At 38.7% G+C, this 144,179-nt stretch overlaps 1 protein-coding gene across 1 annotated transcript; it reads left to right on the forward strand.

Annotated features, from left to right (window-relative positions):
- Window positions 1–67,481: 67,481 nt before the first annotated feature.
- On the forward strand, window positions 67,482–111,703 carry CCDC160 (coiled-coil domain containing 160). The gene is made up of 2 exons (XM_053691797.1): window positions 67,482–67,513; window positions 110,576–111,703. The coding sequence occupies exon 2, from the start codon at window positions 110,594–110,596 to the stop codon at window positions 111,566–111,568; it is 975 nt and encodes a 324-aa protein (XP_053547772.1). The 5' UTR covers window positions 67,482–67,513; window positions 110,576–110,593; the 3' UTR covers window positions 111,569–111,703.
- The last annotated feature ends 32,476 nt before the right edge of the window (window positions 111,704–144,179 follow it).

A 144,179-nucleotide genomic window follows, 5' to 3' on the forward strand; every position in this document is an offset into this window, starting at 1 on the left:
TTTGTTAATATACTTTACCTTTTCTTCTTGAAAGCCACTCCATCGCAAGTCTATTCGTATGTCACCAATGACTACGGCTTCCTCCTAGAGCAAACATTGCCTGAGGCCACATTGTGGTTGGAGGAAGCCATAGTCATTGGTGACGTATGAAGAGGCTTGTGACGGGCAGGGGAAGCGCTGGTGCGGCTTTGAAGTATTTTAACAAAACCAGTGAAATGTAAAGTTTGATGAATGAAAGTGCCCCTGTTCATAGGATTTTTAAAAACCTGGCACACGGTCGTCAAACTTTACAATCACTTTAAAATAAGGGGGGGTTCAGCATTGTTTCTATTATAAAAAAAAAAAAAAAAAAAAAAAAAAAAAAAAAAAAAGTACTGTCCCTTTAGACAAACTGCTTTTAATGTGATAGGTATAGGTCATTGGTTTTCAAACCTGCCCTCGGGCCTCCCTAACAGGACACATTTGGTGAATGCCTGAACTAGAGCATAGGTGAAACAAACCAGTTTATTAGTCAACATTGCTAGTTTACCTGCTCTCATACAAGGTAATCCTGAAAACCTGGCCTGTTGGGGGCCTGAGGATAGGTTTGAAAACCAGTGGTATAGGCCAAGGTGTGCGCGCACATACATCATGCTCACAAGATATGGCTGGTGATTTGAGGGAATACAAAACCGATTTTGATTGGTTCAAATGTGGCATGGTGAGCAGCAGTACACAATCATGTGCATTGCTTTAACTGAGCAATATATATAAAAAAAAAAACACTTAATGAGGAAAGCAGTTTACACACTCCAATAAATCATTTAGGAAATAAAGGGACATACCCCTTTAGGTCATGCATTATATTTACAAAAAAATGCATTTCATTCATTTAGCAAAATCAGAGCAGAGACATTTAATCAACAGAACTGAGCAGCAGCAGATGAGCACTCTAAAGAAAAATGGGAGAAAGTAACATTGGGCATTATTAATGCAGAACCCAGTTAGATTGCTTTGTGCTAGCTTTAAAGGGTCACAAACCCAACGAAAAGAAAGTTAAACCAAACCTTCAGATTGTTTCTCCTTTAAGTACAGCATATTAAAAAGAATTGGCAAGAGTCCTGCGGTTTACAGATGGATACCGTGCAATTTTTCTCCTAGCAATCTAAACAAAATTGCATCGTGATCCACCCGACAACAGCAAAACAAAAAGTTAGTCAAGATACTGCATTCCTTGTTGACAATCCTTTTTTCCTCTACAGGCCGGGACAAGTGCAATACTTTCATCATATTTACAAGTAATGCAACGAATCCCCACCCATGGGGGACCCAGAGAAGACACTGCATGACAGCCCAACTTCTTTGGGGATCTCAGTGCCACAGTCAGTTTTGCATGGATTTGCACAGCAATATGAAAAGCTGATGCAAGCCAGCAAAACTAACTGTAACATGAACATTTCTAAGCAAGTGGGATGAGATTACGATGCTCTTTATCGTAAGAGTACTGTAAGTGCCCATATTACAGTAGATTATGTCAAGACTACCTGCACTATGAGCACTTTGGCACCACTCAGATAGCACAATCAAGTCATCAAATAACAAATTTGCTTTAACACAAGTACAGCATAATCCACAGAAAGCTATACCACCCCTTCTGCCAAAAGGAGCATTTAGGGCAGTAGATACTAAGCTATGTCACTAACTGCACTAGATGCACCTTAACACAAGAGAAGGCTGTTGGAAGTTGCTCCGGTGTCCCAAAAGTAGCGCATGATATGGTCATGGCAATGCACAAAGTGCTCAGTGTGCAGTAGGCATTTATAGCTACCTGCACTATAAGCACTTTTACACAACCCAGACTGTCCACTTTGTGACAAAACCACATGAAGGGTGGGTACCTATGAAAGGGGGACAAAAAAAAAAAAGTCAGTGCTTTCTCAAAGTCAGATAAGTGACATTTTATAACACCAGCACATTTTAAATTTAATGCTAGTTGAAAATGTAACTCAGACCAAGTCATAGGTAATTTGAATTCTGTACAAGTGTACAAAGGAATCCCTTACCATATAAGGTAACTTAAAAAGGTACCTTAAAATTAAACTTGAATGGTCTAGATAGAACATACAATGTTTAAATTTACTTCCATTATCAAAACGTTCTTTGTTCTCTTGGTATTTGTTGAGTAAACCTAGGTGGGCTCAGACTCCTTTAGCAGTCTATGAAAGTAGTGTTTGTAACTGTTAAATGTTACAAACACTGCTGCCATAGACTAAAGACATGTGCACTCTTGAAGTCATACGAGTCCATCTAAGTTTAATATTTAACAAAGGACACAAAAAGAAGAATAGAATACATTGGAAAGATGTTTAAATTTACATGCTCTGAATAAAGAAAGCATAATTTTGACTTTACTATTTTAGTTGCTAAAATAAAATATTCTAATTTTAAAAACTAATCTGTCAACCTAAATTAAACTTAATTTCTTAAATTATGATATCACAAACTAGGCATATTTTATTACTTCAAATGAGTAGCTGAAATTAGATGTTCTTGAATGGTTCCTAAATTTGATATTTGTCAGTGTACATATCAGTCTCACTTGGAATCTTTCATTCAAACTTACAATAAAAACATTTAATGTAATGAATTTATATTTAAGCCCTAATAACACTTTACAAAAACAAATCAAACTTCAGAACAGTTATATATAACTGCAATTAGCGTTTATTTACGGCAAACTTAAGCTCTGTAAAACAAAAGAACTCGCACATGCATTCTTTGCCATGCTCGGGGTCATACGAGTTCCACAGGATACCTTACTTGCATACTTGTGTCACTTACAGTTCCGGACCCGCTCAGGCTGGCACCGTGCTGAGACGATATCGGGTCACTCTGTAGTTGTTACATGCCGCCCCCAGCAGTGCAGCAACCCGGTCCCCGGCGCGAACTCCTCACTCTACCACGCGTCCCTGTCCCTCGTGCTGAGATTAAAGAGAAAGACATGAAGCATTGTGGGAAATGAAGTCCCAGTTATTCAAATAACACAAAACCGCGCCAAAGCTTAACCCCTGCAGCGCCTCCCACCACCGGAACTTCAGGGAGGGTCAACAACAACCAGGAAAAACTTGTATATGCTTTCCAAAACACTACCTTTCAAAATGACCAGGCACGTGTGTTATGCGGATAAATACAAACACCATAATTAAAAAGCAAAATATCAAATGGTTATTTTGTAATGTTGGGTGGTTGACCTTTATATACCACTTGACAAGACTGCCATTTGCTACATATAAAAATAAATAAAAAACCCCGCATGGCAATCGCCAAGCAAACACCCCCGACTACAAGTTCCATCGTGCCTTGCACATGGTGCGCACAGGCGCGCTGGGTACAAACAAAACACTTCCAAGGCCTGATATAAAAATGAAACATCAGTGCCCCCTCCCCTGGCGCCATGTGCTCCGCATTTACATCTAGCAGCACCCCCCACAAGACAAGTGCCAAAAACCAGAGACAGAAAGCCAAGATATGGTGGGAAATGCACAGCTTGTTAGAGGCAAAACACAAGTGCATAATACAGACAAAGAAGGTATCCTCCCCCTACTCTGTATTTCCACACAAAACACTAGAAGTGCATGATGCAGCGTACACGGAACGCGCTGCGCTAGAACTCAAATCACAGCAGTAAACAAACGCTGGCGAAACAGCCATAGTGTCAATCATTGAGTGATGCATATTATGCCTCTGTAGAAAGATAAAGCAGAAAAGAAAACAAAGACATATAGTTCTATTAAAGGTATCGCTTGTTTGTTAACAGCAGCCATGGGCGCCATGTGAGTTTCAAAGTGTTAAACTGAGGGACAGCACCGCATGTATCAGTAGATTGTAACTAGAATACAAGACGTCAGCTGTACATTACATACGCTTAGCAGCAGCTACAGGTGGAAGCTACATTCGCGCAGAATCTAGAACACAGAAAACAAACACTCGAGCATCTCCCATCCAGAAGCACAGGGTTACATTTCCTTGTTTTGTAAAGTACGTAGGAAGAATCTATGCAACCCACACTGCCCCGAGAGGCTACGATATGCACGTTAATCGCAAAGACTCAACAAAACAGAAAAAGTAAACACACAAAGCTACACAATACACGAACAGCCAGTCGTAAACAAAATAAACATGTTACCTTTTGCATGACCAAAACCTGGAGGAAAAGGGGGTTTACGAAAGTGGCGCGAAGGCACTATCATGTGATCCAACCCCAGGGCGTCTCCTTCCTTTTACCAACCACCAGAAAAGGGACTTAAATATGAGGGGGGGTATATCCGCTCACAATTAGCATAATTAATTATGTCCTACAGATGAGTGATGATAAGGCAATTGCTCCTACACGGGGCAAACATAACAGTAAATACAGTAGGTGTAATAGGGATGTAAGGTGCAATAATCAGCTTAATAAACAATTGATATATATATGTTTTTTTCTCTAAATATATTCAGTAATGTAAAAAAAAACATCGGTATTTTCACGAGAGGTTTCTGATTTATGTAAAGTGTAGCGAAGACGAAAAGAGGACAGTAATGAAACAAAATCTCTAGGGGTTATTTGGGGTCAAACTAGCAGCATTCGATCATAATTTAGTGTATAACCTTTATATCCGATTCCATTATAAAATGATTATCATTGTGTTTGTATAATAAAAAAATAATCAATATAAAACACTGTACTAATTACATCATGTAAAATAAAAAAACATGCGTTTCAAAACATTTTCTTATGTGTACATATCTTTGCCATGTGTAATTGTACATAACTGTGATACAATTATGTAGTTACTTCCTCCTCATAAATTGAGAATTTCTGAATAGAATAAATACAAATAATTATTTGATCATACTCTGTCATTATAGTATGAAGTTGTTAGTTTGCTTTAAGACACTTTGCAGGTCTATTGTAAATTATTTGATCCTTGTACATATGAGAAAATTACTTTATTTGTGTGTGGGGGTGGAGGGGGCAGTAATAGGAAAATACGGAGAACAAAGCATTTCCTCAGGAGTAAAAAACGTGTTCAGAATGAATTATTAACAGCCTGGAATGGAACACGTGATCTGGTCATGCTGAGGCTAAAAGCTGGTGACCCTTAAACTCCTTTTGGTTTTTACTACAGCCCTTCCCCCAACTCACAATTACCACACACAGTAGCACAATAAGAGAATAATGAGAATATATATTGTGGATGATGAATATCTGTAATTGGATATTTAAAAATAAATGTTCTGGCAATATGCAACCATACTATGCATAATATATATATATATATATATATATATATATATATATATATATATATATATATATATATATATATATAGTTTATACACATTTTAAATATATTTATATAAAGTTATAAAACAAAAGTTGTTTTTAATCTACAGCTATCATTCAGCACAGTACAATTGAATAAACTACACAATTCATAAAGAAAAATAGTTTTAGATAGAACAATAATACGTATTATAAAGCCACTCAAACCTTACTTGTGTGTTTTACCAGTGGTTAAGCTGTTTGTTGCTTCATTCAGGACCTTTAAGCATCACACCAGATTAGATTTACTGTATGACAAAACCTCCAAGTTTTTCTTTCTTATGGGGTTTTTTATAGCACATTTCAATGGCAACCCACTATAATTGAATTTGAAACACAGTTTATAATTAAGAATTTGTTACAATTTCATACAACATGTAACATTTATTTTGGACTGTTGATTGCTCGTATTCTTTTCCAACCTGCTATTTTGCTTTCCAAAACTCATCAGCACCTTGAGATTTCATGAAAATCTCTTAACAACATGTATCTAGTATAGAAGAGCTCAATATGGGTTTGTTTATGAGGGCCTAAAGCAAACACAATAGGATTCAGAAGTACTCAGAGATCAAAGGGACATCACAGAATAGCATAGCTTTTTACCTCATTTATTGCTGAGATAAGTAAGAACATGGTTTACAAATATGCCCTTGAATGCTGCTTTGAATTTACAAATGAGAAAAAAAAAATAAAAAAAATGTGGTATTCATATTGTTGTTTATATTTAAAGTCCCTAAACCCCAACACTCTTTTGTGTTATCTGTATAATTTATGAATCATATTGGAATTATGTTTGTAAAACTGTTAATATATTATTAATTCTAAAAAATAAAAAAGATAAGCACTCTGGATTTTTATAGCAGCCAATCATAATGTTTATTTGCTACTGCATATTGTAATAGCTCATTAACTCTGTGTTGGAATACAAAGATGTGGATTTTCTGTGATTAGTTAGGCAATCAGTGTATTCAGTCACTATAAAAGCTAAGAAGTTAAAGGGACATTATACACTCATTTTTACTTTGCATAAATGTTTTGTAGATGATCTATTTATATAGCCCATAAAGTTTTTTGTTTTTTTTTCAATGTATAGTTTTGCTTATTTTTAAATAACATTGCTCTAATTTTCAGACTCCTAACCAAGCCCCAAAGTTTTATGAGAATACCGTCAGATACCTTCTCCAGCTTGCTCCTGATTGTGTAAAGGGTCTTTTCATATGCAAAAGAAGGGGGAGGTGGTTTTCTTATTTCTCACTTGCAGTGGGCTTTCCAGCTACCTTTTCAACAGAGCTAAACCGAGAGCTTCTAAGTTTTTAAACAGTTTTATACTGGATTTTTATATTAGAATCTGTGCATCTTATTCTTTATAGTAGTGTCTATTACATGCAGTTATATGAAAATGAGTGTATACTGCCCCTTTAAATAAAATCAGTTGTTTTATACATATATTTATAAAAATACCATTTTTAAATTCTTTAAAATTTAATGTCTGCAGGAAATTATTAGGCAGAGATACAGCCAAAATCAAAGGACAAATTTGCTAAACATTTGGCAGGTGGCTAATAGTAAATGCCATGATGTTCAACTTGCAGATTAACCTTTCTTTTAGTTAAGATATACAGATGCATAACTGCAAATCATTTCATCCAAACATTTTTTTCATAACTGTTTCTAGTAGTATTCACAATAACAATTTCCTTGACAAATAATTCAATTTGGAAAAAAATGAATTTGCACATTTGTATATAATATTGAAACATTGTTTTTCTGTATTAATTAACAGACACATTCATAGTTCAGATTCACATTTTTATGTTATTTGTTTCTATTTATATGATTTATAGCTCAAATTGCATTCAAAGGGTTATGGTTTTTATTATTATTTTTTCTGTATTATTGTAACAACCATGAAAACGTAGTGGCATAACTCCCATGTTAATTTATGAGTTTAGGCACAAAAGCGGTGAACATATTCATTTTAATAAGTAGTCTAATAAATATTCTAAACATAAACTTTGCCTTATCATCTAGTATTGATCTTTGAATCACATTTTTTAATTTTATATTGAATAAAGATGTCCTAGGAAATAAGATTATTATTATTTTTTTTTTTTTTACAATTGTCCTTGCATACCGGGATGGTAGGGGGCGGATCATTTTAGTAAGCCAGGGGCAGATATTTCATATTTCTTGTTTTGAAGTGAAAACAAATTTTGGTATAAAAGTTTTTTTCCTATTGAATTATATGAGTATATTGTTAAGTTTTACAGGTTATATGAGTTGTTGTTTTTTAGTAATAATTCTAGTGATTAAGGATGCCTGGTTATGTTTATTTTAATGCATGTAATTCATAGATTGCATGGTCACTATTTAATAAACATTATTTATATAATTTTTGGGCATACTATTTAATATCACATCTCTCTTCAGAGTGTTCTCACACCAGTATGCTTCTAATTTCAATATTTTCTATGGGCTCAGTTTTAAAAGTCAACTTTTTTCATACAATAATATTGAAAAATAATATTTTAATTATTATGGATACTAACACAATTAGTAATAATACTATATAGAGATTTTGATGAACTGTATATATACTTAGGAATCCTCCTATAATTTGTACTATAATGGTATATTTATCTAATAATCAAAATAGTTTTAGTTATGAACTATAGATTACAAAAGTAATTTGAAAATACATATAAGGGGACAGTTGTGCTTTTGGACTGAATGAAATTAACTAAGTATGTAATTGAATATTTTAAAAGGGGCATGAATGTTGTTTTCCTTTGTTGTAAATTTAAAAAAAAAGTTCATTTAAAAATGTATTATAGGCTGTCTTTTTAAATGTATATTAGGAAAGTAAAATATGTTTATGCATGTGGGGACTATCACTTTCTACCAACAGTGCTGTATCCTCATCTGCCAGTAAAAAAAAAAGCTGTCCAAAAGGTTGAAAAAGTGCATACACATTCAGTTCATGTGCATGTTTGTGCACAACAAAATGTAACTTTTAATAAATATTTTAAAATATTTATCTGGTACTCTTTCATGAAACATATATTTTGTACAAATATACATTACATGTATATAGTCAATTACAACAATTTTGGTATCATACTTCGTTCTTAACATAAAAACCCTTGAACAAAATTATCAATCTTAAATCTATTATGTTGTTACCATTTGAGACAGATGGTCCTAAGCACCACCCTACTGCAATGTCCAAATGTATTATTGCATTGATATTAAGAGCATTATATATATACACACATTTACATAGGGTTAAGCTAACATTAAATACAACTAAATAAAATGTTGTGTCATGTATTGTAGAATATGTATATTTATATATATATATATATATATATATATATATATATATATATATATATATATATATGCGTGTGAGTGTGTGTATATATATATATGACAAATAAGTTTATATGTTTTTTTAATATTAGTCTATCTTTATTCACTAATTAATAAAAATCATAACGAGTGAGTAGTAAAGGCAGTATCTTTTTATTTAACTAATATTATATATTTTAATAAAAAGATAAACATTTAACAATTCCATCTCTTCCTGTGGAACAATTATAATTAAAATGAAATGATAAAAATCACACACACATATATTAAAAGTATTTAAAGTGTTTGATGCCATAACATTTTATATTCTAAACTAAACAATAAACACAACAAACCTACTGGGAAAAAAATAGTGCTTGAGTTCAAAAGTCCCGGATAAAGAAGTAAAAATAAGAACTTTTTTTTTTACAATAAACTGGTGCAATAGTCATTTATAATATTTGTGTTAAAGTTAGTCTTGCAGTTTAATGTATACAAATTCTAAATTAATATATTTCACATACACATTTTATTATTATTTATTTTTATGAACAAACTGCATTTATAACTAAAATGTGACAAAAATAATTTTATAATGAAGGAAAATATTTTAAGATTCCTCGAAAATTTGCTTTCTATTTCTTGTTCTTTTCTGTTTTTTGTTCAGAAGAATGTGTAACTTTTGTTAGTTTCATTACTGCTGTTTAAAAAAAAAAACAACACATTTCATCATTAAATTAATATATATATATATATATATATATATATATATATCAAGATTAATATTTACACTATAAAACTAGATGTATATTATACATTTACTATTTTCAATGACTATTATATAATAAAAGCACTTCTCTGAAAAACATATAATTACTATATAATTGGCAATTATTTCCAATAAATTGATATGTATTATATACATTTTGTATTTACAAATGTCCCCTGAAGTCATTGGTGATGGTGACCCTTATCTTGAATGAGCTACAGATCTATGCTCCTAATATGATTGCAAACATTTATTCATAAAATAAAAACATAACAATGTTGCTTAGAAATGTATGGATATAAAAGCACAATTTAAAGGGATATAACAGTATGCTTCATTGTTGTAATGAAAAAAACAAACAAAACAAAAAACACCAAGCAGTGAGTTATACTTAAAGGGCCATTAAACACTTTGAAATGGTAATATAAAACGATAAATTGGATATATAAAAAAAATTCTGCAATATACTTGCATGACTTATTTTGTCTCTTTTTCCTGTAATTCCATTCTGAAATTGTGAACTTTTCAGTTCCTGTTAAAAAATGAAGTGCAGAACACTGTTATATTGTTATATTCCACACAGCCATTGGCTGCACACTCTAGTGATCTATTTGTAACTGTCTCTAATTGGCCACAGCAGAGAAAGTAACCTAAGTTACAACATGGCAGCCCCCATTGTTTTTTAGACATTGAAACTTTAAACTTATTTTGTCAATATTTAAACAGCTAGTGAAACTTAAAGAAATACATCTACATGTTATTCGCTGACTAACCTGTTCATTGAATGCATCATTCTTTCTAGCATTTATTTAGTGTTTAATGTCCCTTTAATAGAAATCGGTGCAATATGTATTCATCATTTTAAAAGGATTTTACTTTTTCTTTCTTTCTTTTCTTTACTTAATTTGTGCATTGTACAATCCTTCCTGTCACAGCCCTACAAGGGGGTTAGGGTGGTTCATAAATCTTCTAGAGTAACATGAGCTGGCTTATGGCTCAATAATCAAAAGTTCGCAAGCAAAAACGTGAAAAACCGCATTTAGCATCACAGGGACAGTTTTCGTGCCATTGTAAAAAAAAATGGGCTGTCTCACATAGAAATAATGAAAGCTCTCTGCTATGTAAAAGTTTGCAATGAGGGAAGAAGTACACAAGAAGAACCTGGTGTATGTTTACACTTTAATATGACGCCCAATACACTGTTTTCAGTGCACTGTACCCTAAATTTGCTGTTATTTTCTTATGCATAGGGTTTCCTTTCAGAGTAATTGAGTATTTTGATAAAAGCTCTCCACCTTTTTAAATTTGTAATAAAAAACTGTGAGATCTGTAGTGCAGAAATTTTTAGATAATTACACTTGGATTTGAGAGTCAATTTCATACACGCTCATGGAACGGCAATATTCAGCCAATTTTATAATAAATAAACAATTATGCTTTGTATTTTGAACTTGTAAGTGCAAATTTCTACGCGTTTTTTGCACATCCAGTGTAAGATTTATGCCTTGCATATTTAATATGCTTTATTCATGTGTAATTCACATACAAATTTTTTGTTTTTGATAAAATAAGATTTATGGTGAACAATTTTGTTATAATTTTTGATGTTCCTTAGCAATACAAATTTTTCTCCTGTGTATTTATGTGTGAATGGTTCAATTATAAGTTTTGTATTATTTTTAAAATTACGATTTTCATTGTGAACTTTTGTTATGTGTGCATCTCCTTCCAATACGAAAATGCAGTATACGCTCCTTAAAGAATGCAACTTAAGTTCATGTCAGCGCTCTCAACTCCTCGAGGGCTCATTGTGGAAGAAAACAAGGAAATTGCTGTTTTTTATGCTTATTTTGATTTAGCATAATTGTTTTTGTTCCATATCCCTTTAATGTAACTCAAATATAAAACCTTGTTTTTAAAGGGACAGTAAACACTTTTAAATTATTATATAAAATGTCACGTTATAGGTAACAAAGCAACTTTGCAATATACTTTTATTATATATTTTGCCCGCTTTTCATGTAATTAGCAAATCTTGCTACAAATATTTCCCTAATTCACTTTAACTGATTACAACTGGAAATCAATGCACTTTATGCTAACATTATGAAAGTGCCAAGCTTTGTTGTCTGCAGACTCAAGCCCGGACTGGCTACTCCAAATAAGGCAAATGGTTTGTGGAGTTTGGCTACTAAAAAATAATTGCAGCAAACAAGATGTTAATTTTAAAAAGTGTTTAAACTTGGCTGATATGTTATTCTATAGCAAGACAACAGAAATAGCTAGTAATTACATGGTGCTTATTGTCTCTTGAAGTAAACCCTACTTAAAGGGACATGAAACCCCAAATTTTTCTTTCATGATTCAGATAGAGAATATAATTTTAAACAACTTTCTAATTTACTTCTATTATCTAATTTGTTTCATTCTCTTGGTATCATTTGCTGAAGTAACAGCAATGCACCACTGGTTTCTAACTGCTCACATGGGTGAGCCAATGACAATCTGTATATATATTCAGCCAACAATCAGCATCTATAACCTAGGTTCTTTGCTGCTCCTGAGCTTGCCTAAAAAAACATTTCAGCAAAGGATAACAAAAGAAAGAAGCAAATTAAATAATAGAAGTAAATTGGAAAGTTGTTTAAAATTGTATTCTCTATCTGAACCATGAAAGAAAATGTTGGGGTTTCATGTCCCTTTAAATGTATAGGTTATAAACTTGTAGGTTGTCTTGCATATGCCATTGTATATATGTAAGACACCCTACAGATACAAAGTATATTGATTACTAAAAATATTGTGTAAAAAATGTATTAAATAGACATGAAACCCATTTTTGTTCTTTCATTATTCAAAAAGAGCATAGAATTTTAAACAATGTTCCAGTTTACTTCAATTATTAAATCTGCTACATTCTCTTCATATTTTTTGTTGAAGGACTAGTAATGCACTACTGTGTGGTATCAGAACATATTCGGTGAGCCAATAACAAGAGGCATACATGTGTAGCCAGCTCCCAGAAGTGCAATACCACTCCTCGGTCTACCTTGGTATACATTTCAACAAAAAATAGTTAGAGAACAAGGTAACTTATATAATAGAAGTTAATTTAAAGTGTCTCCTTCCATTGAGACAGTACACAAATCATCTTTGATAACTATGAGAAGCTGTTTATTGTGTGCTCTGCTGACAGCGATGAGAGAGAAATCATATTCAAGTCTATTTTCTTTTGTTTTTGTTTGTATAATCTTATTTCTTATTTTCATTGTATACAGAAAATGAAAGGAAAAGAAAAAGATAGGAAGTCAACCTAATAGATTAACATTTGCTAGACCATATGAGATTATACATTGAAATCAGAACAATATTTCATATCCTTATGTCTCAGTCCATACAGAGAAAAAAAACATAATTTATGCTTACCTGATAAATTTATTTCTCTTGTGGTGTATCCAGTCCACGGATCATCCATTACTTGTGGGATATTCACCTTCCCAACAGGAAGTTGCAAGAGGATCACCCACAGCAGAGCTGCTATATAGCTCCTCCCCTAACTGCCATATCCAGTCATTCGACCGAAACAAGCCAAGAAAGGAGAAACCATAGGGTGCAGTGGTGACTGTAGTTTAAATTAAAATTTAGACCTGCCTTAAAAGGACAGGGCGGGCCGTGGACTGGATACACCACAAGAGAAATAAATTTATCAGGTAAGCATAAATTATGTTTTCTTTTGTAAGGTGTATCCAGTCCACGGATCATCCATTACTTGTGGGATACCAATACCAAAGCTAAAGTACACGGATGAAGGGAGGGACAAGGCAGGCTTAAATGGAAGGAACCACTGCCTGAAGAACCTTTCACCCAAAAATAGCCTCTGAAGAAGCAAAAGTATCAAATTTGTAAAATTTTGAAAAGGTATGAAGCGAAGACCAAGTCGCCGCCTTGCAAATCTGTTCAACAGAAGCCTCATTTTTAAAGGCCCAGGTGGAAGCCACAGCTCTAGTAGAATGAGCTGTAATCCTTTCAGGGGGCTGCTGTCCAGCAGTCTCATAGGCTAAGCGTATTACGCTCCGAAGCCAAAAAGAAAGAGAGGTTGCCGAAGATTTTTGACCTCTCCTCTGTTCAGAGTAAACAACAAACAGTGTAGATGTTTGGCGAAAATCTTTAGTAGCTTGTAAGTAAAACTTTAAAGCACGGACCACGTCCAGATTATGTAAAAGATGTTCCTTCTTTGAAGAAGGATTAGGACACAATGATGGAACAACAATCTCTTGATTGATATTCTTGTTAGAAACTACCTTAGGTAAAAACCCAGGTTTTGTACGCAGAACTACTTTATCTGAATGGAAAATCAGATAAGGAGAATCACATTGTAAAGCAGATAACTCAGAGACTCTCCGAGCCGAGGAAATAGCCATCAAACACAGAACTTTCCAAGATAAAAGTTTGATATCAATGGAATGAAGGGGTTCAAACGAAACCCCTTGAAGAACTTTAAGAACCAAGTTTAAGCTCCATGGGGGAGCAACAGGTTTAAACACAGGCTTAATTCTAACCAAAGCCTGACAAAAAGCTTAAACGTCTGGAACTTCTGCCAGACGCTTGTGCAAAAGAATAGACAGAGCAGAAATCTGTCCCTTTAAAGAACTAGCTGATAAACCTTTTTCCAAACCCTCTTGGAGAAAGGACAGTATCCTAGGAATCCTAACCTTACTCCATGAGTAATTCTTGGATTCACACCAATAAAGGTATTTACGCCATATCTTATGGTAGATTTTCCTGGTGACAGGCTTTCGTGCCTGTATAAGGGTATCAATGACTGACTCGGAGAAGCCACGCTTTGATAAAATCAAGCGTTCAATCTCCATGCAGTCAGTCTCAGAGAAATTAAATTCGGATGATTGAAAGGACCTTGTAGTAGAAGGTCTTGTCTCAGAGGCAGGGTCCATGGTGGAAAAGATGACATGTCCACTAGGTCTGCATACCAGGTCCTGCGTGGCCACGCAGGCGCTATCAAGATCACCGATGCTCTCACCTGTTTGATTTTGGCAATCAGTCGAGGGAGCAAAGGAAACGGTGGAAACACATAAGCCAGGTTGAAGAACCAAGGCGCTGCTAGAGCATCTATCAGTGCCGCTTCTGGGTCCCTGGACCTGGATCCGTAACAAGGAAGCTTGGCGTTCTGGCGAGACGCCATGAGATCCAGTTCTGGTTTGCCCCAACGATGAACCAATTGAGCAAACACCTCCGGATGGAGTTCCCACTCCCCCGGATGAAATGTCTGACGACTTAGAAAATCCGCCTCCCAGTTCTCTACACCTGGGATATGGATTGCTGATAGGTGGCAAGAGTGAGTCTCTGCCTAGCGAATTATCTTGGAGACTTCTAACATCACTAGGGAACTCCTGTTTCCACCTTGATTGTTGATGTAAGCCACAGTCGTGATGTTGTCCGACTGAAATCTGATGAATCTCAGCGTTGCTAACTGAGGCCAAGCTAGAAGAGCATTGAATATTGCTCTTAACTCCAGAATATTTATTGGGAGGAGTTTCTCCTCCTGAGTCCACGATCCCTGAGCCTTCAGGGAATTCCAGACTGCACCCCAACCTAGAAGGCTGGCATCTGTTGTTACAATTGTCCAATCTGGCCTGCGAAAGGTCATACCTTTGGACAGATGGACCCGAGATAGCCACCAGAGAAGAGAATCTCTGGTCTCTTGATCCAGATTTAGAAGCTTTGATAACCTGGATTCTGTCAGGTAAATCTTCATTTTTACAGAATCTATCAGAGTCCCTAGGAAGGAGACTCTTGTGAGTGGGGATAGAGAACTCTTTTCCTTGTTCACCTTCCACCCATGTGACCTGAGAAATGCCAGAACTATGTCCGTATGTGACTTGGCAATCTGAAAGCTTGACGCCTGTATCAGGATGTCGTCCAGATAAGGGGCCACTGATATACCTCGCGGTCTTAGGACCACCAGAAGCGATCCCAGAACCTTTGTAAAGATTCTTGGAGCTGTAGCTAACCCGAAGGGAAGAGTCACAAATTGGTAATGCCTGTCCAGAAAGGCAAATCTTAGGAACCGATGATGATCTTTGTGAATTGGTATGTGAAGGTAAGCATCCTTCAAATCCACTGTGGTCATGTACTGACCCTCCTGGATCATAGGTAGGATGGTCCGAATAGTTTCCATTTTGAACGATGGAACTCTGAGGAATTTGTTTAAGATCTTTAGATCCAAAATGGGTCTGAAGGTTCCCTCTCTCTTGGGAACCACAAACAGATTTGAATAAAAACCCTGTCCCTGTTCCAACTATGGAACTGGACAGATCACTCCCATAACTAGGAGGTCTTGCACACAGCGTAAGAATGCCTCTTTCTTTATCTGGTTTACAGATAATCTCGAAAGGTGAAATCTCCCTTGAGGAGGGGAAGCTTTGAAGTCCAGAAGATATCCCTGAGATATGATCTCCAACGCTCAGGGATCCTGAACATCTCTTGCCCATGCCTGGGCGAAGAGAGAAAGTTTGCCCCCTACTAGATCCGTTACCGGATAGGGGGCCGTTCCTTCATGCTGTCTTAGAGGCAGCAGCAGGCTTTCTGGCCTGCTTGCCCTTGTTCCAGGACTGGTTAGGTTTCCAGCCCGGCTTGGATTGAGCAAAAGCTCCCTCTTGTTTTGTAGCAGAGGAAGTTGATGCTGCACCTGCCTTGAAGTTTTGAAAGGCACGAAAATTAGACTGTTTGGCCTTTGATTTGGCCCTGTCTTGAGGAAGGTTTTGACCCTTACCTCCAGAAATATCAGCAATAATTTCCTTAAAACCAGGCCCGAATAGGGTCTGCCCCTTGAAGGGAATGTTAAGTGATTTAAGCCATAGCGCCCTACGCGCCTGAATGGCGAATCCAGAATTCTTAGCCGTTAGTTTAGTCAAATGAACAATGGCATCAGAAACAAAAGAATTAGCTAGCTTAAGTGTTCTAAGCTTGTCAAGTATTTCAGTCAATGGAGCAGCTGTCTGAAAGGTCTCTTCCAGAGACTCAAACCAGAACGCCGCAGTAGCAGTGACAGGCGCAATGCATGCAAGGGGCTGCAGGATAAAACCTTGTTGAATAAACATTTTCTTAAGGTAACCTTCTAATTTTTTATCCATTGGATCTGATAAAGCACAACTGTCCTCGACAGGGATAGTGGTACGCTTTGCTAAAGTAGAAACTGCTCCCTCCACCTTAGGGACCGTCTGCCATAAGTCCCGTGTGGTGGCGTCTATTGGAAACATTTTTCTAAAAATAGGAGGGGGGAAAAACAGCACACCGGGTCTATCCCACTCCTTATTAATAATTTCTGTAAACCTTTTAGGTATTGGAAATACGTCAGTACACACCGGCACTACATAGTATTTATCCAGTCTACACAATTTCTCTGGCACTGCAATTGTGTCACAGTCATTCAGAGCAGCTAACACCTCCCAAAGCAATACACAGAGGTTCTCAAGCTTAAATTTAAAAGTAGAAATATCTGAATCAGGTTTCCCCGAATCAGAAATGTCACCCACAGACTGAAGCTCTCCTTCCTCAGCTTCTGCATACTGTGACGCAGTATCAGACATGGGCCTTAAAGCATCTGCGCGCTCTGTACTACGTCTAACCCCAGAGCTATCGCACTTTCCTCTAAATTCAGGCAGTCTGGCTAATACCGCTGACAGGGTATTATCCATGACTGCCGCCATGTCCTGCAAAGAAATCGCTATGGGCGTCTTTGATGTACTTGGCGCCATTTTAGCATGAGTCCCTTGAGCGGGAGTCAAAGGGTCCGACACGTGGGGAGAGTTAGTCGGCATAACTTCCCCCTCGTCAGAACCCTCTGGTGATAAATTTTTTAAAGATAAAAGCTGATCTTTATTGTTTAAAGTGAAATCAATACATTTAGTACACATTCTCATATGGGGTTCCACCATGGCTTTTAAACATAATGAACAAGGAGTTTCCTCTATGTCAGACATGTTTATACAGACTAGCAATGAGACTAGCAAGCTTGGATAACACTTTAAATCAAGTTAAACAAGCAATATAAAAAACGTTACTGTGCCTTTAAGAGAAACAAATTTTGCTAAAATTTGAAATAACAGTGAAAAAAGGCAGTTAAACAAACGAAATTTTTACAGTGTATGTAACAAGTTAGCAGAGCATTGCACCCACTTGCAAATGGATGATTAACCCCTTAATACAAAAAACGGATTTACAAAATGAAAAAAACGTTTTTAAACAGTCACAACAGCTGCCACAGCTCCACTGTGGCTTTACCTTCCTCAATACACGACTTTTGAAGCCTTTTGAGCCCTTCAGAGATGTCCTATAGCATGCAGGGGACTGCTGAGGGAAATTTAATGTCTCTGTCTGTAATTTTAACTGCGCAAAAAAGCGCTAAAATAGGCCCCTCCCACTCATATTACAACAGTGGAAAGCCTCAGGAAACTTGTTTCTAGGCAAAAATCAAGCCAGCCATGTGGAAAAAACTAGGCCCCAATACGTTTTATCACCAAAGCATATATTAAAAACGATTAAACATGCCAGCAAACGTTTTATATTGCACATTAATCAGAGTATATACCTCTGATAGTAAGCCTGATACTAGTCGCTATTAAATCACTGTATTTAGGCTTAACTTACATTAATCCGGTATCAGCAGCATTTTCTAGCAAATTCCATCCCTAGAAAAATTTTAAACTGCACATACCTTTTTGCAGGATACCCTGCACGCCATTCTCCCTCTGAAGTTACCTCACCCCTCAGACATATGTGAGAACAGCAGTGGATCTTAGTTACTTCTGCTAAGATCATAGAAAAACGCAGGCAGATTCTTCTTCTAAATGCTGCCTGAGATAAAATAGTACAACTCTGGTACCATTTAAAAACAATAAACTTTTGATTGAAGAAAAAACTAACTATATTACACCACTTTCCTCTTACTACCTCCAGCTATGTTGAGAGTTGCAAGAGAATGACTGGATATGGCAGAGGAGGAGCTATATAGCAGCTCTGCTGTGGATGATCCTCTTGCAACTTCCTGTTGTGAAGGAGAATATCCCACAAGTAATGGATGATCCGTGGACTGGATACACCTTACAAGAGAAAAGAAAACAACTATTATTGTTGACATCATATCAATATCTTATTTAACAAAAATATCTATAATTGTTAAATCATTCCTCGCCATCTACATAAACCCTATCATACTGTCCCAAACAATACTCCCAGAATGATAAAATTCAATACAGTTTAGATTTGTGAAAGGGAGCAATTAATTGTCTTTGTGTGTTTATTGAGTACATATTTATTAGTTTAAGCCATTTTTTCAAATATATTCTTATACAATTTTCTGATGTATATATTGTGTCATATTGTTCAAAAATAGCCTGGGATTGACGGCTCCTTGTTTGCTTTCCAGGATCTAAAAATCATTTGCCTAGCACATAAATACTAATATCCCCTATATTTACCCTAGCGTTACAATTTAGCAGAGGCTCTGAAGTAAGGAAGAAATATATCCAAGAAAAAGATTGATATTTTTTTTATTCACACATGAAAGCTTGTAAATTGGGATTTATTACTCTTAATATGTCTCTTATACTCAAAGTATGACAACAATTACTTAAATCATTAGAATATTGTTTTAGGACCAATTTATTGCTTATTTCCTTTGAATGTAGCTTATCTAGTTTCGGTTTAAAAGTTAGGTTGAAATCTCCTGTAATAATTAAATTAGAGCCCACTCTTATAGTTAAGTCTGCATCTCTCTCCAAAATGCCGTATCTATAACACTGGGACCATATACATTGCATAAAACAAACATTTTTCCCTCTATTTCCAATTTTGCAATTATATATCTCTCCATAATATCACATTTTTTGTGAAATAATTTTGTAGGATAACCTATGATTAAAATTAATTGCAACTCCTCTCTTTCTAGAGGATCATGGGATAGCAATAACCTATCCTACCCATCCAATTTTAAGTTTTTTATTGTGCAATCATGACACAAACGGTTGTAAAAGCTTCTTTTGGATCCCATTTGTTTAGAAGTAGCAGAAATGCATGGCTTTGCCATTGCCTTTTGTTAATTTGAAGGTTGTAAGATTAATTTTAGCTTTCGTGTAGAGATTACCCTCCCACCTGAAACTTCCTACCCCCTGATCCCTCCCAAACAGCTCTCAAACCCCCCCCCGGCCCTGGACACCACCATTTTAGGTACTGGCAGAAAGCCTGTTAAAATGAAGATTTAATGCAATACTTTTATTAAAAAAAATCTATTTTCTGCAGTGTAGGATCCTCCCTTACCCTCCTATCTCCCTGATCCCTCCCAAACAGCTATCTAACCCCCCCCCTCTTACTAGTGTCTGCCATCTTAGGTACTGGCAGCTGTCTGCCAGTACCTTTAAAATACCTAAATATTGGCCAGATTATGAGTTTTGCGTTAGAAGCTATGCGGTGCTAATGAGCAGTTTTTTCTCACCGCTCACTTACCTGCAGCGCTGGTATTACGGGTTTTTACAAACCCGGCGTTAAAAGGCAAGAAGTGAGCGTTGAGAAAAATTGTGCTCCTTACCACACTCCAATACCAGCGCTGCTTAAGTCAGCGGTGAGCAGGTCGTACGTGCTTGTGCACAATTTCACCACAGGAATAAATGGGGAGAGCCGGCTGAGAAAAAGTCTAACACCTGCAAAAAAGCAGCGTAATACTCAGTAACGCAGCCCCATTGATTCCTATGGGGAAACACATTTAGGTTTACACCTAACACCCTAACATGAACCCCGAGTCTAAATACCCCTAATCTTACACTTATTAATCCTTAATCTGCTGCCCCTGACATCGCCGACACCTATATTGTATTTATTAACCCCTAATCGCCCTCTCTCAATGTCGCCGCAACCTACCTACATTTATTAACCCTAATCTGCTGCCCCCAACGTCGCCGCCACTATAATAAACATATTATCCCCTGAACCGCCGCACTCCTGCCTTGGCAAACACTAGTTAAATATTATTAACCCCTTATCTGCCGTCCCTAACATCACCACCACCTACCTACATTTATTAACCCCTAATCTGCCGCCCCCAACGTCGCTGCCACTATACTAAATGTATTAACCCCTAAACCTAAGTCTAACCCTAACACCCCCTAACTTAAATATAATTTAAATAAATTAATATTATTAGCTAAATAATTCCTATTTAAAACTAAATACTTACCTATAAAATAAGCCCTAAGCTAGCTACAATATAACTAATAGTTACATTGTATCTAGCTTAGGGTTTATTTTTATTTTACAGGCAAGTTTGTATTTATTTTAACTAGGTAGAATAGTTACTAAATAGTTATTAACTATTTAATAACTACGTAGATAAAATAAATACAAAAGTACCTGTAAAATAAAACCTAACCTAAGTTACACTAACACCTAACACTACACTACAATTAAATAACTTACCTAAATTAAAAACGATTAAATAAATTACATACAATTAGCTAAAGTACAAAAAAAAACACCACTAAATTACAGAAAATAATAAACAAATTACAAGATATTTAAACTAATTACACCTAATCTAATAGCCCTATCAAAATACCCCCCCAAATAGAAAAAACCCTAGCCTAAACTAAACTATCAATAGCCCTTAAAAGGGCCTTTTGTGGGGCATTGCTCCAAAGTAATCAGCTCTTTTACCTGTAAAAAAAAATACAAACAACCCCCCATTAGTAAAACCCACCACCCACACAACCAACCCCCCAAATAAAATACTAACTAAAAAAAACTAAGCTCCCCATTGCCCTGAAAAGGGCATTTGGATGGACATTGCCCTTAAAAGGGCAGTTAGCTCTATTACAGGCACAAACCCTAACCTAAAAATAAAACCCACCCAATACACCCTTAACAAAACTTAACACTAACTCCCTGAAGATCGACTTACAGTTCTGAAGACCAGACATCCATCCTCAAGGAAGCGGCAGAAGTCTTCATCCAACCGGGCCGAAGTCCTCAACGAAGCCAGGAGAAGTCTTCATCCAAGCCGGGCGAAGTGGTCCTCCAGATGGGCAGAAGTCTTCATCCAGACAGCATCTTCTATCTTCATCTATCCGATGCGGAGCGGGTCCATCTTCAAGACATCCGACACGGAGCATCCTCTTCATCTGGAATCTTCTTACTGAATGACGGTACCTTTAAGTGACGTCATCCAAGATGGCGTCCCCTAGATTCCGATTGGCTGATAGAATGATTGGAACAGCCAATAGAATGCAAGCTCAATCCTATTGGCTGGATCAGCCAATAGGATTGAACTTCAATCCTATTGGCTGATTGCATCAGCCAATAGGATTTTTTTCTACCTTAATTCCGAGTGGCTGATAGAATTCTATCAGCCAATCGTAATCTAAGGGACACCATCTTGGATGATGTCACTTAAAGGTATCATAATTCAGTAAGAAGACTCCGGATGAAGAGGATGTTCCTCGTCGGATGTCTTGAAGATGGAACCGCTCCACGTCGGATGGATGAAGATACAAGATGCCGTCTGGATGAAGACTTCTGTCCGTCTGGAGGACCACTTCACCCAGCTTGGATGAAGACTTCTTCCGGCTTCGTTGAGGACTTCGGCCCGGTTGGATAAAGACTTCTGCCGCTTCCTTGAGGATGGATGTCCAGTCTTCAGAACTGTAAGTCGATCTTCAGGGGGTTAGTGTTAGGTTTTTTTAAGGGTGTATTGGTTGGGTTTTATTTTTAGGTTAGGGTTTGGGCTTGCAATAGAGCTAACTGCCCTTTTAAGGGCAATGCCCATCCAAATGCACTTTAAGGGCAATTGGGAGCTTAGGTTTTTTTAGTTAGTATTTTATTTGGGGGGTTGGTTGTGTTGGTGGTGGGTTTTACTGTTGGGGGGGTTGTTTGTATTTTTTTTTACAGGTAAAAGAGCTGATTACTTTGGGGCAATGCCACGCAAAAGGCCCTTTTAAGGGCTATTGATAGTTTAGTTTAGGCTAGGGTTTTTTTTTATTTTGGGGGGGGTTTATTTTGATAGGGCTATTAGATTAGGTATAATTAGTTTAAAGATCTGTAATTTGTTTTTTATTTTCTGTAATTTAGTGTTTTGTTTTGTTTTGTAATTTAGCTAATTTAATTTATTTAATTGTTTTTAATTTAGTTAATTTATTTAATTGTAGTGTAGTGTTAGGTGTTAGTGTAACTTAGGTTAGGTTTTATTTTACAGGTACTTTTGTATTTATTTTAGCTAGGTAGTTATTATATAGTTAATAACTATTTAATAACTATTCTACCTAGTTAAAATAAATACAAACTTGCCTGTAAAATAAAAATAAACCCTAAGATAGCATTAGTTATATTGTAGCTAGCTTAGGGTTTATTTTACAGGTAAGTATTTAGTTTTAAATAGGAATTATTTAGGTAATAATATTTATTTAGATTTATTGTAATTCTATTTAAGTTAGGGGGTGTTAGGGTTAGGGTTAGACTTAGGTTTAGGGGTTAATACATTTAGTATAGTGGCAGCAACATTGGGGGCGGAAGATTAGGGGTTAATAAATGTAGGTAGGTGGTGGCGATGTTAGGGACGGCAGATTAGGGGTTAATAATATTTAAATAGTGTTTGCGAGGCAGGAGTGCGGCGGTTTAGGGGTTAATATGTTTATTATAGTGGCGGCGACGTTGGGGGTGGCAGATTAGGGGTTAATAAATGTAGGAAGGTGGCAGCGACATTGGGGGAGGGAGATTAGGGGTTAATAAATATAATGTAGGTGTTGGCGATGTTGGGGGCAGCAGATTAGGGTATAATAAGTATAATGTAGGTGGCGGCGGTGTCCGGAGCGGCAGATTAGGGGTTAAAAATGTCATTATAGTGTTTGCAATGGGGGAGGGCCTCGGTTTAGGGGTTGATAGGTAGTTTATGGGTGTTAGTGTACTTTTTAGCACTTTAGTTATGAGTTTTATGCTTCGCGTTGTACCATAAAACTCTTAACTACTGACTTTAAAATGCATTAGGGATCTTGGAGGTAGAGGGTAGGTAGGAATCTTGACGGGGAAGGCTGTACCGCTCACTTTTTGGCCTCCCTGGACAGACTCGTAATACCAGCGCTATGGAAGTCCCATAGAAAAAAGACTTTACAAAGTTTACGTAAGTTGTTTTGCGGTAAGACCAAAGAAGTGTGCGGTGCCCCTAAACCTGCAAGACTCGTAATAGCAGCGATAGTGAAAAAGCAGCATTAGGACCTGTTAACTCTGCTTTTTCAGCCTAACGCACAACTTGTAATCTAGCCGTTTTTTTTATGTTTCTGTAGTGTAGTGGTATCCCCCCCCTCGATTGTTAATTAGGGAACCCCCACCCCACCCTTTTTCTTTAGTGTAGCTCTTATCCCTCCCCCTTTATTTTATTTTTCTGCAGTGTATGGCCCTCCCTCCCACTCCCTCCCCCTCCACTGCTGGACCACCCACCTGCCTCCCGGATTTCCTCCCACACCTCCCGCCAGAACCAGCAGATGATCGTTACAGACAGTGACACACATAGTGTCACCATCTGTAATGATTTGGCTCAGCAACTCCAGCTCTCGGCTGTTAAGTTAAGACTGCTGGAGCTTCCTGCAGCTCCGATGTATATATACATTGTGCAGTACGATAAGTAAAGTACTGCACAACGTATATATGTCATAAGGGGTTAAGGGTGTAAATGCTTACAGCATTTCACAGGAATTGTGAGAGAGCTTCAGACATACCCTGGGAACTCTCATGTTCAGCCCAGGGAACTTCCCTGTGTCCCTCCCACTTTCTGTTTTAGTTTTACAATTGGTCAAATACTTAAATGTAGTTATACTGAAAGGACCCAATCTGAAGTGTAAAGCAATATAAAATACAATGCACAAAGTGTAAGTGTAACAAAACTCTCATATCATGCAGTGCTAAATTGCACTGAGCTTGTCTCTCTTCATATTCAGAAATGAGAGAGATCTTGCAGTGCAGGAGAGTTCTGCCTTTTTTCTTTTGAGCATTAAAGGGACAATATACACCAATTTTCATATAACTGCATGTAATAGACACTACTATAAAGAAGAATATGCACAGCTACTGATCTAAATATCCAGTATAAAACTTTTTAAAAACTTACTTCGGAATTAAGGTAGGAAAATTCTGATTGGCTGATTGAATCAGCCAATCAGATTCAAGTTCAATCCGATTGGCTGATCCAATCAGCCAATCAGATTGAGCTCGCATTCTATTGGCTGTTCCGATCAGCCAATAGAATGCGAGCTCAATCTGATTGGCTGATCCAATCAGCCAATCGGATTGAACTTGAATCTGATTGGCTGATTCAATCAGCCAATCAGAATTTTCCTACCTTAATTCCGATTGGCTGATAGAATCCTATCAGCCAATCGGAATTCAAGCAACGCCATCTTGGATGACGTCCCTTAAAGAAACCTTCATTCGTCGGGAGTTCGTCGTGGAGGAAGGATGTTCCGCGTCGGCGGGATGAAGATGGAGCCGGAAGAAAGAAGATTGAAGATGCCGCTTGATAGAAGACTTCAGCCGGATGATGGACCTCTTCAGCCCCCGCTTGGATGAAGACTTCAGCCGGATGATGGACCTCTTCCGCCCCCGCTTGGATGAAGACATCGCCCGGATAGGAGGAAGACTTTGGACCCTCTTCTGGACGGATCGGTGATACCCGGCGTGGTGAAGATAAGGTAGGAAGATCTTCAGGGGCTTAGTGTTAGGTTTATTTAAGGGGGGTTTGAGTTAGATTAGGGGTATGTGGGTGGTGGGTTGTAATGTTGGGGGGGTATTGTATGGGTTTTTTACAGGCAAAAGAGCAGAATTCTTTGGGGCATGCCCCGCAAAAGGCCCTTTTAAGGGCTGGTAAGGTAAAAGAGCTTTTCAAATTTTATTTTAGAATAGGGTAGGGCATTTTCTTATTTTGGGGGGCTTTGTTATTTTATTAGGGGGCTTAGAGTAGGTGTACTTAGCTTAAAATTGTTGTAATATTTTTATAATGTTTGTAAATTATTTTTTTATTTTTTGTAACTTAGTTCTTTTTTTATTTTTGTACTTTAGTTAGTGTATTTATTTGTATTTATTTGTAGGTATTTGTATTTAATTTATTTATTGATAGTGTAGTGTTAGGTTTAATTGTAACTTAGGTTAGGATTTATTTTACAGGTAAATTTGTAATTATTTTAACTAGGTAGCTATTAAATAGTTATTAACTATTTAATAGCTATTGTACCTGGTTAAAATAAATACAAAGTTGCCTGTAAAATAAATATTAATCCTAAAATAGCTACAATATAATTATTAATTATATTGTAGCTATATTAGGGTTTATTTTACAGGTAAGTATTTAGCTTTAAATAGGAATAATTTATTTAATAAGATTTATTTTATTTCGTTAGATAAAAATTATATTTAACTTAGGGGGGTGTTAGGGTTAGGGCTAGACTTAGCTTTAGGGGTTAATACATTTATTAGAGTAGCGGTGAGGTCCGGTCGGCAGATTAGGGGTTAATAATTGTAGGTAGGTAGCGGCGACGTTGGGGGGGCAAATTAGGGGGTAATAAATATAACATAGGGGTCGGCAGGGGTTAGGGGCAGCAGATTAGGGGTTCATAGGGATAACGTAGGTTGCGGCGGTGTACGGAGCGGCAGATTAGGGGTTAATAATAATATGCAGGGGTCAGCGATAGCGGGGGCAGCAGATTAGGGGTTAATAAGTGTAAGGTTAGGGGTGTTTAGACTCGGGGTACATGTTAGGGTGTTAGGTGCAGACTTAGGGAGTGTTTCCCCATAGGAAACAATGGGGCTGCGTTAGGAGCTGAACGCTGCTTTTTTGCAGGTGTTAGGTTTTTTTTTCAGCTCAAACGGCCCCATTGTTTCCTATGGGGGAATCGTGCACGAGCACGTTTTTTAAGCTGGCCGCGTCCGTAAGCACCGCTGGTATTGAGAGTTGCAGTGGCGGTAAATTATGCTCTACGCTCCGTTTTTGGAGCCTAACGCAGCCCTTCTGTGAACTCTAAATACCAGCGGTATTTAAACGGTGCGGGGGGAAAAATACACGCGTAGCTAACGCACCCCTTTGGCCGCAGAACTCTAAATCTAGCCGAGTGTTCGTTGTTAAGCGGAATCATGGTTGTCATTTTATGTATAATTTATGTAGAAAATTAGCACGATGATATGTTATTAAAGAATTGAGGGTATTATACAATATGATAACATTGCAAGGTTGGGATGTATAAATTCTGCTTTTTTAAGCACAAATACTGTTCACTTTTTTTTAATTGTGATTATAGATCAATGTATTTATGGGAAAAAGGTGATGTCCTATTTGGTGGCTTCCATTGGTCGGACTGCTTTGCTGCAATTGGATTGGCAAAATTACGTTATCAATAAGGCCGGACCTTAAAAGAAACGTGTTTCTCCATACTTCACTGTTTTTAAGATAACCTGGATGAATCTCTTGATTGGACAATGTAAAAACACGTGACCGCTCCTATATCGTAATGAATAATTCTTCGTGATTTTCCCAAAATATTACATGATACATCCGGACCTGAAATGAAACTTATTTATCAATACTACTTGATTGAGGACTGAACTTGTACTTATTGCTTTTTTGACCAGACAATTCCACTATGACTATTTATTTTGTGTTACAAGTAAATTAGCGACTTAATTCCAAATTTTTGACATTAGGATTTTTCTGACCAAAATTAATTTTGTAAGGTGTATTTTATGTGAGTCCAATTTCTGGTAAAACCGGAAGTTGGAACCCAGACCGTTTGTATTTATCCCAGCATTGTTTGTCACAACACAGCAGTTCATATTTGTTTTTATTTGCTCTTGAGAAAGACGTTTTTAACGTTAAAACGCGTTGAGGTAAGCTTACTATTAAAGGCTTTGTTCTTCTTAATTCGACACTTAGGCCTCTATTTATCAATGTCTGTCGGACCTGATCCGACAGTGCGGAACAGGTCCGACAGACCTCGCTGAATACGGCGAGCAATACGCTCGCCGTATTCAGCATTGCACCAGCAGCTCGCAGCAGCCACCCCCTGCAGACTTGCGGCAATAGGCCGCCAACAGGGGGGTGTCAATCAACCCGATCGTACTCGATCGGGTTGATTTCCGGCGATGTCTGTCCGCCTTCTCAGAGCAGGCGGACAGGTTATGGAGCAGTGGTCTTTGTGACCGCTGCTTCATAACTGCAGGCTCGCCAGAAACACGGGGCATCAAGCTCCATTCAGAGCTTGATAAATATTCCCCATAGTGTCTTTTGCTTTTTTCTGTTGCTGTGACATCGCTGGAAATCGGATTGATATGGAGTGAGTTACTATTTGTTTTAATACTAAGTGGCTTACTATATCCTCATTGGAGTTTTCATTTTCTCCTAGTTTGGTTAAAATAAACATAACAAGAGGCTCTACTCCAGATTTGCTGATAATACAACTTTATGGAGTAAGTATATTGCACATATAAATTTTGGCTTTAATACACACGTCAAGCCCTTCTCCTTTATTTGGTAGAGATATCTACATTATTGAAGTAATTCCTTAGAGACCTGTGCCATCTGTATTTTATCAAGGATTCATATTTTTCAGTATTTTGGGAGAGACTGCAAGAAGGCAGCGATCTAACTTTAAGGAGAGTATTGTTCCTTTGTCATTTTGTACAAGTATTGTTTTTGTATTAAAGTGAATGTAAATTTTGCAGTTTTTGACAATAAATATTGCTTCATATTAAGTGTATTAGTCAAAACACAACATTTGCAAAACATAACATTATATTTTATTTTGAAACTTAGCTCCGTTTTCGCTTATAGCTCCTCCCACCCATTACTTCCCTTATTTCTTCCTCATAACGTATAGAGCGGTCCCACCCGCTCTATGACATATTAGCAAAGCTCGTTCACGATGTCTTGTTGTTGTGCGCATGCGTTTAACATTTACTGCCTAATTTGCGCATGCGTTAGTCAATTATTGTGCAATCGCGATATTCACAGTGAATCTAGGAAGCTTATGGCTGCGGCCTTTTTATGCGCATGCTTAAATCGTGTACTCGCAGCGCTTAGAAATAAAAAAGCAGTTTGTTGATGCATGCGCATAAATAGTGACATATACCAAAAGGGGCTGGACGCCACGGGGTATGAATGATTATTAGTTTACTACAGTGTCAATCAAACTTATAAACGCGGTCCAAAATGGCGGGCGGAGGAAGCGAGCAAGACGATTACAATTAAATAAGTATATAGATCTATATAATTGACTGTTTTAAAAAAAACGATGACTTAAACTTAAGCTAATTTTTATAGATAAAGCATTTGAGATTGTCTGCTATCATTGACTTTACATCCACTTTAAGATCTAGCAGAATCTGTACATTTCTTTAAGTATGCATGTGTTGTTGTTCATCTGTGGTTGTATTTACCTAAATTTAAGACCTGCTAAGATGATTGTTATTATGTTCTTATACGTAAAAGCATAGAATTGAAAGAGGGTGTACTTTATTTTTCACATCACTATCATTACATCTCCAATTTACAAGCTCTTCTTAATAAACAAACTCTTTATACGCCAAGGTAACGGGTAATGTTTTATTTACCAAATCTGTAGTTCTATTAGCTAGCAATGGCCAATATTATCCACTGTCATCAGAGAAACAAATCGAAACAATGGCTTAGATCATAATCTTTCCAATATCCTCTCCCAATATCAAGGTTTTGGCCGATAATGATCTCAATCACAATCTTTCGGCAGCCTTGTTTTCGGCTGTCTTTTGGGCAATAGCACTATTTCTTGCACTTGCAAACGGGTTTACGGGTGCTCAAAAAAAGCCCCATCTACACAATAGAGCCAAAAACTGCTTGGTGATCAAAATACGTTTTAAGCTCACTTTGCAAGTACTTATACAGCCCAGTTTTAGCTTTTACGAATTTGACACTTCTAGGCATTTGATAAGGGGCCACGTTAGATTTCCCCACAGCTTTTTCCAAACAACTTTTACATTGCACCTATGTTAAACGCTCTTAAAAGACCTCTGGAGACATTCTGAAGGTTTGTTAACATATGTGGTAGATTAATTAAACCTCCATTTATCCCTATTGGAGAGGCTGTTTACATTCAATAGGGTACACATTTACATATGTATAAGCACATATACATATTTAAATGTGAAGACTATGTGATATCATGTACATCTACAAATGGCGTGACTTTATATTTCATATTTTTTGTATTTCTCACTCGCACTGGCGTGATTGCTACAAATAGTACAGGCATTATTAAACTTGGGTTTTTATAGGAGATTGCATAATTTCGGCTTTCATAATTAACTATTGCAATTTGTCTCCATCTGCACCACTGCTAAATCATCTAAATATGTCTATTATGGAATCTGGATGGGTAGACTGTGCACTGTTTTTCTATTCCTACATGTGAGTTAGGCAACTTTCGCAAAGATTCTCTTAAACTATATTTATTTATCTTGTTTGTTAAAGGCTTAGTTCCATTTTGGTTTGAACTGTACACAAAATAGTGAGTTTCTGTGCAAAGCACTTCTAATAGCTTTTTTTTATAGGATTTTCACTGCTTTTGAACTGTAAATCTGGACTCAGTTTACCATCTGCATAGTTTTTTTGTAAGAGATCCTTAAACGAGATTGTGCAATCCTGAACAGATTTTTATAGGGGACAAGCCTTCATGCACGCTAAGTCCAAACTCATTCACAAGGGTGCATATATTACTGAATTTGTAATCTGGAAAGAGCATTTGAGACAATGAAAGTGGGGGTGGATTTTTAACTAAAAAATTTGCACTCTCAGGTTAGCTCTGGTATCACAACTTGAAAGTAAAAATCACGAGAGCGAAAGACTCAGACACCCTAAGTTCAGGACTTCAGATTTTGCAACCGCGTTAGCTCCCCATAGACTCTTTTGGGGCTAACATTTATCAATCCTGGGCCAAGTGACAATTAGGTATTAAGACATATTGTTTTGTCCACAAAATTTTTGTGGGGATTGGGACACAATATATGTACCAGTTACCTGATGTGTATATAAGGAAATTTATGTTATTTTAAAAACAAATATATTTGAAGATACACCAGAGGTGTGGCTGGTTATGTGCCAAACATAACATTGCCAAAATACGTTAGTGCTCGGTAAAAGCTCAGAACCATAATGAAGAACTGAATTTTGCAGTTGGTTCTCCTAATAGGATTGCACTATTGTCTCTCTCTGTTTCTTCTTCTTTTTTTTCTTTTTTTTTTTTGAGTTTCAAATAAACTTTATTGTGATTCAATAAAATATACAACATATTTGGCAAAAGGAGAGGGGAACCAATCCTCCCCTCTCTCCCCTCAACCTCAAACCATACAAGATGCTTTTACATTGTGCTTCACCTAACTACAACATTATTTTTTAAACCAGTTTCTGATCCTTATTTGACTATCTCCTAATGTTCATCCACATTGTCTGTTTATTTTTGTTTTTGTTTGTCCTTTTACTGCCTCAGAGCCGACCATTGCCAGCTACTTTGTGTCGCAGCAAACCGCACGATGCAACCCAGTGTAATCATCGAGCAATCAACTACACAATACATGAAAACAAAATAACGTCTGATCAGTTATATTCTGCTGGTGGGCCCTAGTCCTTTCTAAATGTATCTAATACTCCCTTATTTCTTTTTCTTTCCTTCCCAGCTGCAAACCCTGGTTTGGAGCCAATCTACACTTTAGTGTTTTTACTCCCTTGGTCTGCCAGTTGTCTGGCATTCTCTCCACTGCATCAGCATAAGCTCGTGGATGTCTATTGTACCATTCTGCATGTGATGATATCTTTCCAGTTGCAACAATGTGTCTACTTGTCTTTTCCATTCCTCAACTGTGGGTATTACCTTATTTTTCCAATGTTTTGGAATCAGCATCTTTGCCCCGTTTAACATGATTAGCCTCAACGCGTTACTAGCTTTGCTCTTTAATCTGGGCAGTGCCAGAAACAGTAATGTCTTGGGGCTATTCTGCAGTGATTTCCCTGTTGCCACCCTTATGTATTCAAGTATCTCAGTCCAATATCGGTCAAGTCCCGGACAATCCCACCATATATGTGTCAGTGTGCCTTCTCCCCCACATTCCCTCCAACACTTCCCTGAAGTTGTTTTGTAAATTTGTTTCAGTCTGCTAGGGGTGAGGTACCACCTTGATAGTAATTTGTAACTGGATTCTTAAACTCTGGTCCAAATTGAGGATCTTTTTGTGATCTGGAATGCTGTTAGCCAGTCTTGCAATTCAATATCTATATGTAGGCGGAGCCATCTACAGTGCTGGCAGGACGTGTGTTGGTGCAGCTCCCGGGCCCAAGATCCTAATTCTGAGGTCTATTCGTGTATCACAGTCTCCCTTTACTATCTAAATCTTTGTGGATGGACCCAGGAACTGTTATTTCACTCCTATTCACTTTTTAAGGATCCGGTGAGTCTGCACCAAGTTACTATTGCTGGCCTATACTGTGGAGCTGAGAGGGGGAGCCGCCATATTGAAAATGCTACCCTTTTGGCTAATAACTGCCTATCTAGCGTGGCAACTGAAAATTTACTTCTCACAGTTTCCTCTCCAGCTCGCACCATGAGAATCTCATCTTACTTTTTTGAGGAGCTGAGGCTCTTACTTAAGAATCACCACGCTACTTTAGCTGACCAGCTATATGCAGCATGCAGCGGTGATGGCGGCTGTCACTTCCGGCAGCCCGACATCATTGAACCCGTCTTACTGGACTGGGAAGATGACACAACAAAAGAGTCAGACCATCTGGTTTACCCGGCGGCTGGAGGGGCAGTGCATACTACCGCAGCTGTGGCTGTTCTCCCTAAAACCAGTGTAATCTTACCTGAAGCTCTTGCACTAATCTTGGCACACGGTCATGACAGCGAGTCCCTGCAGCTACACAGCGCAACCCTAACTACAGCTCTGGTGACTCCTGAACCAGATATGGGGACTTCTCTTGCCTCGCACTTTGACCGAACTCTGCTACAGGATCATTATGATTTGGTGAGACTTACAAACCCACTGTCTGCTCATACAGCAGTGTTCCGCTCTGCAAAGGGGAGCCGGTCTAGGGCTACTATGGGACTTAAGATATGGAGAGTTGGTGTGGGGTAAGACAGTGCTTTATCACCGGCCCTACAATCTCTCAAAAACTTCCTCTTGACACCTATTGTGATACTATCCCAGTATTAGGAACTTTATATGAAGATTTTGCGATCTGAAATTTTTGAGTTTTAACTTTGCTACTGGGACCTAATTCTTATGATATCCGTTCCTGCTGATGAGGATCTATATGCTCTAAGCTTATTCAGAATTTTATGTAACTATTTGAATGTGTACTCACAATGTTGAACTTTTCAAAATCTCAGTTAAAGCGTATATCTATGATAGATGCCCTCAGCTCATTACCGCTAAATATAGAATTTCATGATTGCCTTTACATATGCTTAATGTTTACAAGAACTCATTATAACCTTTTGTTTCACTTACAGAGAACTCTCTAATTATTTTCTCCTGGTTTCTTAGTGTGCATGGGGTTGCTTAGCCCTTTGAGCCCTCAGTAGCTGCCTTAAAGTACAGCACCAATTCCTTGAGGTCTCTAGATATTTCAAAAGTTTATTGTTTAAAGTTGCATGTGTATTCTAATAGGGTTATGCTCTACCCTTTCTCTAAGGTTTACAGTTCACCAACCTAATAGATTAAGCAAGTACTGCTCCATCTCCTTAGCTCTAATCTTACATAAGTCTGCTTTATACAAATACATATCTACTTGGGTATTATTGTGTACAGATGTGCATTGTGGCACCACATGATAATTTAACTCCTTTTAGCATATTTTAATGATGCTATAGTATCCTGTGAAACTGCTATACCCCACTGCTTTGTTTAAGCTATCTTTGGTTGGGAGTTCAGCAGCTGGTAGAGTGTATATTAACCCAGAATGTGTTAGTTATATATTGCACTGCTCTTCTAACTACATACCCATATGTATGATTGTTCTGCCTGCTGTCTAGACATAGGGCCCGTGTTTGGACGGCAGGGTGAAACTCTTATCGCTGTAATGTCTAACTAATAGCTACATCTTTTATATTGGAGCTGTTTTTAATTTTTCTTTTCTCTAACCAGGTAGGCATCTCAGCCTGATAGTAAAGGAGTTAGCTGCTCCTGACATATACATATCGCTATGCCTAATCAGGGATTCTTTACTCACTGGGTTGGTCACCTTTATTTTAGCTATGCTGGGTCTCTTTACGGTCATTGCCTATATATCATATTTTAGTAACCTGGGACCCTGATAATCTCTTACCCCACCTACTCATTTCCTCGTTCATATTTTCATATATCCACTCATCAACCCATTCATTCATTTATTCGCCTCATTATCTTCATTTATATGCTTACCCATTGTCTCACTTAACTAAGCTTTCCCTCATTCATCCATCCACTACCTTCACCATATACCCATATGGCCAGTATCTAGTCAGATATACTATATTAACCTCCTCAGTTCTCTTTTTGTTAAAAAGCTTACAAGAATATTTATGTTACAAAACATGGTTGGTCTCCTACCCCCATCCCTATATAGTGTTCTGGTTCTTTATGATTTAGACCAGACACTTATTGCGCGGTTTCCCTTGAAAATAACCGCACTTATTAGAAATATACCTTACATACCTGAGCTCTATATCCCTTTTTTTTAATTTTTTTTGTAAGGATATACAAAGCAGAGTACAAAATCTATATTATGTTTAATCTTGGTCTACGAGGTACTCTTTATTAGTTCATAAGTTTATTTCACTAGTTTTCATTCAACAGTTATGGAAAATTTATTTTGTGAGATATGTGAAATGAGTAGTATTATGAGTGTAAGCGAATCAAACAGTGCATGAGCTTGTTTTATAGGTAGAATTGATGTTAGATATGCACTGTATACTACAAGTCTATATTACTCAGAATATTTTGACTCAAAATAATACTTGAAATTTTCTAGTTTACTAACAACAAAAAATTTGAGGTTTATTTTCAATTCGTATTTACTATTTTAATATGCAACAAACTGAAATCTTTATGAAGATATAGCGGTTACTGTAACTCTTTTATTTTTTGTCATTTATTTGTTGTACTGCATTTATACCTCAATAAAAAAATTATTTAAAAAATAAATAAAAAAAAAATATCTATATGTAATTCCTTTTCCCATGCTCTAGTAATTGTGGGTAAAGTTTGTTTATCCTCTACTAACAGTAGTTTGTATAATATGGATATTGCATGGTCTGTCTGTGTGTCGCGTAAGCAGAGGTTTTTGAATGTATTAAGTTGTCTAAGTAAGTTATGTTTTTGTCTATGTGTCGCCAAGAAGTGGCTTATCTGCGTGTGTGCTAGCCAATTCATGTTGTCGCTCGTCTCTGTTTCTTTTATTTTCCCAAGGGGTTTCAGTTTGCCTCCCTCAGTCAAAGCTATAAATGTCCGGTCCCTTATATGTATACTTTGATTCAATGCGGATTCCCTGTATTTCCATGGTAATTCAGGATTCTGACAAATGGGGGTCAGGGGGGAAATGTGTGTAGATACATTCAGTGAGGTGTTCAATAGTTTGTCCCAGCTAGTAAAGAAGTCTATGTACAGTGGGTAGCTGGTTGCTGCGGGTGGTCTATCCTTTTTGGACAGCCAAGCTGTGATTCCTACATTTCCTGTGCCCATTATCAAATGATCTAGTTGTACCCATAACTTGTCATTGTCATTATGGCACCAATCAAGTAGTGTGCGTAATGTAATGGCTTGTTTATATATCTCTATATTTGGCAAGTCCAACCCACCTCTATCCCTTGGCAAGTACAGTGTTTTCTTGGGGACTCTAGGTCTGATGCCCCTCCAAATGTATTGCTCTATTATGTTTTGAATTCTGTATAGGTATCTAGGCGGTAGGGGTATAGGTGTTGTCTGTAAGAGGTAAAGAAGTCTTGGTAAGACATTCATCTTGATGACATTAATCCTGCCTAGCCACGATATTGTCTTGTTTTTCCAGTTTGACAAGTCGGCAACTAAATTGTTTTCCAAATGTTTATAATTGGCTTGGAAGATCTCCTGTTGGTCTGGTGAAATGTGTATGCCTATATATTTCATTTTAGTGTCTTGTTTTTTGAGAGGACATTCCCGCAGTGTACTTTCCAGCATTGTCGCGTTGCATGTTATATTTAATAGTTCGGATTTTGAGAGATTCAACTGGAAATTTGATACCTTTCCGTATGCCTTAAAAATCTCTAATACCCTGGGCAGTGAGGTGTCGACATTCGTCAATGTGAGCAGTATATCATCCGCATATAGCACCAATTTGTAGCTGCTGGTTGCTACCGTAAGTCCCGTTACTAAATTATCATTCCTGACTTTTTGGGCCAGCGCTTCTATAGTGATCGCGAATAATATGGGGGAAAGTGGGCAGCCCTGTCTTGTACCATTTTGAATTATAAACTTTTCCGACAAAATTCCATTCACTTTTACAAGCGCTGTGGGGTTTCAATATAAGGTGAAGATAGTCCGAATAAACGATTCACTAAATTTCATTTTGTGAAGGACTGATTTGAGAAATTGCCAATTCACTCTATCAAATGCTTTTTCCGCGTCAGTGGAGATAAGAGCCATTTGTAGATTATTTATTTGTGCATATGAAATTAATTGGAAGGTTCTAAGAGTGTTGTCCCGCGCCTCCCGCCCAGGGACAAATCCCACTTGGTCTGGGTGTATCAAATTAGGGAGGTATTTATTTATTCTGGTGGCTAGGATTTTGGCAAATATTTTTATGTCTGAATTTAGAAGTGAGATGGGTCTATAATTTTCTGGTCTATCCGTCGTTTTTCCTGGTTTGGGGAGAACCGTTATATGTGCCTCCAGCATGCTGTCAGAGAAGCCCCCTTCCTTGAGTAAGGACTTAAATAATGTGGTCAGTGGCGTCAGTAGATGGTGTATGTATGCTTTATAATACCTTATACTAATACCGTCCGGCCCTGGGCTTTTGCCATTTGGCATGTTTTTGATAGCCGTCTTAATTTCCTCAGGTGTTATTGGCAAGTCTAGTATTTCGGAGTCCTCTCTGCTTAGTTCGCAAAGTTGTGTGTCAGCTAAAAAACTGTCTATTTCTTCCTGTCTATTCTCTGTTTGAATATTGTACAACGTCCTGTAGTATTGTCTAAAGGTGTCAGCTATTTGTATACTATCCTTTCGTGTTTGCCCTGATGAGTCTATCATGTCGTACACATGCGTGTCTAGCTGCTTTCTTTTGAGGGCCTTCGCTAATGATGAGCCTGTTTTATCATTGACATCAAAGTATCTCTGTTGTAGCCTGGCTGCTTTCCTCTGATATTCTTTTGTCAGGTAATTATTAAATTCGGTTTTAGCTTTAGTCAGGTTATGTAATATATTTGTGGAGTCGGGTTGTCTTTTGAGTTCTGTCTCCCAGTATTTAATTTGAGATGTTATAGAATTCACAAATTGCCTATTATTTTTGTTTTCTCTGGCCTTATATCGTATTAATTCTCCTCTCAGAACACATTTGTGCGCATCCCATAATACTGAAGGTGCAGTATCCTCATTTGTGTTTTCCCTGAAGTAATGGCCTATGACAGTGTCAAGTTCTGTTTGTACTAAGGGATTATCTAGCATTTGTTCATCTAGCCTCCACAAGAGTGGTTTTATTGGTATATTTGGCCAATCGATTATACACTGTACAGGAGCATGGTCCGACCACGTTGTCGGCATTATATTGGAATCTGCCAACAAGGCTAGCCCTATCTGGTCTGTCATGATGTAGTCAATTCTAGTGTATAGGTTATGCGGGTGCGAATAAAATGTATAATCCCTTGTGTTTGGGTGAATTGCCCTCCATACATCATGTAGTCTGAGCTGGTGCATCTGAGTATGTATAGCTTTTATCACCTTTTGCGGTGTACTAGTTCTGCCTAATGACGTGTCTTGCGTCGGGTTCAGAGGTAGATTTAAGTCTCCCCCAAGCAAAATAATGCCTTTCGCATGTTCCATTATTAGTTGGGTGATCTGTTTAGACAATTTTTGCTGTCCCTCATTTGGCAAGTAGACATATGAGCCGGTAGGGTCCCTTATGATGTGTGTTGGATGGAAATTAATATAATTCCTCATGAATATACCCATCCCCCCTCATTTTGCATGGCCAGATGCCAGAAATGCAGTTTTATACCTGCTGCTGAAAAATTTAGGCTCTCTACCCTTTTTGAAATGAGTCTCTTGTATGTACAATATATCCCCGTTGTTTCTGTACATTTGATTAAAGGCTATAGAACGCTTCTCTGGACTATTTAGTCCTTTGGCGTTTATGGTCACTAATTTTAATGACCTCTGCTGCATCATGTGTTTTTAGTTGTAACACTAAGGGTAACTCTCTCTGTATATATGCCTCCCTAAGCTACTAGTAGTGTTGTACGTTAATTTCTCTAGACCACTGGGATGTAAGAATACTGTTTTTTGCAATTTATTGGCTTAGCGTTTAAAGTTGAGGGGCTCACCCTGTTATGTTGTAGTTGGTTAACTCTTATCTAAGCATTTGCTCTCTTCTGCTCAAAATGCTTCTAGTCTGCTATTTCTATATCTTTGTCAATTTAATACTATAACTTACAGCACTCAACACAATTGCTAACTCGTGCTGCTATATAATATAATACAAAACAATACAATTCAATACTATTCAATACAATTGAGGCAGTATCCCTGCCCCCAAACCCAACCTGTAAATAAGAAAAGATATATAAACATTGTTCGCATACAACCTTATATTATCCAGTCAATCTCAGAGTTCCTACAGCTAAAGTCCCTTAGTTATTGACCGTTACTTTATGTAGCAGCTTCATTATCTTTGGCTACATTCACCTCGGTCTGGGGTGCTTTAGCCTGTGTGTCTGATGTCTTATTCATGGATGCTTGGAGGCCACGTACACGTGGCAGTGATCTTGCTTCAGAGTTCTTCTCACTCTCTTGTGGTGGTATGGTAATCTTCAGAGTCTCACAAAAGTGTGATAAATCTTCTTTGCTTTTCAGTAACGCCGTTGTGTTCTCTCTGTTTGCGATAATACAAACAGGGAAACCCCATCTGTATGTAATTTTTTGTTCCCTTAAAGCATTTGTGACGTAATTAAGTTCTCTCCTTTTTTGGAGGGTGGTAGGACTGAGATCCTGAAAGATTTGGATGCGGTTACCCGCATGTGTTATGTTTTGTTTCAGTCTGGCATGTCGCATTATTTCTTCTTTGTCTTTAAAATAAAGCAACTTAACTATCACATCCCTCGGCGGGGCCTTGGGCGGGGGTTTTGCACGTAAGGCTCTGTGCGCTCTTTCTATCACTAGGTCTGGCGCGCAGTTGTCTCTTTTAACCGTTCTGAAGAGGTCCTGCAAGCACCCTTCAAGTGCCGTTGGTTGAATTAATTCAGGGATGCCCCTTATCCTTAAGTTGTTTCTCCTTCCCCTGTTGTCTAGGTCTTCGACCTTTTCTAGGAGGTGGTTAATGGTCTCTTCTTGGTCGTATGCCAGCCTTGACATGTGTTGAATATCTGTGTCCATAGTGTTATGGCTTTCTTCTAGATTGGATACTCTTTGTGTAACTCGTGTTAAATCTCTCTTCAGATCTCCATACCAGTTCTTTACTTCTGCTACCATTTCTTTAAGATCAATTTTTGTGCAAAGTGGCAGTAGATCTTCTTTTGTGAGGCCCGTTTTGTTATGTGTCATAGATATCTCTGTTAAATCTTCTTGCTGTTTGTCCTTACTGGGGGTGGTTGGTGTGGTGTCAGGCGCCGTGTCGAGTGGTTTCAGGTATTGCTGCAACATTCTAGAACGTGTGGTGCTATCAGGTTTTTTAAGCTTGCGTCCTGGCATTTTTCTTGTACAGTACTGGTGATTGACTGTAAGTACTGTGAGGGGTTAATAAAGGACAAAAGTTCTATGTATTTTATTTTCTCTTTTACCCCTATATATTTTTTATTTTATTTCCTCTTCTTGCCCCCTTTTCCTGCTTCCTGCACAAGGATTGGTGAAGGGTTAAATTTCTGCAGCCAGTATCCCTTCCCTGTTCGTTTTGTGGCTGTGTAATTAAGCTATGTGACAGGCCAAAGGAGTGTGCTGCAAGAGTGGGGATGACAACAACAAACCAAATATCCAGCACCTGAAAGTAACAAGGTGTGCAAGCTTCAGGAATACTGCACTGTACTCCACACAATATAAAGTCACAGGGAAGAAGCAGCACCAACCAGTAGTTTCCAACAGATTTATTTGTGTAGTATGCACAGTGTGAACAGCCAGACCAACAAACAGCAAAGAGTGGGGATGTGTAGGTAATCAAATCCCTCTTTTTATTTATATGCCCCTTTTTATTGCTTAACTATGTGGCTTCCCAGTCTCCCTTATTCTGCCTGTTGTTAATCGGCTTCCTGGGTATTTGATATATAGTGAGTGGTGTTCTATTTTCTGGCTCCAACTGCCCCACATATGCAAAAAGTTCTAATTAGGGGTATAGCCGTCAGCACTTAGGATACTTCTGTGTGAAGTAATGAGTGCGTACCTTACTGCCCTACTTTTCCTGGGCTCAGTATCTACCATTTGCGTTACCTCGCCCCACGCTCTTCTCAAGCCCAGCTAGTCACCTCCTGATTCCATGTGACCACGTGGCAATGCGTCTCCGGGGCTTCCGTTAATTCTCCGCTGCCGTATTCCTCTCCTCCGGTTCCTCTCTGTGTGCTGTGGCGAAGAGTGTCCTTAGGCTGCTGTCTTGAAGCGTCCCCTGTAAAACAGTATGCTCGCCCTTGCTCTTTCACAGCCACCGGAGCTCCTGTGACTTCTGCTATCTCCTGACCGGTTCTTTCTCCTCCGCTCGGTATTTTCTCCTCTCTCCCAGCTGGTAGGCTCTTAAGGGACTCTGCTGTACTGTGTGTTATAAGTCGTAGCCTGCTAAATGGTTAGGTTTGGGGCACTAGGGCTTGAGAGCTATTCAATCAAGCAGCCATCTTCCTGACTGGCTAAGCTCCGCCCCCTCTGTTTCTTTTTTTTGAGGTGTTTTGTTGAAAACATAAGAACTCGAGGAGAAATCTGGGAAAGTGTATACATTTACACAAAAATATTTTCACTAAATTCACAAAGTTCATCTTTTATTTTATATTTTATCACATGTTTTAACTACTCCATATACATAGTATAATCAATGAAGTAAAATCAAAAACACTTTTGTTAATTCTCTGTGTTAACTCTTCACTGTTTAAGAATATTAGTTTTCTAACCAAAACTTTCTAAATTCAGCATTCTTTTTTTATATATTTAAATGCATGTTTTCATACATATTCTTATATATATTTTTGCTGTTTTAGTAATTGAAGAATAGTTTTTTGTTTTCTATAAGGGCCTACTGATAAAAGTAACTAAAGTACATAACATGTAGTAATCAAAAACACATGTTACTTGCAATACATATTGACCTAAGGTTTATTGCTTTATTTTATTTATGAACATATAGCTGTCAGGTTCCTTACCTGCACTGGTTCAGGAAGACCCGGTCTCAGCAAACGCTGAGGGTGCTGTTCTTCTTCTCGGCGTCCCACGTGGAGAGGCGCCGAGATCCGTCTGACTCAGCTGTGGCTGCAGCTCTCTAGGCACGCACGGCCGCGCGCTGCCTAAATTTAAAGGGCCATCCACTGATTAGAGGAACTCCCACCTGGACTCAGGTGTAGGAGTCACTATAAAAACTCAACCAGCCCTTCATTCTGCACTGAGTTATTGCCCTATTCAGAGCATTCTTTCCTGTGTATGCTTACCTTGCTCCTGAGACCAAGCATACTTGCCTTGATACCTGTGGATGCTCACCTTGCTTCTGAGACCCAGCATACTTGCTTTGATACCTGTGTATGCTCACCTTGCTCCTGAGACCAAGCATACTTGCCTTGATACCTTTGTATGCTCACCTTGCTCCTGAGACCAAGCATACTTGCACTGATAGATAGTAGTAGTAGTAGATGGCGCTGGTCTATTGAGTGATTTTCTCTAGTAAGTGAAGAGAAAAAAGTCTTGATGCATATATTGAAGCCAATTAATATGGGTACAGTATACTCACTTCATAAGATGAATCTTTACAGCTGAAAGGGAACGTAGCGTCAGATGGCAAGAGTCCACAGGTTTCTGGAGTCAAATACTGAATTTTCAGGTTTATCCAAAAGTGGACTATAAATGAATAGAGACCCAAATGATAAAAGTATCCAGTGTATAATTGAAAAAAATGTAGTATTTTACTCCATAAATAAGGAGATTCCAGCTCAGCACAGCAAAACAAGATCTTGACAATCTTTCAACAAAGGATAAAAGGTTTTATTTTCTCAACGCGTTTCAACGTATTACACGTCTTTATCAAGAGCATACATTAAAACAAGTAAAACAGGTAAGTAAAACCAAGTATTGAGTGTGTTTGCTGTGGCTACAGGGCTGGTTTATATACAGGTGAACAATTAGCTCCAATTTCCTGTTGAGCACAGGAAATTGGACTCACAAAAACTTCATAAAATGTTTAATACTATATATATGCATCAATAGTAAACTATTCCTGAGAATAAAAATGAAGAAAAATATATTTTAAAGAAAATCATTAAAAAACCATAAAAGTTTAAAAATAGAGGCTTGGTTTAGTATTGATACGTTATTTAACCAATCAAAACACTTCTTGGATATTTGGACCAATGAACAGACAGTAGTATAAAGTCCTCAATCAAGTAGTCCGTTGTGTAACAGTTCCTTTTCAGGTCCGATCTGTGGTCATGTGCTTTTCTTGTCCAATCAGAGGACGGCTGTAATCCAAGGGTGAAAGCATCAATCCGGAAGAGTCAAAGTTCTGTGTACTAATAGAGGGAGTGTCCCGAATGACATCAGACATACATCTCAGCCAATAAAACAAGATAAATAATTCTGAAACAAAAGCAGGAAAAAAGTGACCAGTATTTGCTCTTCAGAATGAATCTGAAACATTTGTGACACGCTACATTCACATTTCAAAAAGAGGATCCGTACGGCACATTCATATTACAAAAAAGGGGGTTCAATATTCTATTAAACTGTCACGATATTATTACATCTCATGTAGAGATATTCTACGTCTGAATTATGATTATTGTAGGACCATATAAAGTAAAGTGCCTGATTTGCAAAAGCCCAATATATACTGGCAGTGACGTTAACTGTTGTGGGTTTAAAATAATTATGATCGTTGTCACAATGTCATTACATCTCATATAGAGGTATTATACGTCTAGATTACATTCATTGTGGGACCATATGAAGATGAATACCTGATTTGGGAAAAACCCGATATATATAGTCAGTGGCACTAACTATAATAATGTGAAAAAATTACAACTTATATGTCTCCTAATTAGAGGGACAATACATAAAAATAAAATATCAAGATTGAGATGGTTATGCCTACCCAAACAAATGAAATAGCCATATGTAAGTTACATATATATAGTATTAAACATTTTATGAAGTTTTTGTGAGTCCAATTTCCTGTGCTCAACAGGAAATTGGAGCTAATTGTTCACCTTTATATAAACCAGCCCTGTAGCCACAGCAAACACACTCAATACTTGGTTTTACTTACCTGTTTTACTTGTTTTAATGTATGCTCTTGATAAAGACGTGTAATACGTTGAAACGCGTTGAGAAAATAAAACCTTTTATCCTTTGTTGAAAGATTGTCAAGATCTTGTTTTGCTGTGCTGAGCTGGAATCTCCTTATTTATGGAGTAAAATACTACATTTTTTTCAATTATACACTGGATACTTTTATCATTTGGGTCTCTATTCATTTATAGTCCACTTTTGGATAAACCTGAAAATTCAGTATTTGACTCCAGGAACCTGTGGACTCTTGCCATCTGACGCTACGTTCCCTTTCAGCTGTAAAGATTCATCTTATGAAGTGAGTATACTGTACCCATATTAATTGGCTTCAATATATGCATCAAGACTTTTTTCTCTTCACTTACTAGAGAAAATCACTCAATAGACCAGCGCCATCTACTACTACTATCTATCTATACACAGTCACAAGGGAGAGACTGCAAGAAGGCTGCGGTCTGACCTAAAGGAGAGTATTAGTTCTTAGTTCATTTGTACAGAATATTGTGTGGTTTTTTTCCTACTTGCACCTCTGTATATTGTTTTCCTTTTTGTAATACTTGCACTGATACCTGTGTATGCTCACCTTGCTCCTGAGACCAAGCATACTTGCCTTGATACCTGTGTATGCTCTCCTTACTCCTGAGACCAATCATACTTGCCTTGATACCTGTGTATGCTCACTTTGTTACTGAGACCAAGCATATAGCAATATACCTCACAATATCAATATATTATAATTTTATTTAATTTGGTTTTGGTTCTAATCCAGGCTTAGACTCACATGTGTACAAGTGTCAACACAAATATTGACATTCTGACCAAAGTCAAGATCAGATGCAAATTAACATCAACAACTTCTTGAAATTCATATAATTCAACAAGAACTATAAAAATGGCTCTATAGGGGGCGCTTAAAGGGACACTGAACCCAAATTTTTTCTTTTGTGATTCAGATAGAGCATGCAATTTTAAGCAACTTTCTAATTTACTCCTATTATCCATTTTTCTTTGTTCTCTTGCTATCTTTATTTGAAAAAGAAGGCATCTAAGCTTTTTTCTTAGTTCAGGACTCTGGACAGCACTTTTTTATTGGTGGATGAATTTATCCACCAATTAGCAAGGACAACCCAGGTTGTTCACCAAAAATGGGCTGGCATCTAAACTTACATTCTTGCATTTCAAATAAAGATACCAAGAGAATAAAGAAAATGTGATAATAGGAGTAAATTAGAAAGTTGCTTAAAATGTCATGCTCAATCTGAATCACGAAAGAAAAAAATTGGGTTCAGTGTCCCTTTAATGATAGAATACATAAAATATACAAGGTGAAACAAAGTATATACAGATAATGATACACAACAATAACCCTAGTCACAGGATATACTGAACTCCCATATATTGTCAGTTCATCAGGGGTTAAAGCTCATGGAATCCCATGTATTGTCAGTTAATCAGGGGTTAAATTTCCTGTAGCAATTTCAGGATCACATTGGCTGCACTCTTCACACGAATGTAGTGGAATAAAACAACAGTATCTAGCAAATATAAGAGAGGCGCCTCATGTATTTATCAGTCACCAAATAGACAAATCAGAAAGAAAATGTCAAACACTGGGTACTCACATTTCCATAGAGCACCCTTATGTGCTAGTAGACGCAGGCTGGCAGTATAAAGGTGTGTCAGCTGCACGTAGTCCAGGGACAGATCAAACACACTCACAGTGATGAACCAAACAGTAGGCCCAACACATATGTGCACGTGGCAATTAAGGCTTGTAAACACTGTTGTAGTTTAAAAACTAATTTATTAAAACCATATAAAATTCAAACAATACAGTGTTAAAAGCTGGTGTGTATACACAGTCTGTACCCCCAGATATGCAACGCGTTTCTCAGCAGTTATGCATTTTTCTCAGGCATAACAAACCCTATACTGATGCACTTATTTAAAAGCTATCCTATCCAATCAGATTCTGAGAGCACAGGTGTAATGAACATGTCATTTAATCACTAACGGCTAGATTTAGAGTTTTGTCGGTAACGACCCGAAAATCTAACGCCGGCTTTTTTCTGGCCGCACCATAAAAATAACTCTGGTATTGAGAGTCCACATAAAGGCTGCGTTAGGCTCCAAAAAAGGAGCGTAGAGAATATTTAACGCAGCTTCAACTCTCGATACCAGAGTTGCTTACGCAAGCGGCCAGCCTCAAAAACGTGCTCGTGCACGATTCCCCCATAGAAAACAATGGGGCTGTTTGAGCTGAAAAAAAAACCTAACACCTGCAAAAAAGCCGCGTTCAGCTCCTAACGCAGCCCCATTGTTTGCTATGCGGAAACACTTCCTAAGTCTGCACCTAACACCCTAACATGTACCCCGAGTCTAAACACCCCTAACCTTACACTTATTAACCCCTAATCTGCCGCCCCCGCTATCGCTGACCCCTGCATATTATTATTAACCCCTAATCTGCCGCTCCGTAAACCGCCGCTACTTACATTATCCCTATGTACCCCTAATCTGCTGCCCTAACATCGCCGACCCCTATATTATATTTATTAACCCCTAACCTGCACCCCACAACGTCGCAGCCAGCTACATACAATAATTAACCCCTAATCTGCCGACCGCAAAGCGCCGCCACCTACGTTATACTTATGTACCCCTAATCTGCTGCCCCTAACACCGCCGACCCCTATATTATATTTAACCTAAAAGAAAAATAGAGAAAAAAAGAGCGCCCAAAAACGCATCTAAGTGCAGACTGTCTGTCTGTGACATAAAACACACATAAGAATCACACTCACAATTTAAAAGATTAAAACATGCGGTGTATAATATCACCCAATGAGTTCTCTTTTCCTCCTGCTTTACTAGCGTGGCGTGCGGCGTCAGTGACCCAGCTGTCTGTAGGTGTGTTGGGATTTAACCAATCCGGTAGTCACTTCCGTAACTCAACCCTCCGCTATTGGTTGGTTCACGAAGGTTGTTAGAATCCTTCTCCCAATAGAGTATTAAGTCTCTATAACTTCATAAAAACCACTATTATTGATGTAAAATACATGGATCATCCTTGACTATGTTTATCTTATCTTCTCTGCAGTGGGCAGTTAGAGACAGGTATAAATGAGCTCCTGTAAGGAACAACAATCACTGTGGAGAATATTGCTGTAGAATGCCCTAGAAGGCAGAATGGTTTTAATTTTGCCGTTATGTGGCTGTTACGGAAGTGACTACCGGATTGGTTAAATCCCAACACACCTACAGACAGCTGGGTCACTGACGCCGCACGCCACGCTAGTAAAGCAGGAGGAAAAGAGAACTCATTGGGTGATATTATACACCGCATGTTTTAATCTTTTAAATTGTGAGTGTGATTCTTATGTGTGTTTTATGTCACAGACAGACAGTCTGCACTTAGATGCGTTTTTGGGCGCTCTTTTTTTCTCTATTTTTCTTTTAGGTTATTACAACAAGTTCGTTATGGGACTTTTTTAAGGAGCTGCCTGCATTATCAGTATCTGAAAGGAACATGGACTTTTAATTTGGACATTTTTATATCAGATTTGTAAGATCTTTATATTCTTATTTGTACCCTTATTTGAATGTATCCTTCTTACTGTGGATAATACCTGTAGATATAGCTTTATTTTTACTAGAGGTTAACTAGTACATAGATCTATAGTAGCGCCTTGTATACCCTTTCTTTTCTATATTATATTTATTAACCCCTAATCTGCCCCCCTCAACGTCGCCTCCACCTGCCTACACTTATTAACCCCTAATCTGCCGACCGGACCTGAGCGCTACTATAATAAAGTTATTAACTCCTAATCCGCCTCACTAACCCTATAATAAATAGTATTAACCCCTAATCTGCCCTCCCTAACATCGCCGACACCAAACTTAAATTATTAACCCCTAATCTGCCGACTGGAGCTCACCGCTATTCTAATAAATGTATTAACCCCTAAAGCTAAGTCTAACCCTAACACTAACACCCCCCTAAATTAAATATAATTTTAATCTAACGAAATTAATTAACTCTTATTAAATAAATTGTTCCTATTTAAAGCTAAATACTTACCTGTAAAATAAATCCTAATATAGCTACAATATAAATTATAATTATATTATAGGTATTTTAGGATTAATATTTATTTTACAGGTAACTTTGTATTTATTTTAACCAGGTACAATAGCTATTAAATAGTTAAGAACTATTTAATAGCTAAAATTGTTAAAATAATTACAAAATTACCTGTAAAATAAATCCTAACCTAAGTTACAATTAAACCTAACACTACATTATCAATAAATTAATTAAATAAAATACCTATAATTATCTACAATTAAACCTAACACTACACTATCAATAAATAAATTAAATACAATACCTACAAATAACTACAATGAAATAAACTATCTAAAGTACAAAAAATAAAAAAGAACTAAGTTACAAAAAATAAAAAAATATTTACAAACATAAGAAAAATATTACAACTATTTTAAACTAATTACACCTACTCTAAGCCCCCTAATAAAATAACAAAGCCCCCCAAAATAAAAAAATGCTCTACCCTATTCTAAATTACTAAAGTTCAAAGCTCTTTTACCTTACCAGCCCTGAACAGGGCCCTTTGCGGGGCATGCCCCAAGAAGTTCAGCTCTTTTGCCTGTAAAAAAAAACATACAATACCCCCCCAACATTACAACCCACCACCCACATACCCCTAATCTAACCCAAACCCCCCTTAAATAAACCTAACACTAAGCCCCTGAAGATCTTCCTACCTTATCTTCACCATACCAGGTTCACCGATCGATCCAGAAGAGCTCCTCCGATGTCCTGATCCAAGCCCAAGCGGGGGGCTGAAGAGGTCCATGATCCGGCTGAAGTCTTCATCCAAGCGGGGCAGAAGAGGTCTTCCATCCGATTGAAGTCTTCATCCAAGCGGGATCTTCTATTGTCATCCATCCGGAGCGGAGCGGCAGGATCCTGAAGACCTCCGACGCGGAACATCCATCCTGGCCGACGACTGAACGACGAATGACGGTTCCTTTAAATGACGTCATCCAAGATGGCGTCCCTCGAATTCCGATTGGCTGATAGGATTCTATCAGCCAATCGGAATTAAGGTAGGAATATTCTGATTGGCTGATGGAATCAGCCAATCAGAATCAAGTTCAATCCGATTGGCTGATCAAATCAATCCGATTGGCTGATCCAATTAGGGGTTAATAACTTTATAATAATAGCGGTGCGGTCCGCTCGGCAGATTAGGGGTTAATAAGTGTAGGCAGGTGGAGGCGACGTTGAGGGGGGCAGATTAGGGGTTAATAAATATAATATAGGGGTTGGCGGTGTTAGGGGCAGCAGATTAGGGGTACATAAGTATAACGTAGGTGGCGGCGCTTTGCGGTTGGCAGATTAGGGGTTAATTATTGTAGGTAGCTGGCTGCGACGTTGTGGGGGGCAGGTTAGGGGTTAATAAATATAATATAGGGGTTGGCGGTGTTAGGGGAAGCAGATTAGGGGTACATAAGTATAACGTAGGTGGCGGTCGGCAGATTAGGGGTTATAAAATGTAATCGAGTGGCGGCGATGTGGGGGGACCTCGGTTTAGGGGTACATAGGTAGTTTATGGGTGTTAGTGTACTTTAGAGTACAGTAGTTAAGAGCTTTATGAACCGGCGTTAGCCCAGAAAGCTCTTAACTACTGACTTTTTTCCTGCGGCTGGAGTTTTGTCGTTAGATGTCTAACGCTCACTTCAGACACGACTCTAAATACCGGAGTTAGAAAAATCCCATTGAAAAGATAGGATACGCAATTTACGTAAGGGGATCTGCGGTATGGAAAAGTTGCGGCTGAAAAGTGAGCGTTAGACCCTTTTTTTAATGACTCCAAATACCGGAGGTAGCCTAAAACCAGCGTTAGGAGCCTCTAACACTGGTTTTCACGGCTAACGCCAAACTCTAAATCTAGGCCTAACAGTCTTAAGCTGTTGTGTCAAACAGTGTAAAAACAGTGTTAGATCTAAAATATGTCTATATTATATAATACAATCAATACCAACTGATTAATCCTTGTATACAAAGCTATGTCACAGATAAAATCATATGTACATATATCCTATTGGAATAGCGATGAAAAAACGCGTATGATGAAACAGAATAACATAAATAACTGACACATCACATATGATAGATCAAAAGTAGATGACACATTCATGCTGACATTAAGAAAGTTAATTTATACAGTGTATAGACAAAATAATACAATGTAACAGCTTTGTTGAATAATACAATGTCAAAATTCAGTTGAAGCTGTCAGAAGCTGCCAGAAATAACCCACAACCTAAAAAAATATAACTAATAATAAAAATGAATAATGTGTGGACTTCCAATGAATAATGTACGAAAATGCCTATAAGTGTGTGCACAAACTGCTATATGTGTGTGCACAAACTGCTATTCACAATTCTAATTCTAATACCATATGTGTCTTACCTAAAATATCTATTGACAGTGAAAACTCTATGGAGGTGGATCTCTAAACGTGTGTGAGCTTATTGCTCACTTGATATGAGTAAGTGCCTATAAGTGTGTGCACAAACTGCTAAATCTGTGTGCACAAACTACTGTTCACAATTCAAATTCTAATTCCATAAGTGTTTTTACCAAAATTCTCTATTAGGAACTCCATGAGGGTGGATCTTTAATTGTGTGTGAGCTTATTGCTCACTTTAAATGAATTATGTGCGTAAGTGCCTATAAGTGTGTGCACAAACTACTATATGTGTGCACAAACTGCTGTTCCAGTGTCTTTACTAAAATTCTCTATTAGAAACTCCATGAGGGTGGATCTTTAATCCTGTGTGAGCTTATTACTCACTTTAAATAAATTACGTGTGTAAGTGCCTATAAGTGTGTGCACAAACTACTATATGTGTGTGCACAAAATGCTATTCAAAATTCTAATTTTAATTCCTTATGTGTCTAATAAACTGACAATATATGGGAGTTCAGTATATCCTGTCAATATGGTTATTGTTGTGTATCATTATCTGTATATACTTTGTTTCACCTTGTATGTTTTATGTATTCTATCATTAAGCGCCCCCCTATAGAGCCATTTTTATAGTTCTTGTTGAATTATAGTTGCAGCCCTCTTTTTGAGGTAATAGGGGTAGTCGCTTCAGTGGTTGCTTTAACAAGAAAATGTTATCAATATTAGAGAGAACCTCTCGGAGATCAACCCAGAACACACCTAATGGAGAGTCTAATTTACCATGTGTTATTAAAACTATTGGGAGTTTGTTTTCTTCCCTAGAGGACCTCCTAAAGACTGAACACAAGCACTGGTGGGATTTAGACACTTTACAAAATTTCAAAGAAAATTTTCAAATCCCCAGAGGCCTGAGGGTCTTTAAGAATTGATCTTTTAAAAACAATGAGGAGTTATTGAAAAAATGGTATGCTATATTGGATGATTGCTCATTTAATTTGATTGATCTCCTCATCACCCATAGACAGTCCTTGGTTGAAGAGGTAGTGAAAGATATTGAAAACATCCAAAATGAGTTGAAAAATTTTAAAGATCACGAAGATTATCATAGATTACATAATTTGAACATAAAAGCCTCTTCTCAGGGTACAGGTAAATGACATATATTATATATATATATATATATATATATATATATATATATATATATATATATATATATATATATATATAAATAGGACAAGGGAATGTGTTTATGTATGAAACCATCTTTTTGTCAGATATTACTAAAATAAGGGCTGCAATTCTGATGTCAGGATTGATTCAGGGCCCCATGAGTTGAATAAACATTTCAGGACTAAATTGCAGACAGGATATCTCCAGAGACTTTGACACTAAAGCATTTGCTCTTTAGTTGGAAGTGCAAATTTCATAGCACTCTTTACCCCATGCAGTGAATGAAGACGAAGTGTCTGGGAACTTTCTTTAAGGTTGGATGAGATTTGGGGGAAAGAGCAATGTTGGGCAAAGAAATAACTGTTCACAGCTATGTGTAAATTGTCTCCTGTGAAGTCTCTATGTGCAGAAAGCAAACAAGTCAACATTTGTTGTCCCTATATGGCATAAGTAAAATTAAATACATTTTGAAAAAGAAATAATGCCAGTAATTTCATGTGTATTTGAAATAATTCAAATAACCCATATATATATATATATATATATATATATATGGAACTGGAACATATTATATTAAATGAATAATTGCTGCAGTGAATAGATATATGAATAAATAAATTCAAATCTGTAATAGATTAAATGGAAATTACAATAAACCCATTGTTAAAAGACAGCATAGAAATTAATACGTGTGTGCATATATATAACATAATTTTTCTATTTTTCAGATGGGCCATAGAGGAATTCATGCAGGCAAAACTTGTTGGAGATGTAAAACAGGCTGTATCTGTGTATATACATATATATAACAGATGTATAAATGCCAGGATACTGATAAAAATTGGAATGGACTTTAAGCTAATAATTAGCAGCATAATTCTTTTAATATAAAAGAATATTAAAAAGAATTTGAGGGCATACTGTGTTTCATGTCAAATTGATCAGAATAAATAATGTGATATAATACAATACATATAAACATATAACTTATTAATGTAAGGAAATTATGACAGTTATTACACATTTTAAAGAAATATTTTAAATGCTAGAAATGTTAAGAATAAAGCTGTGTTGTTTTGTCACGCTGCCCCCGGTGTTATGATGCAAAAATTACAACCAAGAAATGATTGGTTGTTGCAAGGATGCATTTCCTTAGCAACATACATTCAATGAGAAGGGACCAGCACGTGGGCGTAACCAAACCAGATCTCCAATGATTATATAACAGGAAAGTTGTATGTAAGAGAGGACAGTTTTTTGTGATTTGCTTAGACTGGTGATTGATAACTGGCAGCCATACTTGGAACACAGTCACTTAAGCAAGGAGCTGAAACTAACCTTGATCTATGCAAAATAACTTTCCTTCAAATGAGGAGATCTAAAGATATTTGGAAAAGATTGAATTACAATTTGGTTCAAACTGGTGATGTATGATTTCTAACTTTAAAGGGATAGTCTAGTCAAAAATAAATGTCCATGATTCAGACAGAGCATGCAATTTTAAGCAACTTTCTAATTTACTCCTATTATCAATTTTTCTTTGTTCTCTTGGTATCTTTATTTAAAAAAACTGGAAAGTAAGTCTAGAAGCCAGCCCATTTTTGGTTCAGCACCTGGATAGCGCTTGCTGATTGGATGGCTACATTTAGACACTAATCAGCAAGCGCTATCCAGATTCTGAAACAAAAATGGGCTGGCTTCTAGACTTACTTTCCAGTTTTTTAAATAAAGATACCAAGAGAACAAAGAAAAATTGATAATAGGAGTAAATTAGAAAATTGCTTAAAATTGCATCCTCTATCTGAATAATAAACGTTTAATTTTGACTATACTATCCCTTTAATATTTTAAACAAAGGTTATTGGCACAAATAATATTTACAATTTCTGATATTTTAATAGAAGTGTATATTGTACTATTGTTTAAATTAGTATTGTAATTATTTTGCTAAATATTAGTAGCTGCCATCTTAAGTTGCGTTGTGATATTTTAAATGCAATATTGAATGAAAGGCTATTTGTAAATAAGGCTGGTTTTAAAGGTAAACTCTTATGAGAGTTGTAAGAAGTATAGCATATCTAAATAGTTTTTTTTTAACGTGTATTATATTGTTTCATATTCTAGTATTACAAATATATTCAAATATGCTCATAGATATTAACTAATAAAAAGGCCTAGGTTTTTTTGGTCCTTACAAAGTCCTGAAAAGACTATCTCCTGTTGCCTACAAAGTGGCCTTGCCCAAAACCCTGCGCATATACCCAGTCTTCCACATCTCACTACTCAAGCCTTATATCAGGAATAGATATACCGGCTCCAAGCTCCTCCTCCTCTGCTCCTGGTCCGTGGTGATCCTGAATATGAGGTAGCTAAGATCCTGGACTCCAGATACAGGCACAGACAACTGCAGTATCTGATACATTGGAAGAGTTACTCTGGGGCAAATCGTTCCTGGGTTCCGGCCCGTGATGTGCATGCTCCATCTTTGGTCTCCAAATTCCATGCTGCTCATCCTTTGAGGCCGACTCTGGTTCCCAGAGGGAACTCTTGAGAGGGGGGCTATGTCACGCCGCGCCACTCTAGCAATTGCTAGGGGCGTGATGTCTCCTTCCCTGCTCATTGCCAGGGGCTGTGTTGAGTCCGGATGCGTGTGGTGCTGACGTCATCACTGCACGCTTCTCTCTCTCTGATCCCGCTCCTGACACCTGTGGCACGCATCCTGCGCCTATGTAAGTTTACTTTGTGTGCTTCTGGGTGTGATAGATCGTTTGTACTCTGATTGCCTTATTGTTGCTGAACCTCTGCCTGTTAACCCCTAAATTGCTGGATTGATATACCACTGCTGAACTCTGCATGTCTGACCTCATCTTACAAACTTTCTCTGCTCTGGGATATTCCCTATTATTCCGGCTCAATGCCGGGATAAGTAGACTACTGGCCGAGTTCAGTGTGATAGTGGAGTCTCCCATGAGCATTACAATATCCAAGCGAGGAAGAAGAGGCAGAGGGCACACCTCAAAAAAGGAGAAACTTCAAAAATTTAAAGAGGGTATCTTTAACTTATCAGACCACTCCCTCAATGATGATGAAATCAGAATATTGGGTCGTGGTTTATCATATTGCCCCCCTAATGCTCCCAATATGTTTGATCTGTTCGTAGATCTTAACAAATTTACGAGAAAATTGTTGCTTCAACGCTATTTTGTGGCCAAAAAACTTAAACAATGGAAAATTATGGGAACACCTATTCTCACAGATAAAATGCCCGCTGACCAATCTTTACAAGTTATACATAGCGACATTTCATCATTTCGTAACAGAAAGAGAAAACCAATGGCAATACTTGTTAGGTGAAAAGATTATTATACTAAGAAGCTCTAGATCTCTATATAAGACGGACTGGGAAGTATGTCCCAGATCAGTACTGTAGTATAAGAGTCTGTGGTGCTGTGTACTGTATGTAGACTATGGAGGCTGGATGTGGTTAAAGGGATAACCACAGAAAAGAGTACACTTGTAGCACTCGAGAGCTTGTAATGATATGATTTAATTAATCACAAGGCTCAAAGTGGTGCAATGATTGTAAAGACAACACTAGTCTCCAAATATACTAAACCTAACTAAATTTTAAAACTTAACATTTATTAATACACAGTGCTAAAATTTGCGGAAAACAAAAAATATTAAAAACACTTAACCAAAATATGTGCTAAGTGAGATTATGTAGAATAGTGGAGTAGGCTAATAATACCAGGGTAAGAGTCTCTATATATATTTTAGTCTCTGAAAGGGAGGTCGTGTAGTATAGATACAACCAACAGGGGGTTAAATGTACTTGTAAACAGAGTCCTGATCAGTATTCAGTGTTTAATACGTATAGTACCCCTGTGTTTGTATGAAAGTACGAACTACAGCTTTCTTGAGATTGATATTACTAGATATAAACTGCCTTGGGATTCAAAATCCCTTCATTCAACTTAGAACCGTTAGAGTAGTATTATAACTGTGAAGTGGTTACTAGTGGTGGGATTAATAAAATTGACTCCGGAAAGGGGGGCGTGTCGAAACAGCAACCAAGATGGCTGCTTTTCTCTAAGGCTGATTACAGGAGCAGATAAAGCCGCTATTTACTGCTCTGAGATCTCATAATCTGAGCTATTGTTTAGTAGTATTTTACAGTCCAGAAGCTGCTGAACAGAAAAATATACTTATTCACCCAGATTTCGGCCCGGAAGACCTAACAGATGTGGTGCACAGCGGAGGCCTTCTAACGGCCTAAGCCTTCATCTAGCCCTCCCCATTATCCTGCAGACACAGGACAAGCAGCTGTATATGCTGAACATTCCCCAATAACTACTAAAAGTTATACCCCTTTCCCTACAACAAACAAAATGCAGCCGATAGAAATCTCCTTGATCATGGCTTTGGACAAATGGCTGTCAGATAGGGCAGACCGCATGATACAACATATGAAGTTAGCATGGGAAAGTTCGGATACCTCCGAGATACAAGATCTCCCTATGAAGCCACAAACGGAGTTATCTCCCACTACATCTATACCTCTGGCGACATCCATAGGATCTAACACCCCAGTAACACACTCACCCGCTTTGTTGACCAATGCACTACTGCGTGATGCTGCGAGTGGAGTGGTTGCATCGGGGAACAGTTTGGGGCTAGCGACAGGACAGAGAGGCAATATGTACGTCCAGGTCGTGGGAGACTTGCGGTCTCACATTCCTAACATTGGAAACATAGGAGTGGGCAACGTAACAGGGAAGCCGTTACGGATGCAGTTCATACCCACAACCTTTGTCTCACATCAACTTGAAGCTGACCGACCACTGAAACAGCTGAGGATTGTTCATCCTCCAGATGCTGCCTTTACCCGCGGCGCTGGAATTCATGCCGTTCAAGGCCTTCATTGGAGTCATCGACCTCAATCCCCAATTCAGCTAGAGCCTCGTGGCAGGGTTCAGCGAATCCGTCAGATGCCTGGTACACTCGCTATACAAGGACTCAGATCTGCGCAGCAGTACGGAATAGACCCGCTTAAAGTATATAAGCCATTTCACACAGCTATCTATAAAGCCGGAGTGGGGTAGAAGGATTAGGCTTATATTGGCAGCCTATAATGCAGGAATGGAGTGACATTGTGTGGGGCCGCTGATTTTAGGACTTACTTGCACTAATGCGGGTACATGTAATATTCAGTTTCATAGCTATACATGGTCTCTAGAATGCCATATCTACATTGTAAACCCTTTCCGGATTCATGACACTATAATATGGTGGAGGAACTCTGGAGGATATAAATGATTTTGTTTATGTATATATCTGCATTGTTAATCTAAAAACCCAAGGCTACATCTAATAGCAGCTGACCCTCTAGTTTTAACAAAAATCTTTTATTTACTGCCATATATCAGATTCATCAAGGGCGCACAAGTATTTGCTATGTTTCCGAATCCTTACTATGCTATATAACTTATGACTTTATAGTATACGATAATATATGCTCCATCGCTATGTCTGGTTATAGTGAGATATGTTTTCAACTTTATTGTGGTACGTCCCTTTACTTAGTTATATGTTATATTTATTATGCCCTGAAATAGTTAATTACTGGATCCATCTAACGAGAGAGCGCATTACTCCCTGAAAAGTACCCATCCCTTTATAGTGGTTTATTAGAGGGCTAGTTGTTCTATTTCTGCCTTAGAAATTTACATTGCCCCCCTCTCAGGTTAAGGCAGTTCTGACTTAAAGCTGCTGCTTTTATAAAACAAATTGCTACTATACGGGGATTTATTGTCTGTTCGTATTATAAAAGCATGAGGTTGATTTGTTTCTCTTTAAGGGCAATTGTAGTTTGTATTTAGAGTGAAATATACTGACAAAATAGGTGATCTAAAACATACTCTAATGCCATAAATGCTCCTATTATTCCTGTAACATATTAGCCTTCAACTATCTGCTCTTATTCTCTGTATTTGCCAGTCACTTTATGTTTTGTATTTATCCTCAATAAAAATATTAACATTTAAAAAAAAAAATTGACTCCGGAAAGTTGGGGTTAACACTTTGGTGAGTTCTCTCAAAGCTAGTCTAATAGGCACCATATATAGTGGTACTAAATTGATTGAGGTATATCATAAATCCTATACTGTAAATCTACTCATGAATTATGCCACCTATAGGTGCAGTATATCATAAGGTGTAGATACCAGAGTTAGTGAGTGTATTATATTACTGACCTGCTTTTTAAAACAGGGCTTACATGAAAACACGTAGTTTGGTATATTAGCTATATAACAATATTGGTTGTCAGAATCTCACAAACTGCGATTATAAATTAATGTCACCCAGTAAAAGTAGTTTCATACATATACTTGGTTGTGGCTGGGAGTTTGATTGTATAGTGTGGTTAATAGAGTTATTTCTATAGAGTTCAGTTAAATGATATAACTTATTGGTTATAGATATTTAGTTCCAAGTTCAATTGATGCAGTAATATGTATTACATATTTTATTACATTGTAACATTTTCAAATGTGCTTATGTAAACATTGATTGCATCTGATATCACAGCTCATCTATTGAGGGTACAGTCTTGTAATTATATTTTAGGCACATCTGGCTTTGAATAAATATGTGAATTTAATTGTTGTTTCACCATATAGGGGTGAATGGTTTATTTATTAATTTATGTTCACATATGAGTGCTTTGTCGATTGTATATTATACTCAATGTTGTTAAATGACCTGTTTGTATTAGTAGCTATATTCTGTAATTCAATTACTAAAGGAACTATCTGCAACCTTTCAGTTAACGTTATACATTTTCATGTCACAGTGTTACTATCCTGTGAAATAACTCCCACCACTACTTTGTTGGTAAGCGTTATTATTATAACGGTATAAAGTCAGTTTTGTTACTGTGAAATATCTCCCACCACTATTGTGTTAGTAAACATTGTTGTTATAACGGTATAAAGCCAGTTTTTTACTGTAAAATATCTCCCACCAGTGCTGTGTTAGTAAGCGTTATTGTTATAATGGTATAAAGCCGTTTTTTTACTGGTTATAAGCTGGCAAGTAAAGCCCGATATCAAACTTATCTACTTTTGGCGCTTTCGTGTTTAAATTATCTGACCGTTAGCGCAGTCTCGCACACAAGCGGTAATTGTAATTTAGAAAGTAGCCAGTATTTCATTAACCTTATGCCAGCCACTAGTAACCACTTCACAGTTATAATACTACTCGAACGGTTCTAAGTTGAATGAAGGGATTTTGAATCCCAAGGCAGTTTATATCTAGTAATATCAATCTCAAGAAAGCTGTAGTTCGTACTTTCATACAAACACAGGGGTACTATACGTATTAAACACTGAATACTGATCAGGACTCTGTTTACAAGTACATTTAACCCCCTGTTGGTTGTATCTATACTACACGACCTCCCTTTCAGAGACTAAAATATATATAGAGACTCTTACCCTGGTATTATTAGCCTACTCCACTATTCTACATAATCTCACTTAGCACATATTTTGGTTAAGTGTTTTTAATATTTTTTGTTTTCTGCAAATTTTAGCACTGTGTATTAATAAACGTTAAGTTTTAGTTAGGTTTAGGACATTTCATCATTAACTGACCATCTATTTGAAGATTTCAAACATACTCCATTTGCGCCCCCTTCCTTGTTTAACCCTCCCAAGGAAGAAGCATCTTGTATTGAACTGTTTCAACAGTTTGTATTAGAGGATTTAGAAAAAATCACTACTAAACTCTGTCCCAAATCAAAGAAAGCTAAGATCTGGCCACAGGAACTTAGAGCAATTAGAAGTCTGACGGGTGACCATAATCTAGTTATCCGCCAAGCGGATAAGGGCAGGGGCATAGTATTGCAGAACTATGATGACTACATAAAAGAAGCATTTAATATGGTGAGAGATGAAGTATATTACAAAAAATTAAAAAGTAATGCCACGGAAGCCTTTTGTAAACTACTTAAAAATCTATTGGAACAGGAACTATCTGGAGGAATTTTAAATAAAAAAGAAAGAAACTATCTGACTCCTGACCACCCCAACACACCTTACTATCCACAAAAATCAAAAAATCCCCCTGGCAGGCCCATAATTGCGGGCATTTATAGCCTAAACTGTCAGAGTACATAGATTTCTTCTTACAGGGTTATGTAAAGAACTTACTATCGTATTTAAAAGATACTACAGACCTCCTTAATAAATTATCAGAGTTTAAGAGAATGGATGACTACTACTGGTTATCCTGTGATGTAGGAGCACTCTACTCTAATATAGATCATGAACTAGGTCTACAAGCCATTGGCAGATTTTTGGAAGAAGATTTATATTTACCTACAGCACAACAGGAGTTCATTTTAGCATCTATATCTTTTATATTGTCTCATAACTATTTCCAATTTTTGGACGAATTTTATTTACAGGTAAAAGGGACGGCCATGGGTACCAGGTTTGCCCTCAGTTTTGCAAATCTCTTTATGTTTTTTTTAAGAGACTTATATTTACAACTCTAACTGGAGGGGCAACCTGGTATTCTATGGCCGTTATATTGATTACCTTATTTTTATATGGCAGGGTTCCGCCAGTAATTTTATGGAAAGTTTGAATACTAACTCCATGGGACTTTCCTTTATTTATAACCTACAACCTAATAAGATTGAATTTCTAGATGTAATTCTCGAATGGGATGAGAGTGGGAATGTTGCGTCTCCTACTTTTTTCAAAGCTCTAGATAGTAATAACTTTTTACATTTTTCCAGCAATCATCTAAAGGGGTGGAAAACCAACATTCCCTATAGTCAGTTTAGGTGAATATGCCGCAATTGTAGTACCCTTGATAAATATAGTGAACAATCTAATATTTTATATAATATTAAATATAATATAATAGATCATTTCAAGGACAAGGGAAACCCCATAAATTTGATTATGGATGGCTATGAGAGAGCCAAAAATTTGAATAGGGTCAGCATACTACAAGTCAAGGACATTGGGGATGATTCACAGATGAATACCAGTGTTACATCAACCCCATTATTCATTACACAATTCAGTTACTATCATAGGGAAATAAGGCAAGTCATACATAGACATTGGCTGATTCTGCTTAAAGATCAGCATTTGAAATATTTATTGTCTAAAAATCCAAAAATGGTATATAGGCGAGCACCTACACTGAAACAAAAAAAGTTGGCACCCAGTAAGGTAGTGATTTCCAAAAGACACAAGTTGTTACCTAATAGAATGTCTTCCTCAAGTCACCTCACCAATAATCATCAGCCAGGTACATTTAGATGCAGAAAGGTGAGATGTCTGATGTGTACACATATTACACATGGGAAGATAGAAATTACTTAATTTACAACTGGAGAGACGTTCACTATCAAACAAAACATCACTTGTGATGCTACGTTTGTGGTTTTATGTCTTAACATGTGTATGTGGTGTACAGTATTTGGGGCACACCTGTAGGAAGATCAGGACTAGATGGAGTGAACATCTTCGTAACATCAAAAAAGGCTCCCTTAAACACAGTGTATCTAGAGATAACGCATTAGAACACTGTAAGGGTACCTGTAGCTTTCCTATCACATCCCTTGAAGTAATCCCCCTAGTCCAACAATATAATAGGTACACCAGGCTACCTCAGAGATTAACCTATTGGATCTTTCGGTTTCAGTCTCTCTTTTCCACAGGGTTAAAGGGACAGTCTACCATAGAATTGTTATTGTTTTAAAAGATAGATACTCCCTTTATTAACCATTCCTCAGTTTTGCATAACCAACACAGTTATATTAATACACTTTTTACCTCTGTGATTACCTTGTATCTATGAACCTTCTTCCAGCTCCCTGATCACATGACTGTGACTGTTTATTATCTATTGTCTTCAATTTAGCATTGCTTTGTGCTAGATCTTAAATAACCCCCTGTGTCTGAACACAGTGTTATCTATATGGCCCACATGTGCTTTCTGTCTCTTTGTGTTGAAAAGAGATTTAAAAAGCCTGTGATAAGAGGCAGCCCTCAAAGGCTTAGAAATTAGCATATGAGCCTACCTATGTTTAGTTTAAACTAAGAAAACCAAGAGAAAAAAGCAAATTTGATGATAAAAGTAAATTGGAAAGTTGATTAAAATGAAAGTTTAATTTATACTAGACTGTCCCTTTAAATGAAGTTATTAAATCAGCTGCTTTTTGATTGCCATGTGCATTTAAATACATATGACAACTTATATCATCATATACAAATGTTTACATCTCATGAGCAATAAGCTCACACATGATCAGAGATCCACCCCCAGGGGGTTCACACTTCAAAAGACACACATGGAATTATAATTATAATTGTTAATAGCAGTTTGTGCACACACATATAGCAGTTTGTGCACACACTTACAGGCATTCACGTATATAATTATTTTTAAATAAGTTCACTTATGATAAGAGATCTACCTCCATGGAGTTTTTCACTTCCAATAGATAATTTATGTATAGCTACATATAGAATTAGTATTAGAATAGCAGTTTGTGCACACACATTTAGCAGTTTAGTTATAATTTTTTAGGTTGTGGGTTATTTCTGGCAGCTTCTGACAGTTTCAACTGAATTTTTACATTGTATTATTCAACAAAGCTGTTACATTGTATTGTTTTGTCTATACACTTTAAATTAACTTTCTTAATGTCAGCATGAATGTGTCATCAACTTTTGATTTACCATATGTGATGTGTCAGTTATTTTATTCTGTTTCATCATAAGCGTTTTTTCATAGCTGTGAAATAGCTTTGTATACAAGGATTAATCAGTTGGGATTGATTGATTGCATTATATAATGTAGACATATTTTAGATCTAACACTGTTTTGACACAACAGCTTAAGACTGTTAGTGATTAGATGACATGTTCATTACACCTGTGCTCTCAGAATCTGATCGGATAGGATAGCATTTAAATAAGTGCATCAGTATAGGGTTTGTTATGCCTGAGGAAACAGTGTAACTGCTGAGAAACGCGTTGCATATCTAGGGGTACAGGCTGTGTGTACCAACCAGCTTTTAACACTGTATTGTTTGAATTTTATATGGTTTTAATAAATCATTTTTTAAACTACAACAGTGTTTACAAGTTCTAATTGCCAGGTGCACATATGTGTTGGGCCTACTGTTTGGTTCATCACTGTGAGTGTGTTTGATCTGTCCCTGGACTACGTGCAGCTGACACACCTTTATACTGCCAGCCTGCGTCTACTAGCACATAAGGGTGCTCTATGGAAATGTGAGTACCTTGTGTTTGACATTTTCTTTTTGATTTGTCTATTTGGTGACTGATAAATACATGAGGCGCCTCTCTTATATTTGCTAGATGTTGTTCTTTTCTTGAAATTCAATACTACATATCTTACTAAGTACTTTATTCACAAAATGTATTAAATCATATCTGGAATCTATGCCATTAGCAAATCTCATACATGTTATACTCTGCAGCTAGTAAAAAAAACTAATTGGAAACACATTAAGGGAAAAACAATTTTATAGTATACTGTCCCTTTAAGATCTGTTTTTGCCCTGAACATGGTAATAATTTTACACCCTTTCATTAATCAAATGCAAACAGAACTCATAGGCCAATGTAGAAGTTAAATCAATGTTGCATAACATTACTGCAGAATTGATTCATCCCAATTTACCTCTTTCTAGTACCAAAACCTAAATATGGTAAGTTGTTGGTTGTTGTGCAAAGCAAATTAAAAGAGGGGGGAATGAAGGAGGAGAATATGGCTCATTTGAATATATGGCAGTCAGGTGGAAGTGCATACAACAAAAACAAAGTAGCTGTGACCCTCATTATGACATGAGACCCAGTATTTTTTTATCCCTGAGGTAGACAATGTGATGTTATCTGTAATGTAGTAAGCATATAGTCATAAGAAACATCATGACATTTAAATATATTGTGCGTTTAGTGGGCATTTTGAAAATAATCCTGCTTAAAGGGACACTGTACCCAAAATTTTTCTTTCGTGATTCAGATAAAGCATGACATTTTAAGCAACTTTCTAATTTATTCCTATTATCAAATTTTCTTCATTCTCTTGTTATCTTTATTTGAAATGCAAGAATGTAAGTTTAGATGCCGGCCCATTTTTGGTGAACAACCTGGGTTGTCCTTGCTGATTGGTGGATAAATTTATCCACCAATAAAAAAGTGCTGTCCAAAGTACTGAAACCAAAAAAAAGCTTAGATGCCTTCTTTTTCAAATAATGATAGCAAGAGAACAAAGAAAAATTGATAATAGGAGTAAATTAGAAATTTGCTTAAAATTGCATGCTCTTTCTGAATTACAAAAGAAAAAATTGGGTTCAGTGTCCTTTTAAGTAGTCTTCACTTTTCACCCATCTTATAATGTACTTTGTAACTTCTATAAAAATGTATCTATCTATATATGTGCATGCGTGTACTTTTGACTACTTGCCCCCCAATATATGGTTCCTAGAGCTACCTTTATTGATTTGTATGCTTACGTTGGAATTCTAAACAACAGTTACTCCACTTAGAACAAAGTTAATTAGCAGGTTTTATGGCATGGTTCCAACCTAGCTTTTAATCTCTTTGTGACTTTCACAAAAGAGAACTCTGCTGAAATCTGCTGATCAGATTGGTACCATCCATAAGGACAACCCAGTCCTGAAATATTAAGCAGCTCTCATCTAAACAAGAAATGTGTACAGCAAGCTTACATTTCAGCCAATACATTCCTTGTCTGAAAAATAACCTTTAACAATAACACACAATGGGTAAGGGATTATACCTGGTTATTTAACATTGAAGCCATCTCCATTCTAAACCTGCAAAGTATTAAAATATTAACTGGTTTGTATTAATTTACATACCCAAAGATGTCACAGAAAGTGCTGCAAAATAATATTTTTTTTTTCAGTTTCAAAGTTGGATATGTTACATTTGGAGTATTTGGAGATAAGTTAAATTTACACATTGGTGTGTGAAGACTGGTTGCACTATATTTAACAGTGCTGGTTATGCAAACCTGGGGAAGATAATACCATTCCCAGGTTTACATAACCAACACGGTTATAATAATACACTTTTTACCGCTGTGATTATCTTGTATCTAAGCCTCTGCAGACTGCCCCCTTATTTCTGTTCTTTTGACAGACTTGTGTTTTAGCCAATCAGTGGTGACTCATTTCAAAAGAACAAAAATAAGGGGTCAGTCTGCAGAGGCTTAGATACAAGGAAATTGCAGAGATAAAAAGTATATTAATATAACAGTGTTGGTTATGCAAAACTGGTGAATGGGTAATAAAGGGATTATCTATCTTTTTAAACAACAAAAATTCTGGAGTAGACTGTCACTTTAAGCAAGGAATTTGGATGATAACCTAATAACGATTTTGTATTTTTTCTTAGTATACTTTTTCTTTTTTTTATTGTTGGTTTGCTGTATTTTGGGTAATAAAGGGATTATCTGTCTTTTTACAAAATATATTTTTTTCATAGACTGTCCCTTTAAACTCTAAAATGGTAGCTCCCTTATCTCCATACAGGCATTGGCTTCAAGTGCTCTATTATTCACTGTTTTACACAATCTGTTTCATTTTATGTTTACTTTGATTTGAGATATATATATATATACTGTGTATGTGTGTATGTGTGTATGTATATGTATATATATATATATATATATACAGTATATATATATATATATATATATATATATATATATATATATATATATAAAAAAAATATAAATACAATATATATATATATATATATATATATATACATACACACATACACACATACACACATACACAGTATATATATATACTTAACACAGAGAAAGTTTAGTACTCTCTTCTGAATTGCGGATCATATTTTTATCTGTTGCATTTCTTTTTATGGGCTAGATTACAATTGGCGCGCTAACTTGCGCACAAGCAATAAAGGGTATATATCGCGGCTCTTTATGCAGGTCAGAAGGTGCATATGCATTATGAGTAGACAGTAAATGCTTTTGCTTGAGCGAAATTGAGTTTAACGTGCGCAGAGTCAGCACAACTTCAGAGCTCTAGTTAACTGTTGCGTGAGACAAAAAAGTTGCACAAAAAAAATCACAAATACATTTAACAGTACAGCTACACTCATAACACTGTCTGATAAAGATTATTTAAAAAAAATGCATTAAAAAGTTATAAGGGCTAAAAGATATGAGGTCTCAGGTGTTTAAAAAAAGGCATGCAAAGGGCTTTAACATAGAGATACATACCTACTGTATTTATGTGTTTTACTGTATATCACTATACATATTTTACATTCCAATGTTCTTCACTTACAGGAAAATTTCCTTTTTATTCTTATATATATATATATATATATATATATATATATATACACTGTATATATATATATCTGTATATACCTACACCTATATATCTATTCCTATAGATATATATGTATAAATGTGTATTTTTTTATGAAAAGTATCAGATATATATAGAAATATATATTTAATATAAAAAGTACATTTTTTTTCTATGTGAATGATGCGCTTAAGGTGTGTTATTGAAATACTACATATAAAATATTAAAAAAAAAATAAACATACTGTAAAATATTCTAAATTACATGTAATCTGTACCCATTGGGTTTTATTAATAAAATGTTTATAGAACATTTACATACTGTTATTTGTGTACCAGTGCCTAAATGGTAGAATACATAAATAAAAGTATATTTTATTGAATACTTGTATGTATATGTGGTATTATGCACTCATGTCTATTATAAATTATTATTATTTGAATTATTATTATTTGAATTATTATTATGAATTAATGCACTCATGTCTATTATAAAAGTTTGACTTATTGAGGACCTTAGGAGGTTTTCTGATGATTATAGCTTGTTCTAGGTTTGAATAATGAAGGGTATATCACTTGATTACTATTTTAATTTTCTACCCAGGACCAATTAAAAGGGCACACCACCCGGCTAATTTTATTGACCACCAGGGTTAAAGTTTAGCCAATAGCTAATGTTACATTTGTACAATGTTTGTTGCACAAATTATAATTCAATTAATTTGTGCTTTAGCTTAAATAGCCATTATAGTTAAAAAATGACGTGCTCTAATTTGTTATAGCGTGTAATTTTATGACAAGTGACTCTTTAATGATATGTGATTAAAGGGATACGAAACCAATAAATGTTCTTTTGTGATTCAGATAGAGAATAACATTTTTAAAAAGTTTCCAGTTTATTTCTATTAACAAATTTGCTTAGTTCCCGTGACATTCTTTGTTGAAGAGATACGTAAGTAGGTGTCTGGAGCACTGTATGACAGGAAATAGTGCTGACATCTAGTGCTCTTGCAAATAGATAACATTCTTGCTAAACGGCTGCCATATAGTGCTCCAGAAATAGGCCGGCCCCTGGGATTATGTCCCTGCTTTTCAACAAAAGATACCAAGAAAACAAAGAAAAATTTATAATAAAATTAAATTAGAAAGTTGTTTAAAAGTGCTTGCTCTGAATAATGAAAGAAAAATATTGGGTTTCATATCCCTTTAACAGTGGAGTTAAACACATAGTAGAAATACTGTTCGGGAGGAGCTAGTTGTAAATTTACATAATCTAGTCTAACAAATTAGAGCATGTATTTTTTTTTTTTTTTTTACTATAATGGCCCTTTAATTAACATTAAAAAAAAACCAAACAGAATATGTTATAATATTGCAAACTATCACACTCTCTCCACCCTGCTACTTTACAATGTCTCCCGGCTGGCAATTTTTGCTCTGAGGAACACATATAATTTGTACTAAAAAAGCTAAATTTAAAGAGATGCAAAACACTAAACTGCAAACATAATGTGCATAGATATTGTTTTTCAGTTATTTTTATATTAAAGAATTAAGAATAAAGTTTTAGTTTCCATAAAAAAATGGACGTGCCATGTAATAACCTAGATTTGCTTTAGTTTACATTCTATGATGAGGCCAATTAGATTCAGAAATGAATCACTAGAATGATAAAACAATCAAGGTATACAATGTAGCAGGATAAGGATTGTGAAGACTCGCAATTTTCAGAGTTTAATTACAGGACAATCTGTAAAAAATCAATTACCAAAGTTTACTGTATTTTTTTTACTACACATATAATTCAAAATATCATTTGCAAACTGCATAATGTACTCCTCTCAATACTATGCGAATTTATGACATTGGAGCATCACTAGATGTCGCTGTGACCTGCTTCAAAACACTAAAGGCTTCACATTTTTTCCATTGTTTTTGCCATAAGGCTGTAGCGTTATGCTCGTGCACCACAATGTAAGGTGCACGACCCATCTGTTTAGCGGTGTAAAGATCACGTGAGCCAAAACTGGGGTTTGCTATGGACCGTGGTTTGCTTGCTGGTTGCTAAGCATAACGGCTGTAAAAAGAGTATTGTAGGTATTCTGCGCATGCGTGTTTCAGACTCGCTTCATGGTCACGGTGTAAATGAGCGGTGTTGTTGTCATCATCAAGTAAGTACTATTCTTTCACAGACTTCAGACAGATCGTTGGAAGTATGTTAGCATGTGAATATGCAAATACAGCGGATGGGGCGACGTTAGGGTTTACAAAATAACTGGGCTATAGAAACTTTTAGAACTTTAAATGTATTGTTATGTCTCAGAGCCTAGAATCACACTGCTATCCCGAAAGTTTCTATCACTGTAAAAATATACTCACGACCACGCTCCTAATCCTAAACCACCCTTTTCTCCTTTTATCATAAAACAGCTATCCGGGATTATTCAATTACAGCTGCTGTGCTGATATACACGTATATGAAGTAGCCGGGTAAGGGCAGTGTGATATTTTCTATTACATCATTTTATGCTATCCAAAGCACAACATTTATTGCATAATTTAGCATAAATGTATTTAATGATATGTGCAATAAAAATTGAACATTGTTAATATTAGCTAATTTTATCTTAATATTGGCTAAAAGTTTAGCTGGGTGGTCAGTAAAATCAGCCTGGTGGTGCACCTACTAAAAAGGAACTGGGGAGAACAAAAAAATAAATTATATATATATATATATATATATATATATATATATATATATATATATATATATATATATATATATACACACACACACAATTTAAAAATCCTTGCAGTGGAATTATAAGTAGAAATTCTTAGCAACCAAAAATATAAATAATGCTTATGCGGAAAATAACTAGTACAAGGCATATTATTGATGTCTGCAAGAAATAAATAGATATAAAAGGATATGCTAGATATAAAAGGATATGCTTAATATCAGCTGTGGATTAGCATTACTGCGTATGTGCTTGCAAACCATTACAAAATTGTTTCAAAAACGTTTACACATGGCTGATATTCTATAGCAAAGTAATGTCTTTGAGATGGTTCAAGTACTGTACTGGATGATGTGTAAATAACTCCTGTTCAGAGGGGAATACCTAGGTACCCCAAAAAACAAGCCTTTTGGTCTGGGGACAGCCTCCTATGACCCATGTGCCATCCCTGACATGTGGGGTGCCTTTGAATGGCACGCAAGGCTGCCACCCCAAAATGAGTAGTGCTTGTAGGTGTTTTCTTGAGTACTGTCATTTATTAAGTGTGGTAGTAAAACTGTCCAATTATTTTTTTAGATACAGAGGCAAATCTCAGATACAAACCTGCCCAATAAAGGTGTATCGAGATGTGAGCCGGGCATGTCGGGTATTGGGTAGGGTACCAGGGCAGGGGCTGATCTGAAATCAGTAGGGCTCACAGAGGGGTCTGATCTGAGGTCTTAAAGGGATATGAAACCCAAAATGTGTCTTTCATGATTCAGATAGAACATGCAATTTTAAACAACTTTCTAATTTACTTCTAGAAAAACATTTTTTTTTTGTTCTCGTATCTTTTGTTGAAAAGCAGGGATGTAAGCTTAGGAGTCAGCCCATTCCGGAATCACTATAGGGCAGCAGTTTTACAAGAATTGTATTCATTTGCAAGAGCACTAGATGACAGCACAATTTCCTGCCATGTATTTCTTCAGACACCTACCTAGGTAGCTCTTCAACAAAGAATATAATGAAAAATAAGCAAATTTCATAATAGAGGTACATTGGAAAAGTTTTAAATATTGAAAGCTCTGTCTGAATCACAAAATAATTTTTTTGGGGGGTTATATACCTTTAAGTGTATATGATGCTGAGAGAGGTGTTTGATGTGAGGTTTTTAAGTGGGTATTGAGCTGACAGAGGTGTATGAAGCGATATTGAATTGGACTTTGAGGGATCTGATCCATATATGTGGGTATGGGGCTGATTTATGGACATAGATCCTGATGAGGGTTATGGGATTGACAGAGGAGTCTTACCTGGGTATGGGACTATGGCTGATGTGGTCTGATCTAAGGTGTGATTTTTGCAATATGTTTGCAGGTCCATGGGTCTGATCTGAGGCTTAGTTGGGTTATGGGGTTGCAGTCCAAGTTCTTTTTTTCTGAGGTTTGATATGTCAAAATATATATAAACTGTTTGTATTTGTTATTATTAATAAAAAAAAAATAATTGAAAAAGAAAAATAGGAACAACTTGTCAGGGGACATTATGCCATATTGTTGCCGCTACATCTATGAAATAACCAAGGAGCTTTGGCCCAAAAATTTTTTTCAGACTTGACTATTCCATATATTAATACCTTCCCTAGTTGATAGATTTGTGTATAGGCATTTCAATAGTCTGTTTCCTATTTATAAACACATTTATCAACTGCAAGTTGGTTGCATGTGCATAGCAGGTACATAGCACGACCGATATCAACATTATTGGATGAATGGGGATTCTTCCAATATATTGAAAAAAAACGGCGGTCATGGAGGCGGACAGTGAATACACAAGTGGTACAAGTTTGAGTTGAAAATAGATAAGATAAAACTGTTATTTAAACATTTGATGAATTAAACGTTGGTTAAATACATGTTGCACATGTAATTTTGACTGTGGAAATTCGGAGTATACTGTCCCTTTAAATTGACTTAATAGCCTCAGATACAGGGAAATACCTTATTAGATTGACATCATCTGCTTCTGTATTAAAAAAGTGTTTAAGCAGAGCGCTGGTTAGTAAACGGGATACCACACAACTTACACAGGAGAAAAGATCCTTCTATCTTTTAAAAAATGTGGTAGGAGTATTTGTGGTAGTAAGTGCGCTAAAAGAAAGCTAAAGGTATCCAATTATATCCAGTATTAAATAAAAGAGTTATAAAATGTATATATAACAATGTGCAAAGTGCAATGCGTGTATTGGGATTCCACAATCAAAAAAAGAAAAAAGGGGGGTGAGGGGGAAATGAGAGGATCTATACAGAAATAACAGTGTCCGTGAAAAATAGTGGTTTTAAATATCTTACTTAAGGAGGATGATAGTTAAGCGTTCTATCATTAGTGTACTAATGCTAAAAATAAAATGAAAGTATGTGACAATTAACAGTGTAACCATATATTGGTATAGTATTAAAAAGTATCAAACAAATTGTTAGTGTATTTTAAAAAGAAACAATGCGTTAAATTGTAGTGAAAAAACTAAATATATCTAAAAAATTCCCTTGCAGCCTAAATTATATATCAAAAATATAATAGGTATTTAAGGTTTCGAGGCTGACTTTGGCAACTCGAACCTTCCGCTCCTTCCACAGATTTTCTATGTGATTAAGGTCTGGAGACTAGCTAGGCCACTCGAGGACCTTAATGTGCTTCTTCTTGAGACACTTCTTTATTGCCTTGGCTGTGTGTTTTGGGTCATTGTCATGCTGGAATACCCATCCACGACCCATTTTCAATGCCCTGGCGGAGAGGAGGTTCTCACCCAAGATTTGAGGGTACATGGCTCCGTCCATCGTCCCTTTGATGTGGTGAAGTTGTCCTGTCCCCTTAGCAGAAAAACACCCCCAAAACATAATGTTTCCACCTCCATGTTTGACGGTGGGGATGGTGTTCTTGGGGTCATAGGCAGAATTCCTCCTCCTCCAAACACGGCAAGTTAAGTTGATGCCAAAGAGTTCGATTTTGGTCTCATCTGACCAAAACACTTTCAACCAGTTCTCCTTTGTACCTGTACATGTGCTTTCTTGAGCAGGGGGATCTTGTGGGCGCTGCAGAATCTCAGTCCTTTATGGCATAGCGTGTTACCAATTGGTTTCTTGGTGACTATTGTCCAAGCTGCCTTGAGATCATTGGCAAGATCCTCCCGTGTAGTTCTGGGTTGATTCCTCACCGTTCTCATGATCATTGAAACTCCACGAGGTGAGCACTTGCATGGAGCCCCAGACCGAGGAAGATTGACAGTTATTTTGTGTTTCTTCCATTTGCGAATATTCGCACCGACTGTTGTCTCCTCACCAAGCTGCTTGGCGATGGTCTTGTAGCCTATTCCAGCCTTGTGTAGGTCTACAATCTTGTCCCTTACATCCTTGGACAGCTCTATGGTCTTGGCCATGGTGGAGAGATTGGAATCTGATTGATTGCTTCTGTGGACAGGTGTGTTTTTTTTTTTGTTTTTTTTTTTTTATATACAGGTAACAAGCTGAGATTAGGAGCACTCCCTTTAAGAGAGTGCTCCTAATCTCAGCTCGTTACCTGTATAAAAGACACCTGGGAGCCAGAAATCTTGCTGATTGATAGGGGATCAAATACTTATTTCTCATTAAAATGCAATTTATAACTTTTTGGAAATACATTTTTCTGTATTTTTTGTTGTTGTTCTGTCTCTCACTGTTCAAATAAATCTACCATTACAATTCTAGACTGATCATTTCTTTGTCAGTGGGCAAATGTACAAAATCAACAGGGGATCAAATAATTTTTCCCTCACTGTATCTGATAAAATATTTTTACTGTTTCCATTACCCAATTTTATATATGTTCAGTTTTAAACTTTCCTTAAATATCATTTTGATTTAGCAATACTGTTTCTGTTACCCTTTTATATATGATCATTATGGTCTTATTTAATTTTCAAAATTTTGCCCTTGTGGGCTTGAGCTGTGTGTTACATAATATGTACACTTTTAAACATTGAGTCCTTTTAAGATGTGTGTGTGTGTGTATATATATTTATGTGTGTATGTATGTATGTATATATATATATATATATATATATATATATATATATATATATATATATATATATATATATATATATATATATATATATATATATATATATATATACAGGTGGCCCTCGTTTTACAACAGTTCAATTTACACCGTTTCAGAATAACAACCTTTTTTTCCAGTCATGTGACTGCTATTGAAAAGCATTGAGACGCAGTGCATTTATTAAAATAGCCAGTAGATTGAGCTGTCCGCTTGTGTTGCAGCAAAGCCAAGCAAGCTGAAATTAATCCGTTTAACCAGACCTGAGCTATCGAGCAGATTTCAAAGGAACAAGATCTTCCTGTCTATAAATCAGTCCAGATTGGAATGCATAGAAAGAACTGTTTGCAGAAAAATGCAAGTAAAGTCTGTGTTGTGTGATTATTTTATTAGGTTTATAATGCTGTTTAGCATTCAAAGTCTTCATTTCAAAGCTTTAAAAATAATGTATTAGGTGTTACTTATGCCAATTTTGAGAGGGGCCTGGAACCTAACTCCCTCACTTCCCATTGACTTACATTATAAACTGGGTTTCAATTTACAACGGTTTTGATTTACAACCATTCCTTCTGGAACCTAACCCCGGCGTAAACTGAGGGCTACCTGTGTGTGTGTATATATATATATATATATATATATATATATATATATATATATATATATATATATATATATATATATATATATATATATATATATATATATATATATATATACAGGGAGTGCAGAATTATTAGGCAAGTTGTATTTTTGAGGATTAATTTTATTATTGAACAACAACCATGTTCTCAATGAACCTAAAAAACTCATTAATATCAAAGCTGAATAGTTTTGGAAGTAGTTTTTAGTTTGTTTTTAGTTATAGCTATTTTAGGGGGATATCTGTGTGTGCAGGTGACTATTACTGTGCATAATTATTAGGCAACTTAACAAAAAACAAATATATACCCATTTCAATTATTTATTTTTACCAGTGAAACCAATATAACATCTCAACATTCACAAATATACATTTCTGACATTCAAAAACAAAACAAAAACAAATCAGTGACCAATATAGCCACCTTTCTTTGCAAGGACACTCAAAAGCCTGCCATCCATGGATTCTGACAGTGTTTTGATCTGTTCACCATCAACATTGCGTGCAGCAGCAACCACAGCCTCCCAGACACTGTTCAGAGAGGTGTACTGTTTTCCCTCCTTGTAAATCTCACATTTGATGATGGACCACAGGTTCTCAATGGGGTTCAGATCAGGTGAACAAGGAGGCCATGTCATTAGATTTTCTTCTTTTATACCCTTTCTTGCCAGCCACGCTGTGGAGTACTTGGACGCGTGTGATGGAGCATTGTCCTGCATGAAAATCATGTTTTTCTTGAAGGATGCAGACTTCTTCCTGTACCACTTCTTGAAGAAGGTGTCTTCCAGAAACTGGCAGTAGGACTGGGAGTTGAGCTTGACTCCATCCTCAACCCGAAAAGGCCCCACAAGCTCATCTTTGATGATACCAGCCCAAACCAGTACTCCACCTCCACCTTGCTGGCGTCTGAGTCAGACTGGAGCTCTCTGCCCTTTACCAATCCAGCCACGGGCCCATCCATCTGGCCCATCAAGACTCACTCTCATTTCATCAGTCCATAAAACCTTAGAAAAATCAGTCTTGAGATATTTCTTGGCCCAGTCTTGACGTTTCAGCTTGTGTGTCTTGTTCAGTGGTGGTCGTCTTTCAGCCTTTCTTACCTTGGCCATGTCTCTGAGTATTGCACACCTTGTGCTTTTGGGCACTCCAGTGATGTTGCAGCTCTGAAATATGGCCAAACTGGTGGCAAGTGGCATCTTGGCAGCTGCACGCTTGACTTTTCTCAGTTCATGGGCAGTTATTTTGCGCCTTGGTTTTTCCACACGCTTCTTGCGACCCTGTTGACTATTTTGAATGAAACGCTTGATTGTTCGATGATCACGCTTCAGAAGCTTTGCAATTTTAAGAGTGCTGCATCCCTCTGCAAGATATCTCACTATTTTTGACTTTTCTGAGCCTGTCAAGTCCTTCTTTTGACCCATTTTGCCAAAGGAAAGGAAGTTGCCTAATAATTATGCACACCTGATATAGGGTGTTGATGTCATTAGACCACACCCCTTCTCATTACAGAGATGCACATCACCTAATATGCTTAATTGGTAGTAGGCTTTCGAGCCTATACAGCTTGGAGTAAGACAACATGCATAAAGAGGATGATGTGGTCAAAATACTCATTTGCCTAATAATTCTGCACTCCCTGTATATACATATATATATATATATATATATATATATATTACAATTTGTCCCTATAGTTATTCAGTACTGCAGTATAAGTACTAATGTACTTATTTGCAAGCTGAATACTATTCATTGTGTGATAGTATAATGTCTTAAGCACAATTTCAAACATATAAAATGTTTTTCAGCTGAATTTTGGTGGAAACTTTGTTCTCTTTTTTTTTTTTTTTTTTTTTTTTTTAAAGCTATTGTTAAAATCTGACAGTATTTAATTATTACCTTTTGTTTCTGTTCATATATAACTTTGTTCAAGTGCTGCAGCTTTTAATTTGCATTTCTCTCTTTTGTTTTGTATTTTTATAGTCCGTTTGTTTTAACCACTTCACTACAGGTACTTTCAGAGAACACTTGCCCAAAACACTGTAGATCTTTTAGCATTTTTGCTATCACTCCATTTAAACAGAAACAGAGCCTTGGTTTTTTTTTTTCTTCCTTTTTACCAGTCAAAACTATATGTTTTCTTCCAAAGATATGGTGAGTCCACGGGTTCATCTTAATTACTGTTGGGAATATAACTCCTCGCCAGCAGGAGGAGGCAAAGAGCACCACAGTAAAAACTGTTACTACCCATAAACCCCAGTCATTCTCTTTGCCTGAAGGAGCATGGAGGAGGTGAAGTTTAGTGTGTAATTAAAATAGTTTTTTCTGAGTAGATGGATTACTTCAAGCAAATTTCAGGGTATAGCTATGCTCCATGTTGGTCTTTACGGTCGAGATGTGGTGGCTTTAAAGCAGTGGGGAACTTGCAAAGAGGTACTTGCTGCGTTTTTCCCCACATTTGCTGCCCTAGTCTCAGACACCAAAGTTGGTTACTTTATGTGCATTTTGGCCAGGTCTCTGTGAGGAAGAGGTGTCCTCTCATACCTTGGGACTGTCTTCATGTCGCACAGCTGAGCAGGTAAGTGCTGGTCTTCCAGGTGGGAGAAAGGGTACTTGAGATTTTTTATACCTTGCTATGTGTATAGGGACTAGATTAGCTCACCCTGGTGCTAAGACATGACTGCAGAAATCTCAGACTCGGACAGTATAATGCCTTCTTGTGATAGTGAAGGCGCTTCCTTCAGATTTAAGCTTGAACACCTTCGTTTACTGTTAAAGGAGGTTTTAGCTACCTTGGATGAGTCGGAGACCCAGGAAGTAGTCACGCATAAGAAGTCTAGTAAACGTAATAGTTTTTTTTACATTCCTTCCTCTTCAGAGGTTTTCCCAGTGCCAGATAGAGCTAAGGAAATCATAGCTCAGGAGTGGGAGAAGGCAGGAGTGGCTTTTACTCCATCACTGGTGTTTAGGAAAATGTTCCCGGTGGAGTCATCTATCAAGGAGTCTTAGTCTTCGGTGCCCAAGGTAGAAGGGGCCATTTCTACCCTGGCCAAGAGAACTACTATACCTATTGAGGATAGTTGCTCTGTCAAAGATCCCATGGATAAAAAGATGGAGGCGTATTTTAAAAGGATTTATGTACATCTTGGTCTTCAATGGCAGCCAGTAGTATGTATTGCCATGGTGACTAGTGTAGCTTCCTATTGGTTTGAGGCCTTGTCGGATTTTCTTCAGGAAGAGACACCTCTAGACGAGATTCAGGACAGGATCAGAGCTCTTAAGTTAGCCAATTTCTATATGGCAGACACTGTCCTTCAGGTCATTAGACTGGGAGCTAAGGCTTCTAGTTTTGCAGTTTTAGCCAGAAGGGCCTTTTGGTTAAAGTCTTGGTTAGCTGATGTTTCGTCTATGGTCAAACTGATGCACTTCCTTACAAGGCAAAGACTTTATTTGGACCAGGTTTGGTGGAAATCATTTCCGACTTTACAGGTGGAAAGGGGTCTTTTCTGCCTCAGGATAAGAAGAATAGACCAAAGGGACGTCAGAGTAATTTTCGTTCCTTTCGGAATTTTAGAGGAAAGACATCCTCGTCCAAACAGGACAATAACAAACCATCCTGCAAACCAATTCAGTCTTGGAGTAAGGGGAAGCAGGCCAAAAAGCCTGTGGCTGACTCTCAAGTCTGCATGAAGGGGTTGCCCCCCCCGATCCAAGCTTGGATCAGGTAGGGGGCAGACTGTCTAAGTTCTCCCAGGTCTGGATAAGAGACATTCCAGACCCTTGGGCTGTGGAAATTTGTTTCTCAGGGCTACAGGTTGGAGTTCAAAAATTGTCCTCCCAGGGGTAGGTTTCACCTTTCCAGATTATATACAGGAGAGAGAGGCGTTCTTAAAATGCGTCCAAGATCTCTCGTCCTTGGGAGTGATTGTCTCTGTTCCAAAGCAGGAACAGGGTCTGGGGTTTTACTCAAACCTGTTTGTGGTTCCCAAAAAAGAGGGGACCTTCCGTTCCATTCTAGACTTAAAATGTCTCAACAAATTCCTCAGGGTTCCATCCTTCAAGATGAAAACCATTCGTTTCCAGAAGGTCAGTTCATGACGACTATAGATCAAAAGGATGCATACTTGCATGTCCCCTTTCACAGGGATCATCACAAATTCCTGAGGTTTGCCTTTCTCAACGAACACTTTCAGTTTGTGGCCTTACCTTTTGGTCTTGCCATGGTTCCCAGGATATTCTCAAAGGTCCTAGGAGCCCTCTTAGCGGTGGTCCGGTCCAGGGGGATTGCAGTGGCTCCCTACCTGGATGACATTCTGGTTGAGGCACCTTCCTTTCCTCAAGCAGCATCTCACACGGAGATGTTACTGTCCTTTCTCCAATCCCACGGGTGGAAAGTAAATTTGGAAAAGAGCTCCCTGGTTCCTGCGACAAGGGTAGTTTTCCTAGGGACTATCATAGATTCTGTTCTGATAAAGATTTTTCTGACAGAGGCTAGAATAGCAAAGCTCCTCTCCTCTTGTTGATCCCTGCAGGAGATGGCTTACCCTTCAGTCGCCCAATGTATGGAAGTAATTGGTCTGATGGTGACCGCCATGGGCATCGTCCTATTTGCTCGATTTCATCGGAGAGCCCTGCAGTTGTGCATGCTCAGTCAATAGAACGGAGATTATGTGTATCTATCCCCAAAGATAACTCTAGATCAAAAGACGAAGGATTCTCTTCTGTGGTGGCTCTATCTGAAACACCTGTCTCAGGGCACCTGCTTTCGGAGGCCTTCATGGGTGATCGTGACCACGGACGCCAGCCTAATGGGCTGGGGAGCAGTCTGGAATTCTTTAAAGGCGCAGGGTTTTTGGTCCCGGGAGGAGTCCGAACTACCGATCAACATCTTGGATTTGAGAGCAATTTACAACACGCTGTTGGCTTGGCCACAGTTGTCTTTGAGCTAGTTCATCAGATTCCAATCGGAAAACATAACTTCAGTGGCTTACATCAACCACCAGGGGGGAACTCTGAGTTCTCTAGCCATGAGGGAGGTGACTCAGATCATTCAGTGGGTGGAAGATCACTGTTGTTGCCTTTCTGCCATTCACATCCCGGGTGTGGACAATTGGCAAGCGGATTTCCTAAGCAGACAGACATTCCATCCCGGGGAATGGGAACTTCATCCGGAGGTGTTCTCCAGGTTAGTCCCCAAATCGGGGATTCCGGAGTTGGATCTGATGGTGTCTCGGCAAAATGCCAAGCTTCCGAATTACGGTTCCAAATCGAGGGATCCTCAGGCCTGCCTTATAGATGCGTTGGCAGTCCCTTGGAACTTCAGAATGGCCTATCTGTTTCCTCCGTTTGCTCTACTTCCACGGGTGATCGCTCGCATAAAGCAGGAAAGGACATTGGTGATCCTAATTGCCCGGCTTGGCCTCAAAGGATTTGGAATGCGGATCTAGTGGAGATGTCGTCTCTACCCCATGGAGGTTACCTCTGAGGAAGGACCTTCTTCAGAGGCCTTTCCTCCACCCAAATCTCGTTTTTCTGAAACTGACTGCTTGGAGATTGAACGCTTGATTCTATCTAAGCGTGGTTTGTCAGAGTCAGTAATTGAGACTATGGTTCAGGCTCGTAAGCCTGTTACTAGGAAGATTTACCATAAGATATGGAGGAAATATCTTTATTGATGTGAATTGAAGGGCTACTCTTGGAGTAGGGTTAGGATTCCAAGAATTTTGTCTTTTCTCCAGGAGGGAGAAAGGGTTATCTGTTAGCACTTTGAAGGGTCAAATTTCGGCCTTATCTGTGCTGTTGCATAAGCGTTTGGCGGATGTGCCAGATGTTCATTCTTTTTGTCAGGCCTTGGTCAGAATCAGGCCTGTGTTTAAATCTGTTGCTTCACTTTGGAGCCTTAATCTTGTTCTTAAGGTTTTGCAGCAGCGCCCGTTTGAGCCAATGCATTCTGTAGATATTAAGTTACTATCCTGGAAGGTTTTGTTTCTTTTGGCGATTTCTTCTGCGCCTTTCCGCCTTGCAGTTTGATTCTCCTTATCTTATTTTCTCCAACATAGGTGTGTCCGGTCCACGGCGTCATCCTTACTTGTGGGATATTCTCTTCCCCAACAGGAAATGGCAAAGAGCCCAGCAAAGCTGGTCACATGATCCCTCCTAGGCTCCGCCTACCCCAGTCATTCTCTTTGCCGTTGTACAGGCAACATCTCCACGGAGATGGCTTAGAGTTTTTTAGTGTTTAACTGTAGTTTTTATTATTCAATCAAGAGTTTGTTATTTTGAAATAGTGCTGGTATGTACTATTTACTCAGAAACAGAAAAGAGATGAAGATTTCTGTTTGTATGAGGAAAATGATTTTAGCAACCGTCACTAAAATCCATGGCTGTTCCACACAGGACTGTTGAGAGCAATTAACTTCAGTTGGGGGAACAGTGAGCAGTCTCTTGCTGCTTGAGGTATGACACATTCTAACAAGACGATGTAATGCTGGAAGCTGTCATTTTCCCTCTGGGATCCGGTAAGCCATGTTTATTACGATTGTAAATAAGGGCTTCAAAAAGGGCTTATTAAGACTGTAGACTTTTTTTGGGCTAAATCGATTGATTATTAACACATATTTAGCCTTGAGGAATCATTTTATCTGGGTATTTTGATATAATAATATCGGCAGGCACTGTTTTAGACACCTTATTCTTTAGGGGCTTTCCCAAAGCATAGGCAGAGCCTCATTTTCGCGCCGGTGTTGCGCACTTGTTTTTGAGAGGCATGGCATGCAGTCGCATGTGAGAGGAGCTCTGATACTTAGAAAAGACTTTCTGAAGGCGTCATTTGGTATCGTATTCCCCTTGGGGCTTGGTTGGGTCTCAGCAAAGCAGATACCAGGGACTGTAAAGGGGTTAAAGTTCAAAACGGCTCCGGTTCCGTTATTTTAAGGGTTAAAGCTTCCAAATTTGGTGTGCAATACTTTTAAGGCTTTAAGACACTGTGGTGAAAATTTGGTAAATTTTGAACAATTCCTTCATGTTTTATCGCATTTGCAGTAATAAAGTGTGTTCAGTTTAAAATTTAAAGTGACAGTAACGGTTTAATTTTAAAACGTTTTTTTGTACTTGTTATCAAGTTTATGCCTGTTTAACATGTCTGAACTACCAGATAGACTGTGTTCTGAATGTGGGGAAGCCAGAATTCCTATTCATTTAAATAAATGCGATTTATGTGACAATGACAATGATGCCCAAGATGATTCCTCAAGTGAGGGGAGTAAGCATGGTACTGCATCATTCCCTCCTTCGTCTACACGAGTCTTGCCCACTCAGGAGGCCCCTAGTACATCTAGCGCGCCAATACTCCTTACTATGCAACAATTAACGGCTGTAATGGATAATTCTGTCAAAAACATTTTAGCCAAAATGAACACTTATCAGCGTAAGCGCGACTGCTCTGTTTTAGATACTGAAGAGCATGACGACGCTGATATTAATATTTCTGAAGGGCCCCTAACTCAGTCTGATGGGGCCAGGGAGGTTTTGTCTGAGGGAGAAATTACTGATTCAGGGAACATTTCTCAACAAGCTGAACCTGATGTGATTGCATTTAAATTTAAGTTGGAACATCTCCGCATTCTGCTTAAGGAGGTATTATCCACTCTGGATGATTGTGACAAGTTGGTCATCCCAGAGAAACTATGTAAAATGGACAAGTTCCTAGAGGTGCCGGGGCTCCCAGAAGCTTTTCCTATACCCAAGCGGGTGGCGGACATTGTTAATAAAGAATGGGAAAGGCCTGGTATTCCTTTCGTCCCTCCCCCCATATTTAAAAAATTGTTTCCTATGGTCGACCCCAGAAAGGACTTATGGCAGACAGTCCCCAAGGTCGAGGGAGCGGTTTCCACTTTAAACAAACGCACCACTATACCCATAGAGGATAGTTGTGCTTTCAAAGATCCTATGGATAAAAAATTAGAAGGTTTGCTTAAAAAGATGTTTGTTCAGCAGGGTTACCTTCTACAACCAATTTCATGCATTGTCCCTGTCGCTACAGCCGCATGTTTCTGGTTCGATGAGCTGATAAAGGCGGTCGACAGTGATTCTCCTCCTTATGAGGAGATTATGGACAGAATCAATGCTCTCAAATTGGCTAATTCTTTCACCCTAGACGCCACTTTGCAATTGGCTAGGTTAGCGGCTAAGAATTCTGGGTTTGCTATTGTGGCGCGCAGAGCGCTTTGGTTGAAATCTTGGTCGGCTGATGCGTCTTCCAAAAACAAGCTACTTAACATTCCTTTCAAGGGGAAAACGCTGTTTGGCCCTGACTTGAAAGAGATTATCTCGGATATCACTGGGGGTAAGGGCCACGCCCTTCCTCAGGATCGGCCTTTCAAGGCAAAAAATAAACCTAATTTTCGTCCCTTTCGTAGAAACGGACCAGCCCAAAGTGCTACGTCCTCTAAGCAAGAGGGTAATACTTCTCAAGCCAAGCCAGCTTGGAGACCAATGCAAGGCTGGAACAAGGGAAAGCAGGCCAAGAAACCTGCCACTGCTACCAAGACAGCATGAAATGTTGGCCCCCGATCCGGGACCGGATCTGGTGGGGGGCAGACTCTCTCTCTTCGCTCAGGCTTGGGCAAGAGATGTTCTGGATCCTTGGGCGCTAGAAATAGTCTCCCAAGGTTATCTTCTGGAATTCAAGGGACTTCCCCCAAGGGGGAGGTTCCACAGGTCTCAGTTGTCTTCAGACCACATAAAAAGACAGGCATTCTTACATTGTGTAGAAGACCTGTTAAAAATGGGAGTGATTCATCCCGTTCCATTAAGAGAACAAGGGATGGGGTTCTACTCCAATCTGTTTATAGTTCCCAAAAAAGAGGGAACGTTCAGACCAATCTTAGATCTCAAGATCTTAAACAAGTTTCTCAAGGTTCCATCGTTCAAGATGGAAACCATTCGAACTATTCTTCCTTCCATCCAGGAAGGTCAATTCATGACCACGGTGGATTTAAAGGATGCGTATCTACATATTCCTATCCACAAGGAACATCATCGGTTCCTGAGGTTCGCATTCCTGGACAAACATTACCAGTTCGTGGCGCTTCCTTTCGGATTAGCCACTGCTCCAAGGATTTTCACAAAGGTACTAGGGTCCCTTCTAGCTGTGCTAAGACCAAGGGGCATTGCTGTAGTACCTTACTTGGACGACATTCTGATTCAAGCGTCGTCCCTTCCTCAAGCAAAGGCTCACACGGACATTGTCCTGGCCTTTCTCAGATCTCACGGATGGAAAGTGAACGTGGAAAAGAGTTCTCTATCTCCGTCAACAAGGGTTCCCTTCTTGGGAACAATAATAGACTCCTTAGAAATGAGGATTTTTCTGACAGAGGCCAGAAAAACAAAACTTCTAGACTCTTGTCGGATACTCCATTCCGTTCCTCTTCCTTCCATAGCTCAGTGCATGGAAGTGATCGGGTTGATGGTAGCGGCAATGGACATAGTTCCTTTTGCACGCATTCATCTAAGACCATTACAACTGTGCATGCTCAGTCAGTGGAATGGGGACTATACAGACTTGTCTCCGAAGATACAAGTAAATCAGAGGACCAGAGACTCACTCCGTTGGTGGCTGTCCCTGGACAACCTGTCACGAGGGATGACATTCCGTAGCTCCTGCGTGGCCACGCAGGACTTGGTACGCAGATCTGGTGAATATGTCATCGGCTCCTCCTTGGAAGCTACCTTTGAGACGAGACCTTCTTGTTCAGGGTCCGTTCGAACATCCGAATCTGGTTTCACTCCAGCTGACTGCTTGGAGATTGAACGCTTGATCTTATCGAAGCGAGGATTCTCAGATTCTGTTATCGATACTCTTGTTCAGGCCAGAAAGCCTGTAACTAGAAAGATTTACCACAAAATTTGGAAAAAATATATCTGTTGGTGTGAATCTAAAGGATTCCCTTGGGACAAGGTTAAGATTCCTAGGATTCTATCCTTCCTTCAAGAAGGATTGGAAAAAGGATTATCTGCAAGTTCCCTGAAGGGACAGATTTCTGCCTTGTCTGTGTTACTTCACAAAAAGCTGGCCGCTGTGCCAGATGTTCAAGCCTTTGTTCAGGCTCTGGTTAGAATTAAGCCTGTTTACAAACCTTTGACTCCTCCTTGGAGTCTCAATTTAGTTCTTTCAGTTCTTCAGGGGGTTCCGTTTGAACCCTTGCATTCCGTTGATATTAAGTTATTATCTTGGAAAGTTTTGTTCTTAGTGGCAATTTCTTCTGCTAGAAGAGTTTCAGAATTATCTGCTCTGCAGTGTTCTCCTCCTTATCTGGTGTTCCATGCAGATAAGGTGGTTTTACGTACTAAACCTGGTTTTCTTCCAAAAGTTGTTTCTAACAAAAACATTAACCAGGAGATTATCGTACCTTCTCTGTGTCCGAAACCAGTTTCAAAGAAGGAACGTTTGTTGCACAATTTGGATGTTGTTCGCGCTCTAAAATTCTATTTAGATGCTACAAAGGATTTTAGACAAACATCTTCCTTGTTTGTTGTTTATTCCGGTAAAAGGAGAGGTCAAAAAGCAACTTCTACCTCTCTCTCTTTTTGGATTAAAAGCATCATCAGATTGGCTTACGAGACTGCCGGACGGCAGCCTCCCGAAAGAATCACAGCTCATTCCACTAGGGCTGTGGCTTCCACATGGGCCTTCAAGAACGAGGCTTCTGTTGATCAGATATGTAGGGCAGCGACTTGGTCTTCACTGCACACTTTTACCAAATTTTACAAGTTTGATACTTTTGCTTCTTCTGAGGCTATTTTTGGGAGAAAGGTTTTGCAAGCCGTGGTGCCTTCCATTTAGGTGACCTGATTTGCTCCCTCCCTTCATCCGTGTCCTAAAGCTTTGGTATTGGTTCCCACAAGTAAGGATGACGCCGTGGACCGGACACACCTATGTTGGAGAAAACAGAATTTATGTTTACCTGATAAATTACTTTCTCCAACGGTGTGTCCGGTCCACGGCCCGCCCTGGTTTTTTTAATCAGGTCTGATAATTTATTTTCTTTAACTACAGTCACCACGGTACCATATGGTTTCTCCTATGCAAATATTCCTCCTTAACGTCGGTCGAATGACTGGGGTAGGCGGAGCCTAGGAGGGATCATGTGACCAGCTTTGCTGGGCTCTTTGCCATTTCCTGTTGGGGAAGAGAATATCCCACAAGTAAGGATGACGCCGTGGACCGGACACACCGTTGGAGAAAGTAATTTATCAGGTAAACATAAATTCTGTTTTTCATGCAGAAAAGGCAGTTCTTCGCACTAAGTTGGGATTCCGTCCCAAAGTTGTTTCTACTAAGAATATTAATCAAGAGATGATTGTTTAATCGTTGTGTCCGAAGCCTTCTTCGGATAAAGAATGTCTGTTGCATAGCTTGGATGTGGTTCATGCTCTTAAATTCTATTTGGAGGCAACTAAGGACTTTCGCAAGTCTTCTGCTCTCTTTCGGCTAGATTTAGAGTTCTGCGGCCAAAGGGGTGCGTTAGCTACGCATGCTTTTTTTTCCCCCGCACCTTTTAAATACCGCTGTTATTTAGAGTTCACAGAAAGGCTGCGTTAGGCTCCAAAAAAGGGAGCGTAGAGCATATTTACCGCCACTGCAACTCTAAATACCAGCGGTGCTTACGGACGTGGCCAGCTTAAAAAACGTGCTCGTACACGATTCCCCCATAGAAAACAATGGGGCAGTTTGAGCTGAAAAAAAACCTTACACCTGCAAAAAAGCAGCGTTAAGCTCCTAACGCAGCCCCATTGTTTCCTATGGGGAAACACTTCCTAAGTCTGCACCTAACACCCTAACATGTACCCCGAGTCTAAACACCCCTAACCTTACACTTATTAACCCCTAATCTGCCGCCCCCCGCTATCGCTGACCCCTGCATATTATTATTAACCCCTAATCTGCCGCTCCGTACACCGCCGCAACCTACGTTATCCCTATGTACCCCTAATCTGCTGCCCCTAACACCGCCGACCCCTATATTATATTTATTAACCCCTAATCTGCCGCCCCCAACGTCGCCTCCACCTACCTACAATAATTAACCCCTAATCTGCCGACCGGATCTCACCGCTACTCTAATAAATGTATTAACCCCTAAAGCTAATTCTAACCCTAACACTAACACCCCCTAAATTAAATATAATTTACATCTAACGAAATAAATTAACTCTTATTAAATAAATTATTCCTATTTAAAGCTAAATACTTACCTGTAAAATAAACCCTAATATAGCTACAATATAAATTATAATTATATTGTAGCTATTTTACGATTTATATTTATTTTACAGGCAACTTTGTAATTATTTTAACCAGGTACAATAGCTATTAAATAGTTAAGAACTATTTAATAGCTACCTAGTTAAAATAATTACAAAATTACCTGTAAAATAAATCCTAACCTAAGTTACAATTAAACCTAACACTACACTATCAATAAATTAATTAAATAAAATACCTACAAGTATCTACAATTAAACCTAACACTACACTATCAATAAATTAATTAAATAAAATACCTACAATTATCTACAATTAAACCTAACACTACACTATCAATAAATAAATTAAATAAAATACCTACAATTATCTACAATTAAACCCAACACTACACTATCAATAAATAAATTAAATAAAATACCTACAAATAAATACAATGAAATAAACTAACTAAAGTACAAAAAATAAAAAAGAACTAAGTTACAAAAAATAAAAAAATATTTACAAACATTAGAAAAATATTACAACAATTTTAAACTAATTACACCTACTTTAAGCCCCCTAATAAAATAACAAAGACCCCCAAAATAAAAAAAATGCCCTACCCTATTCTAAAATTAAAATAGAAAAGCTCTTTTACCTTACCAGCCCTGAAAAGGGCCCTTTGCGGGGCATGCCCCAAAGAATTCAGCTCTTTTGCCTGGAAAAAAAACATACAATACCCCCCCCCCAACATTACAACCCACCACCCACATACCCCTAATCTAACCCAAACCCCCCTTAAATAAACCTAACACTAAGCCCCTGAAGATCTTCCTACCTTATCTTCACCACATCGGGTATCAGCGATCCGTCCAGGCTCCGATGTCTTGATCCAAGCCCAAGCGGGGGGCTGAAGACATCCATCCTCCGGCTGAAGTCTTGATCCAAGCGGGCAGAAGAGGACATCCGGACCGCCAAACATCTGCATCCAAGCCGCATCTTCTATGTTCTTCCATCCGATGACGACCGGCTGATCTTCAAGACCTCCAGCGCGGATCCATCCTCTTCTTCCGACGACTAGACGACGAATGAAGGTTCCTTTAAGGGACGTCATCCAAGTTGTCTGTGAGGATGGATGTTCCGCGTCGGCGGGATGAACTACATGGATCTGGAAGAAAGAAGATTGAAGATGCCGCTTGATAGAAGACTTCAGTCGGATCATGGACCTCTTCAGCTCCCGCTTGGATGAAGACTTCAGCCGGATCATGGACATCTTCAGCCCCCCGCTTGGGCTTGGATCAAGACATCGGAGGCTCTTCTGGATCGATCGGTGAACCCGGCGTGGTGAAGACAAGGTAGGGAGATCTTCAGGGGCTTAGTGTTAGGTTTATTTAAGGGGGGTTTGGGTTAGATTAGGGGTATGTGGGTGGTGGGTTGTAATGTTGGTGGGGGTATTGTATGTTTTTTTTCCAGGCAAAAGAGCTGAATTCTTTGGGGCATGCCCCGCAAAGGGCCCTTTTCAGGGCTGGTAAGGTAAAAGAGCTTTTCTATTTTAATTTTAGAATAGGGTAGGGCATTTTTTTATTTTGGGGGTCTTTGTTATTTTATTAGGGGGCTTAGCGTAGGTGTAATTAGTTTAAAATTGTTGTAATATTTTTCTAATGTTTGTAAATATTTTTTTATTTTTTGTAACTTAGTTCTTTTTTATTTTTTGTACTTTAGTTAGTTTATTTCATTGTATTTATTTGTAGGTATTGTATTTAATTAATTTATTGATAGTGTAGTGTTAGGTTTAATTGTAGGTATTTTATTTAATTAATTTATTGATAGTGTAGTGTTAGGTTTAATTGTAACTTAGGTTAGGATTTATTTTACAGGTAATTTTGTAATTATTTTAACTAGGTAGCTATTAAATAGTTATTAACTATTTAATAGCTATTGTACCTGGTTAAAATAATTACAAAGTTGCCTGTAAAATAAATATAAATCCTAAAATAGCTACAATATAATTATAATTTATATTGTAGCTATATTAGGGTTTATTTTACAGGTAAGTATTTAGCTTTAAATAGGAATAATTTATTTAATAAGAGTTAATTTATTTCGTTAGATGTAAATTATATTTAATTTAGGGGGGTGTTAGTGTTAGGGTTAGACTTAGCTTTAGGGGTTAATACATTTATTAGAGTAGCGGTGAGATCAGGTCGGCAGATTAGGGGTTAATTATTGTAGGTAGGTGGAGGCGACGTTGGGGGCGGCAGATTAGGGGTTAATAAATATAATATAGGGGTCGGCGGTGTTAGGGGCAGCAGATTAGGGGTACATAGGGATAACGTAGGTGGCGGCGGTGTACGGAGCGGCAGATTAGGGGTTAATAATAATATGCAGGGGTCTGCGATAGCGGGGGCGGCAGATTAGGGGTTAATAAATATAATATAGGGGTCGGCGGTGTTAGGGGCAGCAGATTAGGGGTACATAGGGATAATGTAGGTGGCGGCGGTGTGCGGTCGACAGATTAGGGGTTAAAAATCTTTAATAGAGTGGTGGCGACGTGAGGGGACCTCGGTTTAGAGGTACATAGGTAGTTTATGGGTGTTAGTGTACTTTAGAGCACAGTAGTTAAGAGCTTTATAAACCGGCGTTAGCCCAGAAAGCTCTTAACTACTGACTTTTTTCTGTGGCTGGAGTTTTGTCGTTAGATTTCTAACGCTCACTTCAGCCACGACTCTAAATACCGGCGTTAGAAAGATCCCATTGAAAAGATAGGATACGCAATTGATGTAAGGGGATCTGCGGTATGGAAAAGTCGCGGCTGCAAAGTGAGCGTTAGACTTTTTCCTGACTGACTCCAAATACCAGCGGTAGCCCAAAACCAGCGTTAGGAGCCTCTAACGCTGGTTTTGACGGCTAACGCCAAACTCTAAATCTAGCCGTTTGTTTTATCGGGAAGCGCAGAGGTCAGAAAGCAACTGCGTCTACTCTTGCCTTTTGGTTGCGAAGTGTGATTTGCTTGTTGTATGAGTTGACTGGGAAACAACCTCCAGAGAGAATTACGGCTCATTCCACCAGGACTGTAGCCTCTTCTTGGGCTTTTAAAAATAAAGCTTCTATGGAGCAGATTTGCAAGGCTGCAATTTGGTATTCTTTTTTTCCAAATTTTACAGATTTGATACTTTTGCCTCGGCTGATGCGGCTTTTGGGAGAAAGGTTCTTCAAGCGGTGGTGCCTTCCATTTAGGTATTGGTTCCCAACAGTAATTAAGATGAACCTTTGGACTTACCACATCTTTTGGAAGAAAACAAAATTTATGCTTACCTGATAAATTTATTTCTTCAAGATATGGTGAGTCCACGGACCCACCCTTATATTACATTTTTTCAAGAGTTTTTTTTTTTTTTTTTGATTAAACCTTAGACACCTCCGCACCTTGTGTTGCTTTCCTTTCTCCATTTACTTTTGGTCGAATGACTGGGGTTTATGGGTAGGGAAGTGATACTTAAAGGGACACTGTACCCAAATTTTTTCTTTAGTGATTCAGATTGAGCATGAAATTTTAAGCAACTTTGTAATTTACTCCTATTATCACATTTTCTTCATTCTCTTGATATCTTTATTTGAAATGCACAAATGTAAGTTTAGATGCCGGCCCATTTTTGGTGAACAACCTGGGTTGTCCTTGCTGATTGGTGGATAAATTCATCCACCAATAAAAAAAGTGCTGTCCAGAGTACTGAAACCAAAAAAAAGCTTATATGCCTTCTTTTTCAAATAAAGATAGCAAGAGAATGAAGAAAAATTGATAATAGGAGCAAATTAGAAAGTTGCTTAAAATTGCATGCTCTTTCTGAATTACAAAAGAAAAAATTTGGGTTCAGTGTCCCTTTAACAGTTTTTACTGTGGTTCTCTTTGCCTCCTCCTGCTGGCGAGGAGTGATATTCCCAACAGTAATTAAGATGAACCAGTGGACTCACCATATCTTGAAGAAATAAATTTATCAGTTAAGCATAAATTTTGTTTTTTAAGTAGACAACCCAAGGTATTGATCTAGGTCACTGGTTTTCAAACCTGTCCTCAGGCTTCCCTAACAGGCCACATTTGAGGATATCTGAACTAGAGCACAGGTGAAATAATCAGCTGATTAGTAAACATGGTTATTTTACCTGCTCTCATCCAAGGTAATCCAGAAAACCTGGACTGTTGGGGAGACCTGAGGACAGGTTTAAAAACCAGTGATCTAGGCCCATGTTTGTATATTTCATGCCACATTTCATCGCCAAATGCGATTAAGTTAACTTTATCACAAACTTTGGGTTTCTCACTGAAATTATTTACATACAGCTTGTGCAATCATAGCAAAAATTATTTTAAAAACTTCCCTGGAATCCCCTTTGTTCAGAAATAGCCAACATGCACGGCTTTGCCATTGTTTTTTGGTAATTAGAAGGCTGCTAACTGCAGCTGCGCACCACACTTCTATTATTCCCGGAAGTGAAGGGGTTAATCAGGTAGCTTGTAAGGTTAATTTTAGCTTTAGTGTAAAGATTACCCTCCCACCCCTGATCCCTCCCAAACAGCTCTCTTCCCTCCCCCCATCTTAGGTATTGGCAGACAGTCTGCCAATATACATAATGGAAGTTTGTTTTATCTTTTCTGATGTGTAGGTCCCCCCTTACCCTCCCAAACAGCTCTCAAACCCTCCCACCTCTAACTATGCCTGCCATCTTAGGTAGCTTATTTTATTTTTATTTTTTTTCTGTAGTGTCGTGGTAACCCACCTTTTTTCTGTTGCATGGCGCCGTTCTCTGCCTTTCCCTTTATTTTTATTTTTCTGCAGTGTAGGGCCTTCCCACTACCTCCCCCTTCTGCTCTTCTGCTGCTGGACCATCCACCTGGATTCCCTCCCACACCTCCCGCCGGCACCAGCAAACGATCGTTGCAGATGGTGACGCACACAGTGTGATCATCTGTAACGATCTGGCATCTGCCCTCACACTCCGGTTCCATATGCGGGCAAATGCCCGGAGCTCAGGAACTCCAGCTCTGAGGAGGTTCCTGCAATATATATATATATATATATATATATACAGGTAGCCCTCAGTTTACGCCGGGGTTAGGTTCCAGAAGGAATGGTTGTAAATCGAAACCGTTGTAAATTAAAACCCAGTTTATAATGTAAGTCAATGGGAAGTGAGGGAGATAGGTTCCAGGCCCCTCTCAAAATTGTCATAAGTAACACCTAATACATTATTTTTAAAGCTTTGAAATGAAGACTTTAAACAGCATTATAAACCTAATAAAATAATCACACAACACAGAATATATAATTAAACTAAGTTAAATGAACAAAAACATTTGCTAAACAGCATTATAAAACTAATAAAATAATCACACAACACAGACTTCACTTGCATTTTTTTGCAAACAGTTATTTCTATGCATTCCAATCTGGACTGATTTATAGGCAGGGAGATCTTGTTCCTTTGAAATCTGCTCTATAGCTCAGATCTGGTTAAACTGATTAATTTCAGCTTGCTTGGCTTTGCTGCAACACAAGCGGACAGCTCCACCTACTGGCTATTTTAATAAATGCACTTCTTCTCAATGCTTTTCAATAGCAGTCACATGACTGGAAAAAAAGGTTGTTATTCTGAAACGGTGTAAATTGAACCGTTGTAAAACGAGGGCCACCTGTGTGTATATATATATATATATATATATATATATATATATATATATATATATATATATATATATATATATACATATACACATACATACATAAAGTGGATATAAAAAGCCTACACACCCCTGTTAAAATGTCAGGTTTCTTTGATGTAAATAAATGAGACAAAGATAAATCATTTCAGAACTTTTTCCACCTTTAATGTGACCTATAAACTGTACAACTCAATTGAAAAACAAACTGAAATATTTTAGGTGGAGAAAAAGAAAAAAACTAAAATAATGTGGTTGCATAACTGGGGATGTAGCTGTGTTCAGAATTAAGCAATCACATTCAAAATCATGTTCAATATGAGTCAGCATACACCTGCCATCATTTAAAGTGCCTCTGATTAACCCCAAATAAAGTTCAGCTGCTCTAGTTGGTCTTTCCTGAAATTTCTTTAGTCGCATCTCACAGCAAAAGCCATGGTCCACAGAGAGCTTTCAAAGCATCAGAGGGATCTCATTGTTAAAAGGTATTAGTCAGGAGAAGGGTACAAAAGAATTTCCAAGGCATTAGATATACCATGGAACACAGTGAAGACAGTCCTCATCAAGTGGAGAAAATATGGCACAACAGTGACATTTACCAAGAACTGGACGTCCCTCCAAAATTGATGAAAAGACGAGAAGAAAACTGGTCTGGGAGGCTACCAAGAGGCCTACAGCAACATTAAAGGAGCTGCAGGAATATCTGGCAAGTACTGGCTGTGTGGTACATGTGACAACAATCTCCCGTATTCTTCATATGTCTGGGCTATGGGGTAAAGTGGCAAGACGAAAGCCTTTTCTTACGAAGAAAAACATCCAAGCCAGGCTACATTTTGCAAAAACACAACTGAAGTCTCCCAAAAGCATGTGGGAAAAAGTGTTATGGTCTGATGAAACTAAGGTTGAACTTTTTGGCCATAATTCCAAAAGATATGTTTGGCACAAAAACAACACTGCACATCACCAAAAGAACACCATACCCACAGTGAAGCATTTTGGTGGCAGCATCATGCTTTGGGTCTGTTTTTCTTCAGCTGGAACTGGGGCCTTAGTTAAGCTAGAGGGAGTTATGAACAGTTCCAAATACCAGTCAATATTGGCACAGAACCTTCAGGCTTCTGCTAGAAAGCTGAACATGAAGAGGAACTTCATCTTTCAGCATGACAACGACCCAAAGCATACATCCAAATCAACAAAGGAATGGCTTCACCAGAAGAAAATTAAAGTTTTGGAATGGCCCAGCCAGAGCCCAGACCTGAATCCGATTGAAAATCTATGGGGTGATCTAAAGAGGGCTGTGCACAGGAGATGCCCTCACAATCTGACAGATTTGGAGTGTTTTTGCAAAGAAGAGTGGGCAAATCTTGCCAAGTCAAAATGTGCCATGCTGATAGACTCATACCAAAAAAGACTGAGTGCTATAATAAAATCAAAAGGTGCTTCAACAAAGTATTAGTTTAAGGGTGTGCACACTTATGCAACCATATTATTTTATTTTTATATTTTTTCTTCATGTATTTCCTTCTGCAGACTGTCAGTTTCATATTTGGGAATGTAAACACTTTAAGAAATTTATTTCTTACCTGGGGTTTAGTCTTTTTTTCATTTTGACTACTTTTTTGCAATTGCGGGTGTTAGGCCAGCGGGTGCGTCAAATGCTAGACTTTATTGCGCGAAAAAATAAGTTTATGGCGCAACTTAGTCATTTCCGGCGTCATACGTGACGCCGAGACCTTTCACACGGCGGCGTCATTAGTGACACAAGTGTGTCATTTCCAATTTTTTTTCATTATTTCAATACCCCATTCATGTTTGCCTCCTGCTTTTTTCTCTATCAAGAGGCCTATGCTTTTGCATTTTTTCCCATTCCTGAAACTGTAATTTAAGGAAATAGATAATTTTGCTTTATATGTTGTTTTTTCTTTTACATTGAGCAAGATGTCCCAATCCGATCCTGTCTCTGAAGTTTCTGCTGGAACATTGCTGCCTGACATCGGTTCTACCAAAGCTAAGTGCATTTGTTGTAAAATTGTAGAAATTATTCCACCGAATGTCATTTGTAATAGTTGTCATGATAAACTTTTACATGCAGATAGTGTTTCTATCAGTAATAGTACATTGCCAGTTGCAGTTCCTTCAACTTCTAATGTGCATGATATACCTGTAAATTTTAAAGATTTTGTTTTTGAATCTATTATGAAGGCTTTGTCTGCATTTCCACCTTCTAATAAACGTAAAAGGTCTTTTAAAACTTCTCATTTAGCTGATGAAATTTCAAATGACCAACAACATAATAATTCATCCTCTTCTGCTGAGGATCTATCTGAAACAGAAGATCCTTCCTCAGATATTGACACTGACAAATCTACTTATTTATTTAAAATAGAGTATATGCGTTCTTTATTAAAAGAAGTGTTAATTACTTGGATATTGAGGTAACCAGTCCTATTGACGTTCAGTCTAATAAACGTTTAAATGCTGTTTTTAAACCTCCTGTGGTTTCCCCAGGTGTTTTTCCCATTCCTGAGGCTATTTCTGATATGATTTCTAGGGAATGGAATAAGCCAGGTACTTCCTTTATTCCTTCTTCAAGGTTTAAGAGATTGTATCCTTTACCAGCAAAATCTAAAGAGTTTTGGGGAAAAGATCCCCAAAGTTGATGGGGCTATTTCTACTCTTGCTAAATGTACCACTATTCCTATGGAAGATAACACTTCCTTTAAGGATCCTTTAGATAGGAAGCTTGAATCTTATCTAAGGAAGGCCTATTTATATTCAGGTCATCTTCTTAGACCTGCTATTTCTTTGGGTGATGTTGCGGCTGCATCAACTTTCTGGTTGGAAAATTTAGCGCAACATGAATTTGATTCTGACATATCTAGCATTGTTCAGTCTCAGTCATTCCCTTTAGTGGCTATGTGCATGGAAGTTTTAGGTCTCATGACTGCAGCATCGGACGCAATCCCCTTTGCTCGTTTTCACATGAGACCTCTACAGCTTTGTATGCTGAATCAATGGTGCAGGGATTATACAAAGATATCACAATTAATATCCTTGAATCCCAATGTACGACACTCTCTGACATGGTGGATAGATCACCATCGTTTGGTTCAAGGGGCTTCTTTTGTTCGCCCAACCTGGACTGTGATCACAACAGATGCGAGTCTTTCAGGTTGGGGAGCTGTTTGGGGGTCTCTGACAGCACAAGGGGTTTGGAAATCTCAAGAGGCGAGATTACCAATAAATATTTTAGAACTCCGTGCAATTCTCAGGGCTCTTCAGTTCTGGCCTCTGCTAAAGAGAGAACCGTTCATTTGTTTTCAGACAGACAATATCACAACTGTGGCTTATGTCAATCATCAGGGTGGGACTCACAGTCCCCAAGCTATGAAAGAAGTATCTCGGATACTTGCTTGGGCGGAATCCAGCTCCTGTCTAATCTCTCCCAGGTGTAGACAATTGGGAGGCGAATTATCTCAGCCGCCAGACTTTACATCCAGGGGAGTGGTCTCTCCATCCAGATGTATTTTCTCAGATTGTTCAGATGTGGGGGCTTCCAGAGAGAGATCTCATGGCCTCTCATCTAAACAAGAAACTTCCCAGATACCTGTCCAGGTCCAGGGATGTTCAGGCGGAAGCAGTGGATGCGCTGACACTTCCTTGGTGTTATCAACCTGCTTACATCTTCCCGCCTCTAGTTTTCCTTCCAAGAGTGATTTCCAAAATCATCATGGAACAGTCTTTTGTGTTGCTGGTGGCTCCAGCATGGCCACACAGGTTTTGGTATGCGGATCTGGTTTGGATGTCCAGTTGCCCGCCTTGGCCACTTCCGTTACGGCCGGACCTACTATCTCAAGGTCCGTTTTTCCATCAGGATCTCAAATCATTAAATTTGAAGGTATGGAAATTGAACGCTTAGTTCTAAGTCATAGAGGTTTCTCTGATTCAGTAATTAATACTATGTTACAAGCTCGTAAATCTGTCTCTAGAAAGATTTATTATAGAGTTTGGAAGACTTACATTTCATGGTGTTCTTCTCATAAATTCTCCTGGCATTATTTCAGAATTCCTAGAATTTTGCAGTTTCTTCAGGATGGTTTGGATAAGGGTTTGTCTGCAAGTTCCTTGAAAGGACAAATCTCCGCTCTTTCTGTTTTATTTCACAGAAAGATTGCTATACTTCCTGATATACACTGTTTTGTACAGGCTTTAGTTCGTATTAAGCCTGTCATTAAATCAATTTCTCCTCCTTGGAGTCTTAATTTGGTTCTGAGGGCTTTACAGGCTCCTCCATTTGAACCTATGCATTCTTTGGACATTAAACTACTTTCTTGGAAAGTGTTGTTCCTTTTGGCTATCTCTTCTGCTAGAAGAGTTTCTGAGCTATCTGCTCTTTCTTGTGAGTCTCCTTTTCTGATTTTTCATCAGGATAAGGCAGTTTTGCGGACTTCTTTTCAATTTTTACCTAAGGTTGTGAATTCTAACAACATTAGTAGAGAAATTGTTGTCCCTTCTTTATGTCCTAATCCTAAGAATTCTCTGGAGAGATCTTTACATTCTTTGGATGTGGTAAGAGCTTTGAAATATTATGTGGAAGCTACTAAAAATTTCAGGAAGACTTCTAGTCTATTTGTTTTATTTTCTGGTCCTAGGAAAGGTCAGAAAGCTTCTGCTATTTCCTTGGCTTCTTGGTTGAAACTTTTGATTCATCAAGCTTATTTGGAGTCGGGTCAATCCCCGCCTCAGAGAATTACAGCTCATTCTACTAGATCAGTCTCCACTTCATGGGCTTTTAAGAATGAAGCTTCAGTCGATCAGATTTGCAAAGCAGCCACTTGGTCCTCTTTGCATACATTTACTAAATTCTACCATTTTGATGTATTTGCTTCTTCGGAAGCAGTTTTTGGTAGAAAAGTTCTTCAGGCAGCTGTTTCAGTTTGATTCTTCTGCTTTTTGATTTAAGTTTTTTTCTTTCAAAAGTGAAAATAAACTTATTTTTGGGTTGTGGATTATTTTCTCAGCGGAATATGGCTGTTTTTTGTTTTAGTCCCTCCCTCTCTAGTGACTCTTGAGTGGAAGACTCCACATCTTGGGTATTGATATCCCATATGTCACTAGCTCATGGACTCTTGCCAATTACATGAAAGAAAACATAATTTATGTAAGAACTTACCTGATAAATTAATTTCTTTCATATTGGCAAGAGTCCATGAGGCCCACCCTTTTTATGGTGGTTATGATTTTTTGTATTAAACACAATTATTTCCAAATTTCCTTTGTTGATGCTTTCTACTCCTTTCTTTATCACCCCACTGCTTGGCTATTCGTTAAACTGAATTGTGGTGAGGGGTGTATTTATAGTCATTTTGAGATTTGAGAAACTTTGCCCCTCCTGGTAGGATTGTATATCCCATATGTCACTAGCTCATGGACTCTTGCCAATATGAAAGAAATGAATTTATCAGGTAAGTTCTTACATAAATTATGTTATACGTCCATTTGGGTTAAGGGGTTAAAAAATAAAAAGTACCTGCTTCCAGCAGGAAGTCCGAATAATATTTATTTCTGTCCTGGCTGTGCGTTAAATGTTCAGTCTCCTGTTGTATTTACTGCCTTTTTTTCTGAAGAACAATCTTTTTGCCTTCTCTTATAGAACTTCAGAAAACATAACACTTTTCTCTGACAGCTATGTACTAGTTATTTTAACTTTTATGCTGAATCTATGATTTTACAGGTCTGGTAAGAAGGGCCTTATGGCTTAGCTATTTTTAATCTATTTATGTCTCAGAAATTAACTTAATTTTTGCCTTTTTGGAAACTTATATGGTTTTAAATAAGGAATGTTTCACAGTAATAACGCAAGACATAAATGTGGTTCAAATTATTGTAACACCACTGAAAAAAAGTTTATTTTACAAAACTAGTGTTTTTAGTATAATTTGATTATAAGATAAATCAAATCTACTTTTCTTTACAGGCAAAGACAGTCAGAATTTAGGTTCTTTTTACAGAATTACTTCACGAGTACATTTTGAAGGTATGAGCCTGATTGTGGTCTGATCTAGAGTAAACCTTTTTCCTGTAGTCCTATTGTAATTTAAAGGGACATGAAAACCAATTTTTTTATTTCATGATTTAGAAAGAGCATACAATTATAAACAACTTTCTAATTTACTTCTATTATCTAATTTGTTTAATTCTCTTGATATTCTTTGCTGAAAAGCATATCTAGATATGCTTAGTAGTTGCTGATTGGTAGCTGCACAAAGATGCCTCCTGTGATTGGTTCACTGTGTGCATTGCTATTTCTTCATTAAAGTATATCTAAAGAATGAAGCAAATTAGGTAATAGAAGTAAATTGGAATGTTGTTTAAAATTGTATTCTCTACCTTAATCATGAAAGAAAATGTTTGGGTATAGTGTCCCTTTAAGGTACAGGGCATTCTCTTTAGTCACATTATTTCACTGACGTAATTAACTGTCTCACACAAGCTGGGTGTGTTTCACTAAACCTGTCTATTTTAAGGCAAGGGTCTCTCTTACATACATTTATTTTCCTCTTCACTTTCAAGATTGAGATTCTCTGTCCCAGACTAGGGACTTTTTTTTTTTCATTTCAGCTCTTCATGTCTTTCAATCCTATTTACTTGTTCAGGTGCCTCTGCTTGCAGGGAACTTTGAAGTTTGCAAACATTTGAACTAGATTTTCTTATTTCTCTGGTATATCACCACTCCCTAAACTAAAGAATCTCTGAAATTGGAGGTTACATTTCAGTTCATAAGAAGTTTTTGAGCAAACTAGGGTATACATATTTCCCAGTATTTTAATCTGTTATTTCTAGATATATCTGATTCTATTTCTGATGCATCCTCCCTTTTTGAGTTGTACTGAAGATGCTCTTCTTTAGTGGATTCAGAATTTAAATCTGTCCAGAAGTCTACTCATGTTAGAGCCAGATTGGCTCATTTTGCAATGGAGAAACAAGAAGTCAGTTAGTCCTGAAGGAGATCTTTTCTATATTTGTGTGGGCTCAACGCAAGCTTCTGATAGCCATCCATATTTCAGGTTCTATGAATTTCAGCACAGACTTCCTTTGCAGGAAGTGGGTAATAACAACAGAATGGCAACTCCACAATTCAACTTTCAGTAGAATGTGGATAAGTGGAGTATTCCATAGGGTGATCTATGGCTTCTAGTCTCTTTTTTCAGATTCCACAATATATCTCTTTTTTTCCCCCCAGATGTTCAGGCTCTAGGAGTGAATACTCTGTCCTGTGAGTTCACCTTGATCTATGTGTTTTCTCTATTTCCTCTCATTCCTTATCTACTAAGAGAATCTTGAAGGAAAAGGTAACACTTCTTGTAATCCTTCCCTTTTTGGTCTTTCAGACCTTGTTTTTTTCTAGTCCACAGGATGACAAGTCAACCTCAATATATATTTCCAATATCACAAGACACGCTGCTTCAGGATCATCTGCTGAATCCGAACTCAGAGTTTTAGGTTTAAGGCATGGCTGCTGAAAGCGTCTGTTTGCCGCAGTTGAATGTTTCAGCCTTAGTGTTTTTAACACTCTTGCAAACCTATAACTATTGTTTTTTTAACAAATTCTGGATCTGTATTTTCCTCTTGGATGATCCAATAAAATGCTTTCATAACAGATATTCTGCTATCTGTTGGCGCTCTTCAAAAAAGTTATAATCTCATTTGATTAGAATTTTGGTCTTTTCGAAAGGTTTTTGCTCAAACACTTGAGTCTTAAAGGTACAGGTGGCCCTCGTTTTATAACGGTTCAATTTACACAGTTTCAGAATAACAACCTTTTTTTCCAGTCATGTGACTGCTATTGAAAAGCATTGGGAAGCAGTGCATTTATTAAAATAGCCAGTAGATGAAGCTGCCCGCTTGTGTTGCAGCAAAGCCAAGCAAGCTGAAATTAATCAGTTTAACCAGACCTGAACTATTGAGAAGATTTCAAAGGAACAAGGTCTTCCTGTCTATAACTCAGTCCAGATTGGAATGCATAGAAAGAACTGTTTGCAGAAAAATGTAAGTGAAGTCTGTGTTGTGTGATTATTTTATTAGGTTTATAATGCTGTTTAGCAAATGTTTTTGTTCATTTAACTTAGTTTAATTATATATTCTGTGTTGTGTGATTATTTTATTAGGTTTATAATGCTGTTTAGCATTTAAAGTCTTCCTTTCAAAGCTTTAAAAATTATTAGGTGTTACTTATGACAATTTTGAGAGGGGCCTGGAACCTAGCTCCCTCACTTCCCATTGACTTACATTATAAACTGGGTTTCAATTTACAACGGTTTCGATTTACAACAATTCCTTCTGGAACCTAACCCCGGCGTAAACTGAGGGCTACCTGTATATGAAAACCATTTTTTTTTCTTTCATGATTCAGATAGAGCTTGATATTTTAAGAAACTTTCTAATTTACTCCTATTATCAATTTTTCTTTGTTCTCTTTGTATCTTTATTTAAAAAGCAGGAATGTAAGTTTAGGAGCTGGCCCATTCGGAGGATTGGCTCTTATCCTTATAGCGTTACTAGCTAAATATTTCCGAAGATAAGTATATACTAAACATTTCATGAATGAAAGTCTCATTCATTTTTTTACATTTTTTACATTCACTTTAAGATCTCTTGGTAATGCAATTCTTTCAAGTCTTGGTCCATATCCAACTAAGTTAGTTGGATATCCGTTTTGTATCCTCCTTTGTGTTATTTGTAACTGGTTTCTTACATTTTCTAGTGGTTATTACATCAGCTTGAAATGTTCAGAATTTCAGGCACTTTATGTGAAGCAGTCATATATTTTATTATTTAATCAGGATGAAATAATTTTTTTGAGAACTGTTGCCAAAGTTGCCTCTGACGTTTAGTGGAGTCAAGATATTTATTTTACCTTCCTTCAGTCCTGATAAGCAGTAGAGTCAAATGAAACCATTTTACCTTTTGGTTATGGTCTGTTGCTTTCAGGTTTCTGCTAAGAGGGCTCTATTTCTTTGCAGCTGATTGTCTTTGTTTTATTACAATGTCCTTGTCATGGGTAGGCATTCACAAAGTCTACCATCTCTATTTGGATTGTTCAAATTATTTTCAGATCATACTAGTAATAGAATGAGCAGGTTAAAGAGGGCCTTATGGCATTCTCAACTAGGGTTTTTGCAACATTATAGATTTCAAAACAGATGCCGAGCCAGAGGAACTTCTGCATTCCATATGTCAAGCTTGATGTACACCAGTCAGCTTCTGCTGGGTTTGGCTATAAAGTTTTATCATCATTATAAGCTGGATATTCTCAATCAGCTTCTGAAAAGTTTGATCAAAGGATTCTGTTTTCAGTTTTGTCTCATTATACTTTTGAAATTTTTTTCAGGGATTTCTTGCATTTTATTGATATTGACAGCAGATAAGAGCCATATGCCCAGCAAGTCTGCCGGATAGTTCCTAAACGTATAAACTTATCTAGTTTGTAGGATAGCCTTATCCTTGTCCCAGGCATTGTTAAAGTCCCCCACAGTGTTTGTCATTACTACCTCTTGTGGAAGTTTATTCCATAAATCAATCACCCTTTCTGTAACGAAGTGCTTCCTCAAATTACTGCTGAATCTACTACCCTTCAGCTTGAGATCATGACTCCTTGTTCTTGAATTTTCCTTTTTATGTAAAATTCTCACTGGCTCAGTTAAATATTTAGGTCATTGAGCATCTCCTGGTACATTTTATTTTTAAGAACATGTACCATTTTGGTAGCCCTCCTTTGCACAGATTCAAGTTTGTTTATATCCTTCTGAAGATATGGCCTCCAGAACTACACACAATACTAAAGATGAGGCCTAACTAATGATCTGTAAAGTGGCATAATAACCTTACTATTTCTGCTGCAAATACCTCTACCAATGCATTCAAGCATTCTGCTGGCCTTACTCGCTGCATTACTACATTGTTTACTAAATCTTAAATAATCTGAAATAATGATCCCCAAGTCCCATTCCTCATTTGTAACAGTCAGTAAAGAGTCATTGAGTCTGTAATTAATATTTGGATTTTTCTTCCCTAAGTGCATAATTTTACACTTTGCTGTGTAAAACTTTAGATCCCAGTCATTTGTCCAATCCTCCAATTGTTGTATATAACTTCTCATATTTTCTACCCCCCTGGAACATCTACTCTGTTACAAATTTTTGTATTATTTGCAAACAGACATATTTTCCCCTGTAGCCCTTTGCTGATATCTCTGATAATAATGTTAAACAAAACAGGCCCAGAACTGATTCCTGAAGAACACCACTAGTAACAGCCTCCTCTGATGACTGTACACCATTTATTAAGACACTTTGGTTTCTGTCCTTTAACCAGCATTCTACCCAGTACACAATTTTTGAGTCTAGACCAAGGAGATAGTTTGTCAATTAGTTTGTTGTGTGGGACGGTTTCAAATGCTTTGCTGAAATCTAGATATGCTACATCAAGTACTCCACCCTGGTCTAATACTTTTTGTGTTTTTTCTTTCCCACCCTATTTTTATTGCTTTATATTCCTCTCACTTGTAGGTATTACTACCAGGGTTGGGCCAAGATAACTAGCAATTTTCACCCAAAATTATAGTTATTTCTATATCTTGGCCCATATCCCTGGGTAATACCTACCAGGCTCCCTCCCAATCTTTTCCTAGACCACCTGTTAGCTGGAAATTTCTAGTCGGAGGAGGGGGGTACTGTCTGGGAGTCACCTATATACAGGTAACTAGGGGAGTGGGCAGTTCTGTTCACGCCCCTTTGGGGAGGGGTTCTTACTGGTAAGTATTACCCATGAATATGGGCCAAAACATAGACATTTCAGGTGAAAATGTTTAGTTTGTTCCTCCCAAAAAGCATTTTATTAAAAAAAATCTAATTGAAATAAAAAATAATCTGATTTAAATAAAATAAAAAATCTGATATATTTTTTTATCTTTGATCTGTATCCACCCTGCTATGCCCTAATATGAAGGTTTATTAGAGCATACGATCTTCACAATTTCTTACAAAATGTGAATTTCATTTAAAAGTGTGTGTTGGGGTTAGTTGGTGGGTAGCTGAATGTCACATTGAGTCCAGAATCACTTTTGCTTCAGAATGAAGGCAATTTATTTTGAGCAGTCAGGATAAATCTATTTGTACAATGTATATTGGACAACCTGCAATCACTATTTGTACAAAACCTGCTCTATGAACCTGCGGCTGCACGAGCACTATGTAAGAGTTGCAGAATGGAGGGGAAGGGTCAGCATCTTGCTGAAGCAATAAATATATATTTTTTTATTAAAGGTTACAGTACTTTACAGACAGTTATTATTATCTTTACCCTAGTGATGTGTGAATGTCTTGTTTGAAATTGAAGCAGTGGAATAAATGTTGTCTTGCATTTGTTCCATAATTTAAATTCAGTAGAATGAATGTTTCTTTCTTTTAAATTTCTTATTTTGAATTGAAAAAAATTAAATGTAAAAATTAACATTTAAATGTTGTTTCTCATACTTACTTTAAAATCTGAAAATTAAATTTTAATTTTGTTATATCACGTGTTAAAGGGACACTGAACCCAAAATTTTTCTTTCATGATTCAGATAGAGCAGTCAATGTTAAGCAACTTTCTAAATTACTCCTATTATCAAATTTTCTTAATTCTCTTGGTATCTTTATTTGAAAAGCAAGAATGTAAGTTTAGATGCCGGCCCATTTTTGGTGAACAACCTGGGTTGTCCTTGCTGACTGGACAGCGCCAATAAACAAGTGCTGTCCAGGGTCTGAACCAAAAATCGACTGGCTCCTTAGCTTAGATATCTTCGTTTTCAAATAAAGATAGCAAGAGAACAAAGAAAAATTGATAATAGAAGTAAATTAGAAAGTTGCTTAAAATTGCATGATGTATCTGAATCATTAAAGAAAAAAATTGGATTTAGTGTCCCTTTAAACAATAATTGTAAAATCAAAATATGAAACTTTTGTCAGACATTCTATATTTGTTTAGAATGCACACACTTGGTCAATATTTAATTTTACAAATTTAAACAAATTTGCCAAAACATTTGCCCATACCTATTTCAGGCTCCAAAGTAGTGGTGGCGAACCTTTTTGAGATAGTGTGCTCAAACAGGCTGTAATCTTCAAAACAAATTCCTATGCATGCCCATGGTACCTTTATTATGTTTACTTAGTAATTATTCTCTCTCCTCTCTCTCTACATGTTGCAATTATATATCGCCCCCTGGTTCCTCAACTCAATTTCTTAATCATTTTGCACCCTGGCTACCTTATTTCCTCTCCTCAGACATCCTTGCCCTCATTCTTAGGGATTTCAACCTCCCTGTCGACAATCCTGCTGCCCCTGGTGCAAAAAAACGTATCCAGCTCCCTTCCTCTTACGGTCTGTCACTGGGGTCTGACTCTCCCACTCACAAAGATGGATGCTCCCTTGATTTGATTTTCAGCTATCTGTGCACTCTCTCAAACATTATAAATTCCCCCTTTCCTCTTTCTGACCATCATCTCCTCACTTGTAATTTCGCAGCACTTCCTACTGCCCTCCCTCCTTCTAACCCTCACACCAAATTCCACAGGAGCATTGTCACTTGATCGGCAACATCTTTCAAACCCTCACAAACTTTTGCTCTCTTCCATCTCCTTTTCCTGCCCTGACCAATCTATATGTCACTATAATTCCACTCTTACGTCCTTGGCAATTTGGAACCTCCTACCATAGCCAAAAAATCATCCTCAACCCTGGCATACTCCTCTGACACGCTACCTACGTAGATGTTCCCACACTGCTGAACAACATTGGAGAAAACCCGTTGTTCTTCTGACTTCCTTCATTACAAGTTCATCTTAAACTCCTACTATTCTGCCCTTAAAGTTCCATAAATTACGTTGAGATCTGTGCATATACTAAAAGGGCTAATTAAGTAAAAATAGTTTGCATAAAAAATAGTTTATAAATTGCTGGCAAGTATTTTAAAATAGTTTTCAAAAATAAGTAAAATTATTACATATGCTGTCTGGAGTAGTCTGATCCACCCCCCTTATCAGTGTTTAGCTTTAGAAACACAGACATCGTATTTCAACTGAGTTTGCAGCTGCTTATTTGCTTCTAGGCATGTTCCAAAAGAAAGGGTTAATGGGGAGGCACTGCAGTGTAAATTTGCAGGTAAAGTAATTAAAGTACATATTATTATATGTATTCTCTATCCCAACTTGTTTTATGTCCCTTTTTCCTCTACAAGCAATACTACTACTCTAATCTAATCTCTCTTAAAACCCAAATGTCTGTTCTCACCCTTCTCCGCCCACCCCCACCTCCTATTTCCACTTCTCTCTCAGCTCAAGATTTTGCCAACCACTTCACCAACAAAATAGATTACATCAGAAACAAAATAATCTCCCAACACACTACCTGTCTCCAACCCCTTCAACCAATAACCAATGTCGAAAACCCGCAAACCACAGACTCAGCTTTTTTGTTCCTGCTACTAGGACAAAGTTTATGCCCTCCTCTCACTACCTGCCCCCTTGATCCCATCCCCTCACAACTACTGCCCTCACTCTCTCCTACTCTTACTCCTATCCTCACACATATTTTAAATCTCTCCCTTAGCACTGGTATATTTCCCTCATCCCTTAAAAATGCACTAATTACACCTATCCTCCAAAAATCTTCTCTTGATCCATTATCCCCATTCAACTACCACCCTATTTCCCTACTCCCCTTCGCCTTAAACCTCTGGAAAGGCTCGTATATACACGTTTATCAAGTAAACTTTTCTTTGTAAATCCTTCTAGATTTTTCTGCAGCCTTTGACACTGTTGACCACACGCCCTTGCTCCAAACCCTCATTTTGGCACCTGTGACACAGCTCCCTTGTGGCTCTCCTCTTACCTGTCAAATCAGACCTTTTGTGTTACCTTCTCTGGCACATCCTCTGACCCTTTACCACTTTCTGATGGGGTACCACAATGCTCTGTCCTTGGTCCCCTTTTCTTCTCAATTTATACATCATCCTTAGGTTACTATTATTCAGTCCCATGGGTTTCAATACTATTTGTATGCTGATGATACCCAAATCTTCATCTCTGCACCAGACCTATCCCCTTCCTTACTAACTTGTGTCACTAACTGTCTTTCTAATATTTCATTCAGGATGTCCTCTCACTACCTTATGCTAAATCTCTCCAAAACTGAGCTGCTTATTTTCTCCCCTTTTACCCTCCAACTTTCTCTAACTGTTGTTAATAACCTCATTACCCCAACCCCGCATGCCCAATGTCTTGGGGTCACACTTGACTCAGATCTCTCTTTCACTCCCCACATTCAGTCTTTGGCCAATTCCTGCCGCCTCCACCTCAAAAACATCTCCAAAATTCGCCACTTCCACTTCACACAAAACACAACTAAGACTTTAATCCACACTCTCATCATTTCCCTCCTTGACTATTGCAACTCCATCCTCTCAGGCCTCCCTAGCTGCCGTCTATCTCCCTTACAATCCATAATAAATGCCTCTGCCAGGGTGATCTTCCTTACACATTGCTCCTCACCTGCTGCACCTCTCTGCCAGTCCCTTCACTGGCTTCCCCTAACCTCCAAAATAAAACATAAAATCCTGGCTCTAACTTTTTAAGCTTTCCCCTAGTTTTCATACTTCCAAGCATTCCTTAAAGACTCTACTGTTCAGGATTGCATATAATACACACTAACATTTTCCTTAGTTCCTCTCCTCCTTTTAGCTATCCCCTTGAACCCCCTTAGTATGTAAGCCGACAAGCCTAGTTGCTTTGTAGATCACCTTCATCAGTGATGATTTACAACAGTGAAACTCTTGGCAGGGCCCTCTATCCCTTTTGTCTCCCATAATTGTCACCTTGCATATTAAACCCATGTCTTTAGCGCTGCGGAACCTGTTGGCGCTCTACAAATAACTGATAATAATAATACATCCCTAAAACTAAAAGGCAGATGGGCTAAAGGGGATATAAACATTGGTTCAGTGTGTGTAAAACAAAATGGCCCTTACCATTTAAACATCTGCAACATGATATATGCTCCTTCACATTCCATGCCTTTACTATGCTTATACTGTGCTTACTAACATGCAGTATGGCTAAAGTTTGGAGGAATCATGCCACAAATGTTTTTTGCACTGAGCCATGTGCACATGTCCTGTAGGTTTTCCATCCCGGCTATATAGATTTGATTTAATCCTACTGATAATTCTTATTTAAATTTCTCTTGACCTTTCTAATAAATTCTACAGTGACAAAGGCTGAGGAGTAGGTCTTTTTTTTTATCATTTAAAAGATCAGTAAACATTTCTATAATGCATATGCAAGTGCATTGTTATGTATGCAAGTGCACTGTTATATATATTTTTTATTGAAATAAAATGTTAATCCTTTTTATTTTGAAGTGCATATCTATGTAGAACTATAACTTAGGGGCATATTTATCAAGCTCCATATGGAGCTTGATGCCCCGTGTTTCTGGCGAGCCTGAAGGCTCGCAAGAAACACAAGTTAGGAAGCAGCGGTCTAAAGCCCGCTGCTCCATAACCTGTCCGCCTGCTCTGAGGCGGCGGACAGACAGACATCACTGGAAATCAACCAGATTCAATACAATCGGGTTGATTGGCACCCCCTGCTAGCGGCCGATTGGCCGTGAATCTGCAGGGGGCAGTATTGCACCAGCAGTTCACAAGAACTGCAGGCGCAATGATAAATGCCGAGAGAGTACACTGTCGGCATTTATCGATGTGCAGCGGACATGATCCGCAATATCGCATCATGTCCGCTCGAACATTAGTAAATAGGCCCCTGATTGTTCACTGGTTGATAATTGGAATTTAACCCCTTAATGACCGCAGCACTTTTCCATTTTCTGTCCGTTTGGGACCAAGGCTATTTTTACATTTTTGCGGTGTTTGTGTTTAGCTGTAATTTTCCTCTTACTCATTTACTGTACCCACACATATTATATACCGTTTTTCTCGCCATTAAATTGACTTTCAAAAGATACCATAATTTTCATCATATCTTATAATTTACTATAAAAAACATTATAAAATATGAGGAAAAAATGGAAAAAAACACATTTCTCCAACATAGGTGTGTCCGGTCCACGGCGTCATCCTTACTTGTGGGATATTCTCTTCCCCAACAGGAAATGGCAAAGAGTCCCAGCAAAGCTGGTCACATGATCCCTCCTAGGCTCCGCCCACCCCAGTCATTCTCTTTGCCGTTGCAAGCTCCTGCGTGGCCACGCAGGACTTGGTATGCAGACCTGGTGAATATGTCATCGGCTCCACCATGGAAGCTACCTTTGAGACAGGACCTTCTTGTTCAGGGTCCATTCGAACATCCGAATCTGGTTTCCCTCCAACTGACGGCTTGGAGATTGAACGCTTGATTTTATCAAAGCATGGGTTTTCAGATTCTGTAATAGATACTCTGATTCAGGCTAGAAAGCCTGTAACTAGAAAAATTTACCATAAAATATGGAAAAAATATATCTGTTGGTGTGAATCTAAAGGATTCCCATGGAACAAGATAAAAATTCCTAAGATTCTATCCTTTCTACAAGAAGGTTTGGAGAAAGGATTATCTGCAAGTTCTCTGAAGGGACAGATCTCTGCTTTATCTGTTTTACTTCACAAAGGACTGGCAGCTGTGCCAGATGTTCAAGCATTTGTTCAGGCTCTGGTTAGAATCAAGCCTGTTTACAGACCTTTAACTCCTCCCTGGAGTCTAAATCTAGTTCTTTCAGTTCTTCAAGGGGTTCCGTTTGAACCCTTACATTCCGTAGATATTAAGTTATTATCTTGGAAAGTTTTGTTTTTGGTTGCAATTTCTTCTGCTAGAAGAGTTTCAGAGTTATCTGCTCTGCAGTGTTCTCCGCCCTATCTGGTGTTCCATGCAGATAAGGTGGTTTTGCGTACTAAGCCTGGTTTTCTTCCGAAAGTTGTTTCCAACAAAAATATTAACCAGGAGATAGTTGTACCTTCTTTGTGTCCGAATCCAGTTTCAAAGAAGGAACGTTTGTTACACAATTTGGACGTTGTCCGTGCTCTAAAATTCTATTTAGAGGCTACTAAAGATTTCAGGCAAACATCTTCCTTGTTTGTTGTTTATTCTGGTAAAAGGAGAGGTCAAAAAGCGACTTCTACCTCTCTTTCCTTTTGGCTTAAACTTATTATCTGATTGGCTTATGAGACTGCCGGACGGCAGCCTCCTAAAAGAATCACAGCTCACTCCACTAGGGCTGTGGCTTCCACATGGGCCTTCAAGAACGAGGCTTCTGTTGACCAGATATGTAAGGCAGCGACTTGGTCTTCACTGCACACTTTTGCCAAATTTTACAAATTTGATACTTTTGCTTCTTCGGAGGCTATTTTTGGGAGAAAGGTTTTGCAAGCCGTGGTGCCTTCCATTTAGGTGACCTGATTTGCTCCCTTCATCCGTGTCCTAAAGCTTTGGTATTGGTTCCCACAAGTAAGGATGACGCCGTGGACCGGACACACCTATGTTGGAGAAAACAGAATTTATGCTTACCTGATAAATTACTTTCTCCAACGGTGTGTCCGGTCCACGGCCCGCCCTGGTTTTTTAATCAGGTCTGATGAATTATTTTCTCTAACTACAGTCACCACGGTATCATATGGTTTCTCCTATATATATTTCCTCCTGTCCGTCGGTCGAATGACTGGGGTGGGCGGAGCCTAGGAGGGATCATGTGACCAGCTTTGCTGGGACTCTTTGCCATTTCCTGTTGGGGAAGAGAATATCCCACAAGTAAGGATGACGCCATGGACCGGACACACCGTTGGAGAAAGTAATTTATCAGGTAAGCATAAATTCTGTTTTTTTCTAACTTTGACCCCCAAAATCTGTTACACATCTACAACTACCAAAAAACACCCATGCTAAATAGTTTCTAAATTTTGTCCTGAGTTTAGAAATACCCAATGTTTACATGTTCTTTGCTTTTTTTGCAAGTTATAGGGCCATAAATACAAGTAGCACTTTGCTATTTCCAAACCACTTTTTTTCAAAATTAGCGCTAGTTACATTGGAACACTAATATCTTTCAGGAATCCCTGAATATCCATTGACATGTATATATTTTTTTTTAGAAGACATCCCAAAGTATTGATCTAGGCCCATTTTGGTATATTTCATGCCACCATTTCACCGCCAAATGCGATCAAATAAAAAAAAATGTTCACTTTTTCACAAATATTTTCACAAACTTTAGGTTTCTCACTGAAATTATTTACAAACAACTTATGCAATTATAGCATAAATGGTTGTAAATGCTTCTCTGGGATCCCCTTTGTTCAGAAATAGCAGACATATATGGCTTTGGCTTTGCTTTTTGGTAATTAGAAGGCTGCTAAATGCCCCTGCGCAAAATACGCGTATTATGCCCAGCAGTGAAGGGGTTAATTAGGGAGCATGTAGGGAGCTTCTAGGGTTAATTTTAGCTTTAGTGTAGTGTAGTAGACAACCCCAAGTATTGATATAGGCCCATTTTGGTATATTTCATGCCACCATTTCACCGCCAAATGCGATCAAATTAAAAAAAACGTTAATTTTTTCACAATTTTAGGTTTCTCACTGAAATTATTTACAAACAGCTTGTGCAATTATGGCACAAATGGTTGTAAATGCTTCTCTGGGATGCCCTTTGTTCAGAAATAGCAGACATATATGACTTTGGCGTTGCTTTTTGGTAATTAGAAAGTCGCTAAATGCTGCTGCGCATCACACGTGTATTATGGCTAGCAGTGAAGGGGTTAATTAGGTAGTGTGTAGGGAGCTTGCAGGGTTAATTTTAGCTTTAGTGTAGAGTTCAGCCTCCCACCTGACACATCCCACCCCCTGATCCCTCCCAAACAGCTCCCTTCCCTCCCCCACCCCACTATTGTCCCCGCCATCTTAAGTACTGGCAGAAAGTCTGCCAGTACTAAAATAAAAGATTTTTTTTTTTTTTTAAAAGAAAAAAAAAAAAAAAGCATATTTACATATGCTGTGTTTAGGATCCCCCCTTAGCCCCCAACCTCCCTGATCCCCCCCAAAACAGCTCTCTAAGCCTCCCCCTCTGCCTTATTGGGGGCCATCTTGGGTACTGGCAGCTGTCTGCCAGTACCCATTTTGCACAATCAAATGTTTATTTCTTTTTTATTTTTTTTATTTTTTCTGTAGTGTAGCTTCCCCCCCCCCCACAGACCAACCCCCACCACCTAAATAACGCTAAGGTTTTTTTAAAAAAATTACTGGTCCCACTTTTATTTTGGGACACATTTTTTTCTGTAGTGCAGCGGTCCCCACCCGGTCCCTGCCCCGGCGCGCCCGCGCGCGCCCCCGGACTTGCACGCCCACGATCCCGCCCCCCTCCACATGACCAGGGCCATCGATGGCCGCCACCCACCTCCCACACCGGCTCCCACCCACCAACGATACCGGCCATCGATGTCCGGTGCAGAGAGGGCCACAGAGTGGCTCTCTCTGCATCGGATGGCCATCTAAGGTTATTGCAGGATGCCTCCATATCGAGGCATCACTGCAATAACCGGAAAGCAGCTGGAAGCGAGCAGGATCGCTTCCAGCTGCTTTCCACACCGAGGACACCTTTTTTCTGAGGACGTACCCTGCACGTCCTCGGTCATTAAGGGGTTAAAATGGTATCCTTTAGATATGAATGATAACAATATATTGAAAAGAACTTTTATCTGAAATGTCTCTGATATAATATTTTTTTATGTTTAAGGTCTACAGGAAGAGTGGAATGGAAGCTGAGGACAAACATTGGGTTAAAACTTTATTCTCTCCACATTTTACGGCACAAGATTTCTTTGATCTTCCATTTGAACCTGAAGAGCTAGCCTCAGAAAAAACAGCTAAGGAAAAAGCAATGGCAGTGGAACAAATTTATAATGCTGCAATTGTGAAGAGTCAGAAAGCAGAGAGACTGAAAAGAAGGGAGATGTTGTCGAAGATGATCGTGCGAGATTGTGATTTAACTTTGTATGAGAAAAACATCAAGCAAGTAAAGCCTAATGCAGGTCAAACTGAAACATGCACTTGTGCAAAAATGTCAAATGTGAGACCTTCCAGTGTTGTTGAAAGTAGTGATCAGTGTATTTGGATAGGAAAGGAATTAAATGTTCTGCGGCACCAAATGAACAAACAACATATGAATGAGGCTAGTTTAAAACTTCATTTAAATGCCTGTGAACGGGAAATATCTGAGCTTAAAGTTAAATACAGTGTGGCTGAAAGAGAGCTGGAAGCTGTGAAAACGGCACTCGCCATATCTAAAAAACAAACTGCTTGTAAACAAATCCATTTAAGTCAAGTGGAAAAAGACTTGAGGAAAAAAGATGCTGTTTTTCAGGATTTGAGAAGAGAACTGCAAGGAAAATGCATGAAATTGAGTGCTGTTAATAAGCATTTAATCAAGGTCCAAGAAGAAAACCAGGATTTACAGCTAAAGAACAAAGATTTAGAAGCTGAGATAAAAAAGTTAAAACAGCAACAGGAGATTAAAAATGCAGAATTTGCCGAAAAAATAAAGTTAAATTGTAATATAGAAAAAAATAAATTGCTTAGAGAAATTGAGACTGTTAGAGAAGAGCTGATCAATGAAAAAAAGCAGCATGCTAGAGATGTTACAGCATTGGAATCACTAAGAAAACACTTTTCTTCATTATCAATGAATAGTAGTCCTAATATTGTACAACTTAACATTGCTCCTCACTAAATACTGAGAGCCAAAGAGATCCAATACATGCTTTTATTTTATATAGTTTATCAACATTACATTAAAGCTTAATAATTAGATTGTAATTTCTGATTTACTTATTAAATACAACTTTTACAATTTAAAGAGACAAGATATTTCTGTTTTCAAGTCATATAATGAAATATAAGCCAAGTATAAACTTTTGAGAAAAAACAAAATTTATGCTTACCTGATAAATTTCTTTCTCTTGTGGTGTATCCAGTCCATGGGTTCATCCATTACTTGTAGGATATTCTCCTTCCCAACAGGAAGTTGCAAAAGGACACCCACAGCAGAGCTGTCTATATAGCTCCTCCCCTAACTGCCACCTCCAGTCATTCGACCGAAGACAAGTAAGAAAAAGGAGAAACTATAGGGTGCAGTGGTGACTGTAGTTTAAAAAATAAACACACCTGCCTTAAAGTGACAGGGCGGGCCGTGGACTGGATACACCACAAGAGAAAGAAATTTATCAGGTAAGCATAAATTTTGTTTTCTCTTGTAAGGTGTATCCAGTCCACGGGTTCATCCATTACTTGTGGGATACCAATACCAAAGCTTTAGGACACGGATGAAGGGAGGGACAAGGCAGGTACTTAAACAGAAGGTACCACTTCCTGTAAGACCTTTCTCCCAAAAAATAGCCTCCGAGGAAGCAAAAGTATCAAATTTGTAGAATTTTGAAAAAGTATGAAGCGAAGACCAAGTCGCCGCCTTACAAATCTGTTTAACAGAGGCCTCATGTTTAAAAGCCCATGTGGAAGCTACCGCTCTAGTAGAATGAGCTGTAATTCTTTCAGGAGGCTGCTGGCCAGCAGTCTCATAGGCTAAACGAATTATGCTTCTTAGCCAGAAAGAAAGAGAAGTTGCCGAAGCCTTTTGGCCTCTCCTCTTTCCAGAGTAGACAACAAACAATGCAGATGTTTGACGAAAATCCTTAGTAGCTTGCAAATAAAACTTTAAAGCACGAACCACGTCAAGATTGTGTAACTCTTCGAGCCGAAGAGATAGCTACTAAAAACAGAAATTTCCAAGATAAAAGCTTGATATCTATGGAATGCAAGGGTTCAAACGGAACTCCTTGAAGAACCTTAAGAACTAAATTTAAACTCCATGGCGGAGCAACAGGTTTAAACACAGGCCTGATTCTAACCAAAGCCTGACAAAACGCCTGAACGTCTGGAACATCAGCCAGGCGCTTGTGCAAAAGAATAGACAGAGCAGAAATCTGTCCCTTTAAGGAACTAGCCGATAATCTCTTTTCCAATCCTTCTTGGAGAAAAGATAGTATCCTGGGAATCCTGACCTTACTGCACGAGTAACCCTTGGATTCACACCAATGAAGATATTTACACCATATCTTATGATAGATTTTCCTGGTGACAGGCTTTCGAGCCTGAATCAAGGTATCAATGACCGACTCAGAGAAACCACGTTTTGATAAAATCAAGCGTTCAATCTCCAAGCAGTCAGACGCAGAGAAACTAGATTTGGATGTTTGAATGGACCTTGGAGTAGAAGGTCCTGCCTCAGCGGCAGAGTCCATGGTAGAAAGGATGACATGTCCACCAGATCTGCATACCAAGTCCTGCGTGGCCACGCAGGTGCTATCAAAATCACAGAAGCTCTCTCCTGCTTGATCTTGGCAATCAGACGAGGGAGGAGAGGAAACGGTGGAAACACATAAGCCAGGCTGAAGGACCAAGGCACTGCTAGAGCATCTATCAGCGTCACCTGGGGATCCCTCGACCTGGACCCGTAACGAGGAAGCTTGGCGTTCTGACGAGACGCCATCAGATCCAGTTCTGGTTTGCCCCATAATTGAATCAGCTGGGCAAATACCTCCGGATGGAGCTCCCACTCCCCCGGATGAAAAGTCCGCCTCCCAGTTTTCTACTCCTGGGATATGAATAGCAGATAGATGGCAAGATTGAACCTCCGCCCATAGAATTATCTTTGAAACTTCCATTATTGCCAGGGGACTCCTTGTTCCCCCCTGATGGTTGATATAGGCTACAGTCGTGATATTGTCCGACTGAAATCTGATGAACTTAACCGCAGCTAGCTGAGGCCAAGCCTGAAGAGCATTGAATATCGCTCTGAGTTCCAGAATGTTTATCGGAAGGAGGGCTTCCTCTTGAGTCCACGAAGCCTGAGCCTTCAGGGAGTTCCAGACCGCACACCAGCCCAGAAGGCTGGCATCTGTCGTCACTATAGTCCACTCTGGCCTGCGGAAACTCATTCCCCTGGATAGGTGGACCCGAGATAACCACCAGAGAAGAGAATCCCTGTTTTTTTTATCCAGATTTAACAGAGGAGACATCTGTGTAGTCCCCATTCCACTAATTGAGCATGCAAAGTTGCAGTGGTCTGAGATGTAGGCAGGCAAACGTAACTATGTCCATTGCCGATACCATTAGGCCGATCATTTGCATACACTGAGCCACTGACGGCCGAGAAGTGGAATGAAGAACACGGCAGGAAGTTAGAAGCTTTGATATCCTGACCTCCGTCAGAAAAATCTTAATTTCTACTGAATCTATCAGAGTTCCTAGGAAGGAAACTCTTGTGAAGGGAGAAAGAGAACTCTTTTCTCTGTTCACTTTCCACCCGTGAGACCTCAGAAAGGCCAGAACAATGTCCGTATGGGACTTGGCGATTTGAAAAGACGACGCCTGAATCAGAATGTCGTCTAGGTAAGGAGCCACCGCTATGCCCCGCGGCCTTAGGACCGCCAGAAGGGACCCTAGAACCTTCGTAAAGACTCTTGGCGCCGTGGCTAACCCGAAGGGAAGAGCCACAAACTGGTAATGCCTGTCTAGGAAGGCGAACCTTAGGAACTGATGATGCTCTCTGTGAATCGGAATGTGGAGATAAGCATCCTTTAAGTCCACGGTAGTCATATATTGACCCTCCTGGATCATAGGGAGGATGGTTCGGATCGTCTCCATTTTGAAGGATGGGACCCTGAGAAATTTGTTTAGGATCTTGAGATCCAAAATTGGTCTGAAAGTTCCCTCTTTTTTGGGAACTATAAACAGGTTTGAATAGAAACCCTGTCCCTGTTCCTCTCTTGGAACTGGGTGGATTACTCCCATAACCAGTAGGTCTTGAACGCAACGTAAGAATGCCTCTTTCTTTATCTGGTTTGCAGATAATTGTGAGAGATGAAATCTCCCCTTTGGAGATGATCCTTTGAATTCCAGAAGATATCCCTGGGAAACAATCTCTAGTGCCCAGGGATCCTGGATGTCTCTTGCCCAAGCCTGGACAAAGAGAGAAAGTCTGCCCCCTACTAGATGCGGTCCCGGGTCGGGGGCTACCCCTTCATGCTGTCTTAGAGGCAGCAGCAGGCTTCTTGGCCTGCTTCCCTTTGTTCCAAGTCTGGTTGGGTCTCCAGACTGGTTTGGTCTGGGTGAAATTTCCCTCTTGTTTTGCATTAGAGGAAACCGAAGCTGTGCCACCCTTGAAGTTTCGAAAGGAACGAAAACTATTCTGTTTGGTCCTTAATTTATTGGACCTATCCTGAGGAAGGGCGTGACCTTTTCCTCCGGTAATGTCAGAGATGATCTCCTTCAGGCCGGGCCCAAATAGGGTCTCTTCTTTGAAGGGGATGTTAAGAAGCTTAGACTTTGAAGTAACGTCTGCTGACCAGGACTTAAGCCATAGCGCCCTACGCGCCAGAATGGCAAAACCTGAATTCTTAGCCGTTAGCTTGGTTAAATGAAAAACGTCGTCAGAAATAAAGGAATTAGCTAACTTAAGAGCTTTAATCCTGTCTAAGATATCATCTAACGGGGTCTCCACCTGTAGAGCCTCCTCAAGAGACTTGAAACAAAAAGCCGCTGCTGCAGTAACTGGAGCAATGCATGCAAGAGGCTGGAGAATAAAGCCTTGATGTATAAAAAATTTCTTAAGGAGACCCTCCAATTTTTTATCCATAGGATCTAGGAAAGCACAACTGTCCTCGACGGGGATAGTTGTACGCTTAGCTAGGGTAGAGACTGCTCCCTCCACCTTAGGGACCGTCTGCCACGAGTCCCGTATGGCGGCATCTATGGGAAACATCTTTTTAAACGCAGGAGGGGGAGAGAACGGCACACCTGGTCTATCCCATTCCTTAGTAATAATTTCCGAAAACCTCTTAGGGATTGGAAAAACATCAGTGTAAACAGGCACTGCAAAGTATTTGTCCATCTTACACAATTTCTCTGGAACTACAATGGGGTCACAGTCATCCAGAGTCGCTAAAACCTCCCTAAGCAATAAGCGGAGGTGTTCAAGCTTAAATTTAAACGCTGTCATTTCAGAATCAGACTGAAGCAACGCCTTCCCTGAATCTGAAAAGTCACCCACAGATAGAAGCTCTCCTGCCTCAGCTTCTGAGCATAGTGAGAGTATATCGGACACAGGTATTAAAGCGTCAGAAAGCTCTGCATTAGTTCAGAGACAATACCTCTGAGAGGGTAGCATTCATAACTGCCGCCATGTCCTGTAAGGTAAAAGAATTAGACGCGCTAGATGTACTTGGCGTCACTTGAGCGGGAGTTATAGGTTCTGACACATGGGGAGAGCTAGATGGCCTAATCTCCCTTTTTTTTAGTCAGAGAATCCTCTGGAGATAAATCTTTAAGCACCATAATATGGTCTTTATAGTTTATAGAAATTTCAGTACATTTGGTACACATTCTAAGAGGGGGTTCCACCATGGCTTCCAAACATATTGAACAAGGAGTTTCCTCTATGTCAGACATGTTTAACAGACTAGTAATGAGACAAGCAAGCTTGGAAAACACTTTAATAAAGGTGAAACAGTAATTAAACAAAAACGTTACTGTGCCTTTAAGAGAAAAAAACTAGCACTTAAACTGCAAAACAGTGTAAAAATATAGTAAAGTCTTCGAAATTTTTACAGTGTGTGTAAGGGACTAAAGCAACATTGCACCCACTTGCAAATGGATGATTAACCCCTTAGCCCCCAAACCGGATTCAAAAAATGTCAACCACTGGTGAAAAACAGTTGAGCAACTGCCACAGCTCTGCTGAGGCTCCTACCTGCCCTCAAATACAATTTGGTGAAGGAATAAACCCCTTATAATGTGGTCCTCAGATGCCTAAGGACTCCTCTAGGGAAGCTGGATGTCTCAGTCTGAATTAAAACTGTGCAGCAATAGCGCTAAATTAGGCCCCTCCCACCATGTACTGGATGTCAGAGGGGCCTTAAGAAAATACTCCTAGGAGTATCTGACTAGCCATGTGGAAAACTAGGCCCCAAATAAAGATTTATCTCCCTCAGAGAAAAAACGTTCTATTTATGAAAACTTGTAAACGTTTTGACACTGAATAATATTAACATGAGTGTTACCCTGTTTTGTAAGCATGATCCCAGTCGCTCTTAAATCACTGCATCAGGCTTACCTCAAATACACAAGGCTCTGTCAGCATTTTCTAGAACTTATTTCATCTCTCTAGAAATAAAAATACTGAACATACCTCAAAGCAGGTAATCTGCAGACCGTTCCCCCAACTGAAGCTTTCTTCCATACTCTTCAGTTATGTGTGAGAACAGCAATGGACCTTAGTTACAAACCGCTAAGATCATCAACCTCCAGGCAGAATTCTTCATCTAATTTCTGCCTGAGAGTAAAAACAGTACAACACCGGTACCGTTTAAAAATAACAAACTTTTGATTGAAGATAACACTACACTAAGTCACCACTTATCTCTTGATACTTCCCTTGTCGAGAGTTGCAAGAGAATGACTGGAGGTGGCAGTTAGGGGAGGAGCTATATAGACAGCTCTGCTGTGGGTGTCCTCTTGCAACTTCCTGTTGGGAAGGAGAATATCCCACAAGTAATGGATGAACCCGTGGACTGGATACACCTTACAAGAGAAAAACACACACTTTGTTTGCTGCAATTGTTTTTAGTAGCCAAACTCCACCCACTCACTTATTTGGTGGAGTCAATTCACACTTATTACGACAATTATTATGTTAGCACACAATGCATTGTTTTGCAGTTTATCTGATAATCGCTTTTTAAGGCTAATTAGGGCCAGCTATGTAGCAGGGTTAGACTTGAAATGTCTGCAGTCTGCATTTCTAGTTTGGAGAATTAGAAAACACACAATTTTAAGAGTTAAGTTATATAAAAGGAACAAAAGGTTATATAAAAGGAACAAAATATCAACGTAAATTGCCAAGTGATTTACTATGCATAATTACTCATTTTATATTATACACTGAATGTGTTTACTGCATGTTAAAGACCATTTTCTTGGCTGCTATAAAGAATGTTGAGCAACCTTACCTACTTTTTTTTAAAAATTATTTTTCTTTTTGTTTTAGGATTACAGTAGCTTTTATAAAATGTATTAAATGAGCATTACAATATAAACATTTATAAAAAATGTATAGTATAGTATAATCAAGGTCTTATTCATTTCAAAAACATGTGTTGTGAGAGTAAGACTCATTGCTGCAAAAGGTGCTTACACAACAGGACCAAGAACCAGTCAGTTATTGCTCTTTCATCTGTCCCCCTTTCCCCCTGTGCAGACAGGTTTACTCATTTTTCCTATCACTCAAAGCCATCATAGAGTTGATTTCAGGAGGGGATGCAGGATTTATCAGCAATCTATTCCTGGTTAGAAAGAAGACAGGCAATCTTTTAACTAATAATTTTTGCAATGGCTCAGTTACTTAATAAATTATCTTTAAGATGTAGGGCATCCATATGCTCAGGAATCTCAGCTGGGGTATTGGTCTGTTCAGCTAGATGGTCAGTTCCCTTTTGAGCATCACAAGTTAATCAGATTTTGGTGAATGTGTTAAATGTGGCAATTTTTATGTCTTTAATTTGCTTTGCAAACCAACCAGTGCTATTCTGCCTCAGGGCCCAAGAGTTCTGTCTTGTAATTTATTTAGTAAATATTCTTCTTATTGCCAAGAATAAGCTCCATTTGAAGGCAAACATCTCTCTCCCTTAGAGTTTAGGTTCCAAGGTCAATTGACTCTCCCACAGGGCTTTTTTCCCCAAAACAAGATGGGGGGGGGGACATCAAGTTAGAGATTTGTTTGACCTAGTCAGAGTCAAAGATCTCAAAGCTTTTCGGGATTATCAGACTTCTGTCTTCATCTCCTCAGGCTATTTTCTCGACCTCTCTCCATTACAGGGCAATGCAGCACCTCAAAATATGGTCCTTTGGGAATCCAGATCCTATCAATAGATGATTTTATTAATTCAGAAATGTCCTGGTGGGTCCTTAATATGGAGTTCAGGAACGGTAGAGCAATTTTTTGGTTCTGCTAAAGATTTTATGGTATTTTCCAGTGTAAGCCTTTTGGCTGGGGCACTTCCTGTGGCTTCTCTATGATTGAAGGTTTGTGGACAATGCAGGGGACCTGGCTTCACATCAATTGTTTGTAATTATTGACAGATTGCTTCACTAAACAGGTTACATATTATTGTATTTTGCTACGAAATGGACAACATCTCAGCAGTGCAATATATCATCCATTGGAAAAGCATGAAGTCCAAGAGGTTTCAGACCTTACAGATTATGTCAGTCAGAACATTCCAGGTTCTATGAAAATTGTTGCAGATTAGTTTTTTTATCATTTTTGGAGAGACTCAAAGAACTAAATGTTGATAGACTTTTTTTTTTTTATAATATGACTGAATATAAAGGTGTGTTAAACTCTTGTTAAGTGTGTTCAGTCCACGGGCCATCCATTACTTATGGGATATATTCTCCTTCCCAACAGGAAGTTGCAAGAGGATCACCCAAGCAGAGCTGCTATATAGCTCCTCCCCTCACATGTCATACCCAGTCATTCTCTTGCAACCTAACTAAAGATAGGTCGTTGTGAGAGGTCTGTGGTGTTTTTAAACTTAGTTTATTTCTTCAATCAAAAGTTTGTTATTTTAAATGGCACCGGAGTGTGCTGTTTGTTTCTCAGGCAGCATTAGAAGAAGAATCTGCCTGCGTTTTCTATGATCTTAGCAGACGTAACTAAGATCCACTGGCTGTTCTCGCACATTCTGAGGAGTGGGGTAGCTTCAGATAATGGGAATAGCATGCGGGGTCCCCCGCAAATGAGGTATGTGCAGTACAATATTTTCTGGGAATGGAATTGACTAAGAAAACACTGCTGTTACCCATATGATGTAAGTACAGCCTTAAATGCAGTAGTAGCGACTGGTATCAGGCTGATAAATGTATGCGCAGTTGAGTTATTTTCTAGGGACTAGAATTTGACAAAGAAAATACTGTTAATACTGAAATAATGTATAAGCCTTAACTGCAGTAGAAGCGACTGGTAGCAGGCTTAGTGATAACTTTGCATGACATTGAAAAAGTTTGTTTTTAAAACGTTTACTGGCATGTTATTCGTTTTGTGAGGTACTTTGGTGATAAATATTTTTGGGCATGATTTTTTTCCATATGGCTAACGTATATTTCTACATAGAAACCGTTATATCAGGTCTCCCACTGTTGTAATATGAGTGGGAGGGGCCTTTTTTAGCGCCTTGTTGCGCAGTTAAAATTCTAGCACAGTCTTCCTGCTTTCTTCCTCCTTGATCCAGGACGTCTCTAGAGAGCTCAGGGGTCTTCAAAATTCATTTTTGAGGGAGGTAATCAGTCACAGCAGACCTGTGACAGTGTGTTTGACTGTGATTAAAGCGTTAAATCTTAAATTGATTATCCGTTTTGGGTATTGAGGGGTTAATCATCCTTTTGCTAATGGGTGCAATCCTCTGCTAATTTAATACATTTACTGTTAAAAGTTGTTTGCTATAACTGAATTAGTTCATTGTTAATCAACTGTGTTTTTTAAAAGCGCTGCAGCGTTTTTATATTGCTTGTAAACTTATTGAAAGTAATTTCCAAGCTAGATTGCTAGATTCATTGCTAGTCTGTTTAAACATGTCTGATACAGAGGAATCTGCTTGTTCATTATGTTTAAAAGCCGATGTGGAGCCCAATAGAAATATGTGTACCAATTGTATTGATGTTACTTTAAATAAAAGTCAGTCTTTACCGGTAAAGAATTTATCACCAGACAACGAGGGGGAAGTTATGCCGTCTAACTCTCCTCACGTGTCAGTACCTTCGCCTCCCGCTCAGGAGGTGCGTGAGATTGTGGCGCCAAGTACATCAAGGCCCTTACAAATCACTTTACATGATATGGCTAATGTTATGAAAGAAGTATTATCTAATCTGCCCGAGTTAAGAGGCAAGCGCGATAGCTCTGGGTTAAGGACAGAGCGCGCCGATGACACGAGAGCCATGTCTGATACTGCGTCACAATTTGCAGAACATGAGGACGGAGAGCTTCATTCTGTGGGTGACGGTTCTGATTCGGGGAGACCGGATTCAGAAATTTCAAATTTTAAATTTAAGCTTGAGAACCTCCGCGTGTTGCTAGGGGAGGTGTTAGCGGCTCTGAATGATTGTGACACGGTGGCAATCCCAGAGAAATTATGTAGGCTGGATAAATACTATGCGGTACCGGTGTGTACTGACGTTTTTCCTATACCGAAGAGGCTTACAGAGATTATTAGCAAGGAGTGGGATAGACCTGGTGTGCCCTTTTCCACTCCTCCGATATTTAGAAAAATGTTCCCTATAAACGCCGCCACACGAGACTTATGGCAGACGGTCCCTAAGGTGGAGGGAGCAGTTTCTACTTTAGCCAAGCGTACCACTATCCCGGTGGAGGATAGTTGTGCTTTCTCAGATCCAATGGATAAAAAATTAGAGGGTTACCTTAAGAAAATGTTTGTTCAACAAGGTTTCATATTACAGCCCCTTGCATGCATTGCGCCTGTCACTGCTGCAGCGGCATTCTGGTTTGAGTCTCTGGAAGAGGCGATTCGCACAGCACCATTGGATGAGACTTTGAGCAGGCTTAGAACGTTTAAGCTAGCTAATGCGTTTGTTTCGGATGCCGTAGTGCATTTAACCAAACTTACGGCTAAGAATTCCGGATTCGCCATCCAGGCGCGCAGAGCGCTATGGCTTAAATCCTGGTCAGCAGATGTGACTTCTAAATCTAAACTACTGAATATTCCTTTCAAAGGGCAGACCTTATTCGGGCCCGGCTTGAAGGAAATTATTGCTGACATTACTGGAGGTAAGGGCCACACCCTTCCTCAGGACAGGGCCAAATCAAAGGCCAAACAGTCTAATTTTCGTGCCTTTCGTAATTTCAAGGCAGGAGCAGCATCAACTTCCTCCGCTCCAAAACAGGAAGGAACTACTGCTCGTTACAGACAGGGTTGGAAAGGCAACCAGTCATGGAACAAGGGCAAGCAGGCCAGAAAGCCTACTTCCGCCCCTAAGACAGCATGAAGACAGGGCCCCCTTTCCGGAGACGGATCTAGTGGGGGGCAGACTTTCTCTCTTCGCGCAGGCTTGGGCAAGAGATGTCCAGGATCCCTGGACGTTGGAGATCATATCTCAGGGATACCTTCTGGACTTCAAAACTTTTCCTCCACAAGGGAGGTTTCATCTGTCAAGGTTATCAACAAACCTAGTAAAGAAAGAGGCATTTCTACAATGTGTACAAGACCTCTTAGTGATGGGAATGATCCACCCAGTTCCGCGAACAGAACAAGGGCAAGGTTTTTACTCAAATCTGTTTGTGGTTCCCAAAAAAGAGGGAACCTTCAGGCCAATCTTAGACCTAAAGATCTTAAACAAATTCCTAAGGGTTCCATCGTTCAAGATGGAAACCATTCGAACCATCCTACCCATGATCCAAGAGGGTCAGTATATGACCACAGTGGACTTAAAGGATGCCTACCTTCACATACCGATTCACAAAGATCATTATCGGTACCTAAGGTTTGCCTTTCTAGACAGGCATTACCAGTTTGTAGCTCTTCCCTTCGGGTTAGCTACGGCTCCGAGAATTTTTACAAAGGTTCTGGGCTCGCTTCTGGCGGTACTAAGACCGCGAGGCTCCGTACCTAGACGACATTCTGATACAAGCGTCAAGTTTTCAAAATGCAAAGTCTCATACAGAGATAGTTCTAGCATTTCTGAGGTCGCATGGGTGGAAAGTGAACATGGAAAAGAGTTCTCTGTTTCCACTCACAAGGGTTCCCTTCCTAGGGACTCTTATAGATTCTGTAGAGATGAAGATTTACCTGACGGAGTCCAGGTTATCAAAAATTCTAAATGCTTGCCGTGTCCTTCATTCCATTCCAAGCCCATCAGTAGCTCAGTGCATGGAAGTAATCGGCTTAATGGTCGCGGCAATGGACATAGTGCCATTTGCGCGCCTGCATCTCAGACCGCTGCAATTATGCATGCTAAGTCAGTGGAATGGGGATTACTCAGATCTGTCCCCTTTACTGAATCTGGACCAGGAGACCAGAGATTCTCTTCTCTGGTGGTTGTCTCGGGTTCATCTGTCCAAAGGAATGACCTTTCGCAGACCAGATTGGACGATTGTAACAACAGATGCCAGCCTACTAGGCTGGGGCGCAGTCTGGAACTCCCTAAAGGCTCAGGGGTCGTGGACTCAGGAGGAGAAACTCCTTCCAATAAACATTCTGGAATTAAGAGCAATATTCAATGCTCTTCTAGCTTGGCCTCAGTTAGCAACACTGAGGTTCATCAGGTTTCAGTCGGACAACATCACGACTGTAGCTTACATCAATCATCAAGGAGGAACCAGGAGTTCCCTAGCGATGTTAGAAGTCTCAAAGATAATTCGCTGGGCAGAGTCTCACTCTTGCCACCTGTCAGCGATCTACATCCCAGGCGTGGAGAACTGGGAGGCGGACTTTCTAAGTCGCCAGACCTTTCTTCCGGGGGAGTGGGAACTTCATCCGGAGATATTTGCTCAACTGATTCTTCGTTGGGGCGAACCGGAACTGGATCTCATGGCATCTCGCCAGAACGCCAAGCTTCCGTGCTACGGATCCAGGTCCAGGGACCCGGGAGCGGTGCCGATAGATGCACTAGCAGCCCCTTGGGTTTTCAACATGGCTTATGTGTTTCCACCATTTCCGTTACTGCCTCGACTGATTGCAAAGATCAAACAGGAGAGAGCATCAGTGATTCTGATAGCGCCTGCGTGGCCACGCAGGACCTGGTATGCAGACCTAGTGGACATGTCGTCCTGTCCACCATGGTCTCTGCCTCTGAGGCAGGACCTTCTAATTCAGGGTCCTTTCAACCATCCAAACCTAATTTCTCTGAGGCTGACTGCATGGAGATTGAACGCTTGATTCTATCGAAGCGTGGTTTCTCGGAGTCGGTTATTGATACATTAATACAGGCTCGGAAACCTGTGACCAGAAAAATTTACCATAAGATATGGCGTAAATATTTATATTGGTGTGAATCCAAGAGTTACTCATGGAGTAAGGTTAGGATTCCTAGGATATTGTCTTTTCTACAAGAGGGTTTAGAAAAGGGTTTATCCGCTAGTTCGCTAAAGGGACAGATTTCTGCTCTGTATATTCTTTTACACAAGCGTCTGGCAGAGAATCCAGACGTCCAGGCTTTTTGTCAGGCTTTGACTAGGATTAAGCCTGTGTTTAAGACTGTTGCTCCTCCGTGGAGCTTAAACTTGGTTCTTCAAGTTCTTCAGGGTGTTCCGTTTGAACCCCTTCATTCCATTGATATTAAACTTTTATCTTGGAAAGTTCTGTTTTTGATGGCTATTTCCTCGGCTCGAAGAGTCTCGGAGTTATCTGCCTTACATTGTGATTCTCCTTATCTGATCTTTCATTCAGACAAGGTAGTCCTGCGTACTAAACCTGGGTTTTTACCTAAGGTTGTTTCTAACAGGAATATCAATCTAGAGATTGTTGTTCCATCATTATGTCCTAATCCTTCTTCAAAGAAGGAACGTCTTTTGCATAATCTAGACGTGGTCCGTGCCCTGAAGTTCTACTTACAGGCAACTAAAGATTTTCGGCAAACTTCTTCTCTGTTTGTCGTTTACTCTGGACAGAGGAGAGGTCAAAAGGTGTAAGGGTTACTGTGCCTTTAATTCGTTCTTTCTTCTGATTGGGTACTTCCCCTTTAAATAGTTAGAACAACTAAGCATCATTGCTTAGTTATTCTAATCCGTTCCTTTGAACACCTGAGTACCAAGCCTCATTCTCATACCTGCAAGGTGAAACTTTCATCGCTGCTCGAGTAAGCTGCACCATTCTCAGCTCTCCTTCCCAGGACAGGATTCCTTCCAGTCATCCTCCATCTAACAACTATAAGTATACTGACCTGGCAAGCTTTAACTAACTTTATTATTTCTTCAGCAAGTGTTTACCCGTTTTTTCGTTATTATTATTCTTTTCTGCAATTGAACTACAGCTCCCAGAATTCCACCGGACTGAAACCGGAACTTCCTGTTTACACTACTCAGCATCTCAGCTCAGCACTAAACCGCATTGCTGACAGGCAAAAGGGAGAACTCTCTATGGGATAAGGTAGTAAATGTGACTAATCTCTGGAAGTACCATACTTAGCTGGGGAATAACATTCATATTCTTATTTTGCTATTTCGTAGTTTTAATAATCTTGTCTCTGCCTTCTAATTATAACAATTGTGGTTATCGAAGTTACCTCTGCAATATTGAACTCCTCAAAAGTTATCAATACTGCATTTCCTCTTGCCTCTCAATTCTGATGATTAGACCTTTTTCCTGCTACATAATAATTTAGCTGCACATTCTTATTTAACTCTTTATTAAACCATATTAAGTTTGGTTTTATTTCACAATCATTCTAGATAAATTCACTGCTGGATCAGATTGCCTTACAGTTATTGGGTATTCATTACCAGCAGTGAGACATACATATTATAATTCATCCTTAACTTGCTTTCGTTATATATTGCCTTACATAATATTACAAACAGTATCTGTAATTGTGTTCCTTTATTGGATAAACCTTACATAATAACTAAGCCTAAAAAATGGAATTGGAACCAACAGATATTCCACAAATTGTGTATAACTTGTCTCAGAAAGTTGATCAACTTGCACAAGCAGTCCATGATGTGCAACTTGAGAATCAATCACTAAGGGCTATTATAAGAGATTCATTAAGCCTTAGACCCACACCTCAGGAGCATAACCCAGAACCCCAAGTTATGTTACCTGAACCTTTTTCTGGTAACCGTAAATTCTATAGACAGTTTAAAAATTCCTGTCAACTTTTGTTTCAACTAAAACCCAGAACATACCCAACTGAGAGGGTCAAGGTTCTGAGTATCATATCATTTATGAAAGGTGAACCCCGCTCATGGGCGGATAACCTGTGTGAGACAGAAGATCCACTACTGGGGTCACTAGAGGAATTCTTTGATGCACTTGATAACCTATATCAGGACAAAGATGTGCAATTAACTGCAGAATCCTCTATGAGGAATCTTAAACAGGGTAAAAGGCCAGTCGAGGACTATGTCGCTGACTTTAAGTTATACGCTTCTGACTCCCAATGGAGCCAAGTTGCACTGCGCAACCAATTCAGACTGGGTCTTGCTGATAGTCTCAAAGATGAGCTTGCCAGAGTCGAATTGCCTAAGACTCTTGAAGCATTAATGAGAACGGCCACACTGTTAGATCGCAGACTACGTGAAAGACGTGCTGAACGATTTAATTCAGATGTTCGTCCTAAAATGTTTTCAGGACAAAGCTCACGAGATATACCTACAACCTCAAAAGTGGCTGAACAACCTATGGAGATAGGTATAGCCCGAGGACCGCTCACACCGGAAGAAAGACTTAGACGTAGGATAAAATCCTTATGCATGTACTGTGCAAACCCTCAACATACCGTTCAAGACTGCCCTGTCCTTCAAAAGAACAAACGCAGTAAGTCTGTTTCTACTACTTCTACAATTCTGAATGTACTTAACTCAGCCTATTTCACTCTGTCACTCTCTCTACAGTGGGATCAAAGACATCTGACGATTGATGGGATTATAGATTCAGGAGCCTATGGCAACTTTATAGATTTACAAATTGTTAAATCCAATAAAATCCCCCTTATTCGCAAAACAAAACCTATCTTTGTCCGTGTGATTGATGGTTCACCCATAACTACAGGTCCTGTTACTCATCAAACTATACCTATTCACATGACCTCATTAGGTCATAGTGAACTCATTTCATTTGATGTTTTACCCTCTCCTAACTATCCTGTAGTATTAGGTATTAATTGGTTACAAACACATAATCCAGTAATACAATGGTCACCTGCACATATTAAGTTTAACTCACATTTCTGTAGCAATCATTGTTTAAATATTCAAAATTGTCTAAAAAGTGATTCAACGGATTCTCCGATTCCGCTGGCGTATTCAACATTCCAGGATGTTTTCAGCAAGACAGAAGCTGAAAACCTACCACCCCACAGACAGTATGACTGTCCCATCGATCTACAACCCGGAGCATCCATTCCATTTGGTCACCTTTATCCTCTCAGTCAGCCGGAACTTGAACATCTTAAGGCTTACCTTGAAGAAAACCTCAGGAAAGGGTTTATCAGACCATCAACTTCACCAGCAGGAGCTGGCATTTTCTTTGTGCGTAATAAAGATTCCACTATCAGACCCATTATCGACTATCGACAACTAAACAAAGTAACAATCAAAAATCGTTATCCCCTACCACTCATACCAGAGCTCATTGAGCGCCTGTCAGAAGCCACCATATACACCAAATTGGATTTGAGAGGAGCCTACAACCTCATCAGGATTAAAGAAGGACATGAGTGGCTAACGGCATTCAGGACCCGATACGGCTTATACGAATACCTCGTTATGCCGTTCGGGTTATGTAATGCCCCTGCCACCTTTCAGCACTTTATTAATGACATTTTCCACGATCTTCTGGATACTAGTGTTGTTATATACCTGGATGACATTTTAATCTATTCAAAGAATTATACTGACCACGTAGAACATGTGACAGAAGTACTCCGACGTTTAAGATTACATAAACTATATGCGAAACCCGAAAAATGTCTTTTCCATACTGACAAAGTAACTTTTCTGGGTTACAATTTATCCCCAACTGGCATAGAAATGCAACAAGAAAAGGTTGAGGCTGTGTCAAATTGGGAGATACCTAAGACAAGGAAGGACCTACAGAGGTTCTTAGGGTTCTCAAACTATTACAGAAAATTTATTAGAGATTTCTCTAAAGTTGCAAAACCACTGACAAAATTAACCAGTATATCTATTCAATTTCAATGGACTCCAGAAGCTGAGGTAGCTTTTACAACTTTGAAAAATCTTTTTACTACTGCACCCATTCTGACATTTCCAAATCCTTCTTTCTATTATATCTTAGAAGTCGATTCCTCAGACTTCGCAATTGGGGCTGTGTTATCTCAACAAATGGATCTAAATAGTCCAATTCACCCCATCTCTTATTATTCCAAAGTTATGACTCCAGCAGAGAGGAATTATCCTATCGGAGACAAAGAACTTCTCGCTATAAAACAGGCTCTTGAATACTGGAGACATCTACTGGAAGGTACAAAACATCCTATCAAAATTTATACCGACCATAAAAATCTCCAATATTTACAGTCAAACAAAACTTTATCTGCAAGACAAGTTCGATGGAGCCTCTATTTTTCTAGATTCTCTTTCAACATTATTTACAGATCAGCAAATAAGAACGGTAAAGCAGATGCTCTCTCAAGGTTACCTCAAAAACCTGATCCCCAAGACCATCCAACTGAGATCATACCCAAACATCATTTCATTGGTCTCACTAACACCTTTATATCAGATCTAAAAAGGCATACCAGTCAAGAAACCGATCAAGATCATTCTACTTATCTAAACAAATCCGGAATTTATTATCACAAAGGTAGGATCTATGTACCCGTTTCATTAAGACAAACACTTCTACAAAACCACCACTATACTCCCCTCTCTGGACATCCAGGAATTCAACGCACCCTTGACTTACTTAAGAGGTCATTTTGGTGGCCAAAGATGAGAGAGAGTGTTCAACAACACATTCAAACTTGCATCATATGCAACACGTCCAAACCGGAGAGAAAACCTCCCTATGGATTACTCATGTCCCTTCCTATACCCACCAAACCATGGCAACATCTTTCAATGGACTTCATCGTTGATTTACCTCCATCAAAAAATCAAACTACAATTTTTGTGGTGGTTGACATTTTCACGAAAATGGCTCATTTCCTACCTTATCACAAATTGCCAACCTCTGCAGAAACATCACAGCTGTTTTTAGACAACATTGTAAAATTACACGGAATTCCTTCCATCCTCACAACAGATAGAGGCACGCAGTTTACCTCTAGGTTCTGGTCGAAATTATGTGATCTCACTCAAATAGATCATAGATTCTCTACATCATTCCATCCACAAACCAATGGTCAGGCAGAACGTGTGAATCAGTGGTTGGAACAATACATAAGATGTTTTTGTTCTTTCCATCAAAACAACTGGATTGACTTCATATCCACTGCTGAGTTCGCATATAATAATTCTGTAAATTCCTCAACAAAACTTACACCTTTTTTTGCTAATTATGGATACCATCCGACCTTTCTTCTGGATTCAAATGACGATTTAAATTTTCCTTTGGTGGATGAGTTACACAATTCACTCGTTGATAATTTCAACTTCATTCGTCAAAATATTGAGAACTCACAAGCTACACAAAAGAAGTTCTATGATTTACGCAGAAGACCCCCACCAAATTATTCTATTGGAGAAAAGGTTTGGTTGTCCACAAAAAACTTAAAATTACAACTACCCAGTAAAAAGTTGGCAAGTCTTTTCATCGGACCCTATCGCATAAAAGGAATAGTAAATCAGAACGCTGTCACTCTTGAACTTCCTAATACTCTCCGCATTCACCCAACAATACATGTGTCACTTTTGAAGCCTTACAAGGAGCAGAGAGTATCCAACATTCTACAACCTCCTCCTCCAATTCTCCTTGATCCGGATGAATTCGAAGTCCAGTCCATTCTGGACTCTAGGCTACGCCAGGGTGCCCTACAATATCTTATTCACTGGAAGAATTTCTCTTCTGATGAGGATTCTTGGGAACCTGCATCCAGTGTCAATGCTCCCAGGATAATTTCCTCATTTCATCGCCGTCACCCCGACAGACCTCGTCCTACCGCTGTGGAACAGCGTCCTTGAGCAGGGGGTCCTGTAAGGGTTACTGTGCCTTTAATTTGTTCTTTCTTCTGATTGGGTACTTCCCCTTTAAATAGTTAGAACAACTAAGCATCATTGCTTAGTTATTCTAATCCATTCCTTTGAACACCTGAGTACCAAGCCTCATTCTCATACCTGCAAGGTGAAACTTTCATCGCTGCTCGAGTAAGCTGCACCATTCTCAGCTCTCCTTCCCAGGACAGGATTCCTTCCAGTCATCCTCCATCTAACAACTATAAGTATACTGACCTGGCAAGCTTTAACTAATTTTATTATTTCTTCAGCAAGTGTTTACCCGTTTTTTCGTTATTATTATTCTTTTCTGCAATTGAACTACAGCTCCCAGAATTTCACCGGACTGAAACCGGAACTTCCTGTTTACACTACTCAGCATCTCAGCTCAGCACTAAACCGCATTGCTGACAGGCAAAAGGGAGAACTCTCTATGGGATAAGGTAGTAAATGTGACTAATCTCTGGAAGTACCATACTTAGCTGGGGAATAACATTCATATTCTTATTTTGCTATTTCGTAGTTTTAATAATCTTGTCTCTGCCTTCTAATTATAACAATTGTGGTTATCGAAGTTACCTCTGCAATATTGAACTCCTCAAAAGTTATCAATACTGCATTTCCTCTTGCCTCTCAATTCTGATGATTAGACCTTTTTCCTGCTACATAATAATTTAGCTGCACATTCTTATTTAACTCTTTATTAAACCATATTAAGTTTGGTTTTATTTCACAATCATTCTAGATAAATTCACTGCTGGATCAGATTGCCTTACAGTTATTGGGTATTCATTACCAGCAGTGAGACATACATATTATAATTCATCCTTAACTTGCTTTCGTTATATACTGCCTTACATAATATTACAAACAGTATCTGTAATTGTGTTCCTTTATTGGATAAACCTTACAAAAGGCTTCGGCTACCTCTCTCTCTTTTTGGCTTCGTAGCATAATACGTTTAGCCTATGAGACTGCTGGACAGCAGCCTCCTGAAAGAATTACAGCTCATTCCACTAGAGCTGTGGCTTCCACTTGGGCCTTTAAGAATGAGGCCTCTGTTGAACAGATTTGCAAGGCTGCAACTTGGTCTTCACTTCATACTTTTTACAAATTTTACAAATTTGACACTTTTGCTTCTTCGGAGGCTGTTTTTGGGAGAAAGGTTCTTCAGGCAGTGGTTCCTTCTGTTTAATGTTCCTGCCTTGTCCCTCCCATCATCCGTGTACTTTAGCTTTGGTATTGGTATCCCATAAGTAATGGATGACCCGTGGACTGAACACACTTAACAAGAGAAAACATAATTTATGCTTACCTGATAAATTTATTTCTCTTGTAGTGTGTTCAGTCCACGGCCCGCCCTGTCTTTTTTGAGGCAGGTTCTAAATTTTAAATTATAACTCCAGTCACCACTGCACCCTATAGTTTCTCCTTTCTCGTCTTGTTTCGGTCGAATGACTGGATATGACATGTGAGGGGAGGAGCTATATAGCAGCTCTGCTTGGGTGATCCTCTTGCCACTTCCTGTTGGGAAGGAGAATATATCCCATAAGTAATGGATGACCTGTGGACTGAACACACTACAAGAGAAATACATTTATCAGGTAAGCATAAATTATGTTTTTTCAAAGATGTGTTATACGATGAAATATAAAATAATAAATAAAATATATATATAAAAAAAATAAAAAAATGAGTGAATGATTCATGACTCTAAATGAAAAAACAGGACAAAATAATAATTGATAATGATGTGTCAATTAATAGTCTCTATTTTCCGTGAAAAGTAGGTACAAAACAAAAACAAACCACAAGTGTCCAACCATTAGTGATCAAATATGAGAGTGACTTTGTTATTTTTTCGTGTTAATTGTATCTTGTTTGCTTGATGACCCAACAAATGTATCCAGTAGCAACTGATAGGCAGCTCTCTTATAGAATGGATAGATAACAAACAGGATCCTGAGTGAGAGGAAAGAAAGAGGCGCCTGATGGTGTAATAACGAAAACACAATCGATAGAACAAATGACGAGTGCAGCTATATACTCACAAGCCATGGTGCACATCCAGTGGAATAATAGGCAGACAGAGGCCTTAGAGCCGCTCAGCTGACTCAATCCACTCCGATAGGCAGCTGGGCTAGGTGCAAAGGGCGTCCTCCAAATCGTCACCAGAGCCAAAAAATGAGACAATCATCTATAGGAAGTGCGTACAGATGTACTAATATGACTCATAAACCAATTTCTAATATCCAGGAGCAAGAGCAAGGTACGGATAAAAAAAATTGTTGCTTTATTTAAAACTAATTAAAATACAACAAATCCTGTTGTATTTTAATTGTTTTTATATCAAGCAACTTTTTTTTATCCGTACCTTGCTCTTGCTCCTGGATATTGGAAATTGGTTTATGAGTAATATTAGTACATCTGTAGGCACTTCCTATAGATGATTGTCTAATTTCTCTTGTAAGGTGTATCCAGTCCACGGATCATCCATTACTTGTGGGATATTCTCATTCCCAACAGGAAGTTGCAAGAGGACACCCACAGCAGAGCTGTAATATAGCTCCTCCCCTAACTGTCATACCCAGTCATTCTCTTGCAACTCTCAACAAGCTAGGATGTTGTAGGAGAGAGTGGTTAAATATAGTTAGTTTATTTTCTTCAATCAAAAGTTTGTTATTTTTAAATAGTACCGGAGTTGTGCTATTTTATCTCAGGCAGTAAATAGAAGAAGAATCTGCCTGAGGTTTCTATGATCTTAGCAGGTTGTAACTAAGATCCATTGCTATTCTCACAAATGTCTGAGGGGATTACACAGATGAGGTAACTTCAGCGAGAGAATGGCGTGCAGTTTATTCTGCTATCAGGTATGTGCAGTTATAATTTTTTCTAGAGATGGAAAACACTAGAAAATGCTGCCTGAATACAGTGATTTAATAACGACTGGTATCATGCTTACTCCCAGGGGTAATACCCTTATGATATTGCAATATAAACGTTTGCTGGCATGTTTAATCGTTTTTATATATGCATTGGTGATAAAACTTTATTGGGGCCTAGTTTTTTCCACATGGCTGGCTTAAATTTTGACTAGAAACAGTTTTACTGAGGCTTTCCACTGTTATAGTATAAAAGTTACAGTTGGTGCAGGAGTCCCCTGTATGCTAAAGGACATCTCTAAAGGGCTCAAAGGCTTTCCAAAGTCGTTTATTGGGGAAGGTAGGACCACAGCTTGCTGTGGCAGTTGGTTGTGACTGTTAAAAAAAAAAAAAAAAAAAGTCTATTTCGTTTTTATGATCCGTTTTTTGAACTAAGGGGTTAATCATCCATTTGCAAGTGGATACAATGCTCTGCTAGCCTATTACATACACTGTAAAAATTTTGTTTGATTTACTGCATTTTTTCACTGTTTTTCAAATTCTGACAAAATTTGTTTCTCTTAAAGGCACAGTACCGTTTTTTATATTTGCTTGTTAACTTGATTTAAAGTGTTTTCCAAGCTTGCTAGTCTCATTGCTAGTCTGTATAAACATGTCTGACATAGAAGAAACTCCTTGTTCATTATGTTTAAAAGCCATGGTGGAACCCCCTCTTAGAATGTGTACCAAATGTACTGATTTCATTTTATGCAATAAAGATCATATTCTGTTTTTAAAAAAATTATCACCAGAGGAATCTGACGAGGGGAAAGTTATGCCGACTAACTCTCCCCACGTGTCAGACCCTTTGACTCCCGCCCAAGGGACTCACGCTCAAATGGCGCCAAGTACATCTAGGGCGCCCATAGCGTTTACTTTACAAGACATGGCGGCAGTCATGGATAATACACTGTCAGCGGTATTAGCCAGACTACCTGAACTTAGAGGTTAGCGAGATAGCTCTGGGGTGAGACAAAATGCAGAGCATACTGACGCTTTAAGAACCATGTCTGATACTGCCTCACAATATGCAGAAGCTGAGGAAGGAGAGCTTCAGTCAGTTGGTGATGTTAATGACTCAGGAAAGATACTAATATTTCTACATTTAAATTTAAGCTTGAACACCTCCGCGTGTTACTTAGGGAGGTTTTAGCTGCTCTGAATGACTGTGATACCATTGCAATGCCAGAGAAATTCTGTAGACTGGATAAATGCTTTGCAGTGCCGGTGTGTACTGATGTTTTTCCAATACCTAAAAGGTTTACAGAAATTATTAATGAGGAATGGGATAGACCAGGTGTGCCGTTCTCTTCCCCTCCTATTTTTAGAAAAATGTTTTCCAATAGACGCCACCACACGGGACTTATGGCAGACAGTCCCTAAGGTGGAGGGAGTAGTTTCTACTCTAGCAAAGCGTACTACTATCCCTGTCGAGGACAGTTGTGCTTTTTTAGAGCCAATGGATAAAAAATTTGAAGGTTACCTTAAGAAAATATTTATTCAACAAGGTTTTATCCTACAGACCATTGCATGCATTGCCCCTGTCACTGCTGCTGCGGCGTACTGGTTTGAGTCTCTGGAAGAGGCTTTACAGGTAGAGACTCCATTGGATGACATACTTGGCAAACTTAGAGCACTTAAGCTAGCCAATTATTTTATTTCTGATGCCATTGTTCATTTGAATAAACTAACGGCTAAGAATTCTGGTTTTGCTATACAGGCGCGCAGAGCGCTATGGCTTAAATCATGGTCAGCTGACGTGACTTTAAAATCTAAGCTACTTAACATTCCCTTCAAGGGGCAGACCCTATTCGGGCCTGGTTTGAAGGAGATTATTGCTGATATCACGGGAGGAAAAGGTTGTGCCCTTCCTCAGGACAGGTCCAAATCTAGGGCCAAACAGTCTAATTTTCGTGCCTTTCGAAACTTCAAGGCAGGTGCGGCATCAACTTCCTCTAATAATAAACAAGAGGGAACTTTTGCTCAATCCAAGACGTTCTGGAGACCAAACCAGACCTGGAAAAAAGGTAAGCAGGTCAAAAAGCCTGCTGCTGCCTCTAAGACAGCATGAAGGAACGACCCCCTATCCGGTAACGGATCTAGTAGGGGGCAGACTTTCACTCTTCGCCCAGGCGTGGGCAAGAGATGTTCAGGATCCCTGGGCGTTGGAAATTATATCCCAGGGATATCTTCTGGACTTCAAAGCTTCCCCCCCAAAAGGGAGATTTCACCTTTCAAAATTATCTGCAAACCAGATAAAGAGTGAGGCATTATTACACTGTGTACGAGACCTCCTAGTTATGGGAGTGATCCATCCAGTTCCAAAGGAGGAACAGGGTTTTTACTCAAATCTGTTTGTGGTTCCCAAAAAAGAGGGAACCTTCAGACCGATTTTGGATCTAAAGATCTTAAATTCCTCAAAGTTCCGTCGTTCAAGATGGAAACTATTCGTACCATCCTACCACTGATCCAGGAGGGTCAATATATGACTACAGTGGATCTAAAGGATGCTTATCTTCACATTCCGATACACAAAGATCATCATCGGTTTCTCAGGTTTGCCTTTCAAGACAGGCATTACCAGTTGTAGCTCTTCCCTTTGGATTAGCTACAGCCCCAAGAATCTTTACAAAGGTTCTAGGGTCGCTTTTGGCGGTCCTAAGGCCGCGGGGCATAGCAGTAGCCCCTTATTTAGACGACATCCTGATACAGGCGTCAAACTTCCAAATTGCCAAGTCTCATACGGACGTAGTACTGGCATTTCTGAGGTCGCATGGGTGGAAAGTGAATGAGGAAAAGTGTTCTCTATCCCCACTCACAAGAGTTTCCTTTCTAGGGACTCTGATAGATTCTGTAGAAATGAAAATTTACCTTGACGGAGTCCAGGTTATCAAAGCTTCTAAATTCCTGTTGGGTTCTTCATTCCATTCCGCGCCCTTTGGTGGCTCAGTGTATGGAAGTAATCGGCTTAATGGTAGCGGCAATGGACATAGTGCCGTTTGCACGCTTACATCTCAGACCGCTGCAACTATGCAGGCTCAGTCAGTGGAGCGGGGATTACACAGATTTGGCCCCTCAACTGAATCTGGACCAAGAGACCAGGGATCCTCTTCCCTGGTGGCTATCTCGGGTCCATCTGTCCAAAGGTATGACCTTCGCAGGCCAGATTGGACTATTGTAACAACAAATGCCAGCCTTCTAGGTTGGGGTGCAGTCTGGAACTCCCTGAAGGCTCAGGGATCGTGGACTCAAGAGGAGTCTCTCCTTCCAATAAATATTCTGGAACTAAGAGCGATATTCAAGGCTCAGGTTTGGCCTCAGTTAGCAACTCTGAGGTACATCAGATTTCAGTCGGTCAACATCACGACTGTAGCTTACATCAACCATCGAGGGGGAACAAGAAGTTCCCTAGAGATGTTAGAAGTTTCAAAAATAATTCACTGGGCAGAGATTCACTCTTGCCACCTATCAGCTATCCATATCCCAGGTGTAGAGCACTGGGAGGCGGATTTTCTAAGTCGTCAGACTTTTCATCCGGGAGAGTGGGAACTCCATCCCGAGGTATTTGCACAACTGATTCTCCGTTGGGGCAAACCAGAACTGGATCTCATGGCGTCTCACCAAAACGCCAAGCTTCCGTGTTACGGATCCAGGTCCAGGGATCCCAAGGCGACACTGATAGATACTCTAGCAGCGCCCTGGTCTTTCAACCTGGCTTATGTGTTTCCACCGTTTCCTCTGCTCCCTTGACTGATTGCAAAGATCAAGCAGGAGAGAGCATCGGTGATTCTGATAGCACCTGCGTGGCCACGCAGGACCTGGTATGCAGATCTAGTGGACATGTCATCCTTTCCACCATGGTCTCTGCCTCTGAGACAGGACCTTCTACTTCAGGGTCCTTTCAACCATCCAAATCAAATTTCTCTGAGGCTGACTGCCTGGAGATTGAATACTTGATTTTATCAAAGCGTGGCTTCTCCGAGTCAGTTATTGATACCTTAATACAGGCACGAAAGCCTGTCACCAGGAAAATTTACCATAAGGTATGGCGTAGATATCTTTATTGGTGTGAATCCAAGGGTTACTCATGGAGTAAGCTCAGGATTCCTAGGATTTTATCTTTTCTCCAAGAAGGTTTGGAAAAAGGATTGTCAGCTAGTTTCTTAAAGGGACAGATTTTTGCTCTGTCTATTCTTTTGCACTAGCGTCTGGCAGATGTTCCAGACGTTCAGGCATTTTGTCAGGCTTTAGTTTGAATCAAGCCTGTGTTTAAACCTGTTGCTCCACCATGGAGCTTAAACTTGGTTCTTAAGGTTCTTCAAGGAGTTCCGTTTGAACCTCTTCATTCCATAGATATCAAACTTTTATCTTGGAAAGTTCTTTTTTTTTTTTGGTAGCTATTTCCTCGGCTCATAGAGTCTCTGAGCTATCTGCCTTACAATGTGATTCTCCTTATCTGATTTTTCATACGGATAAGGTAGTCCTGCGTACCAAACCTGGGTTCTTACCTAAGGTGGTATCTAACAAGAATATCAATCAAGAGATTGTGGTTCCATCCTTGTGTTACACAATCTGGACGTGGTCTGTGCTTTAAAGTTTTACTTACAAGCTACTAAAGATTTTCGTCAAACATCTGCTTTGTTTGTTGTCTACTCTGGACAGAGGAGAGGTCAAAAGGCTTTGGCAACCTCTTTTTCTTTTTGGCTAAGAAGCTTAATCCGCTTAGCCTATGAGACTGCTGGACAGCAGCCTCCTGAAAGGATTACAGCTCATTCCACTAGAGCTGTGGCTTCCACTTGGGCCTTTAAAAATGAGGCTTCTGTTGAACAGATTTGCAAGGCGGCGACTTGGTCTTCGCTTCATACTTTTTCAAAATTTTACAAATTTGATACTTTTGCTTCTTCTGAGGCTATTTTTGGGAGAAAGGTTTTACAGGCAGTGGTTCCTTCCATTTAAGTTCCTGCCTTGTTCCTCCCTTCATCCGTGTACTTTAGCTTTGGTATTGGTATCCCACAAGTAATGGATGATCCGTGGACTGGATACACCTTACAAGAGAAAACAAAATTTATGCTTACCTGATAAATTTATTTCTCTTGTGGTGTATCCAGTCCACGGCCCGCCCTGTCATTTTAAGGCAGGTAATTTTTAAATTTAAACTACAGTAACCACTACACCCTATGGTTCCTCCTTTCTCGGCTTGTTTTCGGTCGAATGACTGGCTATGACAGTTAGGGGAGGAGCTATATTACAGCTCTGCTGTGGGTGTCCTCTTGCAACTTCCTGTTGGGAATGAGAATATCCCACAAGTAATGGATGATCCGTGGACTGGATACACCACAAGAGAAATAAATTTATCAGGTAAGCATAAATTGTGTTTTTTTGGCTCTGGTGACGATTTGGAGGATGCCCTTTGCACCTAAGCCCAGCTGCCTATCGGAGTGGATTGAGTCACCTGAGCGGCTCTGAAGCCTTGGTCTGCCTATTATTGCACTGGATGTGAACCTTGGCTTTTGAGTATATAACTGCACTCATACTTTTTTCTATCTCTTGTGTTTTCGTTATTACACCATCAGGCGCCTCTTTCTTTCCTCTCACTCAGGATCCTGTTTGTTTACTTTTTTTTTTTGCCTCCCACACAAACCACCAACTTCCTTGGTATTTCAGCTGGCTTCCAGATTGAGACAGCAAGGTCCCAGTTGCATTTTTTTTCAGATGTGGCGAGAGTCAAGAACTTATGCCTTGCATTTGTCTTACCCGGGACCATTTGGTAGCTGCACGGATCCAAATGTTGGTCAACTTTAGTCACACCCTTTAGACCAATGCAGCCATGGTATTGTTTCCTTTTAGAAATTACTTTTTCTACTCAGTTTCTTCCTCAGAGGCTGTAACAGTCCAAATATATTTGTGCCATAGGCACTGTAGGTTGTACTCCCCTTTTACTGCTAGAGTACAGGTATATTGTCAGAACCAACTAGCTCTGGATGCACAATACTCAGTTCTGTACCCGTATCCTGAAACCCCAATGTTACCTTATGTCTAACAGTCACATGTTGTAGGTTTTCATGGTTGCTTTCCTCTCGCCGGGTTACTAACAAAAAAGGAGATGTCACCCTGAGGGGTGGCCTCCTCTTGTTTATCTCCTAAGAGATTAGAGGGAACTGTTTTACCACATGAATCTCCATAACCACCTTTCCCTGCTAGCTTAGCAGATTTCAGAGGATACTGGTTTTCCGTGGATCTTTTGAGAAATGCTCAGATACTTCTTTTTGAGTCTTAGGACTCATAACCAGGACATTTTATTCTGTAGCCAAGTGTTCCCTTTTCAGCATCTACAGCTTTATGTGTAAACTTAAAGGGACAGTATACACCAATTTTCATATAACTGCATGTAATAGACAGTTTGCTGCACTATTCATCTCTTTTTGTCAGCTACTATTGCTGGTCATGTTTACATTGATAGTATTCCAGTCGCATATCAAGACAGGGGGCTTCATATTTTTCTTTAGTGGCACAAGCTCTTGTAATAAGACCCTTGTGGACTGCACGGGGTGTTAGCAGAAAACAAAATATTTGTCTTAAAAAAAAAAAATCAAGATTATTTAATTTGGGACCAAGGTTGTAATAAACTGAATGGGGCGCCACATAGCATAGACCAATAAAGCCAATAAAAAAAACAATAAAAATGCACAGCAAGTGTAACTCTACTCATAAAAAATCAGTGACAACAGGAACTTCTCAGTCTCCCTGCTAGTTGAAACTCCAGCAGACCAGGAACAGAGCCAGCTTCTTTCCAACGTACTCCAATTAGAAAGATGAAAGCAGCCACTGGAACAGTAAGCTAAGTATTAAACTGGAACAGCACTGTAGCACACACGGTGTACTTTAAAGCAGATTGGAAAACCAACCTCCCAACGAGCTCTCTGCTTCCTCAAACCAGGATTTCCTTCCTGGATTTCATCATAGATTATGTATCAATGCTATGTCTCACAGATCAACACAAACTCAAATTGCAGAAGGCCTGTGCCCTTCTCCATCAATCTCATCTTTCTACAGTGCTCCAATGCATGGGAGTAGTTGGTCTGATAATAGCGGCATCAGATGCTGTACATTTTGCCAAAGTCTATTTACATCCTTTGCAGCTATGAATGTTGCAGCAATGGAACTGCTATTACAACAACCTGTCTCAGAAGAACTCTTTAGACTTCAAGGTAAGTCAGTCCCTAACTTGGTGGCAAGCTTACCAGACTCTGATTCATGGGGCCTCCTTTCTCTGTCCAACTTGAGTGGTAATCACTACGGATGCCAGCCTATCAGGTTAAGGAGCAGTCTGGGGTTTCCAGGGAGCTCAGGTAGTTTGGTCTCCTCAGGAGGCAAAGTTACCAATGAACATCTTGGAGCACAATACAATCTTCAGTGCTCTCCATAGTTGGCCCTTGTTAAAGCATGAGTCTTCCCAGAGGTTTTAGTCAGACAATGTCATTGCAGTGGCTTACATCAATTTCCAGGGCGGTACTCAGAGCTAATTAGCAATGAATGAGGTAGCCACATTCTAACATATGCAGAACAAGATCATTGCACAATTTTATCAATTCACTTTCTGGCTGTGGACAGCTGAAAAGCAGACTTCCTAACTCAGCAATATCTTCACCTCTGCAATTGGTCTTTCATTCAGGAGGTATTTGATTGTGAATCTTTGGGGAAAGCCAGACATAGATCTTACTGCCTCTAGCTTGAATCACAAGCTGCCTCAGTATTGTGTGAGATATCAAGATCCACAATCAACTCTTATAAATGCACTACTTATTCCCTGGTCATTCAATCTGATTTACATCTTTCGTCCTTTTGTGTTATTATCCAGGGTAATAACCAGTATAAAACGGGAAAGAACCTTTGTGATTTTGATTGTTCTGTATTGCCTTGTAGGAAGGACCAAGGTCCCTTCTTTCATCAAGATTTTAAATCTCTCAATTTGACAGCATGGCAATTGAACACTTAGGGGCTTATTTATCAAGCTCCGTATGGAGCTTGATGCCCCGTGTTTCTGGCGAGCCTTCAAAAGACCGCTGCTCCATAACCTGTCCGCCTGCTCTGAGGCGGCTGACAGACATCGCCGGAAATCAACCCGATCCAATATGATTGGGTTGATTGACACCCCCTGCTAGCGGCCGATTGGCCGCAAATCTGCAGGGGGCGCTATTGCACCAGCAGTTCTGGTGCAATGATAAATGCCGAGAGCGTATGCTGTCGGCATTTATCGATGTGCAGCAGACATGATCCACAATATCGGATCATGTCCGCTCGCACGTTCTTAAATAGGCCCCCATATCTTGTCTCAGAGAAGTTTTTTCTGATCAAGTGATAAACACCTTGATTCAGGACAGAAAGCCTGTTATAAGACGCATATACAGTTAGGTCCTCAAATAATTGGACACTGACACAAGTTTTGTTATTTCAGCTGGTTACCAAAATAAATTCAACTTACAGTTAAATAATGACTATGGGCTTAAAGTGCAGTCTCTCAACTTTAATTTGAGGGTATTCACATCTAAATTGGAGGAAGGGTTTAGGAATTACAGCTTTTTAATATGTATCCCCCTTTTTTTTTAAGGGACCAAAAGTAATTGGACAATTGACGCAAAAGCTGTTTCATTGACAGGTGTGGGCTATTCCTTCGTTATTTGATCATCAATTAAGCAGGTAAAAGGTCTGGAGTTGATTCCGGTTGTGGTATTCACATTTGGGACCAGTTGCTGTGAACCCACAACATGCGTTCAAAGGAGCTCTCAATGCAAGCCATCCAGACCAAAACAGACCATCCTTAGGCTGCAAAAAAAAAACAAAACAAAAAAAACCATCAGAGAGATAGCAGGAACATTAGGAGTGGCCAAATCAACAGTTTGGTACTGGTGAGCTCTGCAATGCAAAAAAAAATTGGACGTCCATGGAAAACAACAGTGGTGGATGATTGTAGGATCCTATCCATGCTAAAGAAGAACCCCTTCACAACATCCAGCTACATGAAGAGCACTCTCCAGGAGGTAGGCATATCATTATCCAAGTCTACCATAAAGAGAAGACTTCACGAGAGCAAATACAGAGGGTTCACTACAAGGTGCAAACTATTCATAAGCCTCAAGAATAGAAAGGCCTGATTAGATTTTGCCAAAAACATATCTAACCCTTTGAATTAAAGATGAAAGTCTGTACTTCAATTGCATCTTGGTTGTTTCATTTAAAATCCATTGTGATCGCGTACAGAGCCAGAATTATGAAAATTGTGTCTAATTTTTACGGACCTAACTGTATCACAAAGTCTGGAAAGTTTCCTTTCCTGGTTTGAGTCTAAGAATTATCTTTGAACTCTTTAAGAATATTTTTTTGCAATATGGTCTGGATAAGGTTTTATCAGCTGTTCCCTTAAATGACTAATTTCTGCTTTATCAGTCTTGTATCACAAGAAAATTTCAAGACTTACTGACATTTAAGCTTTGGTCAGGATAAGACAAGTTATCAGGCCTGCTTCCCCGCTGTAGAACCTCAACTTGGTTTTTAGAGCTCTTCACGCTCAACCATTTGAACCTATTCATGGTCTAGACATTCAACTGTTGTCATTGAAAGTTCTCTTTCTCTTGGCCATAATGGTGTCTGAACTTTCTGCTCTCTCTAGCGATTCTCCTTACCTGATTTTTCATCAGATAAACTACTCTTTCTTCCCTGAGGTTGTATATTCGATAATATCAATCAGAAAATTGTGGTTCCATCTTTCTGTCTAACTCCTGACAATGTTAAAGATAGATTGCTTCATAACTTAGATGTAGTAAGGGCAATTAAATTTTATTTTCAAGCCACAATGAATTTAGATATTCTTCATCATTATTTATCCATTTTTCTGGTCCCTGCAAGGGAAAAAAAAGCTACATTATTATAGCAGCTTGGCTTAAAGCTTTGGCATACTTGGATTAGGAAATCTCCCCCAGAACAATTTTTTTGATTCTTTATTAATAATCCAGTTCAGGGTACAGTTAGAAAAATAAATAAAAACAAACATTATGTACAAAACAAACATGACCAAGTATTATATAGTCTTAACAGAAATAATAAAAAAACGCAATAATACAAAAATAGAGAAAAATGTCTCACTTATTTGAGGTCATGGTATATATTGTTCTGGCTCTAACATATTTTTGTCTAACCCAAGCATTGGATGATTTTTTTTATTATTTAAACCATAAATTACTAATTAAACATAAATTGACCAAACATAACCAAATAACCCATGAAAAAGGAAAAAGAGGGAAAAATCTCTCTGACCTCCCGTTCCTCCGACCAACAAAAAATTCATAATCTTATATATACATAGTAGATATTGGAATCCATTGGGTAGGAAAAGTGCCAGCCCAAGCTATTACCGCAAATATTTTAGTATTAAGTAGAGGGCTTAATATCAGCTTTTGAATGATTAAAGGATACGTTTTGATTAGGGGGAGCCATTTATCAAAGAACTCTTGGACCTTATTTTCAGCAGGGAGATTCAGTTTTTTGAGTCTTAAATATATTAACTGCTGTTACTGTAGTAGAGCATTTTGAAAACCAGGAAAACTAGGAGGCGCTGGATCTTTCCACTTCCTTAAAATTAAATATCTCATAACCATAATAAATATATATAAACTTTGATAGTTGCTAGAACTGATAGTGACCATATCAACATGTGACAAAAAGATTAAATGAAAAAAATACATTTTAACATGTTTAGAAAATAGTTTGTTTTACCAAAAATGTACTTTACCCCAGCCCCAAAATAAATGCATAGCATCTGCTTTGTCTAACTGACATTTAGGGCAACAAATTTTTTTCTTAATATAAACTTTCGCTAATTTAGCTGGGGAAAGATATGTATTATGAATTATTTTAATGTGGGATTCTTTCCAACCGACCGGAATTATAAGTCTTTCCAATAATAAGAAACTCTGTCTAATATTTAGAGGGCAGGGAAATAAAATGACCAGTAACTTACTATCTTATTTAAGTGTATTTGACAACAGCCTATTATATAATAAGGAAATAGAACATTTACCCATAGCAAATTTTCTGATAGGTTCACTAATCTCAGACCATCGATACAGCACATCTAGATTCCAGTTTTGAGAATTAATAAAGTGACGTAATTGGAAATAAGCAAATAAATTTATTCTGTGAATCTCCAAAATTTGAATTAGATTATTAAAAGGCATCAATTGACCGGCTGGAGTAAATACTTGGAGACAATAGTTAAGTCCCTTCGCAGACCAGAAATCAAAAACTGAATGAGAGATTCCAGGTAGAAACTCCGGGTTCCCTCGATGAGGGAGGAAGCAGGAGGATCTATAATCTATGTTGAGAGATTAACAAATTTTTTGCCAAGCAATAATTACATTTTTAAATGTAATTAAATTTATTATGTTAACTGGGAGATTTTTTTATGT

The sequence above is a fragment of the Bombina bombina genome, chromosome 1, assembly GCF_027579735.1.
Source record: "Bombina bombina isolate aBomBom1 chromosome 1, aBomBom1.pri, whole genome shotgun sequence".
NCBI classification, from domain to species: Eukaryota; Metazoa; Chordata; class Amphibia; order Anura; family Bombinatoridae; genus Bombina; species Bombina bombina.

Excerpts from the sequence above, each read along its gene's own strand:
- CCDC160 (XM_053691797.1), top strand. The coding sequence starts at position 110,594 with ATGGAAGCTGAGGACAAACATTGGGTTAAAACTTTATTCTCTCCACAT.